This window comes from Amborella trichopoda, chromosome 2 (assembly GCF_054954075.1).
Source record: "Amborella trichopoda isolate Santa Cruz 75 chromosome 2, AtrichopodaSantaCruz75HAP2 v2.0, whole genome shotgun sequence".
NCBI lineage: Eukaryota > Viridiplantae > Streptophyta > Magnoliopsida > Amborellales > Amborellaceae > Amborella > Amborella trichopoda.
In genome coordinates, this window is record NC_142337.1 from 14,878,695 (window position 1) to 15,022,873 (window position 144,179).

Here is a 144,179-nt window from a genome sequence, read left to right on the forward strand (position 1 = left end):
CCCTGGTGCGTTGCTTTATCCAGTACGAGGATTGGGCGGGGTTTGTCCTCTTGGATTACCCTATACATTTTTAAATGTACAAATCAGAAAATCAATGCAACTATAACATATAACAGTTATTAAATAACGTGAACACAATGAATACATATATATACCTCGTGTTACAATTATGTGAAGTACTACCATCCCTATGTTCACTTTCATCACATATATAGACGACCACATCATTCTCGTCTTCATGTGCGTTCAATATCCTCTCAATATCATCATCAATGAATACGTTCACAAAAAATTTCTATTTTCTAGGATAAAATACTTCAATGATATCGAGTACATGTCAAGTGAGAAACACTCTGCTATGCATTTTTGCATATCATCTAACCTAGTACTACCGTCAATAAAGAAAAGGTAAAAACATCACCACCAATATAATTGAAAGTGCCATTGACACTTAAATCAAAATTCTCCACCGTAATTGCAATAAATCAATAGGTTTCACCCATTTTCTTTCATCTTGCACAAAGCCACACATTGCATATATAACATCTTAATACTGACCTTGAATTTGCCCAAGTTTGGTAGACTTAAATGGTACCATTTCCTTCGTAACTCATAATTATATTTTAATTGTGAATAGACTGTTAGATTTCTAATAGCCGCTTTTTTCTCTCTATTTTTTAAATGAGTACTCTAATTTTCATTGAAATTAGAGTTGGAGGGAGGGGTGTAGGTGACCCCTAATCAAGACCTGTAAAATTGAGTGAAGAAAAGGTAGGGTTCGTGCCAAGTGATGTGCACCCCCACATTGGTTTTGACTCGATCAGGGGTATAGACAAAAGGGGTGCCCCTAAAAGATTTTTTTTTTTTTTGAGGCAAATAGAGAAGTTGAGAGTGATAAAACTACAAGCAAAGAAATGTAAACAATTTTTTTAATTTTGTTGAAAAATTTGATTTTTTTTTGGAGGGGAAGAGGCCTCAAATGTTTTTTGGAAATTATTATTCTTATTATTATTATTATTAAGCGAGTGGACCTAAAAATTGGTTTTTAGGAAAAAGATTTTTCTTTTTTGAAAACATGATGACCTTTGAAAAGTGATTTTTTTTTTGAAAAGAAATTGAAGGATTTTTTTTGAAAGTAAGAAGACTTTAAAAATGATATTTTTATTAACAAGAAAAATGTAGGAGTTTTAATTTTCCTCTCTTTTTTTAAGGTGAAAAGATCTGAATGCAAGATTTTGTTCAACAAAAGAGATGATATTTTTTTTTTGGAAAAGGAAAAAAGCAGTTAAAGCCTTAAAAGTGAAAAGAAGAAACTTTATTGCTAGATAAAAGACGGAATTTTTTTTGTTGTTTTTAAGAAAAAAATGACCTTCAAAGACAAGACATTTTTTTTAATAAGCAAAATGACCTGAAAATTTGATTTTTTTTTTTTTTTTCTTTTTTTGAGCAAGTACAGAAAATGGAATCAATAAGGCAAATGAAAGTCCTAGGAACTAACAACTATGTATTTATTTATTTTAACAGGCAAAAGAGAGAGGAAATCCAAATGATCCAACCTAGAACATTTAGAATGGAAAGATAACAGTAAGAAAAAGGTTAAGCATAAGATATATGAACGCTAAACTAAGAGCAATGACAACAGTAAACAGGTGGTTGAAGGTTCTAGTACTCAGGCAAGATAAAATACACCTCTTCTTTTGTTTCTTTTAATTTTATTCTTGAAAGCAAGTGCAAGAGCAAGAGCAAGACGATCCAAAAAAGAACCCAACAACGTGCAAGAAATTGATAAAAGTTTCTTACTTTATTTAATTTTTATTGATCAAAGAAAAGATAGAAAAGGCCCAGTTTATATGCGAAAGATAACTACAATAACCAAGCAAAATCAAGATTTTTTTTTTGAGAAAATATCTCTTTATCCCATATTTTTAAGTTTCATATCTCATGATACCAAGAATTGAAAATATTACTTGTAAGTAAAAAGTCTCCATCTTTTCTATCTTATAACCCCTTTGACCCATTTGACAATAAATTTTTGATCCAAGTAAATACTAAAATGACACCCTATTCAAACTCCATCTCTCTCTCTAAAACTCTATCTCGATCTCTTCGCTTCTCGGTGAGTTTACAAACCAAGGGGTTAACACGAGTATACTTTACTATGTGTGAAAGAGAGATGGAGTTTTAGAGAGAGAGATGGAGTTTTGAGAGAGAGAGATGGAGTTTTGGTTTGGGAGAGAGATGAAGTTGAGAGAGAGAGATGGAGTTTGAGTTTTCGGGAGAAAGATGGAGTTTTGAGAGAGAGAGAGAGACGATGATGTGAGAGAGATGGAGTTTGGGTTTTAGAGAGAGATGGAGTTTTGAAAGAGAGAGATGATGATGTGAGAGAGAGAAGGAGTTTTAGAAAGAGAGATAAAGTCATTCAATTAGTTGTTAAGGTCAATAATATATAGTAAAAAACGTTTAGGAGATTGGAAGATAGAAAAGATGGAGTCATTTTACAAGTAATATTTTCAATTCTTGGATCTGATGAGATATAGAAGTTAAAAATAGAGAATAATAGGATATTTTTCTTTTTTTAAAAAAGCAGGTATCACATATGCATGAGTGAGGTACAAATTCTAAAGCACGAGCTACAATGAGCAAAGAAAGTGGCCCTAAATTATTGATAAAAGAAGAGGACACCAAGAAGGATTTAATATGATTTTTCTTTTTATGGGGAAACTGGCAATAGAAACCGGAACGAAGAAAAAGCACACGTAGGGACTCAAAAAAGAAAAAAACTTCTAGGATAGAGGAGGCTGGTAGCAAATGATCAATACTCCTCTTCTTGATCTTATAATAATAATAATAATAATAACAATAACAATAACAATAACAATAACAATAACAATAACAATAACAATAACAATAACAATAACAATAACAATAACAATAACAATAACAATAACAATAACAATAATAATAATAAATCAGATCTTAACCAATACTCGTCAATAGACTGTTAAAAATGAACAAAATCAAGATATCATCTATTCTGAAAGTGATGCTGTTAATACTCTCATTTACACTATAACACTTCACTTTGTGGGGAGTACTGCATTAATGGAAGCTCGATCTGAGGATTTACTGTCCAATTTAAGGTGTCCAACTTTATCACATTATAAATGGTATAAGGATGTTTTCTTTTTCAGACTCTTATCCAGAGAAGATAGTCATCTTGATCACTGGAAAGAAAAATTTATTTCAGGATTACCACATTTATTTGCTGAAAAAGTCAGAATCAGATTAAAAAATAAACATGGTGGAACTATACAATATTCTAATTATACTCCAAGAGAATTATTAGCAGAAATATGTGCTGAAGGATTAGCCCTTTGCACAGACAAGAAATTAAAGAAACAGTTGGATAAACATAATATGACAGGTAAAAAAGAATTAGGAGACTTTTGTCAACAATTTGGTTATCATATAAAACAAAATGACAAAAATCATAAACATAAACATAAAAAATATAGGCCAGAAAAGAAAAAAAGAAAGTTATATAAAAGAAAGAAAAAAAAAATACATATAAAAAAATTCTTGCCCAAAGACCAATATAAAAAAGGCAAAAGAAATATACCTATCTGTTATAAATGCGGCAAAGTAGGTCATTATAAAAATACATGTAAAGCTAGAAAAAAACTAAATGCAATCATATTAGATGAAAATATAAGAAATCAAATATATGATATCATACAATTAGATAAGGAAGAATCTACATCAAGTTCAGAAAATAATAGTAGTAGTGATATGTCCCTAATAGGACAAATAGAAGATGAAAATATTATAATTACAAGCTCTTTGATATGGAATGTTCTTGTAATATGCCATCTTGTAATATGTTATCAAAAGAAGATTCATTAATCTTAGATATCATAGATAAGATAAATAACCTTGATGAAAAACGAGAAATCCTAACTCAGTTCATTAATCTTACAAAATCTAAACCTAAAACTACTCCTTTAATAAAACCCCCAGATGAGTATAATTTTGTAAATATAATGAAAAGAATTAGTCAAAAAGAGAATATACAAAAAGAACCTACTATAGCTGGATTGAAACAAGAAGTAAATGAAGTAAAAATAGAAATAAATCATCTGAAAAATAGAATAAAAATATTAGAATTACAAAATGAAGTTAATGGAGAAATAACTGATTCAGATGAAATTAAATTCACTTAATTAGTAGATACACCTGAGTCATCAGGAACAAAAATAGAAGAGATAGACACTAATACATCCGTGAATATACTCAATAAAGTAATAACCCAAAAGTGGTTTGTAATAGTAAAAATTATTGTTAATCAAGAATATGAATTTTATTCAATAGCTCTCATAGATTCAGAAGCTGATCTAAACTGTATTAATGAAGGATTAGTACCTACAAAATATTTTGATAAGACTACTCAAATATTAAATACAACTGATAGTAGTAGATTATTTATTAAATATAAATTATCCAATGCTGTAGTAAATAATAAAAAACATTGTTTTCCTACACCTTTCATCATGGTTAAAGGATTAAGTCAATCAATAATATTAGGAGTTCCATTTCTTACTCTATTATATCCAATACTAATAACTCATGAAGGAATAGAAACTTTCATAGCTGGAAATAAAATCATATTTGAATTTATAGATAAACCCAAACTCAATGAAATTAATAATGTTAAAACAATTATCCAAAATAAAGAATCATTTTTGTGCTCATTAAAAGAAGAAATTTTTTATAGAAATACTGAAGAAGCATTACAAAAAGAAGAGATACAAAACCAAATTAAACGCATCAAACAAAAGATTGAACAAGAAATCTGTAGTGAAATCCCAAATGCTTTTTGGAACAGGAAAAAACATATTGTAGGATTGCCATATGAAATTGGATTTGAAGAATAAAAAATACCAACCAAAGCAAGACTTGTCCAAATGAATTCTACTTTATTAGAAATATGTCAAAATAAAATAAAAAAATTATTAACCAAAAATTTAATAAGACCAAGTACATCTCCTTGGAGCTATGCTGCATTTTATGTCAATAAAAATGCTGAAAAAGAAAGAGGTGTGCCCAGGTTAGTTATTAATTATAAACCATTAAATAAAGTTCTTCAATGGATACGATATCCAATCCCAAATAAAAAAGATTTATTAGACAGATTAGCCCAGGCTACAATTTTCTTTAAATTTGATTTAAAATCAGGTTATTAGCAAATACAAATAAAAGAAGAAGATAAATATAAAACTGCATTCAAGAAGAAGATAAATATAAAACTGCATTCAATGTGCCATTCGGATAATACGAATGGAATGTGATGCCATTTGGCCTTAAAAATGCTCCATCTGAATTTCAAAAGATTATAAATGAAGTATTTAATCCATATTATAAATTCATGATTGTTTATAATGATGATGTCTTAGTATTTTCTGAAAATATAGATATTATACGCCAAGATCTACTCTGATTAATTTTAGTTAATTTTAGTCCTAAGTTAACCTTTATATTTTAAACTAGTCTAGCATAGTCTAGTTGTATTTTTCTAAACCTAATCTAACATAATCTAAATATAAAAATAGTAGGATTAATATGAATATGGAAAAGGAGCAATATCTATTACTAACCAAGTAGAATAGGTATTCTCATAAATCTTAACACTTAAAACAATACGAATTAACATAACTTTATCCAAACTTTGTTTATGAATAAAACAACATACAGATGAACATACTGTATAAAGAAACTTATAGTGACAACATATTGGAATTTACCGTGACAATATAACAGAAACTTACAGTATACTTAAAAGGTACAAATGCAAAAGCTGCAAAACGACTTCCACTCTGGTGGACAGAATCTGGGTAGATCCTTCAAATGAGAATCACACATCACACTCTAAAACCAAACACTCTTAAATATTTTACAAGAGAAAGGGAGAGAAGAAGAAGAAAGCAGGAGGAGTATTCTTCTGGGCTTGTTAACTCCTGAAATCTTCCGATGCTTGTAACTGAGGAGGGGTTTCCTTTATATAGGCTTCGGACTTCATGTTCTTCTGAATCATATTGCATTCTTCAATTATTTTGAATGGACATCTACAGGTGGCAAGATTCGCGGCAGTAGGTGAAGTCTCCAGGTGGCAAGATTCGCTGCAGTCGGTGAAGAAGGAAGTGGGAATCTTACGTGGCAGGTACGGTGAGGAGGAAATAGGTGGCTGCGTGACGAATTGATTTGAAAGATGGCGGCACGGACGGTCTTCAACATTGAGAGAATCTTTCTTTAATTTTGTCGTATATAAGCAGTGAGCATCTTCTATCTTGTATGGTCGGTGAGCTTCTTGTCATATATGGTCGGTGAGCATCTTGTGTCTTATCAAGGAGGACTTTAATCACATCAGCAGGTATTTTCGGACTCGTCATAACAACTTTGAGCATTTTATATCATGTCACAAGTATAATATATATTCTTTTATCATCGGGTCATGGGCTTCAATATAATGTTTGCTTCTGAGACATATCGTGGGCTGATGTATTTTGAGCTTCTTCAATGACTTCTGTTTCTGTAGCTGTTTCAGCTTCTTCTGAAAAGATTTCATATAGTTGTTTTTCTAGTTCGACTCTGGTGGCTTGAGGATTGTGCTTCCTCATTTGAGATATATATTCAAATAAATTATTTTGATTAAAGTAAGAAGAAGGTTTGAAGCTAGTTGGGACTAGTTTCAGTATAATATGTTCTGGGTCTAAATTGTAGTAGACAAAGACGTCCCACCACTACACAGCAATCTGTTTTCCCAAACATGGGATATATTCATAATTATTGATATTATTATCGGATATAGCAAATGACCATTTTAGTATCCACGGTATCTGATAAAATGCAACAAAGTATAAATGATAATTGATTTTTGGATCTTTCCCATTGTATTCAATAAACTTTTCTTGGGAGGCTTGCAAGGTTTCTGACATTATTTGGGATAATGATCCCCAAATTTTAAACCAATTTAGGAACCAATTAGGAACTGGTTCGGTTACCACCATTTTAAACTGGAGGAACCATGTGTGAGAATTATATTGGTTCTGGATAGTAAGTATGCAATGCCAGGCATCAATATAGTCAGAGTATCGGTAATGTTTATTTGGGAAATCGGGAAATTGTAATTTTTTAGATCGTGAAGGGTCAGAGCCCCATTCACTGAAATTTAATATCTTCCATATCTGCATCTTTGAGTATGATATAATCTTTGAATTCTTATGGTAATAATAAGTGAGATATATAGAACCTGTTTCAAGGAGAATCATCTCAAACCACTCTCTGGTTTTCATACCATTAGAGGGGTTCAGGTTATTGCATAGGTAATATTTTGCTACCGTATTTGGGTCTTCTGAAGCATGTATGTTTTCTATAATTGCATCTACAATAAAAACAATATTTTCATATAGGGATTTGTCTGAGGTTGTAGGTTTACGAATGGTTGGAGATTGTATGAATAATGGAGTTTACGGAGATGATGGTATTTGGCTAGAATGTTGTGGATAGTTTAATGAACTATTTTGGATACTGGGTGAATATGGAGTCAGGCTTATGTCAGGAGATTGTATTGGGACAACATCTAGGGATGTTTCCATAGGAGCCTTTCCTTTGGATTGTATGGTATTGGTATTCATAATTTGGTTTTCAATTGCTCTATTCTTATTGAATAATATTAATGGTAATGATAATTCAGGTGGATCAAAACGATCAGTGTAGCCCTCTTTGCAAAAATTCACGGGTGAGAAAATCAGGAAGGTGATTAGTAGAACCTTTGAGATGTTCAATAGAAAAATCGAAGGATGATAAAATTGCTTGCCATCGGGCAAATATTTGTTTCGAAACCAAGTTTTACACATCTTTTTCAAGAATATCTTTTGCAGCTTTACAATCTGTACGAATGAGAAAATGAGTATTTAAAATATCACTTTGGAATTTGGTAACACAATGTACAATTGCAAGAAGTTCTTTTTTTACAGTAGAATAATTTTGTTGGGTGGAATTCCAAGCTTTGGATATATATCTTACCAATTGTTCGGTGGTGTTAATTCTTTGTTTTAATAATCCTCCTAATAATCAGAGGCATCACATTCAATTATTTTGAAAGTATTAGGTTGCGCTAGAGTTAAGCAAGGTAATTCCTTTGCTTTGAGTTTAATTTTCTGGACAGCTTGGGTATGTTAATTTGTCCATTTGGTAGGATTTTTCTTGAGTCTATCATATAGTGGTTTAGCATTTAATGCTAAATTTTCATAAAAATCAACTATATAATTTAAACAACCTACGAATCTTTGTAATTCAGTTTTATCTAATATAATATATGAAAACTTATCAGCAAATTGAAAAGATCGTTCTATTGGGATAATTGTTCCATGATGAATATGATGTCTTAAGAATCTAATCTTAGTTTGGCATATATTAATCTTTTTAGAAGAGACTACTAGTCCTGCATGTTTAACTGCATTAATAAAAACATTAATATGTTTAAAATGTTGATCTATATTTTTAGAAAATACTAAGACATCATCAATATAGACAATCATGAATTTATAATATGGATTGAATACTTCATTTATAATTTTTTGAAATTCAGATGGAGCATTTTTTAGGCCAAATGGCATCACATTCCATTCGTATTGTCCGAATGGCACATTGAATGCAGTTTATATTTATCTTCTTCTTTTATTTGTATTTGCTAATAACCTGATTTTAAATCAAATTTAAAGAAAATTGTAGCCTGGGCTAATTTGTCTAATAAATCTTTTTTATTTGGGATTGGATATTGTATCCATTGAAGAATTTTATTTAATGGTTTATAATTAATAACTAACCTGGGCACACCTCTTTCTTTTTCAACATTTTTATTGACATAGAATGCAGCACAGCTCCAAGGAGATGTACTTGGTCTTATTAAATTTTTGGTTAATAATTCTTTTATTTCATTTTGACATGTTTCTAATAAAGTAGAATTCATTTGGACAGGCCTTGCTTTGGTTGGTATTTTTTATTCTTCAAATCCAATTTCATATGGCAATCCTACAATATGTTTTTTCTTGTTCCAAAAAGCATTTGGGATTTCACTACAGATTTCTTGTTCAATTTTTTGTTTGATGCGTTTAATTTGGTTTTGTATCTCCTCTTTTTGTAATGCTTCTTCAGTATTTCTATAAAGAATTTCTTCTTTTAATGAGCACAAAAATGATTCTTTATTTTGGATAATTGTTTTAACATTATTAATTTCTTTGAGTTTGGGTTTATCAATAAATTCAAATATGATTTTATTTCCAGCTATGGAAGTTTCTATTCCTTCATGAGTTATTAGTATTGGATATAATAGAGTAAGAAATGGAACTCCTAATATTACTGATTGACTTAATCCTTTAACCATGATGAAAGGTGTAGGAAAACAATGTTTTTTATTACATACTATAGCATTGGATAATTTATATTTAATAAATAATCTGCTACCATCAGCTGTATTTAATATTTGAGTAGTCTTATCAAAATATTTTGTAGGTACTAATCCTTCATTAATACAGTTTAGATCAGCTCATGAATCTATGAGAGCTATTGAATGAAATTCATATTCTTGATTAATAATAATTTTTACTATTACAAACCACTTTTAAGTTATTACTTCATTGAGTATATTCACGGATGTATTAGTGTCTATCTCTTCTATTTTTGTTCCTGATGACTCAAGTGTATCTACTAATTGAGTGAATTCAATTTCATCTGAATCAGTTATTTCTCCATTAACTTCATTTTTGTAATTCTAATACTTTTATTCTATTTTTCAGATGATTTATTTCTATTTTTACTTTATTTACTTCTTGTTTCAATTCAGCGATAGTAGGTTCTTTTTGTATATTCTCTTTTTGACTAATTCTTTTCATTATATTTGCAAAATTATACTCATCTGGGGGTTTTATTAAAGGAGTAGTTAGATTTAGATTTTGTAAGATTAATGAACTGAGTTAGGATTTCTCGTTTTTCATCAGGGTTATTTATCTTATCTATGATACCTAAGATTAATGAATCTTCTTTTGATAACATATTACAAGATGGCATTCCACAAAAACATTCCATATTAGAAGAGCTTGTAATTATAATATTTTCATCTTCTATTTGTCCTATTAGGGACATATCACCACTACTATTATTTTCTGAATGTGATGTAGATTCTTCCTTATCTAATTGTATGATATCATATATTTGATTGCTTATATTTTCATCTAATATGATTGCATTTAGTTTTTTTCCTAACTGTACATGTATTTTTATAATGACCTACTTTGCCGCATTTATAATAGATATGTATCTTTCTTTTGCCTTTTTTATATTGGTCTTTGGGCAAGAATTTTTTTATATATTTTTCTTTTTTCTTTCTTTTATATAATTTTCTTTCTTTATTTTCTGGCCTATATTTTTTATGTTTATGTTTATGATTTTTATCATTTTGTTTTTATATGATAACCAAATTGTTGACAAAAATCTCCTAATTCTTTTTTACCTGTCATATTTTGTTTATCCAACTGTTTCTTTAATTTCATGTCTGTGCAAAGGGCTAATCCTTCAGCACATATTTATGCTAATAATTCTCCTGGAGTATAATTAGAATATTGTATAGTTCCACCATGTTTATTTTTTAATCTGATTATGACTTTTTCAGCAAATAAATGTGGTAATCCTGAAATAAATTTTTCTTTCCAGTGATCAAGATGACTATCTTCTCTGGATAAGAGTCTGGAAAAGAAAACATTCTTATACCATTTATAATGTGATAAAGTTGGACAATAAATCCTCAGATCGAGCTTCCATTAATGCAGTACTCCCCACAAAGTGAAGTGTTATAGTGTAAATGAGAGAGCATCACTTTCAGAATAGAAGATATCTTGATTTTGTTCATTTTTAACAGTCCAATGACGAGTATTTGTTAAGATTTGATTTTTTAGGGTTTCAGGGAGGTGAAAATCCCACCATCCTCTTAACCAGCCAGTAAATCCACAGACTATGGCTTTAGCAACTTCTTGATCTTGATTGCCAACCATTTTTCAGGCTGAAGCATACATCGTCATATGTTTCACAGTATCTAATACCTGTGTTTCAGCCATACCATCAATATTCCAATTGACTATTGATCTTCCTGAATAGGAAGTTGTGTGAGATATTACATCTTCTTCGAATTGTATATCAACTGGTGTGGGTCTAAGATGGTAAGGTCTAGCAGTAGCAGGTTTCCAACCTTTACCATATGTTATTCTCTAGATTTGTGGAGTATTTGATTCTATGAAGGCTAATGTCTGGTGTTCAATAGTGTCTTCTATTATTGGTATTTCTTCTTGGAGAGTTAATGTAGAAGATTTTGGTATTAATTTTGATTTTCCTTTTATGTCTTTTATATCAAGATCAGCTAGTTTAGATATAAGTTGATCCATTAAAGTTTTATTATTTTCAATCATACGGAATTTATTTAATTCAGGAGGAGGTTTAAATAATAAAGTCTTTTTAGGTTCTGGAATTGGGTTTGGCCTAATCATATTTTCTATTCTCATAATTTGTTTACCTATGGATCGCATATATAAGTTTGTATAATTATTTTGTTCAATAATATGTGGAATTAATTCTATTCGATGAACAATTTCTCCAGTTGTCATTTTATAAGGAGTAACTCTTGTTTCAGAAACAAGTGAACTCTCTCTTTCTTTATTATTTGATTTTAACGCTTTTTTCTGGAGGATGTACACTAGTTACATGTGTACCTTCTATTGTTTAATATGAGGCATATTGATTTTCTATGGTACTTATTTTATTTTTCTCAAAATCTGAAATTTCAACTTTTCTTTTTATTAATGTTCTTTGTAACCATGTAAAGAACCCTATATTACATGTTTTTGTTTTATATAACTTATTATACCTTTTATGGAATAATTCTATTAACCTGGGTTGAAATCTTTTTAAATACTATTCTCGTATATCTTTATTTTCTTTAGAAAGATAATCTTGTTCTATCCATTGTTTGGATAATGGTTTAGTGAGTGTCAAAATATGAAAATCCATTTATGTATTAGAAAGGTCTGGTTCCGTTTTTAATGTTGGCTGATATTGTGGAATTACTATATTATCTTTTGTTCTTAATAAACTTTGTACTCTTGGATTCATCCTACTTGAAGTAGAATGTCTAGATGATTCACCAATGGATATGGGTAATTCATTAATATTCTTTGATAATATAGATTGTCGTAGTATACTTGAGTCATCTTTTATTATTTGATTTGGAAATTGGATTTCTATTTTTCCATTCTGGTGTTCTATTAGTCTATTAGGAATATTTCTATTAGGTGCTTTTAGATGATAATTTTCATTTTCTATATTCCAAGATTCTGGTAATTTAATATCTGACCATTGTATGGTTTTAGGAATTATTACATTGGATTTTTCAATATTTATTTGGAAGAAAGTACTTTTTCCCTTAATATCCATTTGCACAGCATTTGGGCATAATGTATTCATTACTTTATAATATATTCTGTATACAATAGCGATATTCTGGGATCCTGATAACATATCAAAACCTTGGGTTTTAAGATTTAATGATAATACTTTTAGGATATTAAGAGCAGTTAAAGATATTGAATAATCTGGAAAACAATTAAAATATACTGGTCCACTACATATACTTGATTATATCATTCTTAATAGGGAATCAGAAAACCTATTGTGTCTATTGTCTCTTAAACATACTAAGATGGAATTATTTAATTCTAACCTTGTTAGGGGTTTAATAACTATTTGGATTAATCCTATATGTAAATAATTATAATTTTTAGTTTTATGTACCTGTATTATTTTATCTGATAATAATTGAAAGTTTTATTGATTATTAGTTACTGATACTGTTTGTTCTACAGTTTTTATTGCATAGCCTACTTTTAATTTAAAAGTTCATCTATTATATATGTCTGAAATAGATACTTTAGGTATATTCCAATTTGTGATTTGTTTTTTACAACTTCTTCTTTGTTTTTTATCCTTAGAGTATTACTAGCTTGTGGTAGTGCATTACTTGATAGATTCCTAATCAAATTTTTCATTATTAGGTTGCAGATGAGTGCTTTTTATGGCTACCTCTTACGTCTTTTTGACCTCAGCGGTTCTCCTGGCCTTAACGGTCTCTCGACTGGGTGCTCTTAAGCCTCAACTCTCGGACCAACTTTCTCTAATGGTAAATATCAGTAGTGTTTCTACCTTATAACATACTAACACTTACTTGTAATCTTCCTTAAATAAGAAACAAAGATTTATGTTGCTTTTAGACTTATCTACAGAGTCAAGATGACTATCTTCTCTGGATAAGAGTCTGGAAAAGAAAACATCCTTATACCAGGATTACTACATTTATTTGCTGAAAAAGTCAGAATCAGATTAAAAAATAAACATGGTGGAACTATACAATATTCTAATTATACTTTAGGAGAATTATCAGCAGAAATATGTTCTGAAGGATTAGGCCTTTGCACAGACATGAAATTAAAGAAACAGTTGGATAAACATAATTTGACAGGTAAAAAAGAATTAGGAGATTTTTGTCAACAATTTGGTTATCATATAAAACAAAATGACAAAAATCATAAACATAAACATAAAAAATATAGGCCAGAAAAGCAAGAAAGAAAGTTATATAAAAGAAAGAAAAAAGAAAAATATATAAAAAAATTCTTGCCCAAAGACCAATATAGAAAAGGCAAAAGAAAGATACCTATCTATTATAAATGCGGCAAAGTAGGTCATTATAAAAATACATGTAAAGTTAGGAAAAAACTAAATGCAATCATATTAGATGAAAATATAAGAAATCAAATATATGATAGCATACAATTAGATAAGGAAGAATCTACATCAAGTTCAAAAAATAATAGTAGTAGTGATATGTATCTAATAGGACAAATAGAAGATGAAAATATTATAATTACAAGCTCTTCTGAAATGGAATGTTCTTGTAATATGCCATCTTGTAATATGTTATCAAAAGAATATTCATTAATCTTAGATATCATAGATAAGATAAATAACCCTGATGAAAAACGAGAAATCCTAACTCAATTCATTAATCTTGCAAAATCTAAACCTAAAACTACTCCTTTAATAAAACCCCCAGATGAGTATAGTTTTGTAAATATAATGAAAAGAATTAGTAAAAAAGACAATATACAAAAAGAACCTACTATAGCTGAATTGAAACAAAAAGTAAATGAAGTAAAAGTAGAAATAAATCATCTGAAAAATAGAATAAAAATATTAGAATTGCAAAATGAAGTTAATGGAGAAATAACTGATTCAGATGAAATTGAATTCACTCAATTAGTAGATACACTTGAGTTATCAAGAACAAAAATAGAAGAGATAGACACTAATACATCCGTGAATATACTCAATAAAGTAATAACCCAAAAGTGGTTTGTAATAGTAAAAATTATTATTAATCAAGAATATGAATTTCATTCAATAGCTCTCAAAGATTCAGGAGCTGATCTAAACTGTATTAATGAATGATTAGTACCTACAAAATATTTTGATAAGACTACTCAAATATTAAATACAGCTAATAATAATAATAATAATAATAATAATAATACTAATAATAATAATAATAATAATAATAATAATAATAATAATAATAATAATAATAATAATAATAATAATAATAATAGTAATAATAATAATAATAATAATAATAATAATAATAATAATAATAATAATAATAATAATAATAATAATAATAATAATAATAATAATAATAATAATAATAATAATAATAATAATAATACAATAGATGGAAATACACTAACTAGTATCTATCCTCCTGAAAAAAGTATTGTTATAAAAGGATCAAATCCAGATTTAAAATTAGAAACAAAAGCTACACCTTATAAGATGACTACAGGAGAAATAGTACAACATAAATCTGAATTAATTCATCATGTGATAGAGCAAAATAATTACATCAATCTATATATGCAATCATTAGGAAGGCATGCATTTAGGATTGAAAACATGTTAAGACCTGTACCTCTACCAGAAAAACAAAAAAATGTCTTATTCAAACCACCCCCATCACTTGATAAAGAAAAATTTAAACTTGGAGAAGATAATAAGACCTTAATGGATCAGTTAATATCAAAATTAGAAATTTAGGACAAAAAACAAAAAAGAATGGATATTCCTGAATTATCTACATTAACCTTACAGGCAAAGACACCCATAATTGCTGACACAATAGAAAATATGGAAGAAGCTTTTAAGGAAGATAGTCATAATCAAGACACTAATAACATTCAAAGAATAATATATGGGAAATCATGGAAACCATTAATAGCTAGACCTTATCATCATAGACCTACTCCTGTAGATATACAATTTGAAGAAGACCTAGTAGCACAGAATATTTCTTATTATGGCAGATCAATAGTAAATTGGAATATAGATGGATTGTCTGAACAACAGAATTTAGACACCATGAAACATATAACCATGTATGCTTCTGCATGCAAAATCGTAGGCAACCGTGATCAAGAAGTTGCCAAAGCTATTGTTTGTGGTTTCACAGGATGGCTTCGAGGTTGGTGGGACTTCCACTTACCTGAAAATACCAAACAACAAATTCTCAATAATATTCGTCAATGGACTGTAAAAAATGAAAATAATCAAGGTATTCTATATTATGAAAGTAATGCTGTCAATACTCTCATTTATACCATCGCACTTCATTATGTGGGGAGTACAGCCTTACTTGAAGCACGATATGAGGATTTACTATCTAATTTGCGATGTCCAACCTTATCCCATTATAAATGGTACAAAGATGTTTTCTTTTCTAGACTATTGAGTAGAGAAGACAACCAACAGGATCATTGGAAAGAAAAATTTGTTGCTTGATTACCATATTTATTTGCTGAGAACGTAAAAACTAGATTAAAAAATAAGAATGGAGGAATCATACCATATTCTGTTTATACATTAAGAGAATTATCTGCAGAAATATGTGCTGAAGGATTAGTCCTATGCATTGATATGAAATTAAAAAAGCAATTAGATAAACAGAAAATGACTGATAAAAAAGAACTAGGAGACTTCTGTGAACAATTTGAATATCATATAGAAAAATCTAATAATAATAATAATAATAATAATAATAATAATAATAATAATAATAATAATAATAATAATAATAATAATAATAATAATAATAATAATAATAATAATAATCATAGTACTAATAATAATAATAATAATAATAATAATAATAATAATAATAATAATCATAATAATAAAAAAAATAAACGATTTTCTAAAACAAGCCCCCAAAATAAAGATTTGGATCTATTTTTTTTGGTTTTTAGGCAAAAGTTAGCTTAACGAGTCCGTAGTGGGTGCCAAACTATTTATGCGTGAAATTTTGGCAAAATAATATTTCTGCTTAATTTATCATTTAAACTTGTTGATTTAGAGGTAGAAAATTGGGCTCCATGAAATTATGGACTAAAAAAGAAAAATGACCCTAGTAGTCGCTTTTTTGGTTGTCCATCGGTAGTGCCAACTAAAAATCGCCTAAAATCTAAAATAAAATAAAGAATTAGAAAGTTAAGGAAAAATGGATAATTTTTGAAAATATAGCAGCCAAAACAAAGGTTAAATCAATGAGAAAGTAAAGACAAGATATCTAGGCCTACTTGGAATGAGGCTAGGGCACGCTGGCCCGACACCTACAGTTGGAGGCTTGGAACAGAGTTTGTCGATGTAAGGGAATCGTTCCTCTTATCTGTTGGAGGATCGAGCCAGAGATGCTCGATTTTGAGTTCTTTGCTTAGATCAAAAAAAGAGTTTGAGATGATGGAGCTCACGACAGATCTATGTGTTCAGGATGGTCCTCAAATCAGAGTTTTAGGGATCTTAGAGCTTATGTGCTTAGTGTTGAGAGAGGGAAATAGAGCTGTTACGGGTTTGCGGGGTTTAGGAGAGGTTTGCGCTCAAGTGTTTGAGGGGCTTGAAAAAGTTTTTCTTTTTTTGTTCCCAGTAGCTCTCGAGAGATGTTTAATGGGGATAGAAAAATCTTTGTTCCCAGCTCGAGAGAGATGTTGAATGGGGATAGAAAAATCACCTTTGGTTGCTTTTGTATTTTGCTCATTTGTTTTGAGTTTTTTGTCAGTAAATTAAGTGATTTGTATAAAAGCTAGAAAAAGGGAATATGACACACACACGCGTTTTCTTTCTTGGTTAGAACTCTTTTCTCTCTCTCTCTCTCTAGAAAGGGGCTAGGGCTTCTTTGGGTTGTGTTGAGAAAGAAAAATAGGTGAAGAAGGATTTATTATCCATTTTAAGTGGACAAAGTGTATGAGCTTGTATTGCTCATGTCTTTGGATCATCCGAAGTGAAATCGAGTAAATCGTAGATTTTAGTTGATTACAAGAAGGTATATTTTGGTGATGATTTTCACCAATTTTATCTATTGAGGTATTATTGTATCCATTTGTAAATTTCTCTTTTGATAGTGGAATTACTTGCTAGCTTGCCTGTGGACGTAGCGTTATGGGTGAACTACGTTAAATTTGTATTGTGGTTTATCTCTCTCTAATTTTCTTTCGTGATTATGTCTCCATCTCTAATTTATTTTTTCTAAATTATTGCACATGATCCTTGAGCTTATTATTGGATTATCGATTTTACATGTTCGCTATTAAGTGCGTGATAATCAATAGTCGATTAAATTAGAGTTTCGGGTATCCGAATCTCCAACAAGTGGTATCAGAGCATTAGAGTTTATGCAATAGATTTGGGAGAATGGCGAATAATCGGTTTGAGGTGGAAAAATTTGATGGACAAAATGATTTTGAGATATGGACAATTCAAATTCATGATACTTTGGTCCAACAAGGATTATACAAAACAAAACATTACTCAGAAAGAAAACAAACCGGAGTCTATGAATAATGAGGATTGAGAGGAAATAGGCCTTAAGGCTATGGCTACAATTTGATTGTGCCTAGCAAATAAGGTTTTATTCAATATAGTGGGAGAGAAGAAGGCAAAGGATTTGTGGGAGAAATTGGAAAGTATTTATCAAAACAAATATCTTACAAACCATATTGTATTAAATAGAAAATTGTTTAGTTTAAGGATGAAAGAGGGGACAAAAGTTTTCGATCATTTGAACACTTTCAATAGCATTATTTGTAAACTTGATAATGTTGGTAAAAAATAAAAGATGAAGACAAGGCAGTAATGTTGTTATGTACTTTATCGGAATCTTATGATAATTTAGTTACAATATTAAGTTGTACTAAAGAAGATTCATTTGACTTAAGTATGATGAGTAGTACTTTGCTTGCCCATGAACTTCAAAAAAAGGCATCTATTGGAGAATTGGAATTGAAAGTTCATTTTTCAAGAGATCGTTCAAGTGAGAGAGGTATTTCTTCTTCAAGATCTAAGTCGAAAGGTCGATCAAAGTCTAAAGGCTAAGGAAACAAGTTTATTTGTTGGGGATGCGGTGAAGCCGAACATATGAAGAAAACTTGTACAAAAAAAAGGACAAAAATTTGAAAAAGCAAAAGAAACCATTGAATCCAAGAATGAGGTAAATCAAATGGAGGAATCTACATCCGGATTTATTGAAAAAGTGGTTTATGCCATGGGTTGCAATCACGAATTTCATCAAAATTGGATTTTGGATAGTGGTGCTACACATCATAGGTGCCCACATAAGTCATGGCTTAGTTCATATGAACCATGTGATGGTGGTTCCGTGTTGATGAGAAACAATTCAAGTAGTAGAATGGTTGAGATTGACATGGTAAAATTAAGGATATATGATGGAAGTATCCGCACACTTGAGCATGTTCGATATGTGCTGTACTTGAAGAAAAGTTTAATTTCTCTTTCTTTATTGGATTCTAGTGGCTATAAATTCACTAGACAAGGGGGAGTTCTCAAAGTATCTAAGGGTGTAGACACCCCATTTTAAATCTGACAAATTCTGTGGTTTCCTAAACCCTTAGGACGACACTTATCCTAGTAAACCAAAATCAATAGTCCACACAACCTACCCTGTGACCGAGAACCAATCTGCTTACCCGGAACCCTACAGAAATCCTCCAGAATCTTGCAGACGCCTTGTTTTACTTAAAAAATAATTAAAAATAGTAAAAAATTCATTTTTGACCCAAATTTTCTCTGAGAGCTTCACAAGAGGCAGATGAATACACCTGAAGTGAAAACAAAATTCAATTTAGACAATTTTTTGTTTAGGAGACATTAGCAATGTCACCCAGCCTAGACTAGGTGACCCGACTGGTGTCGCACAACCCCTTTTGGCCCAAATTTGAAAATTTCCTTTTTGGGTCAATTTCTTGCCTTTCGTGATGATTTTTACCCTTTTTCTTGGGCGAAACCAGTGGTGTCACCCAGATTTGTACCCCCAAAACACAGAAGTTTTGGTTGGAGGATCTATTGGTTATGAAAAGATATCCTTCCCAACAGATTCTTGGCCCTTATACATTCTCTTTTTCGTGGCCATTTGAGGGGAGAGAGAGGGAAACCCTAGAGAAGAGGATTGAAACCCTAAAACATAAGAGGATTGTAACCCTAGAACATACTTCTAATTGAGAAAACCTTAACCCTGAAAAACCTAGACCTAAGGCACAACAACCCTAGATCTAAACTATCTTTAAGGCACGACAACCCTTCTACACTAGAGATATGCAGGTCAACATCCGAATCAGAGAGGCAAAGAGGACGCTGGTGCTGATATGGGTGAGCGCTCGAAGGCTTGGGAGTCCCGGGCCATCCGGCCCGGTATGATATTCATTCCTTCCCCTTTATTTCTTCTTCTTTTACTGTTTTTGATCTTATTTTGATTATTTTGAGGTGTTTATTGCTTTGAAATCGTGTTTTGATGTTTTGAATCATGCTTGCTCTGTCACAGATCTGAAAGCAAATCTGCTGTTTCTGGGCAGATCTGACCTTAGATCTGAATTCGATTTGTCTCACTTTTTCTACCACTATATTTTCATAAGTTTAAGGTGTCAAGATCTGAGAGATCTTCATTAGAGGATCTGTCAGATTTTACATCGTAAACAGTTTGGCACCCACCATGGGGCATTTTGAGCTTGATCCAAGCGCCAAAATACGATTTTTATTCACTGATTTTAGTCACAAAAGGTCCCAAAAGTTGGCTATGACCAAGACCCAGGGTTTCGGTACTGCGAAACCCTGTTTGTTCTGGGCGACACCACCAATGCCGCCCAGATTCAGGGCGACATCTCGTGTCGTCTAAATTTAGAAGTTTCAGAATCTTCTGAAACTTTGCAGTCTTGTTCTAGGGACTCTCTTGTGATTGCTCAAAACATTTCAGATCAAAATAATTTTTTTAAAAATACAAAAAAAATATTTTACTTGATACATGTATGTTCTATCTGCACTTTTCTGTTTTACTTTATTTTAATTTAATTTTTTAGAAATATTATTTTCCCTACTTCTGAAAGTTTAATGTGACATTATTTCATCAAAATTCATAAGAAAAAAATACTAAATTTTTATTTTTTGGGTGACACCAGCAGTATCGCCCAGCCTGCAAGGGCGACACCAATAGTGCCGCCCGAGCGACACCACCAGTGTCACCCAGTTGCAGTGGTCCCAGAAAACTTCTGGGACCCCACATGCCTCTTCTAGGGCTTTTGGCTTATTGTTCACCAAATTTTAGCTCAAAATAAGATTTTTAAAAATATAAAAATAATATTTTGCTTTAGATACGTCGGTTATGTTTCTAGCTTTCTGACTTTATTTTAGTTTGTTAATTTTGATTGAGATCATGTTTTCCCTGCTTTAACCATGCTTAGTTTAACTGTGTTTCATCAAATTTAAAAGGATAAAAAAAAAAAAAATGCATTGAGGTTTTCTTGCACCCTCCCTAAACCATGTTCCGTTCGAGTCACCCTCGACTCTGGCCGTGCTCGACTTAGCACGGACTGTGCTTGGTCTCGCTATTGTGACTATACCTTCTTAGGGGTTGCTTACGCCTCCATCTATACTGTGCTTCGAGCAAGCTTTGCCTCGAAGCACACATTGCTAAGCATGACGAGTGCCAAGCGCTCGCTTTATTTCTTCATTGCATTGTGTGCCTGCTTGCATGCCACTTTATTTTTGATTGTCTGCTTCTTTACATACTCTAGCACGCAACGAACTGGGAGTGCCAGGGAAACCATGAAACAAATATTTAGAAAACCCCCAAAATCCGCATTAACGGCATGAGGGGAACCTAGCTTTGAGAGTCGAGGCAGTTGGGATTTTCGTAACTTTACCTGTGAGCATCCCTTCGCAATCCTTTGCTTAAAAGCAACTCCATGTATAGTAGGACCTGGTGAAAATCCTATAACAGGAGGTCAGGACCTATGTGGGGACCTATATCTGCCTCGTCGCATTTCAATAGTTAGGAACCCACTCTCAAGCCAAGCCTACCTATAATCTATGTCAAACGTTTTCGTGTGCTTGCATGCTTATTTATGTTGGTTAGTCTTAGATCTTAGTCCGGACCTGCTTTTGGTCTAAGCTGAACCCTCTTAGTCCAAGCTCAGGCTTGTACCCAGCTTAGCCCAGGTCTGAACCAGGTCTCGATTGGATCCGAACTTAGGCTCCCTCTTGGTCCGAGCCGAAGGCTCATTCTTAGTTCATCTTTGATCTAGTCAAGGTCCACACCAGGTCTGATCATCAAAACTCTCTAGGTCCAAGTTCAGGCTTATACCCAGCCTAGCCCAGGTCTGAACCAGGTTCACCCCTAGGTTCGAACCTAAGCCCCCTTTTGGTCCGAGCTAAGGGCTCGTGCCTAAACCAACCTTGATCCAGTCTGGGTCCACACCTCATCTGATCTTCAAAACCCACTTGGTCCAAGCCCAGGCTTGCACCCAGCTTAGTCCAGGTCCAAATCAGGCCACACGTAGGTCCGAACCTAGATCCACTCTTGGTCCGAGCCGAGACTCGTACCTATCTAGTCTAGGTTCTAGCATAGGTCTAAGTTTAGAGTTTCCTTTAGAGCTAGACTAGGCTTACCCGAGTTCATGGTCTAAACCAAAACCCATTTAGTCTAGCAAGTCTAGATTCCAGTTTAGTCTTAGCCTAAGTCTCAGTTAAGGTTTGCCCCTAGAGTCAGACTAGGCCTACCCTGAAGCGTCGAGTCTAGATCTCATCGAGTCTCAAAATCATGACCCAGGATCATAGCAGAGCAAGGTCCAACCCTATGACCCCAGCTCAGTCTAGATCTAGAGAATCTAGTCAGTCCGAGAGGGCACCGTCACATTGCACCCTCACAAATCACCCATAGCACTCATGTCAGTGAGCTGACTCTCGACCCACATGGAACCAAACCTAGCCATCCAAGCTGCTTTCAAGGCCACCCTTTAGAAGTCATGAGCCAACAGGTTCATAAGGTTCGTAACACCTTGAATAGTCAAGGGGTCAGGCCAAGGGAAATCCTCAAAGACATAGGGGTTAACCTCAAATCCAGTCAACACAACAAGAAGAAGGCCCCAGCCCAAAACTTTGAGTCAGCCGATCTCAGCCGTATGAACCCCGACTGCCAATTAGAGGCCAACATTCCAATCTTGGCAATCAGCCAGTCAGTGGGCGAGTGGGTTCATATACATTTAGGGAAAGTCTACCCGAGTAACCCATCACCAGTAAAGATTAGGGTTTTGACCTAACTCGATATAAAGACAATCCTAAAGTGCCTGCTTACTTTCAAAACCTGCTCAGTAGAGGATACACCATCCAACGCACTCAATCCACAAAAGTCAGGTCAGAAGCTCAAGCCATAGGCCAAGTCCAACATTTTGGCTCAAACCAGGATAATCCTAGGGCTATTAGCCTGCCAATCCAACCCACTATAGACCAGGGGTTTAGTCCTAATCATCACCTGAGCCCAATTCTACCTCGAGGGCAGACTCGACCTAGCAGTAGCTACGATATTCCTTCACTCTTTCAGTCCAGTGCTAGGGCAAGAGAGTACCCTAACCTTAGGGATAGATCATCCAACTAAGGTTAGGGTCAGGTAGACTTAACCTCTCAAGGTCAGAGGTTTAGTCGTCATAACAGGTTGAGTCGTCCATTCTAGTTAAGTGGAGATCCTATCCTGCAGGCCTCCTTGCATGGCCAAGTTGTGCAACCTCCGAGTAATGGGTATGCTATGACCCAATTCAACTCCGGTGAGTCTACAAGCCAACAATTGGCACATCTAGTTCAACACATTCCTCAGGCTCTGTCCTGGGGGCTACATGGGCCCAACAGCCAGTTTATAAGAGCCACATACCACAAAGTTCAGTTCAACAGACCATACAACCGAGCCAGCTCACAGCTATAACGACGACTCAATTCGCTCGTATGAAACACCTCCAAAACTCTTTAGAGAAAATAGGAATATGGGATTTCTCAACTCCTAAAGCTTATGTACAAGAAATTTTGGGACACCTAGAAGATCTACCAGTGGAGTTTGTGATGCCGCAGTTTAGAAACATATTTTCAAGGAAAGAGGATCTCGAGACACACATCAACGCCTACTTATTGATGGTCCACACACTGCGAGACCGACCCAACCAACTTAAGGTCATGTTCTCGTATAGATTATCAGAAGAACCCTTGATGTGACATCGAAGATTCATGAAGGACGACCCTCAAGCAATTCTTGACGAAATGTTCAGGCAATTTTCCTGCCGCTATAGTGGAGGAAGGCCAAGACCCATCTCCCTTAGTGAGTTAACTTCCACCAAACAAAAGTTAGGTAAGTAACCTTCCCTGTTTATAACCAGATTCAAAGAGGCCGCTATGCGAGTCATTGAAATTCCACTCAATGAAGGCACAAAGGTAAGCATGACGTTAAAGAACATGACTCCAGAATATGTCACGTTCTTCAGTATGGGGGTAGTCCCTTACTCATTTGACGTAGTGTTTGAAAGAGTATCGCGATATGAGCAAGCCAAGAAGAATGAGACCTTAGTTTTTGATAACTCGACTGGTGGAGAGTCCTCTCAAGAAAGAGAGGTGACTATGATCAAGAAAAGCAAGCCTCCTGTAAACTATTCACAAAGAAAGACTAAAATTCGTTCTACTACATAGAGAATGCAGACTTCCATACTAAGGGAATTCACTCCCATTGATGAGCCTATGACTGATGTCATGAAGAAGTTGCTTAAGGCAAGGCTCATAGAATTACCGACAGAAGCCAAGATTCCTCCTTTCCATGGAGGCGATACATCTCGATGGTCCAATTAGCATCAAAACTATGCCCATAGAACTGAGGAATGTCGAGCTTTCAGACATAGAGTCCAAGATCTCATTGATAACGACATGACAAGTGTCATAAAAGAAGATGTTGACAAAGAAGAAACAAAAACTCTAGATGTCTTGACAAAGAATACTGATGTTAGCCTGATTAACTCGAGAGAATCACATGCTGTGCCCAAACCCGAAGAATATCTACAAAAGCCTCGGAGCACAAGAAGAAATCAACTGGAAAGTCCAGAAGATGAAGAACAAAGCGAGCATAACCTCACCCAGGAGTTAATGACTAAGGATACTCAAGATCAAAGCAGTGAGGATGATCTTAGCTCCAAGCCCATAACCGAAGAAAGGGAAAAAGAAAAAGGTATCGCATATGGAATTCCACTCCAAGATACACTCCCAAAAGTGGCACAAGAAATCCTTATCATTAAGAGTCACACCAAGACATATGAACCCTTCAACCCGTACTTCTAAGTTAACAAAATAAATGGTTCATACGTGTGTGGCAATGAATCAAACTCGCAAGAGCAATATGAACTCGAGCATAAGCTCAACTAAGGTTTTGAAACTATGGACTCCCAAGCCCATGATGGCAAGAAAACCTTAATTCTGGGACAATGACTCATGAGGGGGCAAATGAGCAAGTGTTAAAAGGAAGCCCTTTACCTAAAAACCTTGACGACCCACCTAACTGGGATCAATATGATGACGATGACGTGTTAGAACTTGATGTGATCTAGATCAACGAGAAGGGATCATCTTCCAAACAAGGGGTCAACACCCCAAAGTCTCTCATTACACTTCCAAACAAGGGGCCAACATCTCAAATATCAAAAGAAGTCGAACTTTTGAAAATTCTAAGGGGCCCACCTAGGCCACCTTCACCAGACTTCTTGGCTAACCCACCTATATGGGATGAGGAGCCAAGCATAGAAGATTTAATTGAGTCACCTTCTAAGATGAATCCAGTTGTAGATGGTAGAGAAGCAAAGAGCCAAGATGTGATTATTCTCAAAGATTTGACACCTTCATTAGATACGACAAAGCTCGAACCTTTAGAAATTCTAAAGGGGTCACCTGGGCCACCTTCACAAGACTTTCTAGATGATCCACTCATTTGGGATGAGGAATTAAAAACTGAGGGCCAAATTGGATCACCTCCTCAAGAGGAGAAATTTCCAGAGCTTAACTGGGGTAGGAGCACAACTCCAATAACCGAGACACCCCCATATTAAGCAAGTTCAGCTCATGACGAACAAGTTCCCAACGAAACAGAAAGCCCTGCAGGGTCGACCTCATCAAACTACTCAATAGGGGCAATCTCCTCTCATGAAGAGGACACAATATGAGCAATTAATGAGATTCAACCCTCATTTATTCACTCCCAACATGCCATAAGGCCATCTGATACCAACTTAATCACTCTTCTGGTGCAAGAGTCTCACTTAAAAAGGAGCCTACCATGGAGTTAACCTTCGAAAAGCAACTCGAAATTTGCAATGAAAAATATTATCGAAAAGGAGTTGGGTGATCACTCTTCATTTTGCGAATAACCAAATGAGGTATTCATGCCTCACACTTCAAGTATTCCATTAACGGGAAAACCCTGATGAGCCTATCTGTCCATACAAAAGACTGAGGGATTAGGAAACTGAGAGTGATTTTTAGTCCCAAAATCAAGGTTCAAGTAGAGCAGTTTAACAAAAAAGTTCAACGTAATTCAACAACCATTGTCAAAGAGATTTTGGATGCCAACCTGGGTAAAAGGAAATCGGAGGAAGACCAATATTAGAACCTCCCTACCACTTGGAGGAAGAAAACATGATCGAATTCTTATATGATCTTAAGGCGAATTGACTAAAAAAAAAAGGGGGCACCTTTGACTCTTCTTCCTCCTCCTCCTCTTCCTTTGTCGTTGTTTTCTTCTTCATAAAAAAAAAAAATCCCTTGGACTGAAAATCTAAAAGGAACATTAAGTGTTGAAAAAAGATTATCGGGCTGAACACCCAAAAGGGACCCTGGAGTGATAAAAAAAAAAAAAAAATCCGTTGGGCTAAAAATCCGAAAGGAACCCCAAGCGTTGGAAAAAAGGCTACCAGGCAGAACACTTGAAAGGGACGCTGGGGCTATGAAAAAGAAGAAGTTCCTTCCTTTCTTCTACTCTTCAAAGTCTTTTCTCTCTAAACATCTCCTCTTCCTCCCCCAGAGTCAAAGTGGTATTAAAAGAAAATTAATAAGCATTAGCCTGACGGAACATTGTTAATGATCTAGATCGTCTGAAACTTCGAAAGGTGAATGGTTGAGGAATGAAATCTGGAAATCCAAAGAGATTCTGAACACCCAAGGGTAGTATCCTGTATTTTCAAGACTCCGTTTCGCGCAAAACTCCAGAGAACTCTCATTGAATTGTAGTACAAGAGTTGAGGTTAGAAGAGAAAAGAAATACTTGATGATTCCTTGTCATGAAGATTCAAGCAAGGACCCGATGCGCTCACATATGGTCCACCAAAGGGGTCACAAGTGGTTAAATTGTAGGACCTACATTAAAAGAAAACCATCCCCAAACAGGGGCAGCAAAAAAAAATAAAAAAAAAATAAAAACTCCACAGTCGTATGAGTATAACTGCCGAGTACATCGTCCATCGCTGCATGACGTTAAACTGCTTAGTGGGCTCTATGGTAGTAGGATTTAAAATTGCTAACCAACCCTGTTTTTCGAAATATCTTTCTCTTTTTAAAATTTTCACTATATATCTTGTGTTTTCAAAAACTTTAATTTCTTTGTTAAAATCATAACCTGTCCTTGCTCTGGGTTCTATTTTAAAATTTCCCCTTCTTTTCAAAATTTCTAAAAAGAATTTTAAAACAAAGGAGCTTGGACACCCGTATATGATGACTATAGCGTTGCCACGATTACTGCGTTGCTGCGTCGTCTCTGTCTTCAGAATCGGCCAGACAAGTCTCTTCTTATAGAAAACCTTAGGAAACCCTTAGGAAATTAAAGAAGATGCTAGGGTTAAAAGTGGCATGACCAAAATATCTAACTCGAGTTTCAAGCTTATGTAACTCATCGACATCTCACGCCAAAAACCCTAGGAGGAAAAATGGCTAGGTGGGTGAGCTAGGTGAGAGCAATGGCTTGGAGGAATTAGTTGGTGTGCCCTCTAACCACGTGATCTAAAAAAAATATTTAAAATGTCTGCATTATCTTTGACATTCACTTGCCCCTCGAAGAACATGGAATGCCAAAGTGTCTACTTCTTTGCCACTCACCTATCCCTTGAAGGTCAGGGAGTGCCAAAGAGGGGCAACTGTAGACACCCCATTTTAAATCTGGCAAATTCTGTGGTTTCCTGAATCCTTAGAACTACACTTATTCTAGTAAATCCAAATCTATAGTCCACATAACCTACCATGTGACTCAAAACCAATGTGTCTATCCGAAACCCTGCAGAAACCCTAATTTAACTCGGAATCCTATAGACGCCCTAGTTTACCGAAAAAATCATTAAAAATAGTAAAAAAAATGTTTTTTGACCCAAATTTTCTCTGAGAGCTTTACAAGAGGATGATGAACATACTTGAAGTGAAAAAAAATTCAATTTGGACTATTTTTTGTTTGGGCGACACTAGTCGTGTCGCCCAGCCTAGACTGGGTGACACGAGTGATGTCACCCAACCCCTTTTCGCCCAAATTTGAAAATTTTCTTTTTGGGTAGATTTCTTGCCCTTTCGTGATGCTTTTTACCCTTTTTCTTGGGTGACACCACTGGTATCGCCTAGATCTGTATCCCAAAAAATGGAATTTTTGGCTGGAGGATCTGTTGGTTATGCAAAGCTATCCTTCCCAACAGATTCTTGGCCCTTATATAAGCTCTTTTTCGTGGCCATTTGAGGGGAGAGAGAGGGAAACCCTAGAGAAGAGGATTGAAACCCTAGAACAGACTTCTAGCTGAGAAAACATTAACCCTAATCTTGAGCCTGAAAGACCTAGACCTAAGGCACAACAACCCTAGATCCAAACTATCTTTAGGGCACAACCCTTCTACACTAGAGATCTGCTGGTCAACATCTGAATAAGAGAGACAAAGAGGACGCTGATGCTGATATGGGCGACCCCTCGAAGGCTCGGGAGTCCTGAGCCATCTGGCTCGGTTTGGTATAGTTTCTTTCCCTTTTATTTCTTCTTCTTTTACTGTTTTTGATCTTATTTTGAATATTTTGATCAGTTTATTGCTTTGAAATCGTGTTTTGATGTTTTTAGATCATGTTGGCTCTGCCACAGATTTGAGAGCAGATCTCCTTGTTTTCGGGTAGATCTGGCCTCAGATTTGACTTCGATTTGTCCCACTTTCTCTACCACTGTATTTTCATCAGTTTAACTTGTCAAGATCCGAGAGATCTTCGTCGGAGGATCTATAAGATTTTACATCGTAAACAAAGGGTTCTCTTATTGTGATCAATGGTGTTAGAGTTGGGAACTTGTATAAGTTATTGGGAAGCTCCATTATTAATGATGTGGCAAATTCTGTAAGTGGGGAATAATGATCTTCCGCTATGCTTATAGCATTGGAGGTTGGAACACTTGAGTGAAAAGGGGGAGATTTTGATGAAGAGGAAGTTAATTCCCTCCATAAAATTTGGAGAATATGAATTTTGTGGGCATTGTGTCTATGAGAAATGACATAGACGAATTTTTAAAGCCGAATGCCATGCAAGCAAGAAAATACTTGATTATATTCACTTTGATTTTATGGGAGCCCCCACCCATAATGTCATATGGTGGTGCATGGTATTTTATTTCTTTTATAGATGACTTCTCAAGGAAGGTATGGGTGTTCACTCTTAAATTAAAGAGTGATGCATTTTTTGCCTTTAAGCATTTAAGGTCGAATTTGAGAAGAGTACTGGGTGCCCCATCAAAACACTTTGCACCGACAATGGGAAGGAGTACAATTCCGATGAGTTTATAAAATTTTTTAACGATGAAAGAATTAAGAAGCATTTCACACCGATTTACACTCCCCAACAAAATGGTGTTGTGGAAAGGATGAATCACATTTTGATAGAGTGAGCTATAAGTATGTTTAGTAATGCCAGATTAGAGCAAGAGCTATAGGTCAAAACCATGATGACGACTTGTTATCTCATCAATAGATCACCTTTGATAGCTTTGGAGGAGAAAAAATCTCAAGAGGTATGGTCTGGAACTCCTTGTGATTATTCTAATTTCAAGAAAGTCGATACTTTTTTTTGTGCAAATCCGTTTTCAACTAGCCATGCTTGATAAGTTTTGCATGAACAAGGCAAAGCCGATGAAGACTCCATTAACTCCTCATTTCAAGTTGTCTTCCAAGCCAAGTTCGAAGACTATGGATGATAAAGAGAATATGGCTAAGGTGACGTATGCAAGTATTGCGGGAAACCTAATGTTTGCCATGGTGTACACTAGAGCAGACATAGTATATTCGGTTGGTGTCTTGAGTCATTTTATAGCAAATCCCGGAAAAGCTCATTGGGAAGGTGCAAAAATTCGTTATTTGAGAGGTACAAGTGATTATGTCATTATATTTGGTAAAGGCTCGGGGCACATTCAAGGCTATATTGATACAAATTATGCCGGTGATCTTAAGAGAGGAAGATCAACTACTGGCTATGTTTTCAAATTCGTAAATGGACCAGTAAGTTGGATGTTTAAACTTCAACAAACGGTGACATTGTCTAATACCGAGGCAGAATACATGGCGGCAACGAAAGTAAGCAAAGAAGCAGGTTGGCTTCAAGGCCCTATGAGAGAATTGGGTATCAATTATAAGCCCATGAAAATACTTTGTGATAATATGAGTGCCATTAATTTGGCTAATAATCCCGTTTATCACAAGAGGATGAAACACATATTACTCAGATACCATTATGTTTTCACATTGTTGAAGATGATTTGGTTCGATTGGTAAAAGTTGGAACCAAAGAAAATGTGGCAGATATGCTCACGAAGATGATAGAGAAGTTAAAATGGAGTCTAACTTCTCTAGACTTCATGAAGAAGTAAAAAGGGGATTCTTAACAAGGTAAGTAGGTGATTTGCTATCAATGTAGAGATTGTTGAATGACGATAGAAAAATCACCTTTCAGATGCTTTTTGTTTAGCCCATTTGTTTTGAGGTTTTTTATTACTAAATTAAATAACTTGTACAAAAGCTAGAAAAGAGGAATATGAGACACATACAAATTTTCTTTCTTGGTTAGAACTCCTCTCTCTCTCTCTCTCTAGAAAGGGCTAGGGCTTCCTTGGGTTGTGTTGAGAAAGGGAAAGATGCGAAGAGTGATTTATTGTCTATTTTTAGTGGAGAAAGTGTATGAGTTTGTATTGCTGATGTCTTTGGATCATCCGAAGTGAAACGAGGTAAATTGTGGTTTTTGGGTGATCATAAGAAGATATTTTTTAATGATGTTTTTCATCAATTTTCTACATTGAGGTAACATTGTATCTTCATGTGAATTTCTCTTTTGATAGTTGAATTACTTGCCGGCTTGCCTGTGGGAGGCATGTTAAATTTGTGTTGTGGTTTGTCTCTCTCTAATTTTCTCTCATGATTATGTTTGTATCTCTAATTTATTTTTTTTCTAAATAATTGTACACGATCTTTGAACTTATTCTTGAATTATCAATTTTAGCGATTCAGTATTGAGTGTGTGATATTTGGTGATCGATTCAATTGGGGTTTCAATTATTTGAATCTCCAACTAGAGAGAGAGGAAGAGGGGCGGTGCCCGTTTTAAGAGATGGGGATGAGGTAGTTGGAGATGAGCAAGAGATGGATTGGAGTGAGGCGGTGTCAGTTTTGGAGAGACGGGGATGGGTGTGCCATGATGGGTTTAAGACATGGAGAAAGGGTAGAGGGAGGCGTTGGGATTTGGTAATCACAAGAGAGAGAAAGAGAAGTGCATGCATGTTAAGGAAAGGGGAAAAGATCAATTGAAGGTAGAGAAGAAAAAAAGAGAGAGAGGCACGTGTAAGAGGAAGAGGGGGAGAGTAATGGGCGATATCAATGCTGTCACGTTCATTTGGGAGTTTTATTAATTTTGATGAGAAAAATGAAGCAATTAGATGTTTCTGTCGATTAGGGGGAAGACTTCGGATTTTTTTAATTTAATATAAATAAATTAGATATTTATATATATAATATATAAAAATAATAAAAAAATTAAATAATAAAAAATAAAAAACTATTTGTATATGGGTATTTTTCTTCCCGAAGTAGACCGAAACAAGCCGAAACGGTCTGAAGCGGTCCGAAGCTTTTGCCGATTTAGACCCGAAGCGGTCCGAATCTAGCTGAAGTGGTCTGAATATGACCAAAACGGCAAGACCATGCTTCTTTTCATTTCGATTTAGGCTTAAAATCCAAAGATTTCAGCCAAAATAAAACGAATTTGATAACATTGGTTGTGTGAGAGAGGATCATTAGGATTTGATAAGAGGGAAAGTGATGATGGGATGAAAGAGAGAGAGAGAGGGGGGAATAGTGGAGTGTTAGGGGGTGCATCTGAGTGAAAATGAGGGAGAGAGTTTGAGTGAGATAGGGAGAATTATCAAGGGGAAGAAGAGAAATGAGGAGAGACGGAGGGAGATGTCTGGTAGAGGGAGAGAGAGTGGGGGGCCACGTGGGGATATTGATTGAGAATGAGGGAGAGTTTTGAGTGAGGAAGACTGAGTAACGGAGGGAAGAGAAGGGGGTGGAGAGAGAGAGTGGGGCCACGTGGGGGTTGAGTAATACTATGCCACAAATGAAGGGAGAGAAAGAGAGAGAGAGACGGGAAACGTGGAGCAGGGAATAACATATGGACCATGGATAGGGTGAACTACAGTGTATTACAGATGTATGGTCCTTAGTATGGTTTAGGCTAGAAAAATAACGTTTTTGATAAGGCAAAAATTAGGATTTGGCTAGAAAGGGACGAAGCCAAATTACCAGGATTTTCAATATTTTCGATTATCTAAAATTTTCTCAGCCAAAAAATGGGGTGTTTACCATTCTCTAAACTTTTCAACAGTCTTCATTTATGTTTGGCATAATATTCATAAAATGGCCCTTTCAGAAGGGAAAATATCATTAAAGGACTTGCATTATCTTTACAAGATATAAAAGGGGCTAAAAAAGATCCCATTTACTATTGTGGTTATTTTTTAAGTTTCATTTCATTAAAACACATCCTTAAAAAATTTGTTCAGAAGTCTCCAAATCACCTTTGTTGAGAGTTGGGAATCTTGAATGACAAGGGATAATTTGGTAATTCGAACCAAAATAAGTACCTACAAATTTTCAGGCTTGGCAATACAAAACTGGAGGTATTTGCATCATTTGATAGTTCTCCAGCTCCCAGCTCTGCACAACTAGGAGTATTTTTGTCAATTGGATTTAGCCACTTAAGTGTGTCAAATTTCCAAAGTAGTCTTTGTTGTCTAGATTTCTCAACCCTAATAAGAGATATTTTGAAAAAAATTCAACATAATTTTAAAGGAGGACTCTTGAGCCCTTCACTTATTTATAAGAAGTTTTAATCCCATTATTCCGCTCTCTACAAAGAGGAAATGCTGACTCCATTTTCAATGTCATTTCTATTCCGAGTTTGCTTAGGTTTCAAATTTATGCCATGGTGTCAACTCATATCCTCATTGGGACAATAGAATCCAAGTTACATTCAAAGTGCTATAAAAAGTCTTAAACCATATGAAATTTCCATATTTTGAAGCAAACTAATCTAGGAGCCAGCCTCTCATACCAAATGTGCAATTCACAAGAAAAAAGAAAAAAATGGAAGAATTTAATTGTGGATATTCATTTGTAGGAGGGAGGTCTTGATCATTGCTATCCCTCTCTATAGATCATCTATCATGGCTGTCCCTCTCCAGAGATCATCTCTTCAGTCCTGATAACTTCTTCCATGGATATTATTGCTTGTCTGGTGCATTGTGTATTTCTTTTTCTTGGGTAATTATCAGAAATTTTTTTTTTAATATATTTGAAAATACCCAAATTATTTGAAATCTACATATCTATATCCATTCTTTGCCTTTTTATGATTTTTGTACCAGAACTGCCTTTAGAATTGTGATGTTCCAATACCCAACTTTGTGGTTTGTTTTATGGGCAAGTTTTCTATGCTTCCCATACAGCATGGAAGTTCTATCTTTCCCTTGATCCAACCGTCCATTCTGAATGGAGAGCTAAGATTGCCCCAACCACAATGTCACGTCTCTATACTATTTTATTTTTAATTTTATTTTTATAAACTATTTTGAAACGAAATTTTGGACGTCCATTCTTCTATTAAACTCGCACTAGCAAAAAATATAAAAAAAATATTTTCAATAAAATAAAATGACCAAAATATCCCTGTAAATTTCAAGGAGTAATTTGGTCATTATATTTTATCGAAAAATTATTTTTAATATATTTTTATAGGTGCGTCCCAATGAGAAGATAACACGTACCAAATTTCATATTCATACAATTTGTATAAAAAAAAAATGCTTTGAGATATCGGATCTAAGATCAAACGGTGAGTGGCTCTCTTGATCAAAATTGAATGGTTGGATGGTTAGGGGAGGATAGAACTTCTATACCGTAGGGGAAGCATAGAAACCTTTCCCTTGTTTATATTAGTACCATGATGGTCTATAAAACAATTTAAGGTGTGGGTCTTCGACCACCATGGTTTTAATAGAACTTTGAAGGGAATTTTTGATAAAAAAATTATAGAAAGTTAAAGAATCAATATAGATATATTTCTCTAAAAATTTAAGTATTTAGAAATTTATTAAAAAATAGAGATACTTCTCATAAAATTTTTTTCTTGTTCTTTCACCTTTTCGTTTTAGTTTTTTTCCTCAATTGGTTGAAAGCACATACTAACTTGGTGGAGAGAATGAAAAATGAAAGGAGGGAATCCAATACCAAGGAATATTGGCTCCAAACCTTGAATATAAAATAAAAATTTTTAAGGTCACAACCATACATAGTTAAATGCACCTCATAAATTCACTCGAACAGGTTCTTTTGACATCAAAAAAATATAAAATCGATCATTTTGACCTTGATATCTATGAATATGAAAAAAAAGATTTTAAGTCCTAAAATAGTGCTCCTGTAATACATTATTTAAACAATCTCTATTCAAAATGTCTAAGTGTTATGGCTATGTTGGTTTTGCAGCATTTATGGAGCTTTAAATTTCACCAATTGGGTGTCAAAATGGGCTTTTAGGCCATCAAAATGTTTTTGGCACTGGAACATCATATTTTAGGAGGATTTGGAGGTGCATGCGAGTAGATTTTAATCGAAGACATGAACTTTTAGCATGCAGGGGTATTCAAATCAATTTTGTTTATTATAAATATTATGAAAAAATATACAAAGAGACCATTTATTATTAAGAGAAAATTATAAATATCTTTAAAAAATAACTTTCCACACATCTTATCTTCCAATACTTTTTGTATTATACCTTAAACCCAAATACTATTTTTCTTTACATTTATCTTCCAATCAAAAAGTCAATGAGTTTTGAAACAAAATTGTCATTTTCATCTTTCTTTCCTTTTTATCTCTCTTTTTTCTCTCTCCACCCATCCTCTCCCTTTCTCTCTACTTGTTTCTCTCTTTATCCTCCCTCACTCTCTCTCTCCATTTTTTTATACAGTTCGGTGCACTCTTTGTCGGACCGCATTATGGGCAGGGGAAAAGCTACTAGAATTTGTGAGTACTGACATATTTTTTGTCAGGTCTAAATTTTTTGCGGTCTGACAAATTTTTGTGCCAAACCTCCAAAAAAAAAAAAAAAAATCCGTCCAGCATAGAGTGTGCAGTTCCAGTCCCATTTTCTAAAGACACCCAGTCCCCATTGTATACATTTTCTAAAGATAAATGATTCCATAGCATACAATTGCAAATAATATTTTGTTATGTTTATTTGGTGTAGTGTATGAGCAAAGATATTACATGAAAAGAAAATAAAATATCACATGAAAGGTGAGAGAGATTATAAGAGGACTTCCCCGCCACCTGCCAAGCAACGTTGTCAATGGCAGCTCTTAAAGGAATCCATCTCACAACCCTCCTTCTCTCCCTCCTCTTAATATTTTGGCCCTCGGACTCGAAACACCACTACCACCACCACCATGCCACCACTAATGCCACCAGCATGGCCAACCCGCGCCTGCGCCGAGCATACATAGCGCTCCAAGCATGGAGGCTTCTCTTCTACTCGGACCCTTCTAACATCACCTCCACATGGTCCGGCCCCAATGTATGCAACTACACCGGCATCTTTTGTGCCCCTGCACCTGACGATCCCGACATTTTAACGGTTGCCGGAATTGATCTCAACTTTGCCGACATAGCTGGTGTCCTCTCCCCTCATCTTGCTCTCCTCTCTGACTTGGCCCTCATCCACCTCAACTCCAACCGCTTCGCCGGGCTTGTACCCCTCGAATTCGGTCACCTCCCTCTCCTCTTCGAGCTTGACCTCAGCAACAATCGTTTTGGTGGCCCGTTCCCCTCTCACCTCCTCAACCTCCCCTCTCTCAGATATCTCGACATTCGTTTCAATGAATTTGAGGGAATGCTTCCCCCTGCACTTCTCCAGACAAGGCTCGATGCGATTTTTGTCAACAACAACAGATTTACCTCGGTGATTCCTTCGAATATAGGTGCTTCTACGGCCTCAGTGATTGTCTTTGCCAACAATAACTTCGGCGGGTGCATTCCAGAGAGCATAAGCAAACTAGCAGAGAGTTTGGAGGAATTGGTGCTCATCAATGCGAACCTGACTGGATGCTTGCCGGAGGCGGTCGGTTGGCTGTATAAGCTGAAAGTGTTGGATGTGAGTTCGAACCGACTGGTGGGTCACCTCCCTTATAGCATTGCCGGGCTGGCCAAGCTGGAGCAGCTCAATGTGGCACATAACATGTTGACCGGACCTCTGCTAGACGCGGTGTGCATGTTGCCGGTGCTGGAGAACTTCACAGCTTCTGACAATTACTTCTTCGAAGAGGCGAATGTTTGTCAGAATCTGACTTCATTCAACGATACTCAAAATTGTTTGCCAGAGAGACCGAGACAGAGGAGGAAAAGCGAATGCGAAGCATTCGGTCGACACCCTGTCGATTGCGTTGCGTTTCATTGCGAAGGTGGCAACAATGGGGCCTCCATTGTTGCACCAGTAGGGTTTCCGGCGCTGGCTCCGTCGCCGGGCCATGGCCTTTAGATAAATATTTAGACATGGCTTTTAATGTACAGTGACTGCTGGCTCTCTCACCGGGCCATGGACCTTAGATAAATATTTAGACATGGCTTTTGATGTACAGCGACTGCTATTTCCGATAGCATCTTGCCCTTACCCACTCTCACTCGACCTTCTCTTGGTACTAGACTTACAATAATGGATATGGCATTAGACAATTGTAAGGACAAGGGTTGATGCACCTTATTTAAAGTAATATGAAAAGCAACTAGGAGAGTATTGTCGTAGATCAAATAAAAAGCAAGGCCCCATTTGGATGGACAACTAAACAAGATTTATGCTTATTTTTTTGAAATGTTTGTCCTCATAATATTTAAATATGTTAAATAAATGGATGACCAAAATTTGTTAAAATTAACAAGGTGGTACACCGGTCTGATGTTCCAAACACCTTGCTAATTTTTAACATATTTGGCCCTTTAAGGTATGGAATCTCATATATTTTTTCCTAAAGATTACGGTATTATAGGAAATAAGAAATTGACTTTTTTGGGAAGCAAGAAAGTGAGGCCTTTATAAGAGAGTGAATGAGTACGTACTATCCATCCTTTTGAACGTCACCTGTTTGGGGGTTATAGGAATGGATCACCAATATGGAGATGGGCTTCCAAGAGAGAGAGACATGGCCTCTAAGAGAGAGGCGGTATTCCCATGAGTTTTAGGTTGGTTAACTTTCACTTTTAGAGAGAGAAAATCGTTGTTGTTATCAAAGTTATCTTTCCAGTAGCGGTATTGAGATGGGAAAGATGATGTTAATCGACGGTGTTCCTCAGTCAGGAGAGCGGGTTTAGAAGGGAAGATCGGTGATGGTCCTTTATTGATGTTTAGAGATATGCATTATCTCTTGTAACCCAAAACTGTATTTTTCATTGTGTTGGTCCTTTACTAATAGTGGATTTCTAATTGTCGAGGCCGTGGATGTAGCCCTACAGGATGAACCACGTAAATCGTGTGTTGCTGTGGTGTGCTTTTTATGTCTGTTTTATTTCTCGCACTCGATTTATAGTTGTATTCATCTACTTCATATTTAGTCAATCATGTACATGATCCTAGGTGGGATCCCGGTGTTTAAGATTTTCAGTTCTGCAAGCTAGGGGTTCACGAGAACCCTACAGTTTTTAGTCATGTACTACTTTGCGGATAGTAAAACTTGAGCAAAAAAGTGTTTAGAGTGAATTACGATGTCTTTGAGATTCTTAATCCAGACGAGTTTTTGAAAGGAAGAATTGCATTTGAACTTTTCCCCTACAGAAAATCAAGGATAATGCCTAGCACTAGAATTGTCCTTCAATGGAAGTATTAAGGTGCTTTCTCCTTGAATATCCTACACCGTTTGGGTAGCTGGAGTTTGAAAGTAATAGGAATGATCTAGAAAGATGCAATCTTGGAAATGATTCTCATAATATATAGTAATCTCTTCATATGATAACCTCCTTTCACATCTGTTGCTGTAATCAAATCATTGAATGAGTCAATCAAAGATTCTTACCAAATATGTTGAGTATATAAATATAATAAATAGAACCCACAGCCCTAGCTATAGATATAGAGAACTTTACTCAAATATTGTGTCCTCTAAACTTCTTCATAGTATCAGAGCATGGCCCAATAAATCACCCATAACTATTTCTTCAAGTATGTCCCTTCCTCTTCCATATGTCTTGTTGTCCACATTCTCTCTAAGAAAGAGAGACTTGCCACCAACTCACCCACACCTCTTTCTTTAAGTAAGTCTCTGCCTCTACAAAGTCACATTTCTCTCTAAAACAGAGAGCCTTGCCACCAACTCTTCTTTCTTTAAGTAAGTCTCGCCTCTTCAAAGTCACATTTCTCTATAAAAAAGAAAGCGTTGCCACCAACTCACCCACACCTCTTTCTTTAAGTCTCTACCTCTTCAAAGTTAATGTGTCTTTCTACTATTCTCTTAGCATAATCACCATCGTATGTCACCTACCACCTCTTTCCTTAGCATATCAACTTTTTTTATTTTTTTTCTTGATTCCAACCTCTATAAAAAAAAAAAAAAAGTGTAAGTCTCTACCTCTTCAAAGTTAATGTGTCTTTCTACTAGTCTCTTAGCATAATCACCATCGTCTGTCACCTACCACCTCTTTCTTTAGCATATCAACTTTTTTTATTTTTTTTCTTGATTCCAACCTCTATAAAAATAAAAAAAAAGTACAGTTGGCATACGGATGCATCCATAGGTGTAGAGGTAAGGTGCACCTTCAAATTTTATTTTGGTATATAATTTTGATGTAAAATGTTCTTAGGATTATCAGGGTTTTCAACATTAAAACTACCATTTCCGATGGATTTTTGAGGTGCATCCGTAGTTCTACATTATAAGGTTGTATCCTTATATAAACTTTTTCCATAAAAAAAAGGGACTTTTTTTAACTCTCTTTCTAAAGTCTGATGTGTATCTCTTACTATCTATCTTTCTCTCTCTAAATTCCAAAGTCCCTCATACTTTTTGTTCTTAAAAAAATTCTTTTTCTAAAATCATCCAAGTTCCAACAAAAAAAAAAAAAAAAAAAAAAAAAACGAAGAGAAGAGAGGATGTTTCCTCTCTTGTCCTGTTTCTTGCTCTCTTTAAAAAGCTCATAACATTGAAAGTTTCATCTTTATCAACTCCTCACTGTGAGAGTCTCTCTTAGTCTGTTTTTTTCTCTCTAAAAATAAGCTTCTTATATTGAAAGTCTCTAAAAAGCTACTCAATCCAACTTTTTTTTTCTCTCTATTGTTTTTATCATGTCTTCATCTATCCAATTTTTGAACATTCTTCTCAACTCGTGGCTATCCAATGACAACTTTCTACGATGAAAAGTCCAAATTATTCATATTGCAAGAGGTCAAGGAATCATGGGACATCTTGATAGTTCTACACCGGAGCCCCCTAAGTTTCTCCTCTCTGATATTCTGGCACAAGTTCTTGATATTGCCACCGCAAAAGATCTCGGGTCTACCCTTCCCTATGCACAACAATCTGATGTGCGATTGATGCACATTCGCACCAAGCATCAAAATTGTACACGTGGGGCACGATCTATTCAAAGTATTAAAATAAGATGAAATCTTTTTTTGATCAGCTGGCAATTATACAACATCCAGTTGATGACAAGAAAAAAGTTCGTTGTGTTACGTGGTATGGTGAGGAATACAAATTATTTGTTACTTCAGTTATGGTTCAACTATGTCTTTTGTTATATATATCTCTCCGTCCTTTCTTATTTGAACACGAGTTGTTACTTAATCTTCAATCTTTCACCTATGGGATGCAGTGACTCAATTACTGCATCTGGACCCACACATGAAGTTCTCTATGCATTCTTTCAAATGCTCAAAGGGAGAGGAAAATGATGAGGTCGTGGAAGAGGAAGAGGACTAGGTTGTGGCAATCTTAGTGGTGCTCAAGGTGGTCCACTACACTATGTAAATTGAGGAAGAAGACTTTTACCAATATCACCAACACTTCGATGAATAGAACCGGTGTTGAATCCCATCAAATAAGTGGTCATATATATAAAACATCTTGCTTCTCAGTGCTATTATCGCTATTTTCAATAGAACTCTCAAGACAGCCCTAATACTTTTGACTCACTCTCTCGGGTCTATTTATCTCACCACACTCTATGAGATAAGTTGGATTATGAACACTGGAGCTATAAATTATGTAGCTGATGATTCATGTATGCTTGTTGATGTTATTCTCTATAATGATTCATGTCTTATTATTACGGGTGATGGTTCCTCAATTCCCATCTCACATATTGATATTGCCTCTGTTGCTTCGTCCATGGGTTCTCTAAAAATGCCTAATATTTTTCTTATCCCTAAATTTTAGAAAAATGTTATTTTTGTATTTTAATTTATTGACCAATTTTATTGTTGCTTCCTATTTACAACAATTACTCTTTTGGTGAAGGATCTTCGTAATAAAAACAAAATTCAAACAAGATAGGAAAGTGTATTGTTCTTTTCTTTTGAAAGGAGAATATAACAAGATATATTGCTTCTGTTGCTTCGTTTATGGGTTCTCTAAAAATGCTTAATGTTTTTCTTATTCCTAAATTTTAAAAAAATGTCATTTCTGTATTTTAATTTATTGGCTAATTTAATTGTTCCTTCCTATTTACACCAATTACTTTTTTGGTAAAGGATCTTCGTAATAAAAACAAAATTCAAACAAGATAGGAAAGTGTTTGTCTTTTGAAAGGAAAATTCAAACAAGATAGGAAAGTGTATTGTTCTTTTCTTTTGAAAGGAGAATATAACAAGATAGGAAATGGTATATTGCATTTAATAAGATAGAAAAATGTATATTGGACCATTGTATTACAGTTACATATACAATGAAAGAACCAACACAAAAATGATGGGGGACATAATTATTTTCTCAAAAAATTCCTCTCTCTCAAATTTCTTCTCAGTATGAAAGAAAAGTCGATCCTCTCAACCCTCCACCTTGAAGTCATTCCTCTATCCTATCTCTCTCTCCATACGTAGTGGTTGATCTTGCATACTTTTCTTTAGCCAACTAATACTGTTTCTCTCTCATATTCATTAATTTTTTTTCCCCCTCCAATGTGCATCGTCATTGTTTTCTTCTCTACATCAAAGAGCACCATAATCTCACCTCTCAAAACTTCTATCTCTTATTCTCTCCATTCTTTTCTCTCCACTTTGTTCTCTATATCAAAGTCCATTTTGCGTCGTCATTATTTTTCTCTCTCGACTTTGTTCTCTGCATCAAAGTTCATTGTGCATCATCATTATCTTTCTCCCTTGACTTTGTTCTCTGTATCAAATTCGATTGAGCATCGTCATTATTTTTCTTTTCTTGACTACCTAAAAAAAACAACTCTCGGCTGATCCATTTATCATCAAATACTGCAACCGGAGAGTTTCAAAGATAGGTTAATTAAAAGGGAGCATTGGTTATTCAGATCATTTCTCATGTTCGGGAGCTAGTTGATGCTAAATCCTAGGTATTTTATTTGTCAGCAAGAGTTATCATTGATAACTTACACTTCAGATGGAATTAAGCTTTACATCCATGGTATTTCTTTGCATAATTCAGGCCGAGCAGGTGGTGGTGGTGTTATTAGGGATTGTGATGGTGCTTTTATTGGAGCATTTGCCGAACCCTTTGGAACTGTTTCTAATATCCTAGCTGATCAGTTACAGTGCTTCCTGGTTCAGATCTTTCTCAGTTACAACGCTTCTCTATTCAGATCGAAAGTGACTCAACCTTACTTATTAATGTTATTCATAAACGCTGTAATCCCTTTTTGTGATGCCAACATGGTTGTTGATGTTCTAAAAAAGAGGAAGTTACCATTTGACGTGCTCGCCCATCTGATTTCATTTCCCTTTCTTTAATACATGATTTGGTCTGTTCTAGGGTTGAAAAAATAATTGAGCCGTCACCTGTCCATATTCTTTTGGCCGACTTACAAAAAAAAAGGTTTGCCATTCCTCTAGGTGATACACAAAATCGGACAACGAGATTTTCTTCTCTCATTTATTGAGATAATTCTAGAGGGAGAGAGTTTTTGACGATCATTCACAAAAAATCTCGAGAGAAGAAATTTTTAGGGAAGAGATAAAAGATAGGCACTGTTTACTTCAAAGAGGAGAAGAAATCTTAGTAACAGAGAGAGAAAGAGGGAGAGGAAGTCAAGAATTTTTGGGATTTTGGATGGGCCTCTTTGACACGGATTCATCACACCCAAGCGGTACATATTGTGGATACTATATTTTTCATTTGCATAATCAATCATAATCACTGTTGATTTGTTTTGCTGTCAAACATCAAGAACACAATGAGATCATCATATCAAGAAACCGAGCAAAGGTTTAGTGTATCATAAGAGGAGAACGCTGATATAGTTTTATGTAATTCCTATACATCAAAATAATCATGATTTCTATGGTTTGTTTGGAAAATATTCTGACTTTGTGGCGCATGCGGAGTATACGACAGTGAGCACACATTATTTAAAAAGTATACAAATAAACAGTGTACTTTTTGTACAAAGAGTACACAATCCATTGTCCGTCAGATTTCAAATCGATTGGCTGTGTATCATTGACTAAGTTCAAAATTCAAAAAAATTTCTCGAACTTCGTAACACATCTCGAGCTGCCTAATTTGAAATCGGTGGCTTGGAGTTTTTGTGACCTTATAACAATAGTTAAATGGTCTCACAATATACAATTCCATTTTTGCAGTTTTTTCTGTACTTGGCCACATTTATATATTTGCTTGATTAAAAAAATGTGTTCAGTGTGGCAACTTTTGGCCCCAAGCTTCCAGTTTTGGATTCAAGTATCTAGATCAAAAACTTCGAACACCAATTTTCCTGAAATTTCCATATCAGTTTATAACGAAATTAGTGTCAAATCAAAGCTTATCAAAATTCCTACCCATTTGGCCACCAAAATCAACGAGGAACTGCAATTTTAGAAGATCATCCAAAGTGCAACTTAGAGATATTTTTTTTCCAGACTAATTATATCCTAGAAGCGTACTCACTAGGACCAATTACATCACAAAAACTTCTCTGATTCAGGGGCATTTTATATGTCAAAAGAAGTGAGATCATCTCGTGCCTCAAATTTCCTTGTATTTTCTTATGTATTTAATTTGACATTCCTAAAACGCTGAAACTAGACCTAAACCCTCAAGATTTTACTAGCTTTGAGAAATGCTCAAAGGGTCCGCCAAAATTATCACAGAAGTATTTGAAAATGACAAAAGCTCCTAACGCCAAATTTAGTGTTTTGTAGAAAGCAGTAGCAGGCTGGGGAACTATGAGGACTGCAGAAGCGAGATGCATATATATAGGAAGTGAGATGAGACTCTGGGACAAGCATAGTGATCAGCACAGACTGTTCTAAAATCCACGAAGGTAGCAACCACAAGCAATGAACTAAAACTTGCATGTCCAAATTCTTAAATATTACAGTTAACACTGCAGAAATCATGTAAGCTAGCAGTATGTCATTTATGAATCATAGAGATATATTTCTGATACATATACAAAATGAACATAGGAAACAATGAATATTCACACAAACACAATCACATAATCAGTGGGTGCGTGTGTTCGTTCACTTATTTAAGGAGTGTATATGGGGATAATATAACTGAGAAATGCTTTTTTGGAAGCAAATTAAGCATTCTTTCTGCATTGAAACTCAAAAACAAAATACAGAAGGAACAACCAAATCATAATTCCAAGCTTTCCAAGTTCTCAAGTTACAAAAATTCATGGCAAAACACCCCGCGGATCTAAACACAGCAAGGGTCGATTACTTCCAGAGCTCTTCCATTGGGATCCCACGCTCACGAGCAACATCCCGGAATTGCCTCATATTAGAGACTGCGACAAGAGTAGCCCTTGCATTATTGAGTGCATTATTACTGCCAAGTTGCTTCCCCAATGCATTCTCCACACCCGCCATTTCCAACACGATACGTACTGAACCCCCTGCAATGACACCAGTACCGGGTGAAGCAGGTCTCAGCATCACCTTTGCCGCTCCATAATCTCCATCAGCCCTGAAATTCCCCCATAAAGTCTATTTTAAAATTTCATGAGTGCATGTGTGGGTGAGATTCAGTGCATAGGAATCATGTTTTGAGCATGATTGATTAGTGGTTGATGGTTGCAATTGTTAGTATATAAGAAATCAAAACAAGTAAAATGGAGTACAAAGGGTGCAAAACTAGACTATGTAAATTCAAAATTTCAACAATACAACTCAAATACAACCCTTCAAATGAAATTTACAGCAAGGTTACTGCAATTACAGAGACAAAAAGTTTCAAAATACACTTTAAAATGAGGATACAACTCTATTTGAGTCCATTTTACATCAGCAAGTCCATCTCCACGGATACAACTCAAAACTACACGTGTGACACATACTTGAAAACTTCAGCAACATCCAAATTTAAAATGCCAAATTATACATCAAATATGACGCGGAAATATAACAAAATAAAAAACCAATTACACACACATGTGATTGCTCAAGTGTGGTGTGCAACAAGGCCGTGGGACTTTTTCCACATGAAACTACATTCAAAACCAAAAATCATCACAGAAGATCATACTATTATATCAAGATTTAAAGGTCCTATCACTGTGTCAAATATAGTGATCAGTTCTGAAAATTTCCAGTCATGATCCTTATTCCATTAGAACTATCATCTTTCAAAAACTTTGGCAATTTTACTTTGGCACGTTAGCGCATCCCTTTTCTTGCTTGTCTTCGCGCCTACGTGCGCGCTAGCGCAGGACCCTCTTAGAGCTTGGCTCTGATACTACTTGAAAGTGCATAGAAACCAATATGCTTACAAATATGTTGAAAAAAAAATCCATTACAACTTTAAAATTTCAACAAAACTTTTGAATTACAACTTTTAAAGTCAAATTACAGCAAGGTCACTAATTCCACAATGACATAATGGCTTCAAAATACACTTTAAAAGGAGGATACAAATCTAATGGGTTCCCTTGCACATGAACAAAACAAGTTGTAAAGCGAGATCATCAAACTGCACAAGTATAATATGCATTAAAAAATTCAGCACCATTCAAACTTGCATAGCTAAATTATACAAAATTTATCATAACATGATCTCCATGACAACAATATGCATATGATCAAGTATAAAGTGGATCAAGACCATGGGAAGCCATTCGGAGCTCTTGGGTGCCCAGTTTATCGCCAAGGGTCTTGGCTATGTGCCAATGGGAGACATGCGATGGCAAGTCTCATAATCGAGGGCCAATTCATCATCACAAAATGGGAAGCCAAGCATCTACTGATACACTCATAAAATATAGAAGTATTTATCAAAATATACAGATCTCATAAGTGGAATATCGTGGGAGTGATGCGGGAGCATAAAACTCAAAACCAGATGTAGCCTTCTCTCGATTGCTCTCAAAACTTGGACATAGTCTCTCCTTTGCAAAACAAACTTTTCAATTCTCAATTGGACTAATCTAACTCACTGTAGTGAGAAAGAAATGGCTCAGAGAAATCAGAGGATGAGCTTTGAAAACAAATGAATCAAATAAATGGAAACTATCTCAATTTTCTCATGAATCAAGCACATAAGAGCTTAGGAAATTTCAGCATAGTTTCCCCTTATAAATCAACTCGCCAAGGCTCAATTAGGATGTTCTAGCTCACTGTTATGAACTAGAAACATCTTAGAAAAATCAGAGAAATAGGGTAAAGAAATTGGTAAATCAAAATATCAAATCAAAGTAAACTATCTCAGTTTGTTTAGGAATCAAGCACACTTGAGCATATTTTAAGTAGGAATCAAATGGATGATCAAGAGATCAAGGAATCAAATGGATGATCAAGAGATCAAAGGATGAACAAATAAGATCAGGAATAGTAGTTGGAATTACAGTAGGGTAGCAGAGAATTAGATGAGTTACAACAAGGAAGAAGGAATGCTTACTCAACAATGAAGGTCTCTTGTCATCAATAGAGCCATGGAGCCTTGAACACCATTAATGGACCTTGAAATTCGATTGAGAAGAGGCTGATCTTCTTTAAGGAAGAAGATGATCTTTTAGAGAGAGAGAGAGAGAGAGAGCTTGGAAGTCCCACACTTTGAGAAGTGTGAAAGATTTGGTCGTGGTGCTTTTAGAGAGAAAACCATTTCCTTAAATGAGCTGATAAGGGGGGTATTTATAGGCATTTTGAGGCACATGGGATGAGATGCTTCTAGGTGTTGAATCTAGGCCCTCCATATCTTCAACTAAAGGCTACAAAGAGGGGGTTTGATCACCATTCACTAACAACCATCTTGATATGTGACATGGATTTAACACCCTTATCCTCCTTTAAATTCACTCAAATTTCCCTTGTGATGACAATGCCTATACTCTTTGAGTAATTAAAACCATATGACCATGATAAGACGTATGTCGTTATGGTCATTTGTCCAAATTTCTAGCAAAATGAATATTCTAAAGTTCCCTCTAAAATCCATGAGCATGTGAGTTCAATGAAATTATACCACATAAGGTAAGTGGTTGAGTGCATAATGACCATATGCCATTTGGGTTAGTATTAACATTTCAAACCCTATATCCCTTCTAGAAGGTCACACACGTGCACCAAGCCACTTGCGTAAGGCATGTAATATGTGCCAAAAAACAAATGCAAATAAAATTATTTATTGGAAATACCAAAATACAAGTAATAATGGACAAAGCACATAAATTACAAAAGGATGTCCCTCTTTGAGATTGACATCACTACCACGTGGGAATGCGTGGAGCCCCCAAGGATGACATGCAGTGTTTCAAAAAGCGGACCGCCCAGCGCTTGGGCAGCTGCCTAGGCGGTCTTGGGGGACCTGGGCGAGGTGCCCAAAAAAAGCAGATATCCCTGGACGTCCACCTAGGCGCCCGGAAACCCGCCTAAGCAGCCGCCCAGGGCTTGCGCCCTGTCCAGGGGAGGAAATGCCCCTCGTTGAGGATATTTTAGGGTCATTTTTTTAATACAAAAGGTGCAAAATTGTGGGTTTTAGGTTCATTTGAAACCTAAAACCCATGAGAGCCTATTTTAGAGAGAGAAAAACCCAAAAAATAAAAATTTCTATTGGGCTGCCCAAGTTTTGGGCGGCCTCCTAGGAGCTGGGCGGCTTGGACCCCCTCGACAGTCTAGGTGCCGCCTAGCATTTTTTGAAACACTGATGGCATGTGGACACCCATTGGCCATTTGGATGTCCAGTGTGGGTCCCAGGGAACTGTTCTCATGTGTCATTTTTTCAAACAATTTTGTACAAATGATCACAAGGGCATGTCCCTCATCATGGTCATATGGTTTTAATTAATTAAAGAGTTTGGGCATTTTCATCACAAGGGAAATTGGAGTGAATTTAAAGGAGGATAAGGGTGTTAAATCCATGCCACACATTAAGATGGTTGACGGTGGATGGTGCGCTAGGATCAAGCCTCTCTTTATAGCCTTTGGTTGAAGACATAGTGGGCCTAGATTAAACACTTAGAAGCATAGCATCCCATGTGCCTCAAAATGCCTATAAATCCCCCCTCATGAGCTCATTTAAGGAAGTGGTTTTCTCTCCAAGTACAACGCCCAAATCTCTATCTCATTTGTCAAAGTGTGGGACGTCCAAGCTCTCTCTCTCTCTAAAAGATCATATTCTTCAAGATCAGCCTCTTCTCAATCCAATTTCAAGGTCCCTTAATGGTGTTCAAGGCTCCATGGCTCAATTGATGACAAGAGACTTTCATAGTTGAGTAAGCCTGCCTTTTTCCTTGATGTAATTCATCTAATTCTCTGCTACTCTACTATGATTCCAGCTGTTATTCATGATCTAATTTGTTCATCCTTTGATCTCTTCATCATCTATTTGATTCCTACTTAAACTATGCTCAATTGCTTGATTCTTAAGCAAATTGAGATAGTTTACTTTGATTTGATTCACCGATTTCTTGAGCCAATATCCCTGATTTTTCTGAGATGTTTCTAGTTCATAACCGTGAGCTAGAACATACTAATTGAGTATTTGTAATGGATTTGAACATCCATTACAAATAAGTTTCCGGAAAGTGATGATGATGCTCTCAACAAGGCCAAAGACACAAAAGGATGGATTAGATGATGAGCACAGTGATAAAAAAAAGAAAGAAATGATTAAAGGAAATCACGAATTGAGAGCAAGGCTTGACACTCCACAAGATGGTCGCCATAGGACGACCGTAAGGCATAATTTTCTTACCTTACTATGCATGACGCTATTATTATGGAGATTTATTGCTTTAAGAGAAACAAACTCAACTTCATGATTTCTTATGATTATTATTTGGTGGATTATCTTGGCATGGCATATGATTATTATTATTATTAGAAAGCAAAGATGAGCCACATAAGCTACAAACTTGAAAAGGCACAATACACCCATAATCTGATATTTAAGAACTTGCGTGTACTCTTTGTATGAGATAATGATGTAAGGGATGGTGTCTTGTTTCTAGATCTTTGATTCAAGTACTAAAGCATTGAATATGGTCAATTCAAGTAAATAGCATATTTATATGAATTATGTGAGCATTGTGTGGAAAGTGGAATGGTTATTCTTATAGGCTAGTTGTGACATGAAAATTTATGAGATGAATTCCAAATGGGATGTATGCGCCGTATGATTGACTAGTCCTTATGGAAATTCGTGTCTCATATCTTATCCTTTTGTGCTTTCCAAAATGCCAAGATAATGAAGTCAAGAATTGTATTCTCATATTGTGGATGATTTGTGATGCTAAGGTCCCCTCACAATGTGCATGTATGCATGAGATTTATTTGAGGATTATAGATGGCACATAAGGCTCATTGGTTAAGAAAGAGTTTTATGCATGAAAGAGGATTTTCAAATAAAAGTTGCATTGGTTTTTCTACTTGATAAATGGCAACATTTATAATGGATTGGAGATAATTGAAACCAAAAGAGTTGTTTTTTAAAGTCCTCTTGATCTCAAATGTATGACCACAAATACATATGGGGGAACAAAGGAAAATGGATTTTGCCCTAATGAGTTTGTCTCTCTCGTTGTGTTGTTTTTCCAACAAAAGGTAATAACTAAGATGCACTCCAACTCATTGTTATTATGGATGAACACTCTGACTTCTTTGGCATGATGCCATGATTATGTGGGTCATAAGTTAGTGGAGTATCTTATAGTCACTAATTATTGAGGGAAAACTAAAATAAGCTTTTCTTGAAATTATTTAAAGCGATTTAGAAGATGGATTAAAAGATATTATTTTTTCAAAGAGCTTTTGGGAGAAACAACCTTGTTTATTTGAGTGGGAGCATTTATAATAAGGCAAATGATATATCAATTTTGAAGATGGAAAACTTGGTCTCGAATTTAGAGGACATTTATTTCAATCAATTTCTCATAAGAGATTTTAGAAGAGCCATTATATGAAGAATGATTTGAGAGTTTTTGGCCTCTTGTTCGAAATTGGTCGTTCATTGCCGTTTTTCTTCCGCTGCATTATAATTATTTGTGCCTTTGATATTGTGCCACATTGAAAAACATGAGTTGCTTGATGAAGTGCCCCTTGTGAAAGTTATTTGGCACTCCTCCGTTAAACTCTTGTTTTTCAATGGTTGATTGTATTGGACAATGCATAGATTCCTGGAATACAAATTTGTGTTTCTTATATGGACTTGTTCTTGCTTACTTTCACATGGGTGATTCACAAGGTAGCCTCTATCGGTCTCTTGAAAGGGGAGCAAGTAGGCCCCTTAGTGGTGGCATTCATGAACTATTTGAGAATGTTTAAATTAAAACGTGAAAGCTTACATAGGGCTGCATTTTATGTATGGATCATGATATAACCATGCGATAAAAGAACTCCTCGGCAAGTCACAACGAAAGTGACAACCTATGGGACATACTTTGGGCAAATGATATAATTGGTTATTTCATCGAGTTGCCAAAGATGACATATGAAAACTTAATTGAATATTACTAAGTCTCACATTTCATGAGGTTTTTGTCGAAAGATGTTCCAAACCTTAAATATGCTTGGTTTCCTATTGGTTCGTATTGGGTGAACCTCTTTTGATTATGGGAAAGGATTGACATATTTGGTTCATGATGAGATTTGCTTCCCATGGAAACCGAGTGTGTTGTTCATGAGAAGTCAAAGGAATCGAATTATAAGAAAAGTGTGTTAGTTCTAAGAATCAATGTCTCGTAGGTGAAAGATCCAAGCATAAATCCCACACCTTAAGTCTTCAATGGACAACCTTAAGTCTTCAATGGACAAGGTCTTGTTTTAGTACTAGTCCGTGACTAAGGAAAGTTTGAGGACAATACTTAAGATAATATGATTACGAGAATGGATATCTGTATGAATTTTTATGAGAATAATTATAAAGAATACAAGTATGTAATGCTTGGCATGGGGATCAGATCATGAGCATTTGTATGCTTACATGAGAATTAGTGAGATTTGCGGTCATATGCATGGGTATGAAAGTTTGTATAAGAAAAACATTGAAAGACATAAGAGTGCATGGGGGGTTTTAAAAAGGAGTTCTTGAATCCACTTTGAGACATTTTTGATAGTAAGTTAACGCATATGGAGACCATATTTTAGTATATAAAATGAGATAGAATATAATGAAATTGATATGGCATATAGACCCACCGAGGCCATGCTAGCCAACTCCATGGCCAAATGGTGTTTATGAGACATGTACATCGTATCAGACTTAGAAAGAATGCATGATGATTTGCTCTTGAGGGTGCATTTGTTTGATTACTTTTGCATAATGGATCATGATTATTGATCATGTTATTGGATCATGCTTATTGATCATGTTTCTGGATCATCATGTTATTGAATCATGCCTATCGATCATGTTATTGGATGGACAATGTTTATTGATCATGTTATTGGATTATCCTTGTGGGGCATAAATGTGGTTTATGTTTATGAAGCATGCACGTGTTTTATGCGAATGGATCATGAATATGGTTTATGCTTATGAAATGAACATATGGTTTATGCTCATATATGTGGCAAATGTGGTTTATGCTTATGCGTATGGCTTCTACATAAGGTTTATGCTTATGGAGCATGGATACAATTTATGCTTATGGACCATGCATGTGGTTTGTGCTCATGGATTATGTGACATGCTCAGATTTAACGCCCAAAAAGCCAAGTGGGAGGATGTTGGAATTATGTCTTTTCAAGGCCTTAAATTCCTTCATTTTCAATGGCTCTATACTTGAGTAGAAGTATAAGAGCGACAAGACTCTAGGATCTTGGCGCACTGGGACTAAGAGTCAAGGAACCCCGATTCAGTCATGAGAGGGTTGGTATATGGAAGGTACCGAGAGGGTTACCACTTCGTTAGGGTCGTTGTTTTGTTATGTGCCTCATGACCATGTGATGGGCCAGGACAACATGATGTATGTATGAGCTTGATGACAGAAAGTCCTGTACAGTCTCTTAGAACCTTCTCGTGGCATGTGCATATACAGTTGCAATTCATGGGAAACCTGCTATTCCACGGATCCACTTGATAGAGCTATGCACATGTGCCAAGAGAGGAACCCCCGCACCTTGTTCTTGTGCGTATGTCCTCTAGGGGGTGCACTTGAAATCCACTTAACCTTGGGATTCGGGGTCACACATTGACTTGATTTTGATACGACTAATATCTTGAGCCCCTGATTAACCATTGTGGGTCATGAGTCTGTTGGGTCACTACCGAGAAGGTGATTCTAGGTCTATCCAAGTGGAGTGCTCTGTTTTGTAATTCAACTCCAAGAATCCTAATTTCTCTTGAAAATATTTTTAATCATTGTGAAAATGATTTATTTTGATGAAAAATCATTAAAACGATTTTTAGGGATTTATGAGAATTTTTATCGATCAAGAAAAGCCCGTTTCAAAATTCTTCGAGCAAAATGACAAATGAGGACAGTCCCTCGAGACCCACACAAAACACCCAAATGGCCAATGGGTGTCCACGTGTCATCCTTGGTGGCCCCACACATCCCCACATGGTGATGAAGTTGGGGTGACATCAATCTCAAGGAGGGAGCCTATGTCCTTTTGTAATTTATGTGTTTTGTCCATTATTACTTGTATTTTGGTATTTCCAACAAATAGTTTTATTTAAAACTTATTTTGTGGCACATGTTACATGCCTCAAGTAAGTGGCTTGGGGCACATGTGTGTGACCTTCTAGAAGGGGTATAGGGTTTGAAATATTAATCCTAACCCTAAGGGCATATGGTCATTATGCACTCAATCACTTACCTTATGTAGCATAATCTCATGGATATTGGAGAGAAGCACAATTTTCCTTGGATATTGGAGAGAACCAGAATGTTCATTTTGTGGAAATTTTGGACAAATGACCATATCCTTCATCATGGTTTTAATTAATTGAAAAGCATAGGTATTTTGATCACAAGGAAAATTGAAGTGAATTTAAAGGAGGATAAGGGTGGTAAATCCATACCACACATCAAGATGGCTGACAGTGGATGGTGGGCTAGGATCAAACCTCTTTTTGTAACCTTTGGTTGAAGACATGGAGGGCCTAGATTCAACACCTAGAAGCATATCATCCCATGTGCCTTGAACTGCCTATAAATACCCCCCTCATGAGCTCATTTAAGGAAGTAGTTTTCTCTCTCAAAGCACCACACCCAAATCTCTCTCTCAATTATCAAAGTGTGGGACATCCACGCTCTCTCTCTATCTTTTCTTGTTCCTTAAAGAAGGCTTATTCTAGGTCCCGGGATTAAGAAACAAGAGAAGGTTTTCATGGTGATTGATTCATCATAATATGATCTCCATGACAACAATATGCATATGATCAAGTGTAAAGTGGATGAAGACAATGGGAAGCCATTCGGAATTCTCGGGTGCCCGGTTTGCCGCCAAGGGTCTTAGCTATGTATCAATGGGAGGCACGCGATGGCAAATCTTATAATCGAGGGCTAATTCATCATCACAAATGAGAAGCCAAGCATTTACAGATACACTCATCGAATATGGAAGGATTTATCAAAATATACAGATCTCACAAGTGGACAAGTCATGGGAGTGATCCAGGAGCTTAAAACTCAAAACCAGATCTAGTTTTCTCTCAAAAGGACTCTCAAGAATTTGACATAATCTCCCATTGAAAAACAGACTTTTCAGACCTCAATTGCAATGAACTAACTCACTGATATGAGTTAGAAAAGTCTCAGAAAAAATCTGAGAATCAGACTTAGAAAATCGATGGATCGAAGCACATAAAATATCTCAATATTCTCATGAATCAAGTACAATAGAGCATAGGAAATTTGACATAGTTTCCCCTTATAAAATCAACTTATCAAGGCTCAACTAGGATGATCTAACTCACTGACGTGAGCTAGAAAAATCTCAGAGAAATCAGATGAAGAAGCTTAGAAAATCGATGGAAGACATCAAAGAAGACTTGCTCGATTTGCTCATAGAACAAACACAATTGAGCACAGTTTATCAAGACATCAAATGGATGATCAAGAGACTAAAAGATGATCAAATTAGATCATGAAAATCTGCTGGAATTGCAGTAGAATAGCAGAGGAAATGATGAATTAAAATGAGGAAAAAGGAAGGCTTACTCAAGGAAGAGAGATCTCTTATCTTGAGGATCCATGAATTGAACTATGGAGTCTTGATCCCCATTAATGGAGCACAAAATTGCATTGAGCAGTGGCTGATTTTCATCAAGGAAGAAGATGAGGTTTTAGAGAGAGAAAGTAAGATTGGGTGTGCGACACTTGTGAGGAGAAAGAGAGCTTTGGGCATGCCCCTTAGTGAGAAAAATATATGTAGGAAATGAGCTCATGAGGGGGTATTTATAGGCACTTTAAGGCACATGGGATGAGATGCTTCTAGATGATGAATCAAGACCCTCCATGTCTTCAACCAAAGGCTACAAAGAGAGGCTTGATCCTAACACCATCCACCATCAGCCATCTTGATGTGTGACATGTATTTTACACCTTTATCCTCCTTTTAATTCACTTTAATTTTCCTTGTGATGAAAATATCCATGCTCTTTAATTAATTAAAACCATATGCCCTTATGGTCATTTGTCCAGAATTCCAGTAAAATAAATATTCTAAAATTCCCTCCAAAATCCATGAGCATGTAGGATCAATGAGTTCATACCACATAAGGCAAGTGGTTGAGTGCACAATGACCATATGCCCTTAAGGTTAGGATTAATATTTTAAACCCTATACCCCTTCTGAATGTTACACACATGTGCATCAAGCCACTTCCTTTGGGCATGTGCCAAAAATCAATTTTCAAATAATACTATTTAATGAAAATACAAAATACATGAGAAAATGGACCAAAATACACAATAAATAAAAGGACAAGGGGGTGCCCCATGGGGGGTTGACGTCACCCCCATGTCATCTCCACATGGGGGAGCATGGGGCCCCATTCGCCATTTGGGTGTCCTATGCGGGTTTCCGGTGGACTGTCCTCAAATGTCATTTATCCAACCAATTTTAAAATGAGCTTTTCTTGCTCTAGAAAAATTCTCATAAATCCTTTTAATGATTTTCATCAAAATATATCATTTTCGCAATGATTAAAAGTATTTACAAGAGAAATTAGGATCCTAGGAGTTGAATTACAAAACGGAGCACTACACTTGAGAAGATGGGGAATCCAGAATCACCTTCTCGAAAATGACCCAACAAACTCATGACCCATATAGTGTTTAATCAGGGGCTCAAGATATTAGTCGTATCAAGCAAGTCGATGTGTGACCTTGAATCCCAAGGTTAAGTGGATTTCAAGTGCCCCCCTAAAGGACATGCACACAAGAACAAGGTGCGGGGGTTCCTCTCTTGACACATGTGCATAGCTCTATCCAGTGGATCCGTGGAAGAACAGGTTTCCCATAAATTGCGACTGAATATGCACATGCCACGAGAAGGTTCTAAGAGTCAAGGATTTAGGTCAATGCCATATGTTGGCCCAACCTTCCCATACAAGACTTTCTCTCATCAAGCTCATACATACATCGTATGGTCCTGACCCATCACATGGTTATGAGGCACATATCAAAACAACTGAACCTGACTAAGAGGTACCTCTCATGACCTAATCAGGGTTCCATGACTCTTGCTCCTAGTGCGCCAAGATCCTAGAGTCACGTCACTCTTATACTCCCACTCAAGAATAAAGCCATTGAACATGAAAGAATTTAAGGCCTTGAAAGGACATAACTCCAACATTCTCCCACTTGGCCTTTTGAGGCCTTAAATCTCATAATCTCATCATATCACACGATCCACATTCACATAAGCCATCCCATAATCCATGAGCACAAACCACATGTATGATACATAAGCATATAAACGGTATCCATGCTCCATAAGCATAAACCATATGTGCCACATATATGAGCATAAATCATATGCTCATTTCATAAGCATAAACCATATTCATGATCCATTCGCATAAAACACATGCATGCTTCATAAACATAAACCACATTTATGCCCACAAGCATAATCCAATAACATGATCAATAAGCATTATCCAGTAATCATGATCCATAACATGATCAATAAGCATAATGATCCATAACATGATCAATAAACATGATCAATAAGCATGATCCATAAGCAAAAGTAATCAAACAAATGCAACCCCAAGCGAAAATCATCATGCAATCTTTCTAAGTCAGATGCCATGTACATGTCTCATAAACACCCCATGGAGATGGCTAGCATGGCCTCGGTGGGTCTATATGCCATATCAATTTCATCGCATTCTATCTCATTTTATATACTAAAATATGGTCTCCATATGAATGAACTTGCTATGAAAAAAATCTCAAAGTGGATTCAAGCTCATCCGGATCTCCTTTTAGAAATCCCCCATGCACTCTTATGTCTTTCAATCTTTTCTTATCCAAACTTTCGTACCCATGCATATGACCACAAATCTCACTAATTCTCATGCAAGCATGCAAATGCTCATGATCTGATCCCCATGCCAAGCATTACATACTTTTATTCTTTATAATTATTCTCATAAAAACTCATACAGATATCCATTCTCATAAAACATATTCTCTTACTCACACATTGTCCTCAAACCTTCCTTAGTCACGGACTGGTATTAAAACAACATGTCCATTCAAGACTAAAGGTGTGGGTTTTATGCTCGGAGTTTTCACCTATGAGCCATTGATTCTTAGAACCAGTGGTTTAAAAAAAGAGTCGGTGCCCGAATCGGGCACTCCAAAAACCAATCCGGATCGGTGAATCAGCAATCCGGATCGGCAATCGGCCGAATAGGTCGGATTAAGCTTTAAAAAAATCCAAAAAATGTATTAAATTTCATTATAAATGTTTTCTTTTAGGAATCCAGTAAAAAATGGGGGTATTGCATTATTAACTTTCATTTTTTTCATCAATTTGCGAATATTGAGATGATATTTCCCTATATGAACTTATGTTAACTATTAAATTTACATCATACAAAAGAAAAATCATAGAATTATCATGGATAAGGTATATAATCATACATGGACTACAATAAAGAGTGAATTACATCGATGGAAAAATGGCCACCAAAATCTCGAATTGGCTGAAAACCCTAATCCGTTAAAAAAAACCCAAATTATTAAAACCTAATTAATTATAATCCAAAATTATTACAAGCTAACTAACTATAATATTATATATTGAAATTGTTGGTTTATATTTTATAATTATTTTATTATACAAATAATAAGATGTTGTGCTACATTTTTTTTTCTTGTTGTATTACCTTTCATTTTTCTACCAAGGTACCTTTTAGTTTTTTTATACTTTTTATTTTATTTTTTGACAAGAAATACTTGTTATATTACCTTTTAATACTTGTTATATCGCCTTTTGTTTTTTTTGACAAGAAAATAAAAAAAATATTGTATTACCTTCTTTTTTTTTTTGAAAACCTTTTATTTTTTATTTTTTTCCTTTTACTTTATTTTCTTCCTTTTAGAGGACAAAAATAAGTTGGATGAAAGAAGGACAAAAATAAGTTGGATGGCGCCCAAGGGGCTCGAAGTTGAGACGTCCAAGACGAAATTGTGAGTCATAATCAACTGCACCACGTAATAATAGTGTACTTTGAATTGCCGTCTAAACATTATAATGATTTTGCGCGCACAATGTGTGGGAATTATCCCACTTGGAAGCTTTAATATAAATCTGCATGATATAATTGCTTCTGTTAGGTCATCAGTAAACGCCTCAATTACTTAGCAGGATTGAGACCCATGCACTGCATGTGCGTGACGTGTAGCATAAAAAATGCCCCTCAATTTTAAAAATTTTTTGAACTTTACCCTTGACTGTTGAAATTGCCTGTGTTACTGTAGCAACTCACCGAGTTATCGCTACGAATCGCCCAATTCTCTCTAAACACGGGCGATTTTGCGTAATATGGTGGAATCGACATGGGGGTGCCGATTTTCGTGTCGAACCGGGCGAGTCCAATTCGACTCGACTAGTTTTCAAACACTGCTTAGAACTTATACACTTTTCTTATAATTTGATTACTTTAACTTCTCATGATCAACATATTCAGTTTCCATGGGAAGCAAATCTCATCATGAATCAAATATATCAATCCTTTCCATAATCAAAGAGGTACACCCAATACGAACCTATAGGAAACATTTGAGCGAGAACATCCCTAATGGATTGTTTTTTCAACATATTTGTAAGCATATTGGTTTCTATACACTATCAGCAATACCAGGGAACAAGTTCAATTTCTACTCGTAAAACGTAAGAAAAAAAAAAGGATTTAGCACTTGGTTCGACCAATAAAAACATTGGTCAAGCCCCAAAAAAACATCGCTAAGGGTGTCTTTTTAATCTGAAACTTTCAGCTCATTTTCGATACACTTTTTTGAATAAGTCCATAAAAGATGCTTGGGTGCATGTAATACCCTATTATTTCATCGTCCCTCAATTGGAACTAATTTGGAAAGTTTTATGAGATCAAAATATTACTAATTTTTCAATGGTAGATCTTCTAGTGTCTTGGCCCTTTATATATATATATATATATATATATATATATATATATATATATATTACAACAGCTGGCCAGCTACAATGAATAGTATATAGGTAGAATGGGAGCCGTCAGATCTTCATCATGCGGTTCAAAATGCACATCACTATTTTAATTTTAAGTTTTTTTATATAAATCTGATTAATACGAAATTTTGGGTGTAAATACCTAACACTATTGCGCACCATATAAAAATATAAAAAAAATTATTTTCAATAATTTAAAATGGCCAAAATACCCCCATCATTTTTCAGGGGTATTTTGATCATTTTATATTCTGAGAAATATTTTTTATTTGTGCGCCCTATTTTTTAGTATACATGTCCAAAATTTCATTATGATCCGATTTATAGAAAAATAATTAAAATTAAAATAGTGATATGCATTCTGAATCGTAAGATGAAGATCTAACGGTTCCCATTCCACCTATAGCACTATTCATTATAGTTAGCCAGCTATTGTTAGCTTTTTCCTATATATATATATTAATGATCCTATGAGAATGAGACCCTCACACACACCGGCTGCATAGGACCCCGCTTATCACCGTCAAATCTCTATCCAAATCTCGATGATATATGTTCGTCGTGAAGGCCTACTACTTCTAAGAGAGCCATTTCCATTTATATATGCTATCTTCTGTAACAAGATAGCCATTTCATACCTAATTCCCTAGACTAAAGAAGATGAATATTCATCACTACTACAACCTTAGTTAGCCTTCGTGATTTGAAAGATAGGTTATTTTATACAAGATAACCATCTTCGATACAGGCGAAGTACCTTTGCCATTTTCACGGAGCCCGGCTATTCGCCGAAAACCAATAGATCGTTAGTAGGAAACCTTCAAAGCGTTCCTTATATCGAGTGCCAAGTCACTGGGTAAAGAAATAAAAATCAACCGGTTGAAAAGTCAAAGTCAGGAAAAAAAATAATATGTGCAATCCAATGTCTGAAAACTCGTTGAGTCGAACCGGACTCGCCCGATTCGACACAGAAATCAGCACCCCCGTGCCAATTACACCATATTACACAAAATCGCCCGCGTCTAGAGAGAACCGGGCGATTCATAGCGATAACCCGATGACTCGCTATAGTAACACGGGAAATTTCAATGATCCGGGGTAAAGTCTGAAAGTTTTTTAAAATTGAGGGGCATTTTTTATGCCACACATCAGGCACATGCAGTGCACAGATCTCAATCCTATTAAGTAACTGACGCATTTACTGATGGTCCGGCAGAAGCATTTATACCATGTAGACTTATATTAAAGCTTCAATGTGGGATAATTCCCACACATTGTGCGTGCAAAATCATTATAATGTTTAGACGACAATTCAAAGTACACTATTATTACGTGGCGCAGTTGGTTATGACTCACAATGTCTTCTTGGATGTCTCAACTTCGAGCCCCTTGGGCACCATCCAACTTATTTTTGTCCTCCTTTCATCCAACTTATTTTTGTCCTTTAAAAGTAAGAAAATAAAGTAAAAGGAAAAAATAAAAGGTTTTTCAAAAAAAAGAAAAAGGTAATACAATATTTTTTTATTTTCTTGTCAAAAAAACAAAAGGCAATATAACAAGTATTACAAGGTAATATAACAAGTATTTCTTGTCAAAAAATAAAATAAGAAGTATAAAAAAAATTAAAAGGTACCTAGGTAGCATCATTGTCTTATTTTTGTTGTCAAACAAAAAAAGAAAGGTAATACAACAAGCAAAAAAAAATGTAGCACATCTTATTATTTTTTTGAATTTGTTCTTATTTGTATAATAAAATAATTATAAAATATAAACCAACAATTTCAAATTCAATATATAATATTATAGTTAGTTAGGTTGTAATAATTTGGGTTTTTTTAGCGGATTAGGGTTTTTCGCCAATTCAAGATTTTAGTAGCCATTTTTTTATCAATTTAATTCATTCTTTATTGTAGTCCATGTATGATTATATACTTTATCCATGATAATTCTGTAATTTTTCTTTTATATGATGCAAATTTAATGGTTAACATAAGTTTATATAGAGAAATAACATCTCAATATTCACAAATTGATGAAAAAAAATGAAAGGTAATAATGCAATACCCCCTTTTTTTACTGGATTCCTAAAAAACAACATTTATAATGAAATTTAATAATTTTTTTGGATTTGTTTTAAAGCTTAATTCGACCGATTTGGCCGATTCCTGATCCGGATCGCCAATTCACCGATCCATAGGGGTTTTTGAAGTGCCCGATCCAGGGCACCAATCCGTTTTTTAAAGCACTGGTGTAATTGCACTCTCAGGTAAAATCAAACTTTCAAGCTTTCTATGCAATCCCACTGTCCTTGCAAACTTTTGATTAGGGTTTATTGACTTGTTACATGTCGTCATGTTGGTTTTGGTGTTCGATTGCATTTGTGCTGGATTGCTTGCTTCCCAAACCAAGTGAGAAGGATATGGTGGTGGTGACGGATGGGTTCCCCTATAAAGGTTTGGCTCATTGGCAATGGCCTGTGTTTTGTATTTCCAAATACATGTTATGGAGTCGGTGCATGGCTGCTTGAGTGAGGGAGGAGTGAGAAACGTTTTGAGCATTGGTCCCCTCTACTATTTTGAGCAATTGTGGTTGCCTCCATCTCTCAAAAATATTTTCTCTGGTTTCACTCCCCTCACATAAACCCCACATAACATCTCATACAAACCAGCACTCGCTACCAATTCTCTCTCTCTAATCCCCACCCCCATCATCCCATGTCTCTTAAGTTTCCTAGAGAGAGAAAGAAGCAACCCTACTCCAAAAACTCATTCTCTCTTTGTTTTTTTTTTCTTCCCAATTTCATATAAGAAAGCAACAAATAGAACCTCCACAGAAACTCAATCTTGCATTAAAAGAGAGAAGGAGAGGCATGCTCCCAAAAGCCCAATCTATCGAGTGTGTGTGTGCGAGAGAGATTTTTTTCCAAAAGACCCAATCTTTCCTGTGGTTTTTCTGAAGGGAAAGAGCTCTCTCTCTCTAAAACCCAAATCTTTGGTGTGTTTCTCCCTCAACCGAGATCCCCAAAACTAAAGAAATCCTCCACATCCAAGTAGGCCAATGTGAAACCAATGGCAAGCTTTGGGAGGTTGTCTCGGATGAATACGGCACGGAAGCCACTGCTTCATACAATAGGGGCCTTGAATCAGGCACCATGGATAGCCTAAGAACATGACCTTTAGATCGAATTTTCAGGCCCGATAAGTTTGTTTTTTGGGTAAAATGGAGCTGGGAACAACAGCCAAGGGCCATTACACAGAGGGGATGGAGCCATTGATGCTAGGGTTGATGTGGTCACGAAGAAGGTTGAGAATTGTGTCTGCCTACAACATTTGGACCCCTCTCTCTCTCTCTCTCTAACTTTAACTTTTCAACCGGTTAATTTTTATTTTCTTCACAGGGTGACTTAGCATCTCATCTCTCATTGAGATGTGGAAGGAGATTGATAGTAATAGAGGGAGGTCCTATGCAGCACATGTGCGAGGGACTCATAGGATCATTAGTCTCATATATATATATATAGGAAAAAGCTAGAATTACCGCACTAGCTCATATGAACATATGAGCCCAACGGCCCAAATTGAATCTGGGCCGATCTGACGATCATGGATGTCTAATAGTGTTTGAAATTTTCTTTTTTTCTACAAATCCAAATCCCTTGAAATTTTAGGCATGTGTTTATCAAAAAAAAGGTGAATCTTAGAAAAATATCAAAGAAATATTTTACATGAAATAAATTGACCAAAATACCCCAAAAAGTTTCAGGGGGTATTTTGGTTTTTTTTTCCTCGAATAATTTTTTTAATATTTTTATTAGGTGCGCCTTGATGAGAAGAACACACACACCTAAAATTTCAAGTGATTTAGATTTGTAGAAAATAAAATAAAAATTCAAGCACTATCGGACATCTGTGATTGTTAGATTAGCCCATATTCAATCTTGGGCTGTTGGGCTCATATGTTCATATGAGCTAGTGGGCTAATCCCAGCTTTTTCCATATATATATATATACATATATATATCTTGGAATTTCCTTGACAAATATACTCTTATATGAGAAAGTACAAGTTGAGACCATTTGCTTTGACACAAGGATGTCAAACTTATTCCTAGCCATCAAATAAAAAATCAAATGGCCAAGGGTGTTCTATTGATTATGCACAATGCTCAATTTTTCTCAAATTTTGTGCATTGTTCTTAGTATCCAAAATTCAAATCTATTGGCTAGAGATGATTGTGACCTTGTACCAAAATAGGTGGTCTTATAGTATATATTCCCCTTTGTATTTAAGTAAAAATTTCAATTATGCTCCTTTTAAAATGACAAAGGTTCCCCTTGTTTTTTTTGTGGTAATTACACATACAACCCAAATAACCAAGCTACCTATAAGGTGAAAACTTTTAATAAAACAACTGTATAATCGGCAAATCCACCGTTACAACCCATTCTAACATCAACCAATGAATTTTGAAGGCTTGTAAGGTTAAATTATCCTTGTGTATATTATCCATATATATGTGTGTGTATTTCCTTAAATGCACTTAATATATATATATATATATATATATATATATATATATATATATATATATATTCACATGAATCACAAATATTTTATAGCAAAGAGTCATGTAATAAAATAATTGCGATTATAGGGTCCTGCCCAGTAACTAAGACTGGCATTGTACCATTAAAGTGTGTCTTACTTGAACGTAAGAGAGAAGCCTCACACTTTCAGTTTAAGGATGACAAAAATGTGTTTGGGAATGTGTCAGTTATGATACCTTGTTGATATTTCCATTCATCATCTTTGATGCACGTGATTGATGTAAGTCGCATTCCCAAGGAAGCAAATTTTGTGATGGATACTCTAGCTATTTATGTACCTTATAAGTAGGAAGGATTGGGATTGTGAGCTTTTTCAATCACCTACAAAGGAATCTTACGATGAATTTGCTTTTGGGTTCGTTCGACCTAAAGTACTATGTACAAAAGAATCCAGACCATGATATATATCATTTAGTGAAGTCTGGAACTTTCAAATTTGTTCCCAAAAATCTCAGAGGTTCTGATCCAACCAGGCTTGTGTAATCATCAAAAGATAGTTAATGACTAAGGCTTGTGTAATCATCAAAAGATACTTAATGACCGCAAGTGTTACTTTATCAGTGCATCCTATTGGATATCGGGATGGTGAAGCAGTTTTTGCAGGTTATGGAGTTTAACATCAACTCAATCTCTAACAAAACAGCCTCAACAATAGGTTTAAACGATCTCTAAACGCTAGGTTCCACAACCCTCTGGTTTGAGGTTCTCATTCATGCGCTTAGGAAAGAAAGAAACTCTCCGTGGTTTGCTCTATTTTCAATCCTAGAAAGCCCTTTACACTGACAGCGACAAAGTTACACAAAACCTACAGAGAGAGTAACTGAGTTATTGATTTCATAGCTTAACGATTGCTGCTCAACAAGAGATGAAGCCTCCACCCCATCTGATAGTTCAAAAATTCTTCACAAAGAAGCAGAGAGCCATCAAATTCACACATAAAAAGCAGCCCTTGCTGCTCAATACTAAATCAGTCTTCAAAAGTTGCCAGCCTCTAGTTTTTGGTCTGATTATTTTCCATTTCGGGTAAGGGTCGTATTGAGGTGGTTGGAAGTTGCTTTTTTAAGGTGTGGGGTAATAGTAGGAGTAATATGTTTAGCATGTATTATATATGTTTACTGTTCATTGGATTTCAGCAACTCTAGTCCAGATTCAAGCAGCAGCCATGTCAGCCCCCCCAGATGTTGCTTTCTTCTTTCTTAGGACATGCATTTTCTGCTTTTAGGCTCTAATAGTTGCTTTCATCTTATGGTTGAACACCCACAATCAACAACAATGGAGAATATAAAGTGGCTGTAATTTCATCCCCAAAAGACAAGAAACCCTTCTTCTCTGAAATAAATCAAGTCTCTACAAAAAAATCACCAGTCTCCCCCCAAAGAGGCACGTCCTCCCTTTATTTTCCTCCAACTAAAAAAACCCACAAAAAACTCTCCTACCTTCTATCTCTCTAACAAACTTTCTCTCTCTTTGACGTGTGGGCCCCACAAATCTCTCTCTGCTTTCAACTTTATCAACTACAACTTTCTTACTTTAAGATACCCATACCCACACAAAAAAAGGAATACGTACCTCCCCATATGGTAACTTACTAACTACCCCATCTTCTAAACTAAATATCCCTTCTACCTCGTCCTGCTTTAAGTCATAATACAACCAATCAATAAATAAAATTCCAGCCATACCCCAAAATAGAATAAAGTTCAAAATAAATCAATTTTTTGAATTCAATTTGCATCATCCTACCCCGGGTTGGAGAAGACTCGACTCCGTTGGGTTGGCATCACCATGAAACACGAACAAATCACGAACATTAAAGAATGGAGAGATATTCCATCCGTTCGACAACTCCACTTCATAAGCATTGTCATTAATCTTCTTTTTTATTCGGCAAGGTCCAATCTTCTTGGCTTTGAGCTTTCCATAGGTGCCAACAGGAAACCGTTCAGGTCTCAAATGCACCATCACAAAATCTCCCACATCAAACAGTCGCTCACGACGGTGATGATTCACACCATCCTGATACTTGTCATAGCTCTCCTCTAGCTTTCTACGAACATTCTCGTGCAACTCCTTCATATACTCAGGCATACTCGCAGCATCTGTATTCACAATCTCAAGAGCAGGTAAAGGAATTAAATCATAAAAATGTAAAGGAGAGATACCATAAACCACTATAAAAGGAATCTTCCCAGTAGACCGATTTGGAGAATGCTTATAGGCAAACTCAGCTTGTGGTAACACCAAATCCCACACTTTCACATTTTCTCCAACCAAACTCCTTTGCATGTTGCCCACTCTTCTATTGACCACCTCAGTCTGGCCATCTGTTTGTGGATGATAAGCACTATTAAATTGCAACTTAGTACCCATTTTCCCCCATAAAGTCCTCCAAAAATGACTAAGGAAATGAGTATCACGGTCTGAAATAATGATCTTGGGAAGCCCATGCAATCGCACTATCTCTTTAAAGAAGAGAATAACAACCATTGTAGCATCTTTGGTCCTCTTAGTGCCATCTTAGAAAATCGGTCCACCATCAACATAATAGAATCATATCCCCTTGCAGTCCTAGGCAACCCCACAATGCAATCCATGGATAAATCAACCCAAGGCCTAGTCGGGACAAGCAAGGGTGTGTAAAGGATTGTATTATGAGATTGTCCCTTGGCCACCTGACACACTCTGCACCTGCCAATGCGTGGCAAAAAACATCACTCCTCCACCAAGGCATACGTCTTATCTCTTCCAAATTGGCCGCCAAGGCCTCCTCCATGGAGATTCGATATAAGATGTTCTCCTAGAGAAGTATCAGGAATACATAACCATGCAACATAAAATAAATATCCATCAGACAAAGTGAACTGGTAATACGAGGAATGATCACCTGAACTGCACTTTGAAACAATAGGGTTGAAATATGGATCCACTGAATATGCTTCTCGAATAGCTTCAAGACCCACCACATTCACAACCAAGGTGTGCAAGAGGTATGAACGTCGGCTCAGTGCATCAGCCACCCAATTTTGATCCCCTGATTGGTGCCGAATAGTGGATGTGAACTCCTGCAAGTAAGCCACCCACTTTGCAGGACGTGCACTAAGCTTCTTCTGGCTATTGATGTGCTTCAATGCATCATGATCAGTATATAAGATAAACTCTCGCTGCACCAAATAATGTCGCCAATGTCTTAAGGCTCGAACAACTGCATAGAACTCGACATTATACGTTGAATACTTTCTTCTTGCCTCATTTAGTTTTTCGCTAAACAAAGCAATAGGCTTCTTTTCTAGATTGAGCACTGCACCAATCCCCATGTGAGAAGCATCACATTCTACCTTGAAAATCTTGCTGAAATCTGGCAATGCAAGTACTGGAGAATTCATCTTCTCTTTAATGGTGTCAAAAGCTTTATTTGGAGTTGAAGTCCAATGGAAAGCTTCACCCTTCAAACACTCAGTAACTGGGGCCATAATACTGCTGAAATTTTTAATAAACGTCCTATAGAAAGTAGCAAATCCATGGAAGCTTCGCACTGCTGTTACTGATTTTGGGACTGGCCACTCTAATATAACATGCACCTTCTCAGGATCTACCTTCACCCCTTCTGAAGAAGCAACATGGCCCAAAAATACCAGGCTATTGGTCAAGAAGCTACATTTTTTGAGATTGATGTATAGCTTCTCAGCCCTTAGCACTGTTAGTATCTAGTGAAGATGATCAACATGGGCATTGGCATCTATACTATAAACAAGGATATCATCAAAATAAACTACCACAAATTTTTCAATGAATGCTCGTAACACTAGTGTCATTATATGCATAAACGTGCTAGGCGCATTTGATAGACCAAAAGGCATCACCAACCCCCATTCTTTGTCTTAAAAGTGGTTGTCCACTCATCTCCTTCACGTATGCGAATTTGAGGATAGCAACTTCTCAAGTCAATTTTTGAAAATACAGAAGCCCCAGCTAACATGTCAAGCATATCATCTAACCGTGGAATAGGGAATCAGTATTTAAATGTTATTTTGTTCAATGCCCTGCTGTCTATACACATCCTCCATGAACCATCTTTCTTAAGGGTAAGCAAAGCTGGTACTGCACATGGACTCATGCTAACCCTTATAAGCCCCTTTGCCAACAACTCATCCATCTGACTCTGGAGCTCATCGTGCTCCTTGAGACTCATTCTCTAAGCTGGTAGGTTAGGCAAGCTTGACCCAGGTATAATGTTTATACAATATTGTATATTCCTCATAGGTGGCAACCCAACAGGTAACTCATATGGCACTAGGTGCTTAAACTCTAATAAAAGTGGTTTCAGAGCTTCGGGCACTAAAACAAGCTGTCCCAAGTCCTTTCCCACAAGTGCATAAATTAGCCCAGTCTCCTCACTCGTATCCATAAACTGCTGGAGTGAAAGAAGAGCCACACCCTCCTCCTTAGAAGACTTGGGTGGGGTTTCCTCACACAAGGGAGCAATGCCACCTTGCGACCATCCTTTCGAAAAGTATAAGTATTATGTTCACCATTATGGATGGTCTTCCGATCATATTACCAGGGACGTCCTAGGAGTATGTGGCAAGCATCCATTGGTGCAACATCACACCAAACCCCATCCTTAAAAAAATTACAAATGGAAAATTTAATTAAGCATCGAGGAATTACAGGTACCACAGCTGGGCCATCTTTTGTTGCAAGAACTCCCCAGGTTGGAGGCGCCGGCCTCCCAATCTGTGATGATCTCGCTCTGGGTGTGGGTCGGTGTATGCCTGCCCATTTTCTTTGTCGTTCCTCCACCTTTAAAACGGCTTGATATGCCGCCTCTGACCGAGGCATATGATGCAATGCATGCTCATCTTGGATCGAACTCTGCAGCCCCGAAACATAACGCGCCACCTTTTGATCCTCGGTCTCCGCTAACCCATTACGCAAGGCTAAGCGGTAATACTCCCAGGTAGCTTTTGTACCTTGATGAAACCTATGGAACTATTGATACAATGTTTGTGAATAGCTTGGTGGGAGAAATTGTTGACGCATCCTTGCTTTTATCTTGGTCCATGAACTGATCTTTTCTTTACCTTTTTGAACCAGGGCTTCTTGAACTTGATCCCACCATACTGGTGCAAGTCCCCTAAGTTTAAGAGCCACAAGTTTGACCTTCTTTGAATTGGAGAAATCTTCCCAATCAAAGAAGTACTCAACCAATCCAAAAACTCTTCAGGGGAAAGATTTCCATAAAATTCAGGGAGATCAATTTAATACCTGAATCTGACTCTCTACGCTCGTACCTCCGTGCATCTTGAGGTCGATCACGCGGTTCCTCCCTATCCTTGCCCCTACACCGATCATGTCGGACTCGGGGTGTTCGGCTGTCCGACTCTTCATCAAATTCACACTCTTATTGATGTTGTCACGCATCGAGCAAATTTGGATGATTGGACACATAATCAAGATGCTCTATCCCAGATTCAAGCCCCACTTCATACCCATCTCCATCAAGATCCTCACAATTTGGATCCATCAACACGGGAACCTCTTTGTTTGGGACACCTTGCTGCCGATCTCTCTCCTGTAGCAACTGTGCAACCGCCTCTGTCAAGTTGTCGATCCTTCGGTATAAGGCGATATACCCACAGCCACCATGACCTACACGAGCAACCATCGTAGTCGCAAACCCTTGCTCTGATACCACTTGATGCAAAAGGAGCCCAGAAATTAAATCTGACATTCTTTTGATCTTGAACACCCACAATCACCAACAATGGAGAATTTAAAGTGGCTGTAAATTCAGCCCCAAAAGAGAAGAAATCCTTCTTCTTTGAAATAAATCAAGTCTCCACAAAAAAATCACCAGTCTCTATCCAAAGAGGTACGTCCTCCCTTTATTTTCCTCCCAACTAAAAAAAACCTACAAAAAACTCTCCTACCTTCTAACTCTCTAACAAACTTTCTCTCTCTCTCTAATGTGTGGGCCCCACAACTCTCTCTCTCTGCTTTCAACTTTATCAACTACACCTTTCTTACTTTAAGATACCCATACTCACACAAAAAAAAGGAATACGTACCTCCCCATATGGTAACTTACCAACCATCCCAACTTCTAAACTAAATATCCCTTCTACCCCTCAAGCTTTAAGTCATAATACAACCAATCAATAAATAAAATTCCAGCCATACCCCAAAATAGAATAAAGTTCAAAATAAATCAATTTTCTGAATTCAATTTGCATATGAGATGTAGTCAATGAATCATTCCGTTTCCATATAGACATGGCTTTATTTTTCACAAAAGGTTTTTCTCATGTTTTTCGTCTGTTTTTTTTATGCTTCCATACAGGTTGCAATTGAAAGTCGAGGTCATTCTCTTATGGGTAAGGATCTCCACTTTGATCTGAATCACTAGCCATACAAGTTGCACACCTTTTCTGCATGAGTAACCTATGGAATTCTAAAGAATTTTATATGAGCTTTGTCAAGCACCAAGCTTTCTTTAGTTTGGCAGGCTTCGTCCTAATTCCACCTGGAAATTGTACAACGGCACTTATGGAAAGGTTTCTTGTTTTGGAAGGATCCATTATTAAACACTGTGACCTTTGTGCTTCCATCTTACAAGCTTCATTTTGTTTAGGATCCTCCTATCTCCAATTGAAACTACACAGAGCATTTGGATGTTGGTTTTAGTTTGTTTCTCACTAAAACTGCCATCAACAAAGACCAGTACAGCTGGAGGGGACTGGGCTATGTTAGTAGAAAGCTCATTTGTGTTAGTTCTCCATCTAAAAGGTACAACACATTATTGACTTCATATACAATAATTAATGAGGAAAGACTACACGAAGTACACTGGTGGAATCCCACCAAGCAAGCACCCAAACCATAATCAATACGCAAATTAAATAACACCTATGTCACGAGCTTTCAAAACTTCACTCTCATATTGCATGATGCTTAAAAGACACGCCATAGATTCACAAATTTCTCTCTTTTTACATGATTAAAGAATCATTTGATTCACAAATTTTCATCTATTCAAACTCTCCTCCTTCAAAACTCCAAAGCTATCACCCCTCTCCATCCAAAACATCTACAAAACTATACTTATGCTCTTTGGTAGTTCTATCATTAGCATTAACCAGTCCTCATGATCTCTGCCCATCTAGAACTTTTGGCAATTCCCCGAACATATAACCCCTCCCCACATGGTTCCAAATGTAGAAAATGTATCATTAATTCACAAAAAAAAAAAAAGGTGTAGAAAATGGTGTAACCATGATTGACACCAGAATCCTAATTTTTATTCCTTCATGCCACAAGCCCCAGACCATGTCATACTAGAGATTGGTTCCAATCAAGCTTGAAAGCCATGGCCACAAGCACTATCAACGTCTACCTTAAATTTAGACAAATCAACTAACCTACACGAAGTACCATAAAGGTCCGCCTTAAACTTACATGAAGTACCATCCAGGTTCACCTTAAACCTAGACAAATCAACTAACTCCCATGTACTGTTTGATCAAGTGTTTGCAGTGCTTGCCAGAAAATGTCACAGCCACATTTATGTACTAGCTCTATCACAGGAAATAGACCTAATGAAAGAGCCATGAGCTGTTTAATAGGCCACTAGATAGTTTAAGAAGTAGATACCTAGAGTCGCATTATTATTATGGAGGAATAAGAGTATTGAGTGAAAAAATATGGAAATGCTCGCAAAGACAGATGCCAGAGAAAACTTTATGAAAACCATCAAGAATATTCCAATCCACCCACAACCAAAAACAAAAAACAAAATCCTGTTTAACTGCAAATCATGCACAAAAGATCAACTTGAGCAGATGTGAGAAACCTGCCATCTAACAAAAACCATCATGGACCACATAATAGCAAAGTAAGGTCAAAATTATGTGAGAATAGAAAATTGAGTACCATGGTGCATATACATGGACTGAGACAACATGTACATTGCAAAATAGCAGGCATATTTGGCAACCAAATATTTAAACCACCCCCAAAACCCCTTGCCCAAGCAGAATCATTAACAAATTGACAGAGAGAGAGAGAGAGAGGCTTAGGAAACGTTGAGCAATTTTCGCATGGGCACAGTCACAAACTTCCTTCTCGGATTCATCATAGACTTCTCCCCAGAAGCAATATGCTCCCTAACCATCCATTCACCCACCCCAACATGCAACTACTTATCCACAACAATGACAACTGCTCTAAATGAAAGACGTCTCCCCCACACCCCGCCCCCCCAAAAAAAAGAGAAAAGAAAAAAGAAAAAAGAAAAAGACATCCACTTAGCCACCCTCCTCACCTGAACCACTCCCTATATCTCTTCAAACAATTCTTTTGAGTCCTAAAAAGAAGACAGCAATAAGAGAGAGCAAAAAAAAGATGCTACTGAATTGAAAGGAAAGCGAGGCATGCTCAGCAATCCTCCTAGAGAGACAATATCAAAGTTCAAGCTTTTCACAGCGCTCTTGAACTTTGCACCGTGGCACTCCCCCACTTTTCCATAATCTTCCTGTTGTTAATTTAATTAAATAAGAGAAACTTCCCTAATTTATCTCACCTTAACTCCTAAAAACTCCTTCCCCATTCATCAGATTTTAATCCCTGGTTAACTTTTCAATTTCATCAAAGGAAAATCCTAAAGGACTCTATCAATTTATCAAATTTCAGATCTCTCCAAGTCCCTTTCAAGTGGTTCATTGGGTTCCACCCCCTCTAGGCAAGCCTTGTCCCCAAGGCTGGAAGTTGGGAAAGCATTAGGAACCTTAGCCATTGCTTCAAAGTGGCGTCCTCAGTCCCCTCCAATGCACTAATACTTCCATTATTGCCTTGTTTTGGTTCTTGAGTATTCTGCAGTCTAGCCTTGCTATAGTCTCCAAAATCAATATTCCACCCTTTGAGTCTTGGCATAGGTCAATTTTGACCTACCCTCACCTCAACAGCCTTTTTAAGACATGACAAATGGAACACAGTGAACATTTAACGAGTCCAGCAGCTCTAACAAACAAGCAACCTTGCCTATTTGTACAATGACCTTGTAAGGCTCATAAAATTTCAGAGTGCGCATCTTTGACCCATGAATGGCCATTGATGCCCATATAATGCCTCATAGGGAGTTAGTTACTTTTGTGAAGAGATGTAAAGTAGTATTGTGCCTTCTCTCAACCAATGGAAGCCAACAAACCCATTGTTTGGGTAGCTGTAAAACAAAGCACCACAAATAAGTCTCTAAGCACTTGTTGACCACCTCAATTTGGCCATCAGTTTAAGGATGTAAAACGAACTCAGGTTCAACCATGTGCCCCTTGTAATCGGTGTTCATTCCAGCTATTGCTCCAAAAAACAGGGTCACGATCACTAACAATGGACATAGGCATCCCATGCACCTTGAATAAATTGTAAGGAACACTAGGCTACTGAGGCAGCTGTATAAGGGTGTTGCATGGAAGTGGGTATACTTGCTCAACTGCTCCCTCTTTTGCCTATGGCACACATCACATTCAGCCACAAATTTCTTTGTCTCGCTTCAACTGTTTCCATTATAAGGACCTAAAGAATCTTTTGTAATAATGTGGGGCAGTTGACGCATCGACATAGCAAGGAGAGTAGCCGCCACTTGGTGATGTCGTGAGTGAACATCAGCCACCACATTCCCTTTGCCATTCCTATATAATAACTCATAGTCATAAGGGTCGACCCTCCATGAGTACAATGCCTATTCCTAAGGCATCCGTCCCTAGTTTTGAAAAGTCGGGCAAGACTAATATAGATATCATACACACCTCCCCCTTCAAGGCATCAAAGGCTAAAGCGAGCCTAGAATCCGATACAAAGGCAATCTTCTTGAATAAACTAGTGAATGAGGAGCTAAATTTGCCTAGTTCTTGACTCTATTGAGTCCCAAAAACCTACACCAACTTTTTAAGGTATTCAGGATAGGCCAACTTACCATACTCTCAATCTTTCCAGATCTGCCCCTACACTTGCTTATGATGTGACCTAAGTACTCCACCTCTTGCTGCCGGAATGAGCACTTAAAGCTTGATGTAGAGTCTATTCTTTCAAAGTATTCATAGAGTGCAAACCGATTGGTCCAAGTGTTCTTCCCATGGGGTACTATAGATGACTGTATCATCAGAAAAAATAATAATTATGAATTTAAAAAATTCATGATCAGTTCATTAGACTTTGGAAGCTCAAAAGAGCATTGTGGGCCCAAAAGGAATTACTAGGAACTTGTACTGGCCCTCAAGAGTACAAAATGCAGTCTAGGAATATCTTCCTCTTTTCCTCAGACAAGATGGCATCAAGATCAACGATCAAGATCGGAGTAGTATTAAGCCTATGGAGCTCTTCTAGTACGAGAAATTTATCCTTCTTGAGTTCAATGCCTTCGTAGTCCATATACATCCTCTACAAGCCATTCTTTGTTCTGATTGAAAGCATTGAAGAGCAACAAGGGCTAACTCCTTCATTTCTTAGACAAGCTTTTTTCATCTCTATCTTTTAGTAGAAATGGGTGCATGTATAGCCGATTATTAAGGGCTCTGGTTCTTGTATTTAAAGGAATTAGATGATGATGGAAGTGGGGGAAGTAAATCCTTTGGTCTACCAAAAAGGTCCACACGTTGCTCAATCAATGCAACAGAGATGAATTGGGCCACCATTCCAAAGAATCCTTAAGAAGCAATGAGAACTGATTATCTTCGTTCTATTGACTTGTCTTGCAGCATTATTGCTGCTTCTCAATGATGAATTGCATCCACAACTTTGAAAAATCCTACAACATGGTCCTAGAGTTCGTAGCCACTGAGCCCATAACACAATATCAGAACGACCTAAGGGTAGGGAGTATACATCAAGCTTACAATGGTAGTTTGCCAAGGTGAATGGCACATTACTGCTCTTACCCTTACAAGCCAACTCCTACCATTAGCTCTCATGTCCATAGTTGTTGGATCGAGAGCAAGAGATCATGAAAGGCTAGAAGATCCATATGCTTGGAAGCAACGTCCATACGATACAAATGTTAGGGATCAATATTGCCAAATGTTACGGATCTCAATACCATTTACCTGTTTATCGATTAGCTTGTCTAGATACAAGCTATAGATGGTGCTTTCTCAGTTGGGAGTGTGCGGGATCAGATTTGCTAGTCTGCCCCAGTACAGCAAGCTTTTAAAGCACTTTGGTCAACGCCATCCTTACCCAGAGCAAGTGGTTCACCTGGCTCTCTCTTCATGCCAAATTACCTACCACTGGATTGCTTCAATCATGAGGCCTGCCTGTGGAGTCCAGATGCCCTCTTAGCCTCCAGGAAGAGGCGACTACTGATCATATCATTATGCATTGTTATCTTTCGCAGATTCTATGGCGGTCTATTCTTTAGAGATTTGGCAAGAATATACCGGTCAAAATCAACAATTATGATGTTTGCCAAGTGGCTCAAGTTCCATATTAAGTCTATTGGTATGAAAAATGTTTGGATGTTCATTTTAACTATCACTACTTGTTGTATTTGGACAGAACACAACATTTGTATACCTGGAGGAGGGAGGACATCTAGAGCGAATCTACTAAGGTGAATCATCCATTTCGTCAGCTTGCTTGCTAAGGGAAAGGATTGGGCCTTCACTTATTCGAAGCGCAGCATCACCAACAATCTCAAGTTAAAGTGGCATGCAAGTGGTGTGGTCGCTCCCCCCAAATGGCTGCTTCAAGCTTAATATAGACAGCTCTTCTAATCCTAGAGCTGCTGGTTGCGGGGGATCATAAGGAATGATGTAGGTTGTTTCATAGCTGCTTTTGTAGTTGCCCTAGGTCTCAACTCCAACAATGCTGCCGAATTCTATGCTTTGAACGTGGGTGTTTCTCTAGTAAAAGAACTCAATTGCAAAGCCCTCATCATAGAGAGCGACTCTAAATTGCTCGCGGAATCCTTGAGATAAAAATGTAAGCCCCTATGGAAGTTGCATGTAGTCTCGTCTAACTGCAGCGCAAGTCTTTCCTCCTTTGCAATCACCAGTGGTAGTTTTTTCACATATACAGGAAGGCCAATATCGTTGCTGAATATCTGGCTAATAGGGCAGTATCCATAACATAAGCAACAGTGTGGCATGCTTGCCTCCCAGATGATCTAGATCCCCTATTATTACATGATGTTGCTAATGTAGTATTGTCCCCCTTACAAGGGGTGTAAAATGATTGCAAATTAATTTATCCTTTTATGTCACCAATGAAATGGGTAGCGGCTCATCATCCCCACTGATTCACCCAAAAAAAAAACAAAAGTACATAAGCTAAGACCACCCCAACCCCGGGGGACCAAACCTCCAACTCAGTAGCACCTCCAAATTGAAGGTCCAACTATAATCCACAACGTAATCCAAACTATACTTCTTGCTACAAGCCTCAAAAAATACCACCACAGAGAATGGTTGAGTAGAGTATTTACCATCAAGGACCACCTAGTGAGTAAACCAAAGAACTACTACCTCAAGTGTTTGATATTCTTCCTCAAAGATATCTCATCAGGATTTCAAGAAACAGCTTTGTTATCGGAAATAAATCCCATGAAACAACTGCTGGTAATAGGGAACTTGAATGGGAACAAAGAGACTCATAAGAAACACAGAGTAACGATGGAAACATGATAAGAGAGTAGACACGAAAGTGGGATTGTGGGAAACACAATGGGAATGAGATATACCACTTAATCATATCAATCTGATCTATACTCAGAAGAGATTATAGAGAAGACTAAACAGGGAGACAAGTCCGATATCAGCATTATGAACAGTTTCATCCTTTAAGACTAGTGAGAGTAGAACCACGGAGCATTCACCATGTAAGAAAAGAGTGCATGCACTAGAAGCACAGAAAGCTTGTAAGAATAGGATAGTTTGGCAGGTAAATAGGTAGTATAGTTGTATTGCAGTGGAGAGTAAGAATGTTGAATGAAAAATAATCATTTGTTCAAAGTAAAATGAAAAATATATCCAATATGTAGGCTCAATTAGACAAGGAAAACTGTCCTATGGGAAGAAGTAGCATGAAAAGCACAATTACTAGGTTCTGTGAGGCACATACAGAAGTAAACTCTGCAATAATGACGATGGGATCTGAATCACATATGAAGAATAACAGCTCTATTGATTTAAGTTTTGCTAACTTTCATGTATGTTTTAGAATCACAGTAATAAATCATGAAGATGAGGACATCTTAAAACCTTAGATAAAGTAAAAGCTAATTTTCTCAAATGTCTCGACTACAACAGTACAAAGAAATATTTGTTATGGGAACATAAACTTACATCTAGCCAAAAATATGGAACATGAAATAGCATTGCAAGTTGTACAGCCTGAACACTTTCAGTACTATTTACTTAATTTGGAGCATAAAGCCTTCATTTCCAACAAAAATCTAGACCACACGTTGGAGCAATTCGAATAAGAAACAGCTAACCATGTGTCTTGCCTCAAGGAAGCTGTGAAAGAGAAATGTAAACTTACAGAGAATTGTAACAAGTTAAGCACCACAGAGAGAGAGAGAGAGAGAGAGATAGAGAGAGAGAGAGAGAGAGCACCCCCAAAAGATCAAAGAACGAAGTGCAGTCCATGGTGCATTTTCATGGGGTCCGAACAGCAGCCATGTAGCAAAACAAAACTCTCTCTCTCTCTCTCTCTCTCTCTCTCTCTCTCTCTCTCTCTCTCTCTCTCTCTCTCACACACACACACACACACACACAAATCAACAGGTGCACTGGAAACCAAATTAAACATTGAAAATCCCACCCATAAATTGCCTTCAAATTAGCACAAGATTCAGTATAAACCAGAGAGAGATAAGGAAACCAAATTAACTATCGAAAATCCCTCCATAAAATGCCTTCAAATTAGCACAAGATTAAGTATAAACCAGAGAGAGAGAGAGAGAGAGAGAGAGAGAGAGGGAGGGAGGCCTGACCTGTGAGGAAATGTAGAGTACTTTGTCATAGGCACAGTGACAATATTCCTCCTGGCATTGGTGGCAGACTTCTCAACAGCAGAAATGACCTCCTTGGCCTTCCCAACACCCACCCCAACACGCCCCTGCTTATCCCCAACAACCACAATTGCTCTAAATGAAAGCTGCTTCCCCCCCTTCACAACCTTAGTCACCCTCCTCACCTGAACCACTCTCTCTTCAAACCCATCTCTCACTTTCTCTTTCTTCTTCTTCCCAAACCCCACACTCTTCTTCACCTTAGCATCCATCACATAAATGTCATTGCCCAAAACACTCTCCCCACTGTAAGCAGGCCCATATATCTCTTCATAAGCACCTGCAATTTCCTCTTCAGTTTCAGGGGGGAGTTCATAGAAAGGAGGTGGTTTTACCCAGCCTTCAGGTGGGGATGGTTGCTCAAAGGCTATTTCCTGTTCGGGGTCTAGTTCGTCAAAGAAGGAGGTGTCCAGGTTTGAGTCTTTGGCTCTGATTTTTGAGCTTGAGGGGTTGTGGTGGAGAGTTGCACAGAGAGAAAATGGGGTTTTAAGGTTGATGAGAGAGGAGGAGGAGGTTAGTTTTGTGAGTTGGTTGGATGCGCGGAAGGACAGATGTGCGGGCAGGAGGGAGGAAATGGATGACACAGTGGACATGGTGTGTGTGTGTTAGAGAGAGAGAGAGAAGTGCTCTCTCCCTCGCCGGTCTCTTAAAACTTTAAAAATGGGGCTTATCCCAATCCAGTTCCAGCCATGAGTCTGAGGAGACGGGCAATAGGGAGTGGGGCAGTGAGGAAATGCAGTAGGATACACGTGATGTGCATGCTACACCATACACACTCGGAAATTACGAAAGAAAAAGGACATAAGGTTTGAAACTTTATGCTATAGAAGTAAAGAACACCTCAAAAATTAACAGAAAAGAGCTTCTGGAAGTTGGAAAACCTTGATGGTCTCGGCCTTGAGATAGAACATAAAGAGAAAATAACTTCAAGTCTCAAAAATGTGCATTTTGTAAGATGTTATTTAGACGGTTTATTTTCAAGACTTTCAAGTGTTTATAAATGTACTCTATCTACATTAATTTTTAAATTTTAAATTTGTGCTTGAACTACGGATTTTCAAGCTATCGTAAGGTTTTTAGCACCAAAATTATATCTTATAGCAAAATTTAGAGGTGCATCTTACAAAATGGTGATCGAAATAAATAAAAAAAGTAAATTGGGATTAGTATGGGGCTCCCTAGATCGACCATCCAAGTATATGGCTTCATAGAATGACGTACTATTAATTTTTTATTTCATTTATATGGCTTCATGACTTAATATTAATTTTTTATTTCATGTTTTTTTCCAACTTTTCAACAATCTGAATAAGGATTAGACAAGTGAATCCCAACATGGTGGAAACATAAAGTATAAGGATCGGGTATAGGTGGGATGCCTTTTTCTGAGTCCGACTATCCTCTTATTGTTGATGTTGATCTCTCTCCATCGCTCCTTTTAATGCATGCAGCTCCTTCAAGTTGAAATTTCGTCTACATCCTTAGGCCGACTTTTAATTAGTTCGATTAAAAATGCAATTTACACGATGCAAATCTCGACCAAGAGTTCTTAAATTGTCGATGGGGAGAAAGCAGGAGAGGTGAGAGAGAGGCCGAGAAAGACTCATGAAGAGTTCTAGCCGCCATCCTTAGGGCTTGGAGTAGAGGCTCAAGCAAACCATACTAACGAGGAGGTCTAGCAACGTGCCTTGAGGACATGGGATTGACGCTCAAGCAAGCCCAACTCACAAGGATGTCTAGTCACTATCTTTAGTGTAAGTGGTTGAGACTCGAGTAACCTAGACTCACAAGGATGTCTAATTGCCGGCTAGTAGGTGTGAGAATTTTTTGTATTTTTTGTATTAAACCTATGGAAAAAATCTCATATATGTATACAAAGGTACAAAGGTGATTATATTATACAACCTGTGTGATATACAGAAAAGAAAAGAATACATTCTACATGATTATAGAAAGATCATCCTATCTAGTAACAAGAAGAAAGTGCATATATATAATTTCACACTCCCCTGCGAACTCGTGACGGTTAGAAGCAAACCATTGAGAGTTTCAAAGCAAGGTTTGAAAAATAAGGAGAATTATGGGACTTCGTAAGAAGTCAGCCAGCTGTGCGGAAGATGAGATGTATGGAAAAGATATTGTCCCGGCTAAATATCCTATGGAACAAAATACCAATCTACTTCAATAAGCTTGGTTCGCTTATGGAAATCCTGGTTCTTTACAATATAAATCGCACTTTTCTGATATGAGGTTGCGACTTTAAAAAACTCAATATCCAAGTCAGCTAATAACCAGCGAAGCCAGACAATCTCGGATGTTGTTTGGGCCATTGCTCGATACTTAGCTTTAGTTGTTGACTGAGCAATATGTTTTTCCTTTTTGCTCTTCCAAGAAAGAAGTGAGTCACCAAGAGAAATAGAAAAACTCGTAATAAACTTTGATCAATAGTATCCCTTACAAAATTAGAGTCAGTATAGGCACGTAGCCCAAGAGTGGAAGACGAAGTAAACAGCAGAGCACAATTAAGAGCATCTCAGATATAATAAATGATATGTACAACTGGCAAGTGAATAGAGCGATGGGCACTTAAGAATTGATTGACAAGATGAACAGTATAAGCAATGTTTGACCGAGAGATAGTCAAATAAAAACTTCCAATAAGCTGCCTGTAAAATGTAGGATCTGAAAGAGGTTCACCTTCTATAGAGTGAAGTTTGACATTCATCTCAATAGGTATGGCAACATGCTTTGTTTCATCCGCTAGACAAGCTCGAGAAGCAATATATATGTGTCACACCCCAAGATTTATAACACTGGAATCCCTGAGATGTAACAGTTTAGCTTTAACAAAACGAAATTTTTCTACTTCACCATTTATTGCACTAAAACAGATTTTTCCATTTCTAAGAGTCTGTTCAAAGTCTATTCATAAACTAGTATTAATATGAAGGTTTAGATATACATCAGTTGATATGACAAAATTTACAATAGTGAATTTGAACAAAAGTCACAAAGCGAAAATTTCATCATAACTATGACTTCTTCCAAAGTTGGTCCTATTGTGCCTTCAACTAAGGAGGCTGCAATTACCCTAAAATTTTTTTACCATAGTTTGATGAGTTTGGCTACTCAGTAAGTGATCATCATAGTCCTAAAAAATAATCATAATCGAAAGATGTAAGCATTTTCAAAAAGGGAGGTCTATTAGAAACAATGCGAGCCAAAAAGCATTTATGGATAACAATTTCACTTTCAGAAATGCACAATTAAGCATAATCCAAATGATTGAAATCATGTAAATATTTTAACAACAATGCATAACTCAAAGGATTTCACAAAATACCCTACTGGCGTCTCAAGTAGGTCACCTATATACCCCACCAGCATTCTGGATGGGTCCAAACAATCCCTGCAGGTTCAAACATATATCACCGCCGTCCCGGATGAGTCCAAATTGTCCATACCAGCGTAACCAGATAGGTCCAAACAATCTCTGCAGGTCCAAATATACCTCACCGGCATCCCGATGAGTCCAAATAGTCCCCAGCGACATAACCGGATAGGTCCAAATAATCCTTGCAGGTCTAAACGTACATCATCGGCGTACCGGATGAGTCCAAATAGTCCCTATCGGTGTCCCGGATAGGTCCACACATACTTAAATTATCTTAGAAGCTCTTTAACATCAGAAAGCATCAACATCGTATATTCAAAGTATCATTGAAATCATTAACAAGAATTCACTTGAAGCAATTTAAACAATTACTTTCATTGAAATATTTGTAAGTAACCAATCAAGCAATTTGGATAAAAATTGCAGAAAGTTAGCAGATCGAATAGGTATATTTGAAATGGAATCCAATAGGCAGTCGATTATCAATTTAAGAGCTTCTATAGAAATCCAAGGTTAAACACATAAATATCACAATTTTATGGAATGTAATTTCATAATTAATTATTTTATAGGAATAGGTAAAACTTATAGTATCTAAAATTCATAGACAAACAAAAATACAATTAAATGCAGAAATGCATAAATCTCACAGTATTGGCAGTATAATAATTAATTGCAGAAATATCAATTTTTCACATAATGATTTTACCATAAATGACATCACTTACACATAAATTTTACAGTGTCTAAAAGTCATACTAATAGGCAGAAATTTTATTTTTAATAATTTACAATGTCAAAATTTATAATAAATAAAAATAATAATTTTAACAGAAAAAAAATGATACCATATGCGCATAAAATTACCGCGTAAAAATAATGAACAGATTATTTTTCAGGATAATGAGATCATTTACCCATAATATTTGAGAGGGAACTTTCGATAAAATTGGGCTAGAGAGAAGGAGTTCACTGCGTTCTTTAATTCACAAAGAGGGCTCAACGTTATTGAGAGGGAGGGGCATAAGAGGGAGTGTTTTTGCAAAGAGAGAATCCAACTCGTTCTCCTCTTTTAAACACAAAAAGAATATTATTATAATATATTATTAACCCACCTCATACATGAGGTGTTTAGAAGGTGTTACATTAACACTTAAAGCCCACGTTCCTAGAGGATCGTGGCACAAGGAACAAAAGGTGAAGGTAAAAAGAGCAAAAAAGTATGATGGTCCTTAAGGACCAAATTATTTGTATGGACCATCAAATGTAAAAGGTTTTTTTTTTTTTTTTTTTTTAAGTTTAGGATTGTTACAATATGGCTTACTCGAGTTGTGAGAGCAAATACCTATGAGGAGAATAAGAAATTTCTAGGCCAAAAAAATATTCTAAGAATCCCAAATCTTTCATTGCAAAAAGTGGATTAAGTTTATGTTTGATTAAATGTATAATAGCCTCATCACCTGAAATGATCATATCATTAAATAAAGTAGGTGAATTGCACAACCTATGAGGTGACTGAGACAAACATGGTCGGGACATGATGGCTCTGTCAAAAACCCGTGGTGACAAGGTGTGCTTTATAGCGCTCGATACTGCCATTAGCTTTTTGTTCACCTATTGGCAGCCAATGGCTATTTTATCTTTGGGAAAAGGGACAAGATCCCAAGCATACATTTTATCAAGAGTAGCCAATTCTTATACCATGGAATATTGCCACTTAGGTTGTTTGACAACTTCCTCATAAGTTTACGGCTCATAGTAAGAATGAACATAGGCAAGAAATGCTTGATGCTTAGGTAAACAAGTTTCATAATCAATAAAACGTGCAAGTAAAACAGGGAAACAAGCACTATGGTGGACAACAGGTATCTATAGCAAGTGCCTGAAGTGGTTCATCAGTAGCAGTTGAGTGCTCTACAATTGCACCGTCCATAGGAAGCATGGGTGAGGTTGCAGACATAAGAGAAATATCATCAAAGAAATGGACAAGAAAAGAAGTAGAAAAAGAGTTAGCTAGTGGAGGGAAATGAAAACAAATATGCTCAAAAAATACTACACGTTGGAACATCATAAGTTTCCTAATCATATGGTCATGATATCTATAATCCCTTTGGTGGTCAGGACTGTCAGGATTTAATAGCCCTCTTAGATGCAGAAACAAGAATCCCAAAAGTTGGATTCCACAAGGATCGTGTACTTATCCAGCTAGAAATAATAGATGAGAATATGAGTTATAATACGAGAAATAAAGCATGAAACACACACACACACACACACAAACACACACACATACCACAAGAACACAAAGATTTACGTAGTTCACCCCAAAAGGGTTACATTCGCAGGCACGACAAATCGAAGTCCATTATTTCAATGAAAGTAACATCATAGATTTTAGGACATAGAGTTACCTTGTTAATCCTAGACAAAACCTAGCCGAACAAACCCTGTAAGCCCTTTTAGACTAACATCCTGATCTATTCCACCACTGATATATCATCTCTAATCCATAGTTAAATCACAGTTTAAGAAGACAACCATCTCTATTCCACAACTAAACCATTGTCCAGGAAGAGACCATTGAGAGCAACCGAGACTTTCTCTCACTAAAAAATGGAAACCACCCAAAATCTTCATGGGAACCACTTCTCTACAAAAATCCAGTCTCTCATTCTACAGGAGGCACATCGTGGTATTGCTTTTCATAGGAACCTTTATTCTCTCTAAAAGGAGGCCATACCTCTCATGCATAGGAGGCTCATACCTCTCTCTAGAGGAAGCCACCTTTTTCATATGGTGACCCAAATGGCACACCTATTCTTTCCTCTTTCATCCCATATATATAAGGTTACAAATCCACACCAAATAAGAAATTTCTCATATATGTTACATACATCTCAAAACCAATAGATATACCCAAGTGTCCTAATCTTTCTGGGTTTCTATTTCCTTTTATCTATCAATCTTTCAGTGATATTTATATATCACCATATCCAAAAAACTCCACCTTGATATCAAAATCACATGCTCACTATGCCAACATCCAATAAATAGTGTTTGAATACATTTTTTCAGCACCTTGGGTCCCCGATGCGGAATAAATAGGAAGTCGGTCAATAAAGCCCTGATTTACGGTGGAATTTTTGACAGTCTTAGAATTGTCTTAGAATGGATGAAAATGTTCCTAAGCACTAATTGTAAAGAGGTTCCACGCTGATGAATAAATTTTGAGGGTTTAGTCTTGAGATCGTGGCACGTCTTGAAGAGAAAGAGAGGAGAGAGAAGAAAAAGTCTAGTACCCCTTAGTAATGGTAACTTTCTTTCTTATCCTCTCTTCTCTCTCTTTCTCTCTCCTCTTTTCTCTCTCTTTCTCTCTCCTCCTCTCTTCTCTCTATTTCTCTCTTCCTCGCTTCTCTCTCTTTCTCTCTCCTCCTCTCTTCTTTTTCCTCTCTCCTCCTCTCTTCCCTCTCTTTCTCTCTCCTTCTCTCTCCCCTCTTTCTTTCTCTCTCTTCTCTCAACAAGCATGGTAGTGGACCATCGTCGTACATGCCTTTCACCCATTTCCTTTTCTTCTCTGCTCTTTCTTTAATCACCCCCTTTCCTTCCTAATATTTCCTCTCTTTTTCCTGATTTTCTTTCTTTACTTTCCTTCTCTCTCTTTTGTTATTCCTTTCTTTTTCCTCTCTTTCTTAATCTCTCTCTTCTTTCTTTCCCCTGTTCCTTTCTTTCTCTCTCTCCTCTCTATCCATGCACGACGGAGCCTATCGCCGGGCATGATGTCCTCCTTTGTAACACTTACCGTGAGCCGGTCCTTAACCCGAGTGATGGGTAGGGCCTCTGTCTAAGTTTCTTCCTTTGTCATGGATGGTGGGAGCCCATCGCCATCTATGTTTCTTCTTTTTTCTTTCTCCCTTGTCATAGATGGTGGAAGCTCATCATCGTTCATATTCTTTCTCTCTTCTCTGTCTCTCATGTCATGGACGATAGAAGCCCATTACCGTATGTGTTTTCTCTCTCCTCTTCCCTTTATCATGAACGACAGAAGCTCATCGTTGTCCGTGTTTCTTCTCTCCTCTTCCCTTTGTCATGGACGACAGAAGCCCATCGCCTTCCACGTTCTCTTTTCTCTCTCTCCTATCATGGATAGCAGAAGCCTATAGTCATCCATGTTCCCTCTTCTTTCTCTCTCCTGTCATGGACGGCGGAAGCTCATCGCTGTCCATGTTCTCTCTTCTCTCTCTCTCATGTCATGGACGACATAAGCCCATCGTTGTCCATATTCTCTCTCTCTCTCTCTCCCATGTCATGGACGACGATGGCCATTGCCGTCCATGTTTCTTTCTCTTCTCTCCCTCCTGTAATGGATGGCGGAGGCCATCACCGTTCATGTTTCTTTCTTTTTTCTCTCTTGTCATGAACGGCAAAAGCCCATTGCCTTCTATGTTTCTTTCTCTTTTTTCTCTTCTTTCTCTTCTCTCTCTCGTCCCTCTTCCTTTTCTTTCTTGTTCCTTCTTTCTATTCCTTCTATCCATCCTCTTTTCTCTCTTCTTTTCCCTCTCTCTCTTCTTTTTCCTCTCTCTCTTCTTTCTTCTTCATCTTTTTCTCGTCTTCTTCTCTCTTCCCCCTTCTTCCACTCTCTTCTTCTCTTCTTCTTCTTCTTCTCATTTCACTCTCTCTTTCTTTTCCTCTCTTTCCTTACTCTTCCTCCTCCTTTTTTCTCCTTCTCTCGTCTTCTATTTTCTCTTTTCCCTCTCTTTCTTTTCTCTCTTCTTTCTTCTTCCTTTCTCGTTTGACCAAAGGAAGTTAAGATTAGCACTGTCATGGTAGTCTTGTCGTCTAGCAGTAATGCTGTCGTGCTGGTCTAAGTTATTGCGCCCGTCTTACTGCCACGACACGCTAGCCATTATGTCAGGACTAGTGGGTGATCATACTGTCATCATGTATTGCTGTTGTGCTGGTCTGAGTTACTGTGCCCGTCTTGCTACCATGCTAGCCACTGTGCCAGTCTAGCCACCTGGTTAAATTCTTCTCTCCCCTTTCTTTTATTCTATCTCTTTCTTTTTCTCTTCTCACCCCAATCTCCATCTTCTTATTCTTCCCTTCTTTTTTTGGATGTGCATGCCTGTGTACATTCACCCGAAAACAAGGTGTGGTCCCTTGGCCCACTTGTCTTGTAAAATTAACCATGTGTGTGTGATTGCAGAAACAGGAGAGCTCATATCAAGGGAGGCGATTTCGAACTAGTTGTAGGACTGGGGGGCTTTCTTTGCGATCTAAGAGGGCGCCCATGCGAGCTAGCTCGAGTAAGTCCCAGACCCAAGTGAGGTGTGTTCCGCCTCACACCAAATTCATCTCTTACCGATTGGTGTACCTGCTCTTGTTCATTAACAAGATTCCCGAGAGAGCGATCTCAAGTCTTGGATTTTCCTCGAAACCTGAGACACGTGCCACCAGGTCATCCCGACTTAGAGGGCAAGATAGAGGCATCTAACCAGCTTGGCGACTCCACTGGGGACCTACTACCCCTATGTTGGATCGTTGATATTCGGCTAGTCTCTTGGTTGTTTTTTGTTTTTCTGCATACACATGGCTGCTGAGTACCTTAACCCATTTATCAGGATTGGGGACTTTCTTATCCATGCATTCGCGAGCCTCCCCTGGGAATAAGTTCCTCAAACTTTGTTCCCAACATTCCTTCTTAGCAAAGACCCAGTGTCTAGCTTCCAAGTCTTAACCTGGATTGGTGTGAGGAGCGACTTAAAGGTCCCTAACGCCCCATCTCCTAGCTCTGGTGGAACCTCCACCAAAGCACCTTGCATCGGCAATAAGTTTGCTGCCACTCACAGCATGCACTCTATCACCGGCAAGTCACTTGCCGGTCGTATTGTTGAGGTACACCGAAAGGCTGACCAGTCCCTTTCTACAAAAGGCAAGCAAGTTGTCGTTGCTCCTGTGGGTCACCGTAAACTTACCTCCCACATCCTACACCTCCTCGGGTCTCTATGCCTACAGACTCAACACATCGAGGAGGGGACTCTGGGGCCTCCACCTCTTGCATACACCCTAAGGCTCATGGGTCATCCACTCGAGCCACACCTCGGGGCAACCCTCGTGTTCCCTTGAGTAAGCGTCTAGGATCAAGCCTCCTCGGGCCAAAACCTGTGCGCATGCATCTGCATCCCACCGCTCGGGGCAACGTCATGGGTGCGCCAACCCAGGCACAAGGGAGACGACCACCTCATCCTTCCTCTAAGCACACATTAGCACACCCTATAAAGGGTAGGCCCTCACCTGTTCCCTTGAAGACATATACTCAAAGCTCTCGGCCTCTTAAGGTTAGACCACCTGTTCGAGCCCTGGTCAACCCCCAAGTCATCCCGATGCTACTTCTAGAGGCGCACACGTGCCACCATCACATGCTGCTTATTTCTCTCGACTCAGACATCGTCGGGAGCTGGTCCCCTCTTCATTCGCTCTTTCTCCTCCCAGTAGACACCTCAAGCCTTGGTACTCGAAGACCTTCCCCAAGAGTGCCATCTTGAACCAGCCCCATCATCTCGGTCATGCCTTTGGAGCCCATAAGAGAGCTCGAGGAAAAGATCTGATGGGAGATCAAATACTTCGTCCTCCCCAACCTAGGTTGACCCCAGTTCTTGGCCCACACACATTACTTCACTTAATGGAGATGACTCTCTCTTGTGCAAAAAGGGCTGACCAACCACAGTCCCGATCATAGTTCTGGCATGAGGTCCATCAAAGACGTAAATCCAAGCGCAACAGGGGTCTACAAATCCTGACTAAGGAATTCATTAAAACAGTATTCATTAAAACAGTCAGGGCATCCACCTCCGATGACCCTCTTCATCAAAATCCCTTCTACCCTCTTCCGATGATAAAGCTCAAAGAATAGGCACGAGAATCCTGTACAGTAGTCAGTGTCATAGAAGATGACCCAACCACCCAACAGCCACGTTCCTAAGACTATCGAGAACCGGTCACGGTCCCAAGACTGTCGAGAACTGGTCCTCATGCGGCCGGCATACAAGACTCGAGTTTAGTCGAGGCATGTTGAACCCCTGCTGATAGATTTGCTGTGTACAACCCACCAAGCTCGGAAGCCCTCAACCGCACCTAAGACTGACCTCCTTGGAGAAACGGTCAGCGTTATGGTTGTCAACTAACCTAGCGACTCTCATGAAGAGTGCATGAATAAGTTCAAAGACATGGTGCGCGCAATGATGAAGAAGATTGATCGCATGGAAACCGCGCGACACTCGGCTAACCATGAGCCAAACTCCCATCACTCAGATGATGCAGCTCCAAGGCAACCTCCTCCTCCTGCTTCACTGGACAATTATCTCCTTCACCTCGTCTCACAGGCAGACATCGATGCTATGGTGACTCACAGCCTGAAGAATAGGCAAATCCCAGATATACAGGGTACAACGCTTTATCAGAAGCCATACCCCACTTACATTTATCAGGTCTCGTTTCCCTCGGACTACAAGAAAGGGAAATTTCCCCTGTTCAATGGTACGACGTCCCCACACCAGCATATCACACATTTCTAGGTGGCATGTTGAGAGACAACGGCTGATGGGAGACTTCTTCTTCGTCAGTTCGTTGAAACCCTTGATGGCCCGGCCTTTCAGTGGAATGCTTGGCTTCCCCTAAATTCAGTACATACTTGAGAGGAAATGGAGAAGTTGTTCCACCAACACTTCTATGAGGTCGAGAGAGAAGTCCAAACTATCGAGCTTCTCACCCTGACCCAAGATCCTGACGAATCCGTGGACCAATTCATAGCAAGGTGGAGAGATTTAGTTGCTCGCCACCCCAATCCCATGCCTAAGATGGAAGCAGTCCAGACTTGTGTGCGAAACATGCGACCTGAGATCACTCTACATGTTGAGGCCTCCAATCCAACCTCCATATCAGAGCTCATCACTAAGTTAGTTCGCATAGAGAGTTTGTCACGCCACCATAGTGGGTCATGACAACAATCTTCAAGCTTGGGAAATAACTGGGGCAGTTCTCGAACCAACACCCGGGGCAACCCGCAAAAAGGAGTAATCAGTGTGGCCGTCACCGTAAGTGATCCAAAGAAGGCTGCCTCTTAGACTTTGGACCTCTCCAAAGGGTAGGCACAATAAAAGCAGCACCTCAAGGTGGTAAGCAGCAGCAATCATAGAACCGGGTACCTCCACCTGCGAACCTTAATCGAGATGATTATTTGGCCAGGCACAAGAATAAGGTTTACCCTTTTGAAAAAGAATGGGCCCTGGACTACTACGATTGTTACTAGAGCTGAACATGATCGAGCTCCTTGAGACCAAGTTTCCTGAGCAAGCTGAACTCGACACCATGCAAATTACTGTGTTTACCATCAAAGGATCAACCAGCCCATAGAGGAATGCTACACGCTTAAAGACATCATCAAGGCTCTGATTCAGAAGGGTCAGATAAAGCTTGAAGAGCTTAAGAAAGCATTTGGGACAGCAGAAGCTTCTCACGTAGTGACAGCCCAAGAAGAAGACGAAGCTCCTGATCTCCTTCGCGCCTTATTCGTCATGATGCTTCAAGAAGGTCTCATTACACCAAAGCCAACAAAGCAGCTCTGACGCCTTGCTCGGGGGACTGAGAACCATTAGTGCCCATACCATCAGATATGGAGGCCATGACTTGAGCGAGTGCTCTAGTTTTCGTGACATAATCGCGAAGAAAATATAGGGATGCTAAGAAGGTTGTAACGTTCCAGAAGGAGATCCCCAAATCACTGCTCCACTGGTGCAAGAGGGCCTCCCGATACAAGACACGGGTAATGATAATTCAGGTCCTGCTGAACCCTCAACTTTCTAACCATGGAGAGTCTACCACAGGTGAAGCAGATTCAAGTCCTTAAAGCGAGAGACAGTTCGTCAAGCTAGGGCTGTTCAAAAACCTAGAGAGATGGACCAAGCACCTCCAAAGGTACCTAAAAGGAGACAGGTGCCAAGGGCTACTCAACGAAGGAACAAGCCTCCTCAACAACCAATTGAGCAAGAATTCCTCAGGCCACTTCCCCAATTGCTGACCTTACAAGACTTCATCCTCAGTGTAATCATCCTTCCTTCCTCACCTCACCAAGAAGATATCCCCGAGCCATCTTCTACTCGGGACACGTCCAATGAGGGTGACGACATTAAAAGCACCCCCCAATGGTCTAAGCAGGGAAAAGACCTAAAGGACTCCTTGCACATGTCCAACTCTGGTGATGACATAAAAAGGTGTCCAGACCGGTCTGATGAAGAGAATGACCTTAAAAGTCCCTCACCTACTAACCTTTCTTCTTCTTTTTCTTCTTCTTCTTCTTCCCCCTCCTCCTCTTCTATGTCTCCTGTAGGTACAACCTTCAAATATCCAGACTTCGAGGCTCTTGACAGAGAACTTGAAGGAACTAATATAAGAAGAACGCACTGGAGGTGGCTAAGAAAGATGCTAGCTCAGGCGGCTGGATTCTTAACAGTTGCTAACGCTTTGGCGGCTTGAGCCAAGTCAGAGCCATCCTCTTCCACTGGGAAGAGTAAGAAGACAAAGCCAAAGAAACCCTAGTGGCCCCCTGAGCCCGACTTCAAACAGAGGCTGAGAGAATCAAGAGGGCAGAGCTTCTATTCTCAGGAAGTCTGTCACATGGTGCAAATCTCAGAAGCATCACCCAGCACGGGGCAAATGAGCCTGAGATCGGGGAAAACGCTATAGCCTCCACTGTAGAAGCCAAGCATCCTAAAGTTTCATGGTCCATCACTTCTCTCTCACCCAAATACCTCAAACACTTTACCCATCCTTAAGCTCCTTGGGCTCCTTCCTCGCCCAAATACCCTGGACAATCCAACCATTCTCCAATTCCCTGGGACGCCTCTGATCCCATGTACTCAACCACCTCCTAAGCCTCAACCTCAAACCTCCACTTCACTTAAACAAATCCCTATCTCCAATCTACCCAGACCACCCAAACCAAGCCGGCTATGCAACCAAGTCAGCCAGCAGGCCAAAATAAACCTCCTCCACATAAACTTGCTCCTCAACTTACCATACCACCGAAACCAGTGGCAGGACCGGGAGCACAAAAGGCTGACCAAGAAAAGGTGAAATACTATGTGATAGGGCACCTAAGGAAGCTTCCAGCCCTTCTCAGCATCTATGACGCCCTCATTCTCTCAAGGGATTATCATATGGCTCTGGTTCAGGCTCTTTCTAATCCAAAGGTGTACGAGACTGAGGTGGAACCCATTGAGGTGGACCCAACAATCTTGAGTGGATGTATGTCGATTACTTTTTCAAAGGATAACTTGCAATTGAGAGAAAAATTTATAACCACCATCTCTTTGTGACTGGTGAATTACATGCATGCCCCATCAACCAAATTATGCTAGATGGAGGGTCAGCAGTCAACCTTGTCCTAAGGAGAATCCTCACTCTATTGGGATTAGGGTCTGAGGATCTCACTCCAACTCATATCACAGTCTAGGGGTTCAACCAATCAAGAGAGAAGCCCGTTGACACGATTCACCTTCTTCTCAAGATAAGTGAATTAAACGATTACGCTCAATTTTATGTAATCGACGTCGACCCATCCTACAACATCCTTCTCGGTCGCTCGTGGCTCCATGACCAAGGGGTGGTTCCATCAACATTGCACCAATGCCTCAAGTATTGTTGAGATGGGAGACAATATACGGTCTTTGCTGATAAAAGACCGTTTCCTGTAGCCGAAACTCACTATGCTGATGGCAAGTATTACTTCACAGATTTGGTGTCACCCCATAAGTCAGATGATGGGGATCACAAGTCTGTGAGGAAGACAAAACCTTCACCTCATGAAGATGTTGAGGACATTGGGCGAACATTGGTGAACATGTTCAAAGAAAGAGGAAAGACAAGGCAAAAATTCTCCTCGAACTCCCATCCGTCCTAGTATACCATCTACCGTCCCTGAGGAAACTCCATCTTCGCCTGAAGATGAGGGTTCCCCCTCTGTTTCCAGTCCTGAGCCACCTTCACAAGAAGATGAACCGGAGGTCACTCCTGAGTTTGAGGAAGTCATGGGAACAGAACTCCAGGCTCCAAAGGTCACCTACACGACGGACCATCAAAAAGTCCTACATGTCCTTATTACACTTTTGAAAGAAGAATTGGTGCACCAGCCGCCGTGGAAGGTCCTCCAAACCCCGATTGCTATAAGCAAAGAAGATGCTCCCCGTCCCACCGCAGGGTCAGTTCAAACTAGTAGTCAGTTACAAGTCCTGTGCTTACCTGATTCTGTGGGAGGAGAGCAGTCCAAGAGAGGACACCTTCCTTGCCCTCAAGAGCAGGATCCCCTGGCAGAGTTAAGAAGTGAAGTTCGTAATCTTCAGAGCCAATTGGAGGTTATGCGTATCACTTCAAACATCTAAAGGAGTTCATGTCTGAGACCAAGAACTATGACGAACTTACAGTGAATGTGCCTCGAATAGAAGCTAAAGCCCCTCCTGATTGGACTATTTATAGCGAGCAAGCTCATCAAATGATGAGAAAAATGAATTATGAGCCCCTGTCCAATCAAACATTAAGAGGAGAAGAAGCAACTGCTTCCCCGTTTGAGGTCATTGAAACCACAACAGTTTGCCACAAGACAAAGCAAGGCTTAGAGTTCCCCTTAGTAAAAGGTAGAAACGGTGAATGCCTAGAGACGTGGCCTCCTTAAGAGCGAGAGATGAGATGCAGCAAAACAAAAAGGGGAATGAAATCATGCAACGAAATGAGCTAGAGGAGAAAGAGAGGTGTTTTATTAATAAATCAAAATTTTTTACAATTGTCGGCATATAGAGAAAGACAAAGCAGAGAAAGGACTCTCTAAAAAATGATCAATGATCTTATTGATCTTCACTCTAGAAGCCTTGGTTTGCTAAATACGCACCTTCAGTTCAACCACCATTTGAGGCTCCTGTCCACGGAGGCGATTTCCGACTAGATGGTGCGAAAGAGCTCTGATAGATCCTCAGTCAAAGAGGCATCCAAGGCCTTCCTCTGAAACATCTCCCTCTCAAGATCGTCAAATTCACTCCTCAGCTTTTGCATCTCCGCCCTTATGCCTATCGTCCTATTAAAGCAAGCTCTCCCTTCCATCTAGAGATCAAGCTGATAAGCAATCATAGCAGCCTTCCTCTATGCACATGAATCTATTCCCTCATGACGACGTTTGATAGATGCCTCCAAGGAAGCCAACTTGCTGCTTTCTGCCTCATGATGCAACCTCTCCAGCCTCCAGCTCTCCAATTCATTTAAAGTAGCATCAAAATGAGAGAGGACTTCTGGCGCGTTCCCAAAAACAGTGGTCGTAGCAGCAAATTCCCTGAGTTTGGCTAGTGCCTCGCCCAGTTCAATGTGAGGCAGCTCCCTTAAACCCCGAAGACCCGCACGGAGCATGTCTGCAATTATGCCAGATACCCCGTTGAAAATAGGTTTGGATAGTACTGCTGGGTCCACCACCATTGAAGGAACTTTGGTTTCGAGGGCTGGTCTCGAAGGGGTGATAGCCATGTGAGTCATTGGCTGTTCTAGAGCAATCGTGAAGCCCAAAGCCTCAGGCACTTCAGATTCAAAGGCAGCCCCAAGCTCAACCTGCCTGGTCTCCTCAATGCCAACCTCCTCACCTTGATTCTCGCCTACTGGGGCCACCACTCTGGTGTGCTCTAAAGGAACCTCCTCCCCTTGTCTCTCACCCTCTGCCATGGCCTCTACAAGTTCAAGGCCAACATCTCTTCTGCGTTCCTTACCCTCTTGAACTGTCACTTTAGCTTTGACAAGTTCAAGGCCCACCTCTTCCCTTTGGCCTTCATCTTCTAAAGTCACCACTTCAGGCTCAGCTATGGCCTATTCTACTTGGCTCGCATCCTCTACAGCCAGAACTTCTACCACAAAAAGCTCAACCCCTTCATCTTCATGACTTGCGCACTCTGGGGAAGCAGGCTCTTGATGCTCAAGAGCTTCACTAACCATAGGCCCCTCCTCCTGAAAGATGCTTGGGCCCTCATTATCCATGATCACAACCCCTGCCTCAGTTGGGGCAGTAACCTCTTGAGGGTCAGAGGCCATTGGTTAAGTGCCTCGATCTCACCCTCCGGATCCTTAAAGGATCGGGCGGCACGCGTCTCGAGTTTCAGGAGAGATCTAAGACGTTTGTGAGATCGTTCTCTCGGGAACCTCATTCGAAAACGAGGGTAGGTGTTACCAACCGGTGAAAGAGGAATTTAAATGTGAGTTCGGGACTTACTGGGGTTGACTCGCATGGGCACCCTCTTAGATCACGAAGAAAGCCCCTCAGTAATGAAACTGGTTCGGAATCGCCTCCCTTGGCTCATATTCTTCTTTCTGCTTTCCTGCAATCACACACATATATGGCAAAGGTTATGGGACAGGTGGGTCAGACCTCACCTTTTTCCTCTTTGATGATCATATGCAAGCAAGCGTATTCAAAAAGAAGAAAGAAAGATGGGGGGGAGAGAAGAATTCGAACAAGCAAGAAGATCAGAGCAGTGACTAGGCTGGTGAATAATTGGTGTAACGTGGTAGCGAACGGACTCGATAACTGAGATCGGCTCACAGGATTGCTATTAGATGCTATTGCTAATATCGACTAGCTAAGCACGATGGTTGGTCTGTTGTGGCAGTAAAGCGAGCCAAGCGAATCTGATGCAACAACATTACAGCTAGACGACAGGACTGTCATGAGATGCTAACCTTAATCCCTCTTGGTCTAACGAAAGAGTAACCGATGAATGGTTAGAGAGAAGAAGGGGATAGACGAAAGGAGAGAGAAGAAGGAAGAGAGGAGGGAGGAGAAGGAAGAGGATATGCAGTAGGCGCTAAACATTGCCGCCTGTTTCTGGAAATGGGAGAGAGAGGAAGCAGTTAGTGCTAGGCTTCGCCGATTGTGTCAGATGAGAAGAGAGGAAGGGGACCAACTTGTGCTAAGTCTCATCAACTGATCGAAGAAGAGAGGGAAAAATAGTCGACAATAGGTCTCGTTGACTGATATAAGAGGAGAGAGAAGTTCAACCCGTGCCAAGTCTGGTCAATTGATATCAAAAGAACGAGAAGACCAACAGGCGCTAGGTCTCACCTACTGACAGAAGAAGAGAGAGAAGACCAACCAGCTTTAGGTCTCATCGACTGATAGAAGAAGAGAGAGAAGACCAACCGACACTAGCTCTCGTCGACTGGTAGAAGAAGAGAGAGAAGACTAACCGATGCTAGGTCTCATTGACTAATAGAAGAAGAGAGGGAAGACCAACCAGTGCTAGGTCTCGTCGACTGGTAGAAGAAGAGAGAGAAGACCAACGAGTGCTAGGACTCGCCGATTGGTAGAAGAAGAGAGAGGAGGCCAACTGACGTTAGGCCTCGCCAGTTAACAGAAGAAGATAGAAAAGATCAACCGGTGCTAGGTCTCGCCAGTTGACAGAAGAAGATAGAGAAGATCAACCGGTGCTAGGTCTCGCTAGTTGACAAAAGAAGATAGAGAAGACCAACCGACGTTAGGTCTCGCCAGTTGACATAAGAAGATAGAGAAGACCAACAGGCGTTGGGCCTTGCCAGTTGATAGAAGAAGATAGAGAGGATCAACTGGCACTAGATCTCATTAGTTGACAGAAGAAGAGAGAGAGAGAAAGAGAGAGAAGAGAGAGAAAGAGAGAGAAGAGAAAAGAGAGAGAGAAGAGGGAGAAAGAGAGAAGAGAGAGTAGAGAGAGAAAGAGAGAGAGAAAGAAAGAAGAGAGAAGAGAGAGAAAGAGAGAGAAGAGAGAGAAAGAGAGAGGAGAGAAGATAAAAAGAGAGAGGAGAGAGAAGGGAGAGAAAGAGAGAGAAGAGATATAAAAAGAGAAGAGAGAGAGGGGAGGAGAGAAAAAGTTGCATGTCTGAAGAGTATTGACTATTTCCTTCTCTCCCCTCTCTCTCTCCAAGACGTACTCACAGGCTCAAGCAAGGAATCAAAATTTTTATTGAATCTTCTAAGAATCAACTGAAGGCCGAGGGGTCTGTTTACAATGAGGCAGTACTTGTTTATATAGAATTCTACCCAAACATGGGTGGATTGATCAAAATTAGACCTAATTGCTGAAAATTACGATTTAATTGAATTAAAAGAAATTCTAAAATGGGTGCAAAAAGATTGTTTTGCCCCTGCCTAACAATGTGTGGAATTGTAGAACAGTCCTCGCTATTGCCCGAGATCTTACGTGATCTTCCATGGCTGACTCGAGGGTGTTTTGATGCCTATTTAATTGAAAGATTATTGTTTTCTTGTAGGGCTCGGCATGGCGATCGTTTTGATACCAACTTCGAGCCATGAAGCATGTTTTTGAGCCATGATCATGAGACTTGAAATTTGTTTGAGTCTTGGAAACTTTGGATCGATAGTGCGGTCGTGCCTTAATGTTTTTCTGTGATTTCTTCGTGGTAGTGCATTGAGCATGCCGTCACAATTATGTGGCAACAAACGGAACGCGATTTGGAGCCCAAACGAAGATTGCACAACTTTTGAGTTTTGGCCGGAATCTAGAATCCGACGGTCGAAATTTCAGTTACTTTGTTGGCTTCATGCATGAAATTTGACCATCCATCATGTATGGGATCGGACCAATGACAGCCTTGGACCTTACGCACACATTGGAATTGGTTTTGTGTCGATCCATTGCCTAAGCGTCGTGATTTGGTCTATCGAGCGAGACGTGTTGCTGCTGAATTTTCTGCAATTTCTTAACGGATCGACGACTTCTCTCTATCTCTTCTCCTTGCTCGGACATCGTCTCGGGGCGTGCCACATATTGAATTATTCATCTTGATGAGATGAATACGCTCACCAAATTTGGGAGCGATCCGACTTGGACTGAATGAGTTACGGGTCCAAAATGTGACTGCCCATGACTGTAAAATAGTCACCTTTAATTGGGTTTTGGTGTAGTGAGGCCACACGGGAATACTGTGCGGCCCTTCTTGTTTCAATGTTTTGCTCATATATTTGTTCTGAAGTGTCTGATTAAGTCGAAACTTGACCCATAAGGGTTTTCGACCGTACCGGATCTAATGACAGTGGTCCAACAGTGATTTGAGACACCGAAATTGTAGTTCTAGTTGTAGGTTCTATTTTAAGGTGCTAGAGGCCATTTTTTCGAAAACTGTTTCTTTGTATTCACTACCGTAGACATGTCAAAATGCGACAAAACTTGGCAGGTGGTCTTTTGGAGTGCTGACGATGATCTTGACCCATTCTAGGGGTATTATGAAATTGTCAAGAATTTCCACTGTTTTGTAGGTTTTATTAACCTGCTTCCTACCATGGACCAAGGTGATGAAAAATATGTTCAAATAGCTTGCCCCGCCGAATGTTGTACTTCAAGAGAAGTGAGAAAGAAAATCATTTGAAAATTTTCCTTCGTCTTTTACTTTGTTTTTTCCTAGCCACAAGACCACATGAACGCTTAGGAGATTCATGCAATGGTGTAACTAGGCTGCTCAGATGTAGGGATGCATTGTTTGCGGGTCCGTCCGTGGAGACTTTAGGGGGAGAAGAGATTTTTTTTAGGGATATTGTCGAAGTCCTCACCCTCATGTGGACTGTTTGTGATTCTAAATCTGAGGGTTTTGTACAGACCTCGTCAGTCAGAATCAGGCCCATCTGGCAATTGAGTGCCATGTCGAAGGGCATTGTTCCCATTTGGTCTGGGTTTGCTTACATCCTCTGGTGTTGAGCCACGTTTCGAGGATGAATGGTGTGCTGATGGCCTTGTGTCAGCGTCATCTACTTTACGAATTAGTCGTTCTTTGACGAGTAGGGTACCTCAGTTTGTCGAGGTGACAAGCTCTGGGTACAACCACCCCTACCCACTGCTGCATAGCTTGGAAAATCACCCGGATTGCCGGTCCAAAGTCTGACTGACCCGTTATTCCTTGGCGAGTAGGGTACCTCAGTTTGTCGAGGTGACCAGCTCTGGGTACAACCACCACTACCCACTGCTGTGCAGCTAGGACAATCACCCCGATTACCGTCTAAGGTTATAGCTAACTTAACTTCCTTGGGGTGTCTTCAACATTTTTTGAAAATATGTTAATGACCTTGTGAGAATGATGCTCCTTGTCATGAGACTTGTCTTGCTTTCTTGGCGAGTCTTCTGTCTTTCGAGTCCTTTTTGTAACTAGACTTAGAATGTCAGAATATTTTTCTTAAAGCTCATATTTTTGGATCCCTGGTTTTATGCCACAAGGGATTTTCTTCCTTTGAGTGAGGGTTGAAGCTGGCGGTTGAGACGAGTATTGCATCAACCTGTTTATTGGTCCAAGTGTCCTTTGTGGGTTTTCGCTTGAACTTGAGAAGTGATGCCGTTGAGACGGGTTTTCACCGTGCCCAGTTTTTATTAACGAAACTCTTTTACTCATGGTTTCGTGATCATGCCCATCCGTCATTTTTACTCATAGCATTCCCTTGTTCAGGTATACACCATGCTTGTTATTCCTTTATATATTTTTTTTGTGTGAAGGCGTGTTTAAGGTCATGCTTCTGGGACGTGTACGAAACAGTTTAACGTCATGCGGCCTGGACATGCACTATGGTTTAAGGTCGTACAGCTGGACCGTAGTGGTGATGGATGATAGTCTATAAAGGGCATGGAGTAAGAATGGTGGTTGTTTGGCTCACTTGGTGAGATGGCTCGAGGCTACCTGTGAGAGATGGACGATGTATGAAATGTGAGTGGATAATGATTATGGATGGTAGGATGGTTCGCTGTTTTGTGAGCATGGGTGAGACTCATTGGGGATGATGTAGGATGATGAAAGGAATGAACTCACTGGGGAGGTAATGAAGGTGGTACGCGCACACTAACATGTAGGTTAGAGAAGGCATGCATGACAGTGCAGGAAAAGACGTGTGCACGTATGCGGTGGCGAGTTTATGGTCATGCCTTCGGGACCTGCATGAAGCAGTATGGTCATGCGGCCAGGACATGCACTATGGTTTAAGGTCATACATCTGAACCATGGTTATGCAGTTTAAAGTCGTACAATTAGGACCATGCAGTTTAAGGTCGTACAACGAGACCTCTGCTACAGTTTAAGGTCATATAGTTTGGACCATGGTGCTGAGCCTTTTATCGTCATGTGGCTAGGACATGTACTATGGTTTAAGGTCATATAACTGAACTATGGTTATGCAGTTTAAAGTCATACAACTAGGATCATGCAGTTTAAGGTCGTGCTACTAGACCTCTGCTACAGTTTAAGGTCATATAGTTCAGACCATGGTGTTGAGCCTTTTATCGTCATGCGGCTGAGACGTGTACTATGGTTTAAGGTCATACAACTGGACTGTGGTTATGCAGTTGAAGGTAGTGCCGTATGGATCGAAGCTAAGTAATTTAAGGTCATGTAGCATGGATCGAGGCTAAGCAGTTTAAGGTCATGCAGTATGGACCAAGGCTGAGTAGATTGGGGTCATGCAGTATAGACCGAGGCTGAGTAGTTTAGGGTCATGTAGTATAGACTAGGGCTGAGTAATTTACGGTTGTGTAGTATGAACCGATGCTGAGCAGTTTAGGATCATGCAGTATGGACCGAAACTGAGCAGTGTAGGGTCATGCAGTATGGACCGAGGATGAGTAGTTTAGGATCATTCAGTATGGACCGAGGCTGAGCAGTTTAGGGTCATGTAGTATGGACTGAGGCTGAGCAGTTTAAGGGGGTCATACAGTATGGACCGGGGCTGAGCAGTTTAGGGTCATGATGTATGGACCAGGGCTGAGCAGTTTAGGGTCGTGCAGTATGGACCGTGGCTGAGCAGTTTAGGGTCGTGCAGTATGAACTGAGGCTGAACAGTTTAGGGTCATGCAGTACGGATCGAGATTGAGCAATTTAGGGTCATGCAGTATGGACCTAGGCTTTGCAGTTTAGGATCATGCAGTATGGACCAAGACTGAGGTGTTTAAGATCATGCAGTATGGACCGTAGCTACAGTTTAAGGTCATATAGTTTGGACCATAGAGTTTAGGGTCGTGCGTCTAGACCATCGTGTAAGTCGTCATGTAGGTGGAGCTTCATAGGGAATAAGTCTATGGATGGTAATCCGACTCCTCGGGGGTAAAATGGCTAAGACTATTCACAAACTAAGAGCTCAGATGGAAATGGTGGCCTAATGAAGCATGACAAGCAGAAGTGGGCCTCGTTGTGGTTTTAAAGGGGGTAAACGTACTTCTTGAGTAAAAGATGAGTCTTTATAATAGGTGACCCGAATCCTTAGGGGTAAGGTAGCTTAGTGTGAAGCTGACCCACTGGGGATTGGGGCAGTAAGAATGACCCTAACTTTACTGGGGATGATGGGCCGCAGTAGGGGTGTGACTCCTAGTGGGGGATGAGGGACAATTCCTGACTCCATTGGGGAAGTAACAGTTTAGGTGCGACAACCCGGGTGTAAGTCCATTAGGGATGACATATCCTGCCTTGGGTACAACTCCACTAGAGATAGTGGTAGGGCATAAATTGCTTGAAATACGGCCGATGCCATGTGTAGCGCAGATAGTTTATTGTGAATATCTCCTGGCACTAAGTTCTCACAACAACACCGGCGCTGTTCAGCTAGCGTTGTGAATGACCCGTGGTATTATCTGAAGACAACCGACGCTGGGGTCGTTTTGGATACATACCTGGTGCTAAGTCAACCGGCGCTAAGGTTGTATTTGGAAACACACCCGACACTAAGTCAACTGACACTAGGGTTGTATTTGGAAACACACCCGATGTGAAGTCAACTGGCACTAGGGTTGTTTGCAGACACATCTGGTGCTAAGTCAACCGGTGCTAAGGTTGTATTTGGAAACACACTCGGTGCCAAGTCAACCGGTGCTAAGGTTGTATTTTGGAAACACACCCGACGCTAAATCAATTGGCACTGAGGTTGTTTGGAAATACACCTAGGGCTAAGTCAACCGGCACTGAGACTGTTTGGAAATTTACCTGGTGCTGCATCAACCGGCATTGGGGATGGATCGAGAGAGTTACCTAGGGCCTTGTGTCGAAGCCCGACCCTACTCATTGTCGCATGGCTTCTCTTGGACGCAACTAGTATTCTGAGTTTGTGAAGGGCTTTTTGAGGGCAGTGTAGTCTATATAGGGGGGTAAAACCCCATTTTCCCTTATTTTTCAAAACTTAAGCAAGTTTTCTTTAACCGTGAGGAGAGAGTGCTCGGTTGAAGTTTCCATCGAGCAGTGGGACTTCAGCAATAGTTTTTGTAGGGAAGGTTCTTCAGTAGGCAGTACTATTCCGATAAGGGTTTTGTAGAGAAGACCTTTGGAATGTGGACTTTGCCCCGAATTTGGAGAAGTTGCACGGAAAGGAGAGTCCTCCGGGAAGATTTCCATGAAAGGAAAGGAATTATGGGTGCTGTTTTCCTTTATGGTAGGGACTTTTAGGGATTTCCTGGTGATTGTGGAAGTTTTTCGGCACTGCTCGTGGTGTTGCAAAAGTTTTCAGACACTTTCAAGAGGTTGACCAGGGTTATCTCCACTTTTCGACATTGTTAATGGTGTCGTAGAGGTTTCTCGGCGAGGTTCTGGTGAAGTCGAGGCCAAAATATAGGCGGGAAGGTTTTCCTATGAGTTTTCGACCGTGTGGGAGCAATTCTGGCGGAAGACGAACGGTCGTAGGAAGTGGGCCGTATGACTGCAAGAGACGAACCATTGCGAGGAAGCCGTACGGTTATTAGTTGCTCATGTGTGAGGCGGTGCCCAAGGACGTGGTGACGGTTGTCAGTCAGTGCCACTGAATTCGAGGTGTCACGACTAGGATTCGTGGCACGTGTGAGGGGTTTGTTCTCAACCGGCTCTGGCCATTGAAAAACTCAACCGGCGCTAGGGTTTTGGCAATCTGAACCGACGCTGAGTGCTAAAAGACTCAATCGACGCTAAATGTTGCCGCTCAACCGATGTTGGGCATTGAGAAGCTCGACTGGCGCTGAGTGTTCGACAAACTCACCTGTAGCTAATCGTTAACACGTAACCGGTGCTGGGCATTGAGGAGCTCACTCAGCGCTAAGTGTTTAAGAGGATCAACCGGTGCTGAGTGTGGGACAAACATAACCGGCGCTGTTCCAGTATCTTAGTAACTTTTTAGGAGTGAACCATTAAGTCCTTTGTAATGGCTGGTTCTTCTTACCAAATCCCCGATGTGAAGAGGCTCCCAAGGGAAAGGGAAATAGGCGCCCGTGATTTTACGGGTGAAGTTTTATCATGGGGATAACCCATTTGGCTGACCCAGCCAGTGTACGAGCTAGAGTGGCCTCTTAGCGTCACTTTCATTACTGACCCTGTATGCTTTGAAGTGAGGGAGGGCAATAATGGCAATGTCTATATTGAAGAAGGGATGACACTTCTTCACTGTATGCATCGGAACATAGCTTTCGGGGAGAACTTGCTCACCTTGGGCAAGCGAATGGTCCAGGCGAAGGGATTACTAAGGTGGTTGGCAAAAGGCTTCCAGATTCAGGGAGAGGACCAATCCATGAAGGGATATGCTTCCTGGACTGCCAAGGTATTGGCTTCATGTGGAAGCGTTCTTGAGCGTGCTTCATTATTAGCAGCGGTCCAGTGTTCGGGCAGCTACTACGACCATTACTCTAATACAATAAAGGTATTGCTGGAGACATGGAGCCATGTGAGCAATACTTGGCTTCTTGTTCATGGTGAAACGAGAATCTCCTTATTGGATCTTCACTTTATTAGAGGTCTGCCGATGCTCAGGCCCATGTATGACGAGTTGGTGCCCTCAACCTCAATCATCTTTGGTAGAGTTAACTTGAGAGATGAAGAGCCGTCGGCCAGTCTTCCAAAGATCTTTGAGGCCTACCAGTCTATTGTTAGTGGCTTTACCAATGGCAAGGTCACCTTTACAGAATGGGTGAAATTCTTTTATGGGGATTATCCCGACGGCAACCAGGGTATTTCGAAGGGGAAAGGGAAGGCAGTTTTTAAAGAGATGCCTCCCATATATCAACTTGACACTGGTGATGACCGTGTTTTCTTGGCTGCCTACTTGGCCTTGTTCTTGTGTAAGTTTGTGCTTTTTGGTTGGGGGGACAACATTCATCCAGGGGTATTATATGTGGCCTGTGACATGGCCAGAGGGCATGAGTATGCCTTCGCTCAGCCAGTTCTGTGCAACATATACCACGGCTCGGGGGCCATCTCCCGTGGAAAAGCCTATAAGGGCAAAGAGGGAGGGAATGGCATCGTAGGAGGACAAGCTTTTCCTGGGACTTTTAAACTCTATTCCCTGCGCATTACGTGTACAGGTGGCTAGGGGCTTATTTCCCTGACACTTATGTCAAGCATCAGTGCTCAGGAAATAAATTGTGGCCCTTCTTGATGAGGATTGCGAACCAAAGGGCTATCTTCCATACCCCAAGGGAAGCTCGGGGTCTGTTTGGAAATGATTATTTGCACATGAGACGGGTCCCTTTTTCAGTCGAAACCTTCACTGACCGTGCTTTTATTGAAGGGTTGGGGAAGGAACTCGACGGTGCCCCAACAACGATTAAAGAACTCATGTTCATGCTTAGCATCAGAGGGGGAGTCTTACCTTATCAGACTCCACACAGTGCATGGTTAGAGGGGTATTTCCCCCATCGCTTCACCTGTCAGCATGGGCTTGACCAAGGCTGCCCCTTTTTGGTATTCTTCAAAAAGTGCTGGAGTAAGTTGTATAAACAATTATAAACCAAAATCTACATATTTGCTCTTGCATCTGATGATAAGAGGACGGTTACAGGCCCAAAAGAGTTACTTTCCCAGAAGAAGTAAACCCACCAAAGAAAGGCCTTCCTCATGAAGAAGAAGCTGGAGTAAGTTGTATAAACAATTATAAACCAAAATCTACATATTTGCTCTTGCATCTGATGATAAGAGGACGGTTACAGGCCCAAAAGAGTTACTTTCCCAGAAGAAGTAAACCCACCAAAGAAAGGCCTTCCTCATGAAGAAGAAGCGAAACCACTTGGAGAGTCAGCTTCAATTGATTTGACAAGTAAGAGGATGGTTACAGGCCAGAAGACCAAGTGAAACCACTCCAAGAAGTTAGCTTCAGTTCATTTGACGTGTCTATCAAACATCCAAGCGAGATATCTCATTTAACGTATATATTAAACATACAACATAGGATTCATTTGACGTGTGTGTCAAACATACAAAGCAGACTGCTTTGCTAAGGAACTGGCCTATGATGGAGAGCATACCTTCTTCACAGTGGATGCTTTTCCACAGAACAACATGGACTTTGCCGTTGTGTTAGAGGGCTGGGCTTCCAATGGGTATCACAAGCCATGCATCACCATCATTCACCACCCTTTACCGGCCCATGTCAGGGTCACGCATGAACATCGCCGTATGTAGCGCATTGCCGAACGTCCCAAGTCATGCATGAAACTTATTGCCATGTGCGAGCAGCACTGTGCGCATCATGACAAGCCACAAGCACTGATGAGCACCGTTTGAAGTCAGCACCGGCTGTGTCCTCCAAAGGCTAGTGTCGGCTGCGCTCCTAACTCTTAGCGCCGGTTACCTTTCTTGAGGATCAGTGCTGGTTGTGTCAGTGCCGGTTGTACTTTTAACAATCAGCGCCGGCTATGCTTCTCCCAGCGCCTGCCTTGCCGCGACCGTTCGCTTCCTGAGACACCTCATTTTCAAGGCCTAAGTTTCTACACCTCCTTAATGATCGCATGATTTCCAAGGACAACCGTCCACCTCCTGTAACGGTCCACCTCCTACGATGGTCTACCTCTCGTAACTGTACACCTTCGCAGCGACGGTTTACCTTCAGGAACCGTCCATTTCCCTAGACCCTTTGGTTTCCATCGAAACTGCTCTGTCGATCCCGAAAAACCTCTGCAACTTTCCCTAAGTTGCCAAGAAACCACTTACGTCCCTAAAAAAAACTCTCAAAGCACATAAAATTCCCACTGTTGTACTTCCCAACTCTCCAATGTGTAAAGTCACGATCAGAGCTCTCTTGTTTCCTGGAAAACTCCCTGGAGAACTCTCTTTTCTTGCCTCCTTTCCCTGCAAACTTCACCAAATCCCTGGTAAAGTTCTTTCTTGTCAAAACCTTCCCTGCAAGACCCTCGCTGGAATCCGACTGTTTGCCAAAAACCTTCCCTGCAAAACTTTTGCTGAAGTCCCACTGCTTGCCGAAACTTCTACCGGGCACCCTCTGCTCACTAACTAAAGAAAATTTTTGTTTAATTTTTTTTTTACCTTTGGTGAAAAGTGAAGAAAATGGGGTTTTACCCCCTTATGTAGCTAATGCTACCCTCAAATGCCCCTCACAAATTGGGAATTCCAGTCGCGTCCAAGGGAAACCAAGTGATGATGAGCTGGGTCGGGCTTTGACCCGAGGCCCGAGGTAACTCTCCTCGATCCATACCCGGCACCGACTGTACAGTTGGAGTTACCTAGCGTCGACTGTATTTCTCCAACCACAGCACCGGCTGTGTGTTCGGCAACTCAGCGCTGACTGTGTTCTTAAACAACTCAGCGTCAGATGTATTCAAGCACTTGCAGTCCTCAGCACCGGCTATGTTGTTAATAATCCAGCACTGACTGATTGGTTAAGAAGCAGTATTGGCTGCCTTCAGCGTCGGTTGTGTTTTCGTAGATTCATCCCTGACTGACTACTCAAGAAATAAGGGTTGCTACACCTGACGACGATTGTATCTCAAGTAGCTTATTATCGCCTACTCCAAGCTGGAGCCTTGTGTGTCCTATCCCTATCCCCAACGGAGTTGCACCCAGGCCGTTGCACCCATGCTGTGACCTGTCATGTCATCCCCAGCGGAGTTGGACCCAGGCCATTGCACCCAAGCTATGACCTATCATCCCCAATCTAGTCAGGAGCAAGCCACTGTCCCTCATCCTCAATAGGAGTCGCACCCATATTGCAGCCCGTTATCCTTAGTGAAGTTAGGGTCATGCCTACCTCTCCAATCCCCAGTGGATCTGTTTCACACCAAGCTATCTTATCCCCAGGGAGTCGGGTTACCTGTCGTAAGACAATTCTCCATAGAGTCTCATCTTTTACCCCTGGGAGTCACACTTGCCCCCCTAATCCCCAATGAAGTTTGCTTTTGTTTTTCATCCTACGTCGGGTCCCCTCTTAGCCCTCAGTTTGTGAATGGTCCTAACCATTTTATCCATAAGGAGATAGATTGTCATCCGCGGGCCTATTCCCCACTGAGCTTCACTTACATGGCGACCCACACAATGGTCTAGTTGCACGACCATAGACTGCATGGTCCTAGTTGTCTGACTTTAAACTACATAACCATGGTCCAAATTATATGACCTTAAACTGTAGCGATGGTCTGGTTGTAAGACCTTAAACTGCATGGTCCTAGTTGTATGACTTTAAACTACATAACCACGGTCCAAACTATTTGACCTTAAACTATAGCGTAGGTCTAGTTGCATGACCTTAAATTGCAAGGTCCTAGTTGTATGACTTTAAACTGCGTAACCATAGTCTAAGCTACATGACTTTAAATTATAGTACACATCCTAACCGCATGACATTAAAAGGATCTGCACCATGGTCCAAACTATATGACTTTAAATTATAATGGAGGTCTAATTGCACGACCTTAAACTGCACGGTCTTAGTTGTATGACTCTAAATTGCATAACCACGGTACGTGATGTTAAACTGTTTTGCACATGTCCCGCTGGTATGACCATAAACTCGTCCCCACATATGCGCACATACCTTTTACGTGCATCTTCGAGCACGTCTTCCCTAACCGACCTGTTCGTGTGCACGCACCACCTACACTACCTCCCCAGTGAGTCCATTCCTTTCATCATCCTACATCATTCCTCAGTGAGTCTCACTCGCACTCACAAAACGACCAACCATCCTGTCACTTATACTTGTCGTAAGCTAGTGGGTCACCATTTTTCACTCACCTTTCATACCACATCCATCTGTCACAAGTAGACTCGTGCCATCTCCTCAACAGTGAGCTAAACCATTACCACCCTCACTTCATGGCCTCTACAGACTACTATCCATCCCCATCATGGTCTAGCTTATGACCTTAAACCATAGTGCACGTCCTGACTGCATGATGATAAACTGCTTCGCACAGGTCCCGGAGGCATGACCTTAAACACGCCTTCACAAAAATGATGATGAAATAACGGGTGGACATGACAGAAAGGTTATAGATAAAAAAGCCCCAAATAAAAAGAAGTTGGTGAAAACCATCTCTACAGCATCGCTTCCCAAGTTCAAGTGAAAATGTGCAAAGGAAGCTTGGACCAATAAACAGGTTGATGCAGCGTTCGCCTCAACATGCGACTTCAACCCTCACTCAAAAAGAAAAAAAATCCCTGGTTCCACAATACCAGGACTTAAAAATGTGAGCTTTAAGGAAAAGATTATGATAGTCTGAGTCCATTCATGAGAGGGACCCGAAGGACAAAAGATTCACCAAGAAAGGAAGACAAGTCTCATGAAAAAGAGCATCAATCCCAGGAGGTTACAAATACACTCCAAGATGTCTGAGATGCCTTGAGAAGGCTAAGTCTGCCAGGACTTTAGAGCGGTTGTCGTAGTTACAAAGCAGTGGGTAGGGGTGGTTGTACCCAGAGCTGGTTATCTCGATAAACTGAGGTACCCTACTCGCCAAGAAACAATTGGTGCATGACGTAGATGAGCGTTGACAAAAGGTTCTCCAGCAGAACAAACAAACAAGAAAGTCATTCCGACGAACCAAAGATGCCCCAAGAAGGCTAAGGCAACCAGGACTTTGGAGCGACAAATCAGATGATTGTCGTAGCTGCAAAGTAGTGGGTAGGGGTGGTTGTACCTAGAGTTAGTCATCTTGATAAATTGAGGTACCCTACTCGCCAAAGGACAATTGGTGCTCTACGCAGACGAGCGCCGACCAAAGGCTCTTTTGTTGTCTATCCAAGACAAAGAAACCCAGACCAAATGGGAACAATGCCCTGACATGGCACTCAATTGCTAGACGGGCCTGATTCTGACTGACGAGGTATGTACGAAATCCTTATTTTCAGAATCACAAATAGTTCACACGACGGTGAGGACTTCGACAAGATCCCTAAAAAAAAAGTCTCTTCTCCCCCTAAAGTCTCCATCGACGGACCCGCGAACAATGCATCGCTACATCTGAGCATTCTAGTTGCACCATTACGTGAATCTCCTCGGCGTTCATCGCTACGTCTAAGCATCCTAGTTGCACCGAAGGAAATTTTCTGAATGTTGTCCTTTTCACTTCTCTAAAAGCATAAACATTCGACGGGGCAAGCTGTTTGAACACATTTTTCAGCACCTTGGTCCCTGATGCGGAATAAAGAGGAAGCAGGTCAATAAGCCTACAAATAAGTGGAAATTTCAACAGTCTCAGGATTACCTTAAAATTGGTCAAGATCCTCATCATCACTCCAAAAGGCCACCTGCTAATTTTTGTCGCGATCAGACATGTCTAAGGTAGTGAACACCAAAAGAAACAATTTAAAAAAATTGGCCTCTAACACTTTGAAATGGACCTCGTAACTAGAGCTATGTTTTTGGTGCTTCAAATCACTGTGGGACTCCTTGGCTTCTTGCTCGATCAGGGTGAACACCCGCCCTTGAACTCTTGGTCTGTCATCTGATCCTTTGACGAGGCAGCCATTAATTAAATGGCCCAGTTTACCTCACTGGAAGCAAGCCTTGGTCTTTCTGAAGCATTCCGCCGACGTATGGTTCCCCGATCCACAGTGAGGGAAAACTGGGCGTCGGTTGCCCCTTACATCATTTGGGACAACTCTCGGGATCCTGACACGACCTTGATTGTTTCTCCCCTTCCACTCTCTCCTTGGAGGGGGTTGTGTCTTCTTCTTAAAACTCCCGGACTGGGTGACACCCAACTTTCCATCTCTTCTTGCCCGAAATTCATCATCATCTCTCTCCATTTTTAAGACCAAGTCCAGCAGCGGGGAAAATGTTTTTAGGTTTGTTGCAATAATCCTTCTTCTTATATCGGGCCGAAGGCCCTCTCAAATTTGCTAGCCTTTCGTGCCTCAGTTCTAATAATATCCGGCGCATATATGGATAGTTTAGCAAATTTCGTTGCATATTTCTCAACAGACATATTCCCCTATTGCAGCTCTATGCATTCTACCTCCATCGTTTCCCTTATGGAGTCAGGGAAGTATTTCTCATAAAAGGCAGCTAGAAAACTCTTCCAAGTTGTCACAACTCCTGACCGTTCCCACTACTATTTTACTGAGCGTCACCAGTGCTCAGCTTCTCCTTCAAGCATAAAGGTACCCAGCTTGAATTTCTGCCCGTTGGTGCAATTTAGAGCCTCAAAGATCTTTTCTATCTTCCTTCTCCATCTCTCAGCTTTTTTACTCCCCCATGCCTTACAAAGCTTGGAGTTGCCATCCTCATGAACCTTTCTATCAGATTACTATCATTCATATCAGGGCGGGGGTAGAAGGGGCCGACCTAGCGTCTCTCGGCACTTGTGTCAAGGCCTCCAAATTTCTGGCAAGTTCACCAAAGGCCTTAGTGTTCCCGTTACTTGAACTTGCATTGGTAGTACGAGTCCTCGACATCTCCAACCTAAAACAAAAACACCCAGTTACTAGCCTATCAAAACTACCCTACAGACACTTCTAAGACTCCTTAAGACAAGAATCCTAACCTGGCTGCTCTGATATCATGACTGTCACGACCCCGCCACTTGACCCCTGCTGGAGGGCGATAGAGTGCGGGATCGTGACTGGAGGTTGCGAACGTCACTCAGGTGGGGGTGGCTCAACATATGAAAACAAGGAATTAGGAGAAAACCATGAAAGAAAACTAGAATAAAACCATTCATCAAGACAAATAACAATTCCAAAAGTATAGTCATCACATTCATCCAACATTAAAAAAAGTCTTTCCAATTCCTTCAAGGCACTACTGGCCCAAAATACACAAAATGAGGTACACCACACATTACTGATACATCCAAAACATGCAATGAAAGTCTTCAAAGGACGGCTTTTTAACCTCTCGACTTCTAGCTTCAAATCCTCAATGGTCACCCACCTTAAACACAAGTGTCAACACTCTTCACTCTACAGTTATGAAAATAAGATGGAATGAGCTAACAACCCAGTAAGCAGATCTACACCATTGCATTCCAACTAGCATGATAGTAATAACAAATATGCAACACAAATATACGTACATATACACATGTATAAAAAAAATTCCCTCAATATGCTTCTCAACACTCTAACAGAAATGTGAGAAAGACAATTCAATATATAATACACAAGTCACAATCACCTTTCTTAAAGTAGAGTAATAAAGACAACAGATCACAATGTCGGTTTAAAGCTCATGCAGAAAGCGTTAATAAGTCAGACAAACAGATCTATCTACTCCTGAAGTAGAAGCCACATCGGTCAAGCTAAGCCAGTCATGAACTTGGGACTTCTACCCTCACTCAGGAGGGTGGACCATGACAAGTAGAAGACCCACTTCATAAGGCCCTCACACACACACACATCCCCAACATGCTTTGGGGTTTTTGTTAGGTAAAGGCCTTGCAAGACACTGCCATCTCCTTGCGTCCTTTTGGCAAGAGGGCTTGCCCTTTTGACGAGAGGGTTTTACACTACCATTAAGTGACCCAATGTATTGTGCCCACATAGATCTGGGGGGCGCGACCCTCCCAACTACTCACATCTTGAGTCCCGTTCTGTCATGGGGAGTCAGGGAAAAATCATAGCAGCCAGCACCATCATTCACATAGTAGGTGCCCTTTCTCATAACATAATAGCATTGCTGCTGCCGGTACCATCATTCACATAGTAGGAACCATTTCACATATAGCATAAGCATCATGATACAATCATTCATACAATAGGTATCCATTCACATATAGTATAAGCATCATGATACCATCATTCACACAGTAGGTATCTATTCACATATAGCATAGGCGTCATGATACCATCATTCACACAATAGGTATCCACTCACATATAGCATAAGCATTATTAAAATCATGCAATTCATATTGCAACAGGGCATTCATCATAATCACACTTCCATGTCATAGCAAAATCATAACTTCATTATCATGCATGCACACGTGCGCTCACAATTGGGCTCCTAACTTTTGGACCATTTAGAGTTTGAAGATGGTTCCAAAATCAATTTCATATCAAACATACCTATCCCTCACTTGGGAGTGGTTTAAAAACAACAGGATTCCATTTGGCCTCTTAAAGGTTCAAGGACATGAGGGTTAACTAACTGCCCCCTGCTGTGTACAGTGGACAGCGACGTACCCTGCTTCAAATCATTATAACATTCAAACGGTAAGGAAACGTGTGATGGGTAAAAAATAAAATTTTAAGCCAAGAAGCATATCTTTTTGAAAAGTCAAGTTTGAAAGCATTGAGATTCCATTTGTTGGTTCAAAAATTCGTGGAAAATAAGGTGATAGTTTTGATTTTTATCAATACTTCCCACAGTGACATACCTTCATAAAGCAAGGTATAACTTTCAATCTAGGAAGCCTTTCAAAATATTTTCCACATAAAACTTTTAGTCCGTTCAAAGATATTTCAAATGGCTGTAGTTTGGCCAAAAATGAACTTCGTTTGGCTAGCTAAAATTAGTGACCACAGTGGTATAAATTAAAAATCTAGGAAAATAGTCAGCAATGATATACCTTCCCATTTTGAAACATAACTTCATTTTTGTAAATAATTTTAGAAATGGGAAAAAACAAACATTTTACTAGACTCGTATATCTCTCCAATGGGGTTGGCTTGAGGTCAATCGGATCCCATTTGGCTGTTCAAAAGCCTCCTACAAGAACATGCAAACTTCTGGAATTTCACAGTAGCGTACAACATGTCTCAAGCATACATTTCATGATCTCAATTTCATGGTGAGGCACATGATAACAACCATTCTCTCACAATGTGGACATACACATAATCATGCATAGCATGCATTTCTTATATAATCTAAGAAACATGCATTCATTCTTGACATTCACCATTATCATGGAACAAGAGCCCTAATTTCTAAATAAAAAGGCATAAGGATTTGCTTACATCACATACACTGTCATTCTCATTTTACATGCGTAAATTCCATGCATCCTTACGACTATCATGCAATGGTGATGGATCCACTTACCTAAACAACAATGGTGTCTTCTTCACTCCCCTCCTCATAGCTCTCACCCACCCAACAGTGGTTGCCCACCTTATGTCTTAGAGAGAGAGAGATTAAGTAAGAATGAGTGATACAGGTGAGGAATGGGGCTTAAGTACTTTTGAGTTGAGGTGGTTGGCCAAGTGTCACAAAGAGACTGTAAAAATTTGGACATGTGGCATTCAATCAGCATGTATTTGACAACTGACATGCACAACTCGTGCATGTTAGGGACACAACCGGTGCTGCACAGAAATCCATCTGGCGCTGGCTCTTCCAACCGACGCTGACCTCTTCTCCAACTCACTCGGCACTGGCACCCCCAACCGACGCTGGCCTCTTCACACAAATCCACTCGGCACTGACTCCTCTAACTGGCGCTGGCCTCTTCTCCAACTCACCCGATGCTGGCACTTCCAACCGATGCAGGCCGCTTCACACAAATCCACCTGGTGCTAGCTCTTTCAAATGGCGCTGGCCTCTTCTCCAACTCACCCGACGCTGGCATCTTCACACAAATCCACCCGGTGCTGGCTCTTCCAAGCGGTGCTGACCTCTTCTCCAACTCACCCGGCACTGGTACTTCCAACTAGCGCTGGCCTCAACCTCAACCTCCCTATATTGCCATACCTTCTAACTGACTGGGAAAATTTTGGGTCGTCACACGATGCCTGAGCAGGGAGAAAAACTAGAGGGAAGTTGCTGATCCGTGAAGAAAGTTACAGAAAATTCAGTAGCAGTGCGTCCCGTGCCGGTGACCAAATCACGACACTTGCATACTTGATCGGCATGAAACTAATTGGATTATGTGCATGAGGTCAGTGGCTATCTCTGGCCTAAACCCTGCGTCCGATGAATTGTTGGGTTTCACACACGGAGGCGTCGAATCTACTATAAATTCTGGCCACCGAATTTCCAGATTTTGGCAAAAACCTCAAGATGATGAAATCTTCATCCGGACACGAAATCAAGTTGCGTTTGTTGCAATGTGATCATGACATTATACTCAGTGTATTCAGCAAAGAAACGAAAGAAAAAACATCAAGGAACGAGCACACAATCGATCCAAAGCTTTCAAGATTCATCCAAAGTTCAAGTCTCATCATCATGGCTAAAAAGCATGATTCATAGCTTGAAGTTGGTATCAAAACGATTGTCGTGCTGAGCCCTACAAGAAAACAATAATATTTTGATCATACGAGAATCAAAACAACCCTGGATCAATAATGGAAGATCATGCAAGTTCTCAGGCAGCAACAAGGACTATTCTTGAATGCCACATATTGTTAGGCAGGGGCAAAACACTTCTTTTGCTCCCATTTTCAGAATCTCTTTTAATTCAATTAAATTATAATTATCTTCAATTTTAGCTAGTTTTTGGACGTACACCCATGTTTTAGCCTAATTTTATATAAACAGGCAATGCCTCATTGTAAAAAGACCGGATTCATTTTATTGGATCAATCAATAAAGTTATGAATTTTGCTTGAGTTCGTGAGTATGTCTTGGAGAGAGAGAGAAGAGAGAAGAAAAGGGCTGGTATCATTTGGGAAGATAATTTTCTCTCTCCTCCCCTCTTTTTCGTTTCTCATCTCTATCTCTTTCTCTCTCTTCTTCTCATCTCTATCTCTCTTTTTCTCTTCTTCTCATCTATATCTCTCTTTCTCTCTCTTCTTCTCATGTCTATCTCTTTTTCTCTCTCTTCTTGTCATCTTTATCTCCCTCTGTTCTTCATCCAACTCAGTTGGTGAATCCTAGCATTGACTGCATCTTCTCTCTCTTCTCTATCTGAAATAGTAGGCGAAACATAACACGATCTGCATCCTCTCTCTCTCTTCTCTGTCTAACATAGTCGACGAAGCCTAGCGCTGACTGCATCTTCTCTCTCTTCTATGTCTGACACAGTCGGTGAAGCCTAGCGCCGACTGCATCTTCTCTCCCTTCTCCGTCTAATATAGCCATCGAAGCTTAGTGCCGACTGCATCTTCTCTCTCTTCTCTGTCTGACATAGTCGATGAAGCCTAGTGCCGACTACATCTTCTCTCCCTTCTCTGTCTCACACAGTCGACGATGCTCAGTACCGACTGTGTCTTCTCAACACTGACTGTGTCTTCTCAACACGGACTGCATCTTCTCTCTCCTCTTTTCTTAAACATAGCCGACGAAGCCTAGCACCGATTGTGTCCTTCATCTCTCTTCTCCTTCCAACCAAGCCGGCGGTGCCCAGTGCCGACTGTGTCTTCTCTCTCTTTGCAAGCCTAGCATTGACTGTGTCCATCTCTCTCTTCTCTTTCCAACCCAACCTGCGATGCCTAGTGCTGACTGTGTCTTTCCGTCTCTTCCTCCTTCAACCCAGCCAGCAATGCTTAGTGCCGACTATGTCTCTCACACTCTTATCCTTCTTTCTTTCTCTTCCTCTCTTTCTCTTCTCCTCTTTCTTATTCTCTTGCTTCTTACCCTCTGTTTGTGACCTTCAAATTCTTTTTGTTATCCTTTCGTTTGATTAAGAAGGAATTGAGATTAGCCTCTTATGATTGTCCTGCCGTCTAGCCGTAATGTTGTTGTACCAAGATTATTGTGCCCGCTTTATTGCCACGACAGACTAACCATCGTGCATAGCTAGTCAATATTGGTATTGACGTATAGTAGTAATCCTTTGATCCGGTTTGAGTTACCGAGCCCATTTTACTACCTCGTCAGGTCTATTATTCACCAGCTTAGTCATTGTGTTGATCTCTCTCCCTAATCAAATTCTTCTCTCCCCTATCCTTCTTCTCTTATACTTCTCTTCTTCTTTTGAGTGCGCATTCTTGTGTATATTCATCAAAGAGGAAAAGGTGAGGTCCGTCGACCCACCTGTCTAATAACATTTGCCATATGTGTGTGATTGCAAAAAATAGGAGAATACAAGCCGAGGGAGGCGATTCCGAACCAGTTTTTACTAGGGGGCTTTCTTCGTGATCTAAGAGGGCGCCCACGCGAGCCAGCCTGAGTAAGTCTCGAACCCACCTTAAATTCCTCTCTCACCGGTTCGTAATACCTACCCTGGTTCTCGAACGAGATTCCGGAGAGAGCGATCTCAAAAGTCCCGGGTCGCCCTTGAAACCCGAGATGCATACCGCCCGATCATTCCAAATCCGGAGGGTGAGATCGAGGCACTTAACCAGATAGTCTTAAGAAAGCTTTTGAGACTACCGAGGCTTCACACTTTTGAGACTACCTAGGCTTCACATGTGGTCATAGCCTAAGAGGAGCCAATCTACAGCGACCTCATGACTAAACTGTCTCCCCACACGTTCCGTGTTCTCTTCGATGTGATGGTGCAGCAAGAGATGATTGTGCCCTGCACACCCAAGAAGCTAAAACAGATGAAAGGAAAGTCCCAAGACTTGTGGTGTCAATATCACCAATTAAAAGGACATGACTTGTACCACTGTCATGGATTCTGATTTATTTTGGAGAGGTTCATAAAAAGCAGTGAGATAGTCGTGGGTGACACACCATCCTCACCTCCAAAAGAGACCCATAAAATCGAAATTCCGCCACAGGAAAAGCCCAAACAAGTGCAGTTCCTGCCTCTGGTATCTCAAAAGCATCAGCTCTTCCGATCCTTGTTAGGACATGTGGATCATGGATAATTTATCATGGTTGTGGAAAGGCGAAAAGTCTCAAGAGGGAAGCCCTTCACCAGGCCCATGCAGCGCCCATGCCCTAATAATCTCAAGAAGCCCAGTCTGTTGAGAAAAGAAAGAAAAATAAAAGGGGTCCGCAGGCTCACCGCTATAGACTTAAGCCTCCTGAATGCTCAATCGAAGCAGCACTCCTTCCCCCACTCACCTCTCTTCCTTTTGTATGACTTCATCCCAAGGCAAGTCCTTTTTGCCAAGGGCGGTCAATACATAACCATGAAGACAATTCAAAATTTATTCGACATAGGTGAGGATACTAAAAGCCCTCCACAATAGTCTGATAAAGGTGAAGACTATAAAATAACCCTTCAGCGGTCTAGGCATGGTGAAGACCTTAAAGATCCCCTGCAATAGTCCAACGAGGGTCATGATGTTAAAAAGACCTCAAGCCCATCTAATGAGAGTGAGGAATTTAAAAGCCTCCCTAAGCCTAGCCAAATATTGACCTTGAAAGCTCTCTCCCTTTCTCCATTCCCAGTTCTTTGAACCTTTCTTCCCCCTCAAATCCTCTCTCTAAACTCACCATGTAGTGCCCAGATTTTGAGACTCTTAACAAAGAGCTCAAGCTTGGAAATACCAGCAAACCACAAATAAAACAAATAAGAAAGATGGTCGCTCAAAGGGTTGGATTCTTAAGTGTTGCGGATGCTATAGCCTTTGCTGCCAGAAATGGCGCACACCCCACTCTAGAAGAGACATTCAATCGGCTTTTAAAACCAAAGCCTGAGAAGGGGCCCCAGTGGCCGGCAGAAGCCGACTTGGGGAAATTATGGAGGAACTCGAAAGGGGAGAGTTCTTAAATTTATGAAGCATGCCACATGTTGGTGATCCATGAGGGAAGCACAATAGCCCTGGTTGACCGAACACATTTGAGGTCAAGAAGAAGGTTAAAGCCAATTCAGAGGCCGATCCCATCTAAGCTCCTGATATATCATGGACCACCACTGGTTCCCTATTCAAACCCATCTATCTCTATTCATAATTCTCTTTAAACACCCTGGGCCTCCACCTATCCCTTATTCACACCATTCAGCTTCCCACATTAAAATTCCAGCATCAACAACCCTCACCTTGTATTGTCTTACTTATGCCCATTCTAGCTGCACAATCCAGCCAACCCTCTTCTCTTAACCCCGTAGCTTCTTCTCTTAACCCCATAGCTACAACTGATTATTCTTGACAGACGTAGCCAAAGCTTCCTCTTCACAAACCTCACCATCACCACCTACCTCTCTAAAACCAGTGGTAAACCAAGGGGTCACTCTTCTTGAGGCTGACCACGTCAAATGTAATGTGAATGGGCACTTAAAGAAACTCCCGACACTCCTGAGTGTCTATGACGCTCTCGTGTTATCCGAGAACTTTCGTATGGCTCTAGTACAAGATCTCTCCCATCCCAAAGTATATGAAACGAAAATCGAACGAGTTGAGGTAGACCCTAAAATAATTAACAGTTGCATGGCTATCACATTCTCAGAAGACAACCTGCAATTGCGAGAGAAGTTCCACAATCAACCTCTCTTTGTGACTGGCGAGTTGCACACCTATCAAGTCAACCGGATCATGCTGGATGGAGGATTAGTAGTGAATCTTATGCCCCGAAGGATGCTTACCCGAATTGGGTTAAGCATTGAGCAGCTTGAGCCCACGAGCTTGACAAAATCAATCAGTTGTGAGAAAAACCAGCTGGCACCATCTGTCTTAAGCTCAAGATTGGTGATTTGAACACCTCCATGTTGTTCCTTGTCATTCACACAAACACCTCTTACAATATCCTACAGGGTTGTCCTTGACTACATGATCATGGGGTGGTTCCATCCATGCTATATCAATGCTTCAAATATAGTCAAGACGGAAGGCAACACATGGTTTATGCTGACAAGAGACCGTTTCCCATCACTGAGTCGCACTATGCTGATGCCAAATAATATTTTGCGAATTCAATACGTTCTCAAGAGCTGATTTTTCCTGTGAAATCTAGTGACCCAAATTTGAGAGAGACTACTCCGACCTCTCATGAAGATGTCAAAGACATGACAAGGTCACTTAGTCACATGTTCGAGGAAGAAAAGATATATGAAAAGGTCATTCCTTTGACACTTGTCGATGGAAATCTCCCCGCAGCTCAGAAGGATATGACATGTCAAGAGCGCGAAGGAGAAGCTTCGCCGCCTACTCCCTCCTTGTAAGAATCCCTTATGATGGAGGCTCAAATCGAGCATATTAAAAAAGAGGTCAATAACTTGAGCCAGCTAACACCTGCGAACACTTATGCTCATGATGGCATGAACGTGTTACACATCCCCACGTCTTTCCTCAAGGCTGAGGTGGCACGCCTCGCTGAAGAAGAACAAAAAGTTGACCAAAAGGTTTTGCGCATTTTAGTCTCTCTAAGAGAGGAGAGTGATGCTTCCTTTGCTCCTCAGATCAACTATCTCGCAAACCAGCTCAAGGTGTTGCAAATACCCAAGGTCCTATGAATTGAAGAGGTCGGCGTTCGCTGACCTCACTCTCCCCCTCTCTATCAGTAAGACATCCCTAAAGTCCTGCAAATCCTTGAGGTTTTGCATATCCCACTACCTGAAAGGGAGGAAGGTATTGCTTACCACACACTAGCTCCTCTCTATCAGCAAGATGATCTCAAAGTCTTGCAAATCCCTAAGGTTTTGCATATCTTAGTGGTTAGATGCCTCGATCTTGCCCCCGGGTCGTGATGACCTGGTGGCACGTGTCTCGGTTTTAAAGAGAACCCGAGATTTGAGACCGTTCTCTCGAGAACCTTGTTAAGAAACAAGGGTAGGTACACCACATGAGAGAGGAAGAAGAAAGAAGAGAGAGAAGAAAGAGAGAGAAAAGAGAAGAGAGAAAGAGAAGAGAAGAGAAAAGAAAGGAAGGAGAGATAAGAGGGAAGAAAGAGAAAAAGAAGAGGAAGAGTGGAGAGATACGATAGAAGATAAAAGAGAGAGAAATTAAGAGAGAAGACATAAGAGAGAAAAGAAGAAGTGAAGAGAGGAGAGAAAAGAAGATGAGAAGAGGGAAGAAGAAGAAGAGAAGAGAAAAGGAGAGAGAAGAAGAAGAAGAGAAGAGAAAAGGAGAGAGAAGAAGAAGAAGAGAAGAGAAAAGGAGAGAGAAGAAGAAGAAAAGAAGAAGATAAGGGAAGAAGAGAAGAGAAGGAAAAAAGAAGAGAAGTGAAGGGAATAAGAGAGAGAAGAAGGAGAAGAGAAGGGAAGAGAGAAAACGGAGGAGAGAAGCAAGAAGAGAAAGAAGAGAGAAGAAGGAAGAGAGAAGAATATAGAAGACAGAGAGAGAAGAAAGAAGAAAGAGAGAAGAGAGAAGAGAGAAGAGAGAAAAATAGAGGAGAGAAGAGATAAGAGAGCAGAGAGAGAAGAGAAAGAAAGAGAAGAAGAGAAGAAAGAAGAGAGAAAGAATAGAGGAGAAAGAGTAGAGAGAGGAGAGAACAGAGAAGACGAAAGAGAGAGGAGAGAAAAGAGAAGATGGAAGAGAGAGAGAAAGAATAGAGAGAAGAAAGAAGAGAGAGAAAGAAAGAATAGAGAGATGGAAGAGAGAGAAAGAATAGAGAGAAGAAAGAAGAGAGAGAGAAAGAAAGAATAGAGAGATGAAAGAGAGAGAAAGAATAGAGAGAAGAAAGAAGAGAGAGAAAAGGAATAGAGAGAAGGAAGAGAGAGAAAGAATAGAGAGAAGTGAGAAGAGAAAGCAGAGAGAAGATAGAAGAGAGGAGAAAGAGAAGAGAGAGGAGAGAAAAGAGAAAATGGAATAAGAGAAAAGAGACATGGACGACGATAGAGTTCTGTCGGCCATGATAGAGGAGAGAAAAATGGGAAAGAAGCATGGACGACAATAGGGTTCTGCCATCCATGACAGAGGGAAGAGAAAGGGGGAAAGGAAGAAGGAACATGGAGGGCGATAGGTTCTGTCATCCATTGTAGGAGAGAGTCCATTGTAGGACAGAGAGAGAATGAGCGAACATAAAGGGCGATAAATTCCACCGTCCATGATAGGAAGAGAGAAAGAGAGAATATGGGTGGCAATGGGTTCTGCTGTTTATGACAAGATGGAGAGAGATAAGGGAGAGAAAAGAGAAGACAAGCACGACAATAGGCATTGACGTGCGTGCTAGAAAGGGCTCGGTTCAATGTCCTTGTCAGAGAATAAGGGAAGAAATGTCGTGCACGGTGATGATCATTGCCGTGCATAACATGGGGATAAAGGAACTTGGACAGAGGCCCTGCCCGTCACTCGGGTTAAGGCTCAGCTCAGTGTGCATGTTCCAGGAGAAGGAGGACATCGGCGATGGGCATCGCCGTGCATGACTGGGGAGGAGTGAGAAAGGAGAGAATAGAGAGCACAAGAAAGAAAAGAGAGAGATTATGAAATAGAGAAGTGAGAAGGGAGAAAGGAAAGAAATTAGAGAAAGAGAAAGAAAGAGAAGATTAGGTAAGAGAGAGAACAGATTAGGAAAGAGGGAGAATGAGAGAGTAGAGAGAAAAGAGGAAAGAAGAGAAAGAGAGATATACACAATGGTGCTTATTGCCCTGCATGTTTGAGAGAGAAGAGAGATGCAGAAGGGGAAACAGAGAGAAAGACAGAAGAGGAGAGAGAAAGAGAGACATGCACGATAATGCTTACTGTCGTGCATGTTTGAGGTAGAGAAGAGAGAGATAGAGAGGAGCAAAAGAGGAGAGAGAAAGAAGGAAGAAAGAAACAAAGAAAAGAGAAGATAGAGAAAGAGAGAAAATAAGAGAGAGAACATGAAGAGTGAAAAAGGAGAGAGGAGGAGAGAGAAAATTATCTTCGCCAAGGTTGTTAAACTTTTCTTCTCTCACCTTTCTCTCTCTTTTTGACGTGCCGACAATCTTAATGCTCAAAATTTTCATTCATCAATTGAGGGTCCTTTACAATGAGTTATAACATGATATTTATAGAGTTAGGCCCAAAACATGGGTGGATGTCCAAAATCTAACCTGATTGATGATAATTACAATTTATTTGAATTAAAATAAAATGTAAGAATGGGTACAAAATTATGGTTTTGCCCTTGCCCAACAATACAAGAAATTCCAAAACATTCCCGATTGCTGCCTTAGAGTGTGCGTGATCTTCCATGGATGATTCGGGGTTGCTCCGGCACCCGTTTGACCAAAAGATGATCACTTTCTTGTTGGACTCGGCATGAGGATCGATTTGATACTAATTTCGAGCTATGGATCGTGTTTTTAAGCCACGATCATGGGACTTGAAATTTGTACGAATCTTGAAAACTTCTGATCGATAGTGCACTCGTTTCTTGATGTATTTTCTTGAGTTTTGCGCTGAATTGCACTGAGCATGCTGTTACAATCGCATTGCAACAAACGCAGCTCGATTCGTGCCTGAATGAAGATTTTACCTTCTTGGGTTTTTATCGGAATTTAGATTTTGACAGCCAAAATTTTGCATCAAATTGAATACCTTCATATGCCAAATCTAACCATTCATCATGTGCAGGGTTCAGACCAAATATAGCTTTGGACCTTACACATACAACTCAACTAGTTTCATGTCGATCAAGTACGTGAGTGCCGTGATATGGTCGCTCGAGGGGGTCATGCTACTATTGATTTTCTTGCAACCTTGATCACAAATCATTGTCTTTTCTCTAGCCTTTCTCGCTGCTCGGACATCGTCACCGGATGTGCCACACATCAAAACGCTCGTCTTGACGAGACGAACATGCTTGCAAAAATTTAGCGTGATCCGACTCGTAATGAGGGAGATATGAGTCATCAAAGTTGTTGCTCGTGACTGTGCAATCCAATCTCCTTTACTGGAGATTGGTGTAGGGAGGGCGCATGGGAATAGCATGCGGCCTCACCTTTTTTCAGTCTTTTGCCTATAACTTTGTCCTGAAAAATCTGTTTAAGCTGAAAATTGACCCCTAGGGCTTTTCAACCATGCCGGATCCAATGGCAATGGTCCCACAACCATTTGAGACTCCGTTAATTGGCCTTCAGTTATAGGGTCCATTTCAGGATGTTGGAGGCTGATTTTTTCGAAACTATTTCTTTATCTACACTATCTTAAACATGTCAGACTATGACAAAACTTGGCAGGTGGCCTTTTGAAGAGCTTTGGAACATTTTCATCCATTCTGGAGCAATTATGAGACTGTCAAGAATTGCACTGCAATTCAGGGCTTTATTGACCGACATCTCGTTTATTCCGCATCAGGGACCCAAGGTGTTGCAAAATGTATTAAAACACTCAATCCCTAAAAGGGAGAAAGATATTTCTTACCTCGCACCAACTACTCCCTACTAGCAAGATACTCCCAAGGTCTTGTAGATCCCTGAAGTCTTGTAGTCCCCAACCCCAGTGATGGAAACTTGAATCACCCATCAGGAAGCTATGAGCAGTCCTTCATCCCCGACCCATAATTTCATGGGCGCTCTTGAACCGCAGTATGAATCTCAAAGGTGCGCCTCTATTGAGGTGCTGAAAGAATAGATACAAGAATTGCTCAGCCAAGTGGAGGTTATAAAAAAGGATGTCATGACCCCACCCCCAACCCCTATTCCGTACTTGACAGAGGGTGACCGAGTGCGGATTTGTGATCCCAAGGTAGCGTATGTCACTCAGGTCGGAGTGGATTTAACACTTTAATATCGGTGATCAAAGCAAGCCATAAAAAGAACTAAAACAGTAATTTTAAGTACATGTGAGTATTTAAAATTTAGACAATCCATACATCATGAAAAATTGTACTACATGAAATTTCTTCCAAAAATATTACACTTGAGTCTGGGGCATCAGGGCCGAATATTACATTTTTCCAAGATAAACAAAACTCCAGGCTAACCTGCCCAGCTAAATACAAGATCTGAGTTTCTTCTTAAAGGAAATGGCTTCGACTCTTAGTTGCAAAACAGGTGCTCCTGGCCCTTGACCTGTCATTATCAATCTACAAGGAGGGGAGATACAATGGGATGAGCTATATAGCCAATAAGTAGATCTAGGTGCTATGCATCAGTATTAAGTCTATCCATGTGTCATAAACCATTCTTTCAATTATAAGCAATCATAGTGTAAATGTCATATTAAGCAGAAATCACATCAATGCATCTGTCACAAGTGTCATAGCAAAATATCATAATTATTATGCAGCCAATACAATCATTATCATTCACATGAACAATTCCAGCATTACCCACTCACTCAGTTCTCCTACTCCCGGAGTAGAAGTCCTATTCATCAAGCCAAGCCAATCTTATTGTTTAGGACTTCTACCATCCCTCAGAAGGGAGGACAATGACAAGTCCGTCACCCACTCTAAAATGTCCTCGTACTCATGTACACTGTCCCCAACGCACTTTGAGGTTTCTATAGGAACTTATCTTGCAAGGCATCACTCACTACTCTCATCATATGAATTTCAAGGGGGGGGTTGCCACCCTCCCATTTCACTTTCACCTAACTCCCTCCTATCATTTAGTGAGTTAGGAAACATTGTCGGGATCACTTTTTTCAGCATAACAGTACCCACTACTGATGAGTGTCGCATTGCGTAGTGGTCAGTATCACAGTTATCATAACGTAACAGTACTCAGTATGTAAAGTCCAAGTCATGTTCAGTAATATACAGCTATCATGTACACTATGCCATTTAGCATGAACATCTGTCATAAGAGGGCTATCTGTCACTTACACTTATCAATTAGCATTCATAACACTTTATCACATTAGCACTATGGCATTTATCATGTAACATTTATCGTAGAGCTATCACATGGTATTTGTACTTATCAGCTATCACTTATCACGTGGTCACATATCATTGTTCACATAACACCATGGCACCTACCATGCAGCATTCATCATATGAAAACTATCACATGACACTCACGCGTACCAATTATCACTGATAGCATTTTATCACTTAAGTTGATAGTTCATTAAAGGGGTGCCCAATTTCACTACATTCATAACCGTGGCATCCTCAAAGAAAAAGGGATGCCATTCTCAGATCATGGAGAATTTTGGTATGGCTCCAAAATCAATTTCGAAATAGACTCACTCACTGTTCATATAAAAGTGATTTTAACACATTAGGGCAAAGTTTGTGCACAAAACAATTTATTACCAGGACTAGCACAGAACTGAAATTTTCTGTGGCGAGTAATAGTGACGTACCCTTCTTCTAGGGGCATAACTTTCAATCTAGGGGGAGTTTCAAAATGATTTGAACATGTAACTTTAATTTTACTATAGATCTTTATAATAGTGGTAGTTCGAAGGTATCTGAACATCACTGGATAGGTCCAGAGCTCGACTCAAAGTGAGTGACAGTTGCTGGAATTTTCTACAACTGTGAACAGTGACATGCCCACATTTTGGGATATATCTCTTACCCATACAAAATTTTAACATGGTGGTAAAAAATTGTAGCAGATAAGCACATCTTTCATTCAAGACCGATTTGAGCTCATTTAGACACCGTTTGGTTATTGAAAAATTCAATAAAAAAACCCTCACAGTTCTTGGAAATTCCTTTTGCAAGTTTTGACATGCTTCCAAGAACCCATTACATCTCACAAGCCAAGACAAACTTTAATGCAACACCTTATTCATGTTAAACTAGTCTTACAAGTGAGCTACTCCACAAATTTCCCCAACTAACAAGTTTATTTACGACACTCAATCAATCATTCAAACTCATTTTATTCTACCACACCCATATTCTTCATTTTATCATTTTACTTATCTTTATTACTCAATTTGATCACTACCAAATTAAGTGATGCATAGATATTAAATCTACTTACCTGATGTTCACGGTGCCTTAAAACCTCCCACTCGCAGGGCACCTCAAGCTCCAAGCAATGACTTTCTCTAAAGGCAGCAGTTAACTCTCACTTTGGTTCTTAGAGAGAGAGAGAGAGTATGAGGAAAAGAGAGGGAAACGACGGTGAAATGGGAAGGGGAGAGTGCTTAAGTACCCAAGGTATGTAGGATCCATTGTGCTTAACTTGGTAGGTGAAAGTCACTGTGGCTGACTTTGGGCAATGCTGACACGTACGACACTGACAAGTGCAGCGCTGACATGTATGACAGCTGTGAGATTTGCTCTTTACACTCATGGCACTGCCCTTCTCTTTATTCTTTCACCCTTGGTGATGGCTTTCTTGTCTTGTTCTTCCCATTCATGCACAATGCTACTCACGCACAACACTACCCACACGCGACGCTACCCACGCACGGTGCTATCCACGCATGGCACTACTCACTCACGACGGTGCCCTCTCTTCACACGTGGTGTTACTCCTCTACACGTGCAATGTTACTCTTCTACACACACTTTGTTACTCCTCTACACACGCGGCATTACTCCTCTACACACGCGGTGTTACTCCTCTACACATGCAGCGTTACTCCTCTACACGCACGATGTTACTCCTCTACCTACGTGGCGTTACTCCTCTACACACGTGGCGTTACTTCCCTACACGCATGGTGTTACTCCTCTACACGTATGGTGTTACTCCTCTACACGCGTGGCGTTACTCCTCCACATGCGCGGCATTCCTCCTCTACACACGCGGAGTTACTCCTCTACACGCACGACATTACTCCTCTACCTGTGCACCGTTACTCCTTTACACGAGCGTCGTTACTTCTCTACATGGACGACGTTACTCCTCTACACGCACGACGTTACTCCTCTACATGCGTGGCGTTGCTCATCTACATGCGCGATGCTACTCCTCTACACGCATGGCGTTAGTCTTTTCTCTACACCCACGACGCTGCTTTCTCTCTCTCTCTCTCTCCACTTCTCTCATGTGCAGTGGTTGCCATGCATGGCCTTAATTCATCCACATGCGCAGTAGCAAGCCTTCCTTCTTATTGTCGTGCATGCGTCTCCTTCATTTGACTCTATTGTCGTGTGTGTCTCATGTCTCGAAAAATTTGTGGTCCTTGCAAAGGGAAAGGCTAGGATGGAAGAGGTTTTTCCCCTAAGACCCGCTCTCGCTCCTTGACCAGGTTTCATCACAGAAACTTAGAAAACAGTTGTTCAAGAGAACCCTCAGAATAACACTCTTCTAGATGTCGCATCTGTGCCCAAATGAGATCTTTATAGTCCCATGACGCATTAGATAATGAGAAAAATGGATTACGATCCGTCCAATAACTAGGGTTTGATTGATGGTAAAGGGATGCTAGCACCCTTCGCCACCATCGAGACTACAACATCTCAGTATATTTAGAAAGAAGGCATTGATTACTCGGGGCACCCAAACCTAACTCTGTGGTCGTTCTTTGTCAATCAAATCACTCATGTGACAGCATCGCAAGAACTATCACCACCTCCTTTGGAACTTACTTTTGAAGAGGTAACTGCCATGAACCGCAAGAAATGAAAAAAGACACCCAGACAGAAAAAGAACCACCCTCTATAAAGTTCTATCTCCCACACCTCTGTATGGAAGGATGCAACCCCTCACACATAGGAGGTACATGGCCTCCTTTGTCTCCATGGTTAGCCCATCGAAGACCCCACCGAAGGAATCTATATAAACATTATTAGTAGGGCCACCTACTGAAAATGGGGCTCCCACAGGCAAAGAAAGAGGTGTCAGAAAGAAGTTTACAAGCCTCTCCTGGTCCCTCTGAATACATCATTCATCTCGGCAATCATCAACATATGAGGGCAGGTGGCCTCCGTAAGACTCCCATTTATCTCATACGCCCCAGTGATATGTGGGGTGGTGTTCCTCTAAGGGAAATAGCCTGAGAGCCACCCGGAGACATAGTGGATCGGGATGCTCATCGTAAAACACTCGGGAAAGCCCTCACCTACCAAGACCTCACTCATGTTGTCCTTTGAGGGAGCCTTACCGCGTGCAATAGCCCCCAGCCCGTGGTAAATATTGCATAGAACGGGCTGAGCCAAAGCAAACTCGCTCCCTTGAGCCATCATGCAAGCCACATAGAAGCAGTCTGACCAGATGATGTAGGCCCTTGCCCCCGGCAGAGCGAACTTACACAAGAAAAGGACCAAGTAGGTGGCCAGGTAAACATGGCCCTTCTCCCCTCTTTTGTGAGGAGTAACTGATCTCTTTGAGGCCCTAATTGCCTTCTCTCTCAGTGCCTCATCCTCCCACAGGGCCCTCGAACTAGCATCCTCACCATCTTAGCGGTCCCCATAAAAATAGTCCCTTCATGCTTCGAAATGCACCCCTTCAGACTTGAGTTTGGTCTCTGAGTATACAAGAGTTGGTAAATCTCAAACAACTCATAGAGGTCGGGAGGGGGTGGCTGGCCATTGATTGGCTAGTTTCCAAAATGGTCTTGTTGCTAAGTACAAACTCTTCTTACATCTCCCCCAGCATGGGCAAGCCACCTACGATGTACTGGTTAAGGAGAGTGATCCATGCCTCACCTCCATCAAAGTGCTAGTTGATGGTCTTACAACGCCATGTCTTCAATAGAGCTTTGATGGCGTTGGAGCAGCGGTCGTTAGTCGACTGAGCATTGGCACGCCGCGGCTAGTCCACATGCCTTCAGGGTTTCGGCATGAGAGTTTAGGACATCGAATGTCCAAGTACTATACCCAGGCATGTATTGGTGCTCTCCCTTAAAATGAAATGCACCAGCGGCCCAGTGACAGTTTGTCTTTGCCAGCATCCTCTTTCATAGTGTAAGAAAGTCCTCGTTGGAGTCAAAATCCCTGTGGAGAGAATGATAAAGGAGGATACTATCCCTTTGAATGAGAGGCTCCCCGTCAGCATCCTCGTACTTACAGAGTCGAGCATCTTCCCCTACGTAGGTGATTCTCAAAGGCCACCCTATCTCTTTGGAAGGCTCAAGGTCACCAAGCGAGGTCCCTCTGACGAAAGAGGTGTTTGTATCAGAATTGGTTCCCAATTCCCCCTCACGGGGCAGTTGGTTTGCGTCAAGGATTTTCACTACAAAGAACAAAAAAAAAAGTGAGCAACATATGGGTTCAAAACTTGGACCCCGAGGAGACATACACATGTGAAAGCTCAAAACAACACTCTCAACATTTTCACATGCAACCACACACGCGCATAACTCTAAAGGCCGACTTAAGTGACGCCTCATCAGTGCGTACACATGAGCAGATGCGTGTCGCACAAAAAACATGTACACAAGAGCAGGCACACCCAAGTGCATACTTGTGTGGACTTCAGGCATAAAACTCTAAGAAGTACCCTAACCCAGGCTCGGGTGCGAACAAAGTTGGATACACACACGTTCAGACATGCGCAAAAATAGAACCAACCAGATGCGCGTACACAAATCACAGGCACATGTCACAACACACACATGCATTTTCAAGCACACGCAAGATCGAGCACGACTCAATGCGCACACGCAAAAACTCAAGAGCATGCAAGATTCCTCGCGTAGGCATTCTTAGCTAGAGACGAGGGCTTCTTAAGGCTAAACTCTCTGAACCAAGCCAAGGTTTGGTTGCAAAGCATGCAACACACAAATACAGGCATAACCACGCCCGAACACTGCTAATACGAACACACATGGTCACAACAGGAGGCAGTGACGAGTTTTTGGCGAAAGGACTCATGCTCACAGAGCTCAAGAGACAGCGAAAATGGACCAAAAAGAAGCAATGACAAAGTCGACCAAACATTCGGAACTCAATAGAGATTTACTAGAAACTGCCAAAAAAAAAAAAAAAAAAAAAAAGTGAGACCAAATCTAAGAGAAAGGACAATACCTTGAGATGGGGCAAAGCTTGTACCAGCCATTGCTACAAATGACACTCGATGGTGAGGGATTTTGCTCGAAGAATGGTGGTGAAAAGGGGAACAAAAAAAAATTAGGGTTTTTTACCTTGAGTAAAAAACTTGGGGTAAATTGAGGAAAAGGTACCTCGACACGCCTTTATATACTAACGAGGGAATGACACGTCGCATAAGCAAACAGAATGTCGCTCGACTCCGTCACAAGGAAACAGGAATAACGCGCAAGTGAAACATCACATGAAACGGCACGCGACTTTGCCACATAAAGAAGTACAAAAGATGAGCAGCTCTTCTATCCCGCGCAGGAAAGCACAAAGGCCACACGGTTCTACCACTCTGCATGCATAATTATGTTCACTTAACAATGCGCGTGCCTTCGACGTGAAGCTTCCAATTTTCAGGTACGCACACACATATGACCCATGCCAAATGCTTTTAATTTTTTCCCCTCTTGATTCCATTACCACTGCCTCTCTGGGCATGCAAGCATATGGATCCATTCACAAACCCTTGGCTTGACTGGGGGTTTAACACACACTCATGCACAACTATACTCGATAGGTAAGGGAATCATGGCCCCTTATACTGTCAACACACATTAGAACCACAATGTCTGTTAAAAAAGAAAGAAAAAAAAAATGGTCTTTGTGAAAACCAGATATGGCACAATCATCAGTAGCTACAAAAGAGAAGAATTTGTTCTAAATAAGGCCACCATTGATGAATATAGCCCCCAAATACGCTGCCTCCTTCCATAACTACTATGTCTTCAAGAGAGCGGTATTCTTCTTGCTAGAGACAACTTCGAATACCTAGAAGAAAAAACTCTCTTCTTCTTACCATTGGTTCAAGGCGACGAACCAGATGGTAGTTAAGGGAGCAACAATGAGCAAAGATCCAAGCGGATGATCATCTGCTGGGCATGTTGACGATACACCCAAGATCTGAACATTGAAGTTGGAGGCAACTACCATGAAAAGGGTCATAGGCCAACAGCAATCACCACAACCCGTCATCATTTTCCAATGGACGAGATTGGGTTCAGGCCTGATGACCTTCAAAATCTTGTGCACAGGCTTGAACTTTGTTTTCAGAATCTCAAAAAAGCCGTGTAGATCCAGAGGCACGAGCTCACTGTCGATCATAGGATCATCATGAGAACCTTTTAAGGCTTGAATGCTGGTGCTAGTTAAAGCCATGACATCAAAAAGGAATGCTTCAAGAGGGAAACCTCCCTTTCTCTCTCTACAAAAAGAAGAAGATCCAAAAAACAAGGCATTCCAAGGCAAACAATGCCCCACTCTCCCTCTAGCCTCGCTTTTATAGGCCACTTTATCCACAAACCGGTCACAGAAATGTGTTGCCTCCCTGGCGACACTTCGTATGATCACAGGTCAATCTCCTGTCACTTCGCCTCCTTGGTGACGCCTCCTGTCACTTCGCCTCCCTGGCGACGCTTCGTCTGACAACAAGCCAATCTCTCGTCACTTCGCCTTTCCGACAATGCTTCGTCTGCTCGTGGTTCCATCATGGAAACGTTTCGCCTTCTTGACGACGCTTCGTCTGCCACGAAAACGTTTCGCCTTCTTGACGACGCTTCGTCTGCTCGCGGTTCCGTCAAGAAAACACTTCGCCTTCCTGACGACGCTTCATTTGGCTTGCGGGTCCGTCACAAAAGCATGACCCCATCAAAAGAGTTCTCTCGAGCACTTCGCTAGCACACGTATATCGCAACCTTGGTGTGCTTTCCCACACAAACACGTGGCTACGTCACACCTCCATCCTCTTATAGCTCACCTAAGGTATCTGTTAACCCAGGGAGACTTAGCCAGGCTTGATGAGCATCTGACAAAGACCATCATGAGTAAAAGAGAGCTTTTAGGCAAACATAGTCACAAAACTATGGGTAAAATTGCAAAAAAAAAAAAAAAAAAAAAAAAAAAAAAAGAAAAGAAAAATTGGGCATGGTGAAAACCTGCAAGGGCGCCATGATTGAAAATGACAAGCGAGCATGGCCATGAAGCCATGAGAAAAAGAGTCCTGAAAATGAAAACCGGGCACGGTGAAAACCCAAAAAGGCACCATGAGTAAAAGTAAAAATCAAAGGTGGACGCGACCTTAGGGTCACGGGTAAAAGAACCTCAATAAAAGGAGTCAGTGAAAACCATGCTTATGGCACCACTCCTACCCAGTTCAGATGAAAACCCAAAAGGGTGCTTGGAATAATGAACAGGTTGGTACAACTTCTTAACGAAAGATGATTTCAGCCATCTATAGAAAGAAAATTGGAAGGTACTGGGTGCAATCCAGACCAGCCCTTCCCGACCAAGTAGATTGGGACAAAACACCCATCAAGGGAATCCACTAGTCGACCCCAGAACCAAAATGAAATTCGTACAACACTAAGGTCAAGTCCGCCAAGGACCCTCAGCTGTTACCAATGAAAACAATTAGATTGGGACAAAATTCCCACCAAGGGCACTCACTAGTCGGCCCCAGAGCCAAAATGAAATTCCTACAACATTAGGGTCAAGTCCGTCAAGGACCCTTAGCTGTTACAAATAAAAACAACTAGATTGGCACAAAATGCCCACCAAGGGCACCCACTAGTCGGGCCCAGTTCCAAAATGAAATTCCTACAATACTGGGGTCAAGTTCACCAAAGGACCCTCAGCTGTTACAAATACAAGCAACTAGATTGGGACAAAATGTCCACCAAGGGAGCCCACTAGTTGATCCAATAAGAGATGTTGTTGAGATGGAACGGTATGCCCTTCCGCAAGGCACCCTATCAACACACTCTCTCAGAAAACAGTTTCTAGTAGCATTGGGAAGAAAGCCCTTAAGAAAGGCCCCCAGTTACTAAAGTTCACTTTGGTCATACCCCAAGGGAAAACCTTAGCATGATCTCCCCCTCAAGGATCGTGCTAACACCGGTGATTGAGAAGAAAAAGACCGTTAAGAGGTAATAAAAATGTCTTAGTAAGAATTCAAAAGATGACCTTTGACACTACATTTGTTCTGAATGCTACACTTCTCACTCCTCTTGAACAACAACATTCGGCGGGGTAAGTTGTTATACATCATTTTTTATGTATTTGTATTCCCGAGTCGCATAAGGGGAGAGCTAGTACACCATGGTCTTGTTGGTACACAAGATACCACCAAACCATAGGAACACTACAAAATAAGCTTAAAAATAGGAAACTTGAAAAGAACACTAGACTGGCATCAGAAAGCATGAAATGGTAGTTTGGGATGCTCGAAGGATGCTCGCAAGTTTCATTACATTCCAATGAGATTTGACATGATCAAAGTGAAACTCAATTCTCAAATCCAGCTCCTAACATGCTGAAAAGATACCTTGTAACTTTTCAAAACAATACTAGACTACCGCCATCAGATACAGAGTGTCGAAAAACCCCCAAGGACCAAATTTGGTCTCAATCGAACCTTCCAAGACCATTCTAAACCCAAATTACGACAAACAAGTAAGTTTCATACTATTGCGGTATGACCTCAGTGAACCAGTTGCCATATCTGGAAACTGTGTTGTCACCCCTCGGGATGATTTTCAAGTGCTCATCGCTCGCTTATTTGGAATTGGAACATACTCAAAATCAGTCAAGAGTCATTTTGACATATGACACGCTTCATGACGTGGTCCGAGACGAGAGAACTTCTAGAAAGAAGGTAAGCCCAAAAGCATAAAAATCAGAATTTTTGAAAGAAGACATCTCATACTTCAAGAGGACATAATCTGAGATCCGAGCATCAGATCGATGCAAATATGGGTCTGTTGCAACCACATCGAGGAGAGGTACAATTTGGTATAATATTCGCATTCAACTAAAGGCCGGATAGCACAAATTTCAATGTTGAAGATTATATGAATTTCCTGTTCATCAGAGTCCCATTTTTCGGTGACTTCACATATTTGGAATGTACTCAAATAAAGATCAAATCAGACAAAACCTAGTGTAGAATGATCATGACGATGTCCTCTTCAAATCAAGATAAAAAAGAGGATTTGGAGCACCACGGATCACCGATGTTGGCGATCAAAAGCTATGGACTTGGCCAGATTTTCACCCTTTAAAAAAAGTTCGTTTCAAGGCGATCAAAGGACATCAAAATGTTTAGAACCGATCAAACATCAATTCTATGACAATGGATCGTTCCAACCACTGCCACAAGAGTTCGAAAAATCTCCCAAAATCTAGCAATGGCAAGAGGTCCCTCAAGCAGGGATGGTTTCGTCATTCGCCCAAATGATTTAAGGGTAGTTTGGTCATTTTGTCAAAAAATGAGATTTTATTTTAATTCATTTAATGTCTAATTTTCAGCATATTAGCTTGGTTTTGAGTGTTCCACCCGTGTTTGGGAGTTGCTCTATATAAACAAGCTTAGGTCAATTGTAAGAGTGGTTGGATTACTTATTAATGAAATTGAGGCATTAGTTTGGGTTTACTCGACTTTGCTTCTAATTCCTAGATCCAGTGGAGAGGAGAGAGAGAATTTACCCTTAGCCTAGGCACCCTAGCCTACCCCGTGGTCTACGCACCCCAACTGTGACTCGCAGCAGACCTGCGGTCCTGTCTTTCTCTTTGTGCCCTTTCTTACTTTCATTGCATGATAAGTTTCAGAGCCGCAACGCTTGCGACCTTGTCTCTCTTTCAGCACCTTTCTCTCTCTCTCTCTTTGCTTCACTTAGTAATTTGGAACGACAACAGACCTGCGTCCCGTCTTTCTCTCTACGCCTCTCTCGCTTTCATCACGTGACAAGGTTCAGTGCCACAGTACTTGCGATCCCGTCTCTCTTTGAAAGCTTCTCTCTCTTTGCTTCACGTAGTAATTTGAAACTGCAACAAACCTGCGGTCCCGTCTTTATCTCTATGCCTCTCTCTCTCTCATCGCAGTACCTACGACCTCATCTCTCTCTCAGCGCCTTTCTCCCTTCATCTCGATATTCATCACTCACGCAACTTGATACCTCCTACAGTAGCCTCAAGAGTCTCAAGCACTCAGATCACCGCTCTAACTTCCTCTCCATACAGTGGAGTTGAGATGCAAGAGATATACACGCTCTTGCCCTTGCTCGCTCGGTTGGAGTCATCCTGAGCAAGTAGTCGAGAGAGTTTGGACTCTCCAGCCACTCTGATTATTAAGTTTTGTGGAATTTGCGAGACTAGAGGGACCTCTGTCATCTCTCTCCTTTTATTCTTCATTTGTGCCAGTCAATCCTTGTTCGAGGGGTATTTTCAAGCACACATTGCAAGTCCTGGAGTGAAATGAACGAGACGATGCATTAAATTTTGAAGATAATTTGTGTCCAAACTGTGCTGGCAGACAACTGGAGGGCTTCGTGATCGTTCTAAGAGGGCGATTGTCCGAGTGTATCTTCTAACCTGCAAACGATGAGGTAAGTGTCCAAAACACATCATTGTCAGTAAAATCTTTCTTATTGTTGGTCCCTATCCGCGTAAAGAAGAGTGCACGTGTACGCTTAAAACATGTTCCTCGTGTGCACCCCTTGCAGTTGTTTAAGAGAGTGTTTTCTCTCACCAAGAAAACCAGGTCCCGACCAATTCTAAGCAATAAGCACTCATACTTATATGTCAAACCATGCATATTTAAAATGACACTATACTCTATTGCGTCTCATGTGTTCAACAACTGCCATCAAATGTACTCGAGCATATGGAACCAATTTGTATTAGGAGGCAAAACCCCATATTACGATGCGATTCACATGACTTTAAACTATTATGTATATGTTGTTTGTGATGCATGACTTTAAACTGCCTATGGCAAGGTCCATGATGCATGACCAAAACAACCTATACAAGCTCCATGGTGTATGACCTAAAAAATTTCCATATATTCCCTTTCATATGACTATAAACTATGTGTTATTCCTTGGAATCTATGACTATGGCCTTTAGTTACTCATGCCCTTTATTGCAAGGGTGCGAAGGCTACACCCTTAAAAGTCCTTCGACAAGTTTATCTAAGGAATGTCTCTGACTCATGATGCTTTTACCAAGAGATGCCAAAGGCCTAAGACTCAGAACCACCATATACCTTCTTGTTTAAGTCATAATTGATAGACCATGCCATGATATGGCTATGTCGTTAGTCTAGATTCTCTTCTTAAAGTTTTAACCAACTGACATGCATATAATATGGCTATGTCGTATGTTTAGATTCACTAGCTGCACATATCTATCTTCTAAAGTCTTAACCAAATGACCATGCCTACGATATGGCTATGCTGCACTTTTAGACTAAAAAACCTTCACATCTTTCTTTATGGGGTCTTAACTGATGGATCATTCGCACTATATGGCTAGACCTATGAATCACTACTCAGATTTCTCATCCACTATCCTTCTAATTGTGTATCCATCAATGACCACAAGTTAAATTGAAGCACTATATCTATAATTCTTAAGCATATGTACTACAAGTTATAAATGGAGGATCATGTTGTTGTCATCTAACAAGCAAAAAGAAAGGCAAGACAGATTTCATAGTCCACCCAAATTTTTGAATGCCACATGCTTTGTTATGCCATAAGTGTAGCATTCGAGGCGGCTTGCTGAATGTATTTTTTCAGACACATAATTCAAAGATTAAACATATGAGGGGATATGAAATCAATTGTTAGGATTGATGTAAAGTTGAATCAAGATCAAACAGTCGTCATATGCATACATGCTTAATGGATGGAGGGACCCTATGGGATGTTCATAAATATAATGAAATCATATGTCTGAAAGATATACCTCAAATACCACATTTGGGGTATAATATAATAAGGACTTACCATCTAAGACCCCAATATGCCTTGAAAGCTCTGATAGCCGGTCAGTATACAACTTGATGGATATTGTCACACCCCAAGAATTTACAGTACTGTTATTCCTGAGATGTGACAGACAAAACATATATACATCTATTGATAGGACAAATTTACAGTGGCGAGGTCTTACAAAGTAAATAAAGAAAGCTAGCACAACAACAATAACTTCCAAGGTTGATATTGACTAGCACTCAAAATGAATCCGCAGTTATCCTGAAAAAATGTTTACCATAGTTTGATGAGTTTGGCTACTCAGTAAGTGATCATCATAATCTTAAAAATAATCATGATTGAAAGATATCAATATTTTCCAAAATGAGATCTATTAACAGAAATGTATCAACAATTTCACATTCAATAAATGCATAATTAAGTATAATCCGAGTAATTGAAATGCTTACAACACTTTTAACGGCAGTATATAATTTAAAGGATTTCACAAAATACCCTACTGGCATCCCAAGTAGGTCACCTATATACCCCATCAGCGTCCTGATGGGTCCACTTAATCCCTATCGGCGTCCCAGATAGGTCCACTTAATCCCTGCAGGTCCACTTATACCTCACCGGCGTACCGGATGAGTCCACTTAATCCCTACCGGCGTCCCAGATAGGTCCACTTATACCTCACCGGCGAACCGGATGAGTCCACTTGCATACTTAAATTATTTCTAAATCTCTTTAAACATTCGAAAGCAGCAATATCATGTACTCAACATATCACTGAAATCATTAATATGAATTTCACTTAAACCATTAATAACAGTCACTCTCTATAACATTCAAAAATAACCAATCAAATATTTTGGGCTCAAATTTAGAAAGGTAGCAGTTTGTAAAGGCATTCTAGCATAATTGCCAATTTAATATGTATAGAAAAACTCTTATAAAAATTCAAGAATACGGAATTATCACAATTTATGGGATATCAATCCACAAATAAACATTTCACAACAATACTATAATCAATTACAAAAATGTCAATTTTTAAATAATAAGGCAGTCATTTGCACATGAATTTTTCAATGTCTAAATATTCAAAACAGTAGAAAGAGATATCACAATTTTACTAAAAGCAGAAATATCACATTTATTTCTAACAATAGACAAGAAAAATAAATAATTTTATTTTTCTAATTTACAGCATTCAAAATTTCTAACATAGATAAAATATCACAATTTTTAATAAAAAGATTATTTTTCAAGATAATGAGGTCACGTGCGCATAAAATTTATCGCACCTAAAATTCATGATAATAAGCAAAAATAATTATTTCATTTTATTTTTAAAAAGAATGGATTATTTTTCGAGACAATGAGGTCACTTACACATAAAACTGATAAAATAAAGATCCTAGACGGAAATATCACTATTTATTAAAAATAGACTATTTTTCAGAAAGACGATGTCACTTACTCACAAATATTTGAGAGGGAGCTTCCGATAAAAATTCGGTTCGAGAGAGGAGTTCACTGTGTTTCGACCACAGAGAGAGAGATCTCAAAATTTTCTAGGGTAGGAGTGCTCACCTCCCCTATTTAAATTCTTATAACGTATTATTATAATATTTTATTACGCTCTACCTCATACCTGAGGTGTCGCGTTAAGCGTCTGCTTTTAACATACGAAAACCACGTCCGCTAAAGGACGTTGCCAGCTGCAAGCAGCAAGCAAAAGCAAGCAAGCAAAAGCAAGCAAGCAAACGCAGGCAAGCAAAAGTTAAACCAAGTAAAACTTTTTGAAAATAGTGATGGTCCCCAAGGACCATCATACTCAAACAGACCATCACCTATTTAAGAGCATCTTTTCTCTTCTTTTTTTTTTTTTTTTTTTTTTTTTGAAATTTTGGGATTGTTACATTCTTCTCCCCTTAAAGAAATTTAGTCCTCTAAATTTGTGTACCTGATTACTGGAAAAGATAGGGGTATTTTTCTTTGATTTCGTCTTCTCGTTCCCAAGTCGACTCTTCTCTTGAATGATACTACCATAATACACGGACCAAAGGAATCTCCTTGTTACGCAACACTTGCACCCTTCTATCCAGTATCAAAGTTGGCTGCTCAATGAAGGATAGGTCCTTCTTGATCGGTAAAGGTTCATATTTTAAGATATGGGACGGGTCGGGTTGATATTTTCGTAGTGAAGATACATGAAAGACATTATGGACATTTGCCAATTCGGGTGGTAAGGCAAGTCTATAAGCGACGCCTCCGATTCTTTCCAGGATTTCAAATGGTCCGATGTAACGTGGGCTCAACTTTCCTTTCTTGCCGAATCTCATAATACGCTTTATTGGTGAGATTTTTAGGAAAACTCGATCATCTTCCTCAAATTCAAGATCTCTCCTTCGGTTATCGGCATAACTCTTTTGCCGAAACTGAGCTGTCCTGAGCCTTTCACGAATTAATGTTATTTTATCTGTGGTTATCTGGACAATTTCGGGCCCCAAAAGCTTTCTTTCACCAACCTCGTCCCAACATATGGGTGACTTGCATTTCCTTCCATACAGGGCTTCATATGGTGCCATCTGAATACTGGCTTGGAAGCTATTATTATAAGCAAACTCAATCAGGGGTAAATGGTCATCTCAGCTTCCTGTAAGGTCAATAACACAGGCCCTCAGCATATCTTCCAAGGTTTGGATGGTCCTCTCCAATTGTCCATCAGTTTGGGGGTGAAAGGCAATACTAAAGGTGAGTCTCGTCCCCATGGCTGACCGTAGTCTAGCCCAAAATTTAGAATTAAATCGAGTATCCCTGTCCGATACAATACTGACAGGAACTCCATGCAACCGCACTATTTCCTTAATGTACAACTGAGCCAGTCGATCCAAAGTGTACGTCGTGCGAATCGGTAGAAAGTGGGCAGCTTTCGTTAACCGGTCCACAATGACCCAAATGCTATCATGTCCTGAATTTGTTCTAGGCAAGCCAGAGACAAAATCCATAGAGATGTGCTCCCACTTCCATTCTGGCACCGGTAAAGGCTGCAACAACCCAGCGGGCCTTTGATGTTCAGCTTTTACTTGCTGGCATGTTAGGCATTTAGACATAAATAGTGCTACCTCTTTTTTCATATTATTCCACCAAAAGGTTTTCTTCAGGTCCTGATACATTTTAATACTTCCGGGATGTATTGTATAACGAGAATGATGTGCTTCTTCTAAGATAGCTTTCTTTACACTCTCATCATTCGGGACACAAACCCGACCTTTGAATCTTAGCAAATCCTCACTACATATAGAGAATTCATCTCTCTTTCCTTGCTTCACCTCTTCTATAATTGTTATAAGTTAAGGGTCTTTCTTTTGTGTCAATCGAATCTGTTGGATTAATTGGGGTTCCGCCTTAATATTGGCAATCATACTTACCACACCATTAATAGACGGAGTTGGATGCCAATCCACTAGTTCCTCTAACAATCGTATTTCTTGGATCATTAGATGAGCTAAGACACCCGTAGATTTTCTACTTAGAGCGTTGGCCACAACGTTAGCTTTTCCTGAATGATAATGGATTGTACAATCATAATCTTTTAAGAAATCCATCCATCTTATCTGCCGCATATTTAAATCCTTCTGAGAGAAAAGGTATTTCAAACTCTTATGATCCGTGTATATTACGAATTGCTCACCATATAGTTAATGCCTCCATATTTTCAAAGCGAATACTATTGCAGCTAGCTCCAAATCATGAATTGGATATTTTTTCTCATATTCTTTCAACTGTCTGGATGCATATGCCACTACTTTCCCATATTGCATTAATACACAGCCCAAACCTTTATGTGAAGCATCACTATAAATCACAAATCCCCCACTCCCCTCAAGAATAGTTAAAATAGGTGCTGAAGTTAATCGAACTTTTAGTTCTTGAAAACTCTCCTCACATTCACTTGTCCACTCAAATTTGACATTTTTCTGTGTCAATCGAGTCAATGGGGTTGCGATTCGAGAAAATCCTTCTACAAATTTTCTGTAATATCCTGCCAATCCCAAAAAGCTTCGAACTTCAGTCACATTGCTTGTTTGTTTCCAATTAACAACGGCTTCAACCTTTGAAGGATCAACTGATAGACCTTCTTTTGATATGACATGTCCTAAAAATGTCACTTGTTCAAGCCAAAATTCACATTTACTAAGTTTGGCATACAATTTCTTCTCTCTTAATATTTGCAATACTATTCTTACATGCTGCTCATGTTCCTTCTGATTCTTGGAATAAATTAAAATATCATCGATGAATACCATAATAAATTTATCCAAAAAGGGCTTAAAGATCCGATTCATCAAATCCTTAAATGTAGCTGGTGCATTGGTTAATCCAAAAGGCATGACTAAAAATTCATATGGCCATACCTTGTTCTGAAAGCTGTCTGGAGTACATCTTCACTTTTAATCTTAAGCTGATGGTATCCAGATCTAAGATCAATTTTTGAAAACACTTGTGATCCTTGTAATTGATCAAATAAATCATCAATTCTAGGTAATGGATACTTATTTTTCACTGTCACTTGGTTCAATTGTCTATAATCAATACACAATCTCATAGTCCCATCTCTCTTTTTGACAAACAGTACTGGAGCACCCCAAGGTGACACACTAGGCCTGATAAAACCTTTATCTAATAATTCTTCCAATTGTTCTTTAAGTTCTGCAGGAGCCATTCTGTAAGGTGTCTTAGAAATTGGTGCTACCCCTAGCACTAATTCAATGGAGAATTCAATTTCCCTGTCCGGCGGTAATCTTGGCAATTTTTCAGGAAAAACGTCGGGAAATTCTCGGATAACCGGAGTGGTATCCAAATTTATTTCTTCCTTCCTATCTTCTTTGATATAGGCAAGAAAGCCTTGACATCCTTTTCGAAGGAGGCGATTAGCTCGAATACAAGAGATTAAATATGATGGGGAGTCTTCTTTGGCACCATTGAAGAAAAATACTGGTTGATTCGAAATACTAAAGGTAACAATTTTCTTATAACAATCAATACTTGCATGGTATGCAGAAAGCCAATCCATGCCTAAGATTACATCAAAATCTTGAATTTCCAGGAGTATTAAATCAACCAACAGTTCCTTTTCTTCTATCTTTATTAGACATGATTTGTACATTATATTGGTGTTAATTGAATCTCCCATCGGTGTGGCTACCTCTAGAATGTATTCTAATTGTTCTGATTCTACCTTTAAGTGGATTGCAAAGTGTTGTGACACAAATGAATGAGTAGATCCAGGATCAATCAAAACATGAGCTACTTTTTGGAAAATAGTAAGAGTACCTTGGATTACTGATTTTGAGGCCTGAGCGTCTTGCTCGGTAATCGCAAATACTCTTCCCTTCATCTGAGGCTTTGGAGCTATCTCTCCCTGCTTTGGAAGCTGTTGTGTCTGTAAGCTAGGACATTGTTTAACCTGGTGTCCCAATTTTTCACATTTAAAACAGGCTCCGGTATTCCAATAACAAGGGCTTGATCCATGATTTTTCCCACATTTTCTACATAGTTCTATTGGGTTTTGAAATGGCGAGGGCCTTGGCTTCTTGTTTGGCCTTTCAAACTGTTGTCGATTAGATGATGTAGGTCTAACATGACTGTTCTGATTTTTCGTCTTTTGGTAATCTTCAAAATCTTTTTCGACAATTTGGGCACGATCCACTATTTCAGCATAAGTTCTTAATTTCAAGACTGATATTCTGCTTCTAATAGCTGGCCTGAGACCCCTTTCAAATTTCTTCATCTTTCTTGCCTCATTGTTAATCATATGTGGTGCAAACTTGGCTAATTCAGTAAACTTGGCCTCGTACTGTGCTACTGTCCTATTTCCTTGGATTAATTCTAGAAATTCCATTTCTTTTTGGTCTCGAATAAAATCTGGGAAATACTTTTCATTAAATGCCTCTAGAAATACTTCCCAAGTCAAGGTTTTATTTTCTTTGACCAATACTCCTTTTTCCATTCGCCACCAGTGTTGTGCCTCCCCTTCTAACATAAAAACTGCCAAGGCCACCTTCCTATCATCAGGACATTCCATAACCTCGAATATTTTTTCCAATTGCATAATCCATCCCTCGGCTTCCAGTGGGTTTACAGCACCCTTAAAAGAAGGTGGGTTTAATTTCTTAAATTGTTCGATATTGCTCCCACCATTTCCTGTAACTGACTGCCTGGGTGGATTGTTGTTTTCCATCTGATGTTGCATTAGAGCAACCATATTTTTCAAGGCTTTGTGAATTCCTTCCATATTGGCTTCAGCTATTCTGGATCTTGACTTTATCCTGGTCTGTACACACAATAAATGTGATTTTAAGTACATTTTTTTTTTTTTTTTTTTTTTTAAATTTCCCAAGGATCTTAAACCTATTGCTCTGATACCATAATGGTCACACCCCAAGAATTTAAAGTACTGTTATTCCTGAGATGTGACAGACAAAACATATATACATCTATTGATAGGACAAATTTACAGTGGCGAGGTCTTACAAAGTAAATAAAGAAAGCTAGCACAACAACAGTATCTTCCAAGGTTGATATTGATTAGCACTCAAAATGAATCCGCCGTTATCCTGAAAAAATGTTTACCATAGTTTGATGAGTTTGGCTACTCAGTAAGTGATCATCATAATCTTAAAAATAATCATGATTGAAAGATATCAATATTTTCCAAAATGAGATCTATTAACAGAAATGTATCAACAATTTCACATTCAATAAATGCATAATTAAGTATAATCCGAGTAATTGAAATGCTTATAACACTTTTAACGGCAGTATATAATTCAAAGGATTTCACAAAATACCCTACTGGCGTCCCAAGTAGGTCACCTATATACCCCATCAGCGTCCTGATGGGTCCACTTAATCCCTATCGGCGTCCCAGATAGGTCCACTTAATCCCTGCAGGTCCACTTATACCTCACCGGCGTACCGGATGAGTCCACTTAATCCCTACCGGCGTCCCAGATAGGTCCACTTATACCTCACCGGCGAACCGGATGAGTCCACTTGCATACTTAAATTATTTCTAAATCTCTTTAAACATTCGAAAGAAGCAATATCATGTACTCAACATATCACTGAAATCATTACTATGAATTTCACTTAAACCATTAATAACAGTCACTCTCTATAACATTTCAAAAATAACCAATCAAATATTTTGGGCTCAAATTTAGAAAGGTAGCAGTTTGTAAAGGCATTCTAACATAATTGCCAATTTAATATGTATAGAAAAACTCTTATAAAAATTCAAGAATACGGAATTATCACAATTTACGGGATATCAATCCACAAATAAACATTTCACAACAATACTATAATCAATTACAAAAATGTCAATTTTTAAATAATAAGGCAGTCATTTGCACATGAATTTTTCAATGTCTAAATATTCAAAACAGTAGAAAGAGATATCACAATTTTACTAAAAGCAGAAATATCACATTTATTTCTAACAATAGACAAGAAAAATAAATAATTTTATTTTTCTAATTTACAACATTCAAAATTTCTTACATAGATAAAATATCACAATTTTTATTAAAAAGATTATTTTTCAAGATAATGAGGTCACGTGCGCATAAAATTTATCGCACCGAAAATTCATGATAATAAGCAGAAATAATTATTTCATTTTATTTTTAAAAAGAATGGATTATTTTTCGAGACAATGAGGTCACTTACACATAAAATTGATAAAATAAAGATCCTAGACGGAAATATCACTATTTATTAAAAACAGACTATTTTTCAGGAAGACGATGTCACTTACTCACAAATATTTGAGAGGAAGCTTCCAATAAAAATTCTGTTCGAGAGAGGAGTTCACTGTGTTTCGACCAGAGAGAGAGAGATCTCAAAATTTTCTAGGGTGCGAGTGCTCACCTCCCCTATTTAAATTCTTATAACGTATTATTATAATATTTTATTACGCTCTACCTCATACCTGAGGTGTCGCGTTAAGCGTCTGCTTTTAATATACGAAAACCACGTCCGCTAAAGGATGTTGCTAGCTACAAGCAGCAAGCAAAAGCAAGCAAGCAAAAGCAAGCAAGCAAAAGCAGGCAAGCAAAAGTTAAACCAAGTAAAACTTTTTGAATATAGTGATGGTCCCCAAGGACCATCATACTCAAACAGACCATCACCTATTTAAAAGCATCTTTTCTCTTTTTTTTTTTTTTTTTTTTTTTTTTTTGAAATTTTAAGATTGTTACAGATATACTCACTTAACGAAACAAAAAAGACTATGAGATTACCCTCTCCACACAATATTGGAGAAGTTTCGATAAAAAATGATAAGTCTTGAAAGACTCCGCTGTCAAGAGAAGTTGTTGGTCGGACTCTTGTGAAACCATATTAAATCAGAAAAAAAAGAGAGGTGAAACATTGCAAATATAAATATTGGTCCATTATGTGCCTCCAATCCTAGAATCATACAAATCGGAGTTCATTTGATACAGCTCTTGATCCAGTAGTCATCAAGACATGCGTTGATCGACAGACCCACTCAAGATATTTGAGTATTGATATGAAATATTTAGGACAAACATATTTGAGGTGTAATAACCCTCTTCCCAAGCTTTGAGGTTATTTGGGGATGATGTGATCCCTCTTCTATTCCTGCTGGCAGTCAAGACCTGTATCTGTCATCTATCTGGTACACATATTATATCCGAGATAACCTCTATACTAAACTTAAAATTCCTCCCAATCTATAATAAGTTTTCTCATGAGACCTGAAGCATTTGATTCCTATCTCAAAGCCTTATCAACTGTGAATGGATGGCGTCCTAAGAGTCTCTCATAAAAAAGCGATTACGGTAGGAGCAACGGCCATCAAACTATCCCAAATCTTAATTGATGGACCCTCATATCTTCTTTGATATATGGAGTTTTTCTATCACATTATGTGGGGATTTTCCTATAAGCTCCCCTATAAGATATCAAATCCCCATAGCCAATGCATTTAGGAGATGGAAGTGACGTAGCCTGTAATGGATTGATTTGCTACCTAGATTTGCAATAGATAAGGATAAACTTCATCGAGGCATACCTCTCTCAGTATTGACCCAAATTTATTTGGACCATTGGATTCCTCTATATA

The 144,179-nt window shown here is 39.3% G+C and overlaps 2 protein-coding genes and 1 long non-coding RNA gene across 3 annotated transcripts; 2 read left to right on the top strand and 1 right to left on the bottom strand.

Moving 5' to 3' along the window:
* The first annotated feature begins 35,384 nt into the window (after positions 1–35,384).
* LOC18439156 (leucine-rich repeat extensin-like protein 4) lies at positions 35,385–36,921 on the top strand. The gene has a single exon (XM_006849328.3). It carries the CDS (start codon positions 35,461–35,463, stop codon positions 36,643–36,645), a length of 1,185 nt encoding a protein of 394 aa, XP_006849391.1. The 5' UTR covers positions 35,385–35,460; the 3' UTR covers positions 36,646–36,921.
* Positions 36,922–41,022: 4,101 nt separating this feature from the next.
* Positions 41,023–42,027, top strand: LOC148783121 (uncharacterized). Its single transcript, XR_016050368.1, has 2 exons — positions 41,023–41,672; positions 41,765–42,027. It is a non-coding gene; the product is annotated as an uncharacterized LOC148783121 (long non-coding RNA).
* Positions 42,028–43,670: 1,643 nt separating this feature from the next.
* Positions 43,671–77,699, bottom strand: EMB3113 (Ribosomal protein S5 family protein). Its single transcript, XM_006849329.4, has 2 exons — positions 76,987–77,699; positions 43,671–44,251 (listed from the first exon to the last, which is right to left on the bottom strand). Exons 1-2 carry the CDS (start codon positions 77,655–77,657, stop codon positions 44,002–44,004), a joined length of 921 nt encoding a protein of 306 aa, XP_006849392.1. The 5' UTR covers positions 77,658–77,699; the 3' UTR covers positions 43,671–44,001.
* Between the last annotated feature and the right edge of the window lie 66,480 nt (positions 77,700–144,179).

Coding starts and splice junctions, on each gene's coding strand:
- LOC18439156 (XM_006849328.3), top strand. CDS start 35,461: ATGGCAGCTCTTAAAGGAATCCATCTCACAACCCTCCTTCTCTCCCTC.
- EMB3113 (XM_006849329.4), bottom strand. CDS start 77,657: ATGTCCACTGTGTCATCCATTTCCTCCCTCCTGCCCGCACATCTGTCC. Junction 44,252..76,986: donor TACTCTACATTTCCTCACAG/GTCAGGCCTCCC, acceptor GGGGAATTTCAG/GGCTGATGGAGATTATGGAG.